The sequence below is a fragment of the Cnephaeus nilssonii genome, assembly GCF_951640355.1.
Source record: "Cnephaeus nilssonii genome assembly, chromosome: 2".
NCBI classification, from domain to species: Eukaryota; Metazoa; Chordata; class Mammalia; order Chiroptera; family Vespertilionidae; genus Cnephaeus; species Cnephaeus nilssonii.
In genome coordinates this window covers 6,033,972-6,176,519 of record NC_137073.1, presented here as the reverse complement: position 1 = coordinate 6,176,519, position 142,548 = coordinate 6,033,972, and the positions used below count along the sequence as shown (strand labels likewise).

At 48.2% G+C, this 142,548-nt stretch overlaps 2 protein-coding genes and 2 pseudogenes across 5 annotated transcripts in view; 2 read left to right on the top strand and 2 right to left on the bottom strand.

Annotated features, from left to right (window-relative positions):
* The window catches only part of SCNN1G (sodium channel epithelial 1 subunit gamma), a 26,003-nt gene extending 10,196 nt beyond the window's left edge, over positions 1-15,807 (bottom strand). Inside the window, exons 1-6 of the mRNA XM_079795644.1 lie at positions 15,687-15,807; positions 11,494-11,841; positions 9,470-9,779; positions 7,702-7,892; positions 5,391-5,491; positions 2,779-2,942 (exon numbers count right to left, since the gene is read on the bottom strand). Of these exons, the coding sequence (XP_079651770.1) occupies positions 2,779-2,942; positions 5,391-5,491; positions 7,702-7,892; positions 9,470-9,779; positions 11,494-11,810 (1,083 nt within the window). The 5' untranslated portion in view covers positions 11,811-11,841; positions 15,687-15,807. The remainder of the gene's footprint in view (positions 1-2,778; positions 2,943-5,390; positions 5,492-7,701; positions 7,893-9,469; positions 9,780-11,493; positions 11,842-15,686) is intronic.
* Positions 15,808-38,487: 22,680 nt separating this feature from the next.
* Positions 38,488-121,230, top strand: USP31 (ubiquitin specific peptidase 31). Of its 2 annotated transcripts, XM_079779665.1 has the most exons (16): positions 38,488-39,174; positions 73,289-73,426; positions 74,592-74,680; positions 74,768-74,860; positions 75,407-75,542; positions 77,700-77,844; positions 87,926-88,103; positions 90,631-90,742; positions 91,265-91,359; positions 96,173-96,250; positions 96,813-96,942; positions 101,189-101,308; positions 104,025-104,250; positions 106,766-106,924; positions 108,598-108,750; positions 117,389-121,230. In XM_079779665.1, exons 1-16 carry the CDS (start codon positions 38,584-38,586, stop codon positions 118,930-118,932), a joined length of 3,987 nt encoding a protein of 1,328 aa, XP_079635791.1. In that variant the 5' UTR covers positions 38,488-38,583; the 3' UTR covers positions 118,933-121,230. The 2 variants fall into 2 exon arrangements, with proteins under 2 accessions (XP_079635791.1, XP_079635792.1); XM_079779666.1 differs by lacking the exons at positions 73,289-73,426; positions 74,592-74,680; positions 74,768-74,860; positions 75,407-75,542; positions 77,700-77,844.
* LOC307109755 (eukaryotic translation initiation factor 4E-binding protein 1-like) lies at positions 77,851-80,013 on the bottom strand (annotated as a pseudogene). The gene is made up of 2 exons: positions 80,006-80,013; positions 77,851-79,547 (listed from the first exon to the last, which is right to left on the bottom strand). The product of its transcript is annotated as a eukaryotic translation initiation factor 4E-binding protein 1-like (transcript).
* Positions 121,231-128,731: 7,501 nt separating the features above from the next.
* On the top strand, positions 128,732-129,264 carry LOC307116262 (EKC/KEOPS complex subunit TPRKB-like; annotated as a pseudogene). Its single transcript has one exon. The product of its transcript is annotated as an EKC/KEOPS complex subunit TPRKB-like (transcript).
* Positions 129,265-142,548: the final 13,284 nt, after the last annotated feature.

The following is a 142,548-nucleotide window of genomic DNA, read 5'->3' as shown; positions in this document are numbered from 1 at the left end:
GCTTAACAATGTGGTGGGTATTTTTAAGCTCAGAGCAGAAAAAAACAACAGAGGGCAAAATTCCTTGGTTCTTGTAACTCTCCCCAGTCTGCAGATCCTGTGAGAGGCAGAAGGCAAGGAGAGGGTGGTTAAAGTAAGGATGCGCTGCAAATGCCAGGTCCTCCCAACAAGCAGATAAAACTGTGGGGAGGGAGAGGGGTGGGTTCAACATGTTCACTGTGCTGATCTGGGAGGCTGGTGACTTGCTGGTGAACAGGAATCAGTGACTCAGCTCAGTGAGTGGTGCCACAGCCTTTTCAAGCCCCAGTTCAAGATTTGTTTCTTGGGCAATCAGCATTCACACAGCCAAGTTGGTATACGATACTTCTCACGTCAGAACAAACTTCCCACAGTGGATGGAACACAGCCCCTAAACAACTCGCCTCCTCAGAGCAGCAGGGTTCCCAGGCCACCATGCGATGGCATCTCTTGTCCAGGGCTGCCTTTTGATGGGGCACCATGAGGCAGCGACCCCACAAATGTCCTCTGGAATATCACATTCCAGCTCATGATCTTTGTTGTCTAACTTCAATATCACTTCCTCAGGAAAGCAGTCCTTGAACTCCCTAAATAACCCACCATTAAAAACAGCCCTCGGCCAGACATCCCCATGATCTGCTCCAAGGGTCCTGCCTTTGTCCTTCTTAGCACTTACCTATAATAATAAAGGAGTCATATGCTAATTAGACTGGATGTCCTTCCTTCCTGACAAAGAGCCACGGCAAGCGGGGGCCGGGGCCAAGGCCCTTGCACGCATTTCGTGCATGGGGCTTCTAGTGATGATTGTAATTAACCACCTGTGTAATCTTCTGTTTGTTATTGGTCCTCTCTGCTGGACCCTACATTCCAACAGGACAGGCACAGCGTTCTCCGCACTGATGTGGTCCCAATGTCTGGCACATAGGAGGGCTCAGAAATGCTTGTTGAGTGGATAAGCAATGGGTGGATAGATCAGCCCCAATGTCCACATCACTTTCTAACCCAACATAGAGCCATCGGGTATGGCTGTGCTAAGCCTTTTGTGACATCCTAGCTTTACTTTTGTTTGGGGAGACGCACTTTGCTTCTCCTTTCTTGTGGAGCTACTCAGGTTCCTAACGGTGAGGTTCCTGGGTTGGCTGCCGCTTGGAAAACCACTGGGGTTTGGGAAAAATACATGTCCTTGGGCTCATCTTCCAGAGTCTCTGACTCAGTAGATCTGAGGCTGATGATCAACCAGGTTTGGAAATCACTGCTCTGGAGGACAAATTCACTGTTCTGAAAGAAAGCTAAGGACTTTAATTGGGACGTTAGGTTGGATATAAGCGAAGGTATAAAAAATGCCACTAAGGATTGCCAATTAAAATGATAATTATAATAGATACCAATTTGTCGTGACAGATCAGCAAAGATGAAAAGTTGGTTAATACCCATGTTGGTGAAAGTGTGGGAAACCAGCTACTCTGACACATTGCTGGTGAGCGTGTAGATGGTTTCATAGACACATGCTCTTTGACATACTTCTAGGAAGTAATCAGATAAATACACATCATATCACATCACACCACACCACACCACACCACACCACACCACACCGTTGCTTTTAGTTGTGTCTGGAAAGGACCTAATGTCTACCAAGAGGGAGTTGCTCAATAACTTCTCCACAAATGGAACAGCTGGGTCCTTAAGAAGGATGCGGCAGGTCTGTGTGTGCTGATAAGGACCCATTGCCACGCTATAGGGTCAAGTGGAAAATGAGGCATAACAGTATTTTGAATTTACATAAAAGGAGAAATGCTTGGCCTGGTGCACATACATGAAGAAGACGATGACATCCCTGCCGCGACTCAGCAGCAGCAGTGAGAGGAAGGGGGGCTGGAGGTCAGGGGTGGAAGGGAGATACTGGGGTATTCCTGGCTATGGGGTGGGTTTCTTACTTTGTGTATACACTCCCTTTAAATAAGTTCTTAAGAGTCATTCTACACTGTCTGGCCACAGTGCTGTATACCCGAAACTAATATAAAATAATGTTGAAGGTAAACAGTAATAAAAATGATTTTTTTAAAAAGGGTCATTCTACTAGAAAGAGAGGGGGGGAGGGGGAGAGAGGTGGAGAGAGAGGGAGGTCCATTGGCATAAAGGACGCAGGCCTGCAAACAAGTGCTCTTCTCCCGCTGCCCTCTGCTCCTGCTGAGCGTGCCTGACTCAGGATGGGAGCCGCAGCTCAGATGGACAGGTGTGAGGGCTTCCAGCACCCAATGGGTCAGAGAAGGTCCAAGACTTGAGGGAGAAGGGGTTCTTGGTAAATGAAGTGGAACTGATAGAAGTGTGATGGGCCAAATAGATGTTCGTTTGACCAGTGACTTTCCATTAACCTTTAAATGGTGGTTCACATGCCTCCTAGGCCCCTAGATGGCTCACAAAGGAAGGTGCTAACCTGCTGTTTACATTACTGGCGGGTATGGAGCTAGTGGCTGATGTCTTGCGTCCAGCACAAATAACATAATTGCTGGTGTCTGTCTTTGGAACAAGGAAGGTTCCTTCCATTCTTTCCCCAACAGCATCCTGTCCTTGTTCACTCGCACAGAAGAGACAAAGACAGGCTTTAGTAACCACCGGGCGGCCAGGGGTGACCACGGGGAACACAGGGCCACGCTGCCTTGGAAACCAACACTCTCTTCCATAAGCTGCACCTCACTGGTTCCCGGGAAAACATCGGTGCTTCTCGCTACGTCTACAGAAATCAGACTGTCCTCTTACCAGGTGCATCCCTATGGAAGTGGCCATCGCCGTCTCAATCTCCGTGCCCACGTCCTCGATGAAGGGGTATTCGTCCTGCCGGTGGACAATCACCTTAGCCCCGGTGGAGGCCACCAGGAAAGGGTTATACTCCTCTTCGTTTATGTACAAGATGACCTGCAGCCCTGGGAGGATAAGGCAGCTCGTTGTGGCCAAGGCCGGGAGAGCACGCCCGGGCAGCCTGCCTCTCTGCCTGGGGAGCCTCGCCACAAGGCCCAGGCATTTCCGACAAGTGGAAGGTGGACAGGGCTCCTCTGGAAGCTACGCAAGGGGCGGGGGGTTGTGCCTCAAAGCAGGGGCTCAAAATTCTGCTGCGCTTCAGGGAACGGCTCCCCTGCCGAGACATGCCCTCCACGTGGTCCCTCCGATGGGGAGCTCTGCTGAGCACGGGGCTGCGGGGCCCGGGGAGAGCTGGGCGCGGGCCTAGCTGTCTACTCTGCACCAGCAGCAGGAGGGACCTTCCTTTTAAAACCAGAAATCAGTTTGCTCGGGCTGGTTTGGCTCCGTGTTTAGGGCGTCGGCCTGGGGACGGAAGGGTCATGTGTCACGGGCATGTACCTCGGTGCAGGCTCAATCCCTGGCCCTGGTCAGGGCACACGTGTGGGAGGCAACCAATTGATGTCTCTCTGTCCCCCTCCTCTCTCCCCTCCACTCTCTCTAGAAACACCCCAAACACAGAAATCGGGGAAGATCAGCATCTGAAACCCCTCGGTAGCACCTCCCCGGACAGAAGGCTTCCCCGGACAGAATGCCACAGAACAAACCCCGCCGGCCTGGCTGGGGCTGGCAGGGGTTTGGTGTCGCACCCCCCCCCCGCCCCCTTCCTCAGCCTGCTCTCCTCTCCCCAGGAAGCCCCAAGCCCACGGTCCTTCTGTTTTTAGCGCATCAAGGCCTTTCCTCCTCAGGTCTGCACTGCCGCGCCCAGGACACTCGGGGACAGCCGCCTTTCGGACGCTCTCGGCTGAAACCAAACTGCGTCCTGACCCAGCACCTCCCTCCTCCCCTTCGCTGCGTGTCCCGGCACAGCGCCGGCGGGATTTGTAACCGGGAGACGTCAGTGCTTGTCTGCTCATTTGCTCTCTGTCTCTTTACTGAAATGCAAGTTCCCTGGAAGCAGGCAGGCGTCTGTCCCGTCCAACACTGCGTCCCTGGCGCCGGGCGGAGGGCCTGGCACAGAGCGATGTTTGGGAAACGAGTGAGCGGGGAGCAGGGCGTGTACGGGCTGAAGGAAGAGAGCGTGGGGAGTTGCTCTGACCTTTTCCTTTCGTCAAGGACGAAGCCCCGCGTGGGGAAGTGATTTGCTCGGCTTCACACAGCCCACAGGAGCGGAGCCAGCCCGTGCGAGGCTTTGCCGCAGCGGGCGCCCTGAGCCACGGTTCCCCGCACTCGGTGAGGGCCCAGACTGCGCAGCAACAAAGGAACCCGAGAGGTATGTGCCTCCGTGCCCAGCCCCGGCCCTCCTCGGGGCGTGCTGTGCATCATCCTGCTCAGTTTGCTTAGGACCTTCCAAGGCTCCCGTGTGTGGGGAAGCCCGGCCAGGGTGCTGAGCCCTGCCTCCCTCCAGACCGCGCTGGAGAGCAGTGGACAGCAGCCCTGGGGGTAACAGCGACCCCCCTGGTGCCAGCCGCGCCGGCCTCAGTAGAGCAGCACCACGCAATGCAGTTAGAGCGGCGATGACAAGCACAGCTGGACGTACGGGGTGCTTCGTGTGTGCTGTAGACTGAATTGTGTCCCCTTCTCCCACATTCACATGGGGAGACCCTAACCCCAGTGTGACTGTGTGTGGAGAGCGGACGGTAATTAAGGTTAAGTGAAGCCATAGGGTGGGGCCCTGATCCCACAGGACGGGTGTCCTCACAGAAGAGGAGGAGACACCTGCAAGCTCTCTGCGCGCACAGGAAAGGCCACGCGAGGACCCGGTGAGAAGGTGGCCGACCTGCAAGCCAGGAAGAGAAGCCTCACCCGAACCAAATCTGCCAGCACCTTGACCATGGACCTCCAGTTCCCAAAACCGTCAGGAAAAATGTCAGCGCGTAAGGCCCCTGGGCGGTGATCATTTGTCATGGCAGCCCAGGCCGACTGACCCAGCGTGCCAGGTGTTATCCTAAGGCTGCACACAGCCTGTCTGCTCAATGGCCTTCCCTCGGAGCGATTACTATTGTCCCCGCTTGGGACGAGTGCAGTAACTTGTACAGGGCTGGGTTTTGGCTCCAGAATCTGTCACCTTAGCCAAGATCAAGGTAAGTGTTTGCCTCCCTAATCTCCTGTTCAGTATATCTGCGTTTCAGTCCATCTGGAAGCTGCCTGCCTAGCATTACTCACTCCAGCTCCGAGCTTAAACCAGAGTGGATTCCCAGAGAAGAAATCCCAGCCATGCCGCTACTGCTCTCTCAAAGGTAAGGAGGAGATGTCAAAAAGGGGGAACGATACCACGAGAGAAGGGACCAGCATCGATGCTGGAAACACTGTGCAGGGAAAGTGCCCCTGGTTTCTGGCCCTGGGAGTTCCTGCACTTCTGGGAGATGTAGCGCCCCCGGCTGGCTGCCGCCAGGACCTCCTGGTGCGGGTCTTACCGTACTCACTGCCCCCCATGGAGGTGCTGTGGATAGTCCCGTTCTTATTGTTGAACGTGTAGCAGTTCCCATACATTGGATGGTGGAAAAGTGTGAAGTTCCTGTGGAGGAAGAATATGGGTGAGAAGGGGCAGTGCTGACGTCGCCCACTCTTTTGGACAATGGAGGACACTCGGGACTCACTTTCCCCACCTTTCCTGTCGGAAATGACAAACAGGCGCTCCTCAGGTTGACATGCTGATGTGGAACCGCGCTCTGCTTTCCGTTCTCCCTCTTAATCTTCTCGCCTCTGTCTCCAGCCTGACTTGGTATTTCTTATGCCATACGCCTGCCCCAAATCCCTTTATTCTGGAAGTTCTCAGCCACTTGACATTTTTCTATCCCAATCCCCAGTCCTAGGACATGATCCTCAGAGAAGAATAACATCACAGACCTCTCTCCCTCTCTCCCTCTCTCCCAGCCTCCCTCCCTCCCTCCCTCCCTTCCTCCCTCCCTCCCTCCCTCCCTCCTTCCTCTCTCTCCTCTTCCCTCCTTCCTCCTTCCCTTCCTCCAAGCTAAATCAGTGGCTCTTGATCATTGGTATGCATGATGGTAATAGACAAGGCTGTATGTCCGCCATCTACGTTTGTTTCTATGAGCACTTTAATGAGATTAAGGATATTTTGACTCTGCACCATCTCCACCTTCCTCACTGACTCTAGAGCAAGCATGTCAAACTCTCAGCCCACAACGAATATTTTTGCGGACCAGCCAATATAAGGTATGTAAGAAATGTTTTAATAAAAATTTCATAACTTAATTTTTACAATATCCTGTTATACATAATTATTAATAACGATCTACAACATTCACTAATGACTAATTACTATTATCATGTTGCATTCATTTCCCTTACATGCCTTATGCGCAGGCACACCATTTCTCTCCACTAATACTAGCAGTGAATATCTGACTGCCACATCATTAGTCTTGGACTGACTTGTTTGGTGTGTGCAACAGGAAATACTTCACTTCCAGAGAACAAGAAAAATAGGTTTATTTGCATTATGCTTATCAATTTGTGCAGTTATTCAGTGCCTGCTAAGTTAATGTTCAAGAAAAAATATTAATTTTTATTAAAATGTTCTATTATTTTATGTTAATGACCAGAGGCCCGGTGCACGAAATTCGTGCACCGTGGGGGGTATCCCTCAGCCCAGCCTGCACCCTCTCCAATATGGGACCCCTTGAGGGCAGTTGGACATCCCTCTCACAATCCAGGACTGCTGGCTCCCAACCGCTCACCTGCCTGCCTGCCTGATTGCCCCTAACCGCTTCTGCCTGATCACCCCCTAACCACTCCCCTGCCAGCCTGATCGACGCCTAACTGCTCCCCTGCTGGCATGATCACCCCTAACTGTCCTCCCCTGCAGGCCTGGTTGTCCCCAACTGCCCTCCCCTGTTGGTCTGGTCACCCCCAACTGCCCTCCCCTGCAAGCCTGGTTCCCCCTAACTGCCCTCCCAGCAGGCCTGGTCACCCTTAACTGCTCTCCCCTGTTGGCCTGGTCCCCCCCAACTGCTCTCCCCTGCAGGCCTGGTCCCTCCCAACTGCTCTCCCCTGCAGGCCTGGTCCCCCCAACTGCTCTCCCCTGTTGGTCTGGTCACCCCTAACTGCCCTCCCCTGTCAGCCTGGTTGCCCCCAACTGCCCTCCCCTGCAGGCCTGGTCCCCCCCAACTGCTCTCCCCTGCAGGCCTGGTCACCCCCAACTGCTCTCCCCTGCAAGCCTGGTTACCCCCAACTGCCATCCCCTGCAGGCCTGGGTCCCCCCCAACTGTTCTCCCCTGCAGACCTGATTGCCCCCTACTGCCCTCCCTTTCAGGCCGGTTGCTCCCAACTTCCCTCCCCTGCTGGCCTGATCTCCCACAACTACCCTCCCCATCTTATGGTGGCCATCTTGTGTCCACATCGGGCCGGCCATCTTGTGTGTTGGAGTGTTGGTCAATTTGCATATTATCTCTTTATTAGATAGGATTACTCATTTATTTCAGCCCTTTGTATTCAGCATGTCTCTATAGAAAAAAACCTACGTTTCTATGAAAATTGAAGCTTTTGTGTTTTTGTGGCCCACATACACTTCAACCTTGCTTATTTGGAGTCTGACATGCTTGGTCTGAAGCCTAGCTCCTGTGTAAGCTGTTCTCCAAAGGGCAGGCCAGTGAGAAGACTGCCATTCCCTTCCCAAACCTACAGCTAAGCTGCAGGTGCATGCAAGGGGCCCGGCGCTCAGAGCCACCGGCCCCGGGGCTGAGAGAGCAGCCTTCCTCTACTGACCTGGCATCACAGGACACCCCGTCAAAGAAGCAGGTAACCACCAGCTCCTCTGCAGAGTAGCTCATGTTGATTTTCTTCTCCAGAGGCACCTGCGCCATGATGTTCATGTAGTGCAGCTTGTACCACTCCTGGATGGCATTGACTCCCGAGCTGAAGGTGTAGACAGCACAGTGGGATGTGCCATTCGAACACTGGGAATAAGAGGAGACATGAGCCTGAGGCCATCAGCCCCAGCATTGGCCTGCAACAGGACTGGAAGGATGAGAAACTGAGACTGCAGACCAGCTACCAGGGGAACAGGAGGGGGTCCCTGGGCAAGGATGGGCTTCTTCTCACATCTGGGGGCTGAGGGACATCATCCTAAAGCCTCAAGGACCAAGAAGGGGGTCAGTGAGGAAGGAATGACTCCCTACCAGGTGAAAAGCAGAACTAGCTCCTTCAGGATCCCCACACATCAGGGCTTTGGCCAATTATCGCTACTGAGTTCCTATTGGCTCCACAGTCTAAATCTCTGAATTGTAGCCCAGATTCTGACACTGCTTCTCAGCAGGATCTTGGGCAAGGCGTTATATATCCATCATTTCACTACAAAATGTTGACGAAAATACCAGCCTTCCTCACCTCACATGGTCATTGGGAAGAGCAGCATTTAAAATATACAATAAGCCTGGCCGATGAGGCTTAGTGGTTGAGTGTCGACCTATGAACCAGGAGGTCATGGTTCAATTCCTGGTCAGGGCACATGCCCAAGTTGTGGGCTCGATCCCCATTGGGGAGGAATGCAGGAGGCAGCCAATCAATGATTCTCTCTCATCATGGATCTCTCTCTCCCTCCCCCTTCCTCTCTGAAATCAATAAACATATGTATTAAAAATACAATAATGAGAGCTTTATAGGGAAATTGTGGTACAACCCAGATGCTCTCATCATGCAGGGCTTAAACACTCTCCTAAGAGACAGCCACCAAAGGGTTGATTTGGGCATCAAGGAGAACCTTGTGGGCATCTTAGGAAAGAACCCAGGAAGACTTTGAAAGGGCTGGGTGATTAAGAGAGAAGGCCACTTCTTCAGGGCCTGGGACTGGAGTCAGAAGGTCTCACAATCAGACTCAAGGCTAGAAGGTACGGAAGTAGCTCTCCTCCTGTAGTGGTGGCTGGGGCATGCAGAGGTCGGTGGTGGTGGAGTTTGCCCAGGAAGGTAGGTAATGAATCTCATTTTTGGCGAATGGCTACTTTTTTTGAGCCCATCAAATGGGACTAAGAAGGAGAGAGCAGGTGTGTGCTCCCCACGAAGGCAAGCAATGCAGGGAACACTGGGTATTTCTGCCGTTTATTTCTTCTTTCTGGTGTCTGTGCCCTATTTTGCTTTGGTGGAGTTTCTATCAAGGTCCCCGCCCTCTGTGAGCCAGCAGGGGATCCAAGCTTGGCCAATCAGATAACCCAAGATGGGATGTGAAACCATCTTCATGGGTGAATTAAGAAGACTAAAACTACTTGAAGCTTATTTAGCCCAGCAGCAGTATCCGAAATGACGTTCCATCATTTCTTGTCACCAAGAGCCCTGGATCTTCCCTAATTTCTGTCCTTCGGTCACCTAAGACATCTGCTTTCTGCTTAAGATAGTGCATCCATTTTAGTTGTCTGTAGCCCATTCACCCTAACTGGGTGTGCTTCCTCCAGTGGGACCGTGGGGCTAATGGCAAAGGAGACACCTCCCTGGACCACTACCTGCACCCACCCCGTGCTCCAAACCATGAGTGTGTACTCACCAGTTGGAATCCCACCACCTCCTTGGACTCTTGGACATGCATGACGTCCGCTGCCTTATGAATGATGCTCCCACTGACTTTACGCTTCTGCCCCGTGAGGAAGTCCGTGGCCTTGCTGGTCTCACCCTCATTGAAGACCATCAGTGGGATCAGGTTGAGGAACTTGGGCTGGGTGCCCTCCCACGCCGAACTCCAGGGCTCTGCCGCTCGGCGTTTCCGAGACTCGATCTCTGAGAAGCCATACAGGGTCTTCAAGGCTGCTCTGGTCTCCTGCTCCAAGTCGGCTAGAAGGGGCCTCACGGCGCTGTACCTGCCAACGTGGAGAGAGGGAGTCAGGGAGAGCGGAAGCCCCTCTGGCACGAGGCTGGCACTTCTCCATGCTGCCTTCCTCCACGTGCCAGCCTTGTGCCCACTGCTCCTGGCCATTGGCCAAGGAGACCAGCCTTTTACGATTTGCCCAATCCCACGTGACCACTGGCCTGAGTGAATGGGGCCAGCTTCTGTGTACCCTTGTGTGACCTCTGGCTTCACCTCTGCCATCACTGCCTGCTTGCTCTCGGGGTGTGTTGATGAGTTTGCCTCAACCAGCATTTCTGGAGTGGTGACTGTAGGTGCCTCCCATAAACCAGCCACTGGTAAGTGGGGGTGTACCCAGGGGGCAGGCTCCATCTCCACCGGGCACACTTGCCCTTGCCCTCTGATTCTCCTTGAGTCACTGCTGGGAAGGAAGAGGTGTAACTGTTGCCTTGACAACCCCAAGAACACAGAAGAATGATACAGGACTCAAGTGACGGAAACATGACACCACCCTTCACAGTACCAAGTGATCCTGGCCTCCTTCACTCTCCCCTCCTCCTTGTTCAGTGCATAGTGATTGAGCCGGTCACCTGGGTTCCAGTTCCCTAACCTGGTTCTGGCTGTGTCAGCTTGGACAAGTCATTTAGCCTTCCCATGTCTCATTTCCCCAACTCCAACATGGGGTTAGTAGGCAGAGTCAATGAGTTTATCATGCCTATTGAACTAAATGGTCACTATTCTTAGTTGTATCAGTGTTAATTGTATTTGTTAGCTTTTCACTCTTCTAGTACAATATCAGTTCCATTAGGACAAAGACTGTGTTTGGGTTCTCGGTTCTATGCCCCATATCCTACCACAATTTGTAGATGATTAGGGAACAAATAATGAACAGAAGGAAGAAAGAAGGGAGAGAGGAAGTAGGGGGAAAAAGTAAGAAAGGGGGTGGAGAAAGAAAAAAGAAAAGAAAGACTTTGAGGTGGGACTGAGTCTTAGACCTGATTTGGTTTTGACCTTTGGCATCTACTCATAGATGACTCTGGCCCAGGAGCCCCCTTTGAGAAACTTCCTGCCTTGCTCCCCTTCTCTCCACCCCACACCTGCTCGGACAAATTCTGCCGGATTCTGATCTGCCTCACAGATCAGTTCTCAAGAATCCCAAGGACACCGGTGACCCATTTAAAACAGGTCCTGTGGCAGACGACAGAGCAGTACCGAGGCCTGATTCTGCCCAGAACCCAGTGACCTCAAATAGTGGGCTGGGTTCACTCAGGTGAGAACTTGGGCCAGCTGAGATGCTTCCGGAAGTCACCTGGGTGCAACTTCTGAGTCAGCCATGAGCTCACATCTGGGGAGAGTGAGGGCATGAGCTTGGAGAGCTCAGGGGACATGGCTAAGCTGAGCCGTGTGCGTGGATGCATGTGTGCATGTGTGTGTGTGTGTGTGTGTGTGTGTGTGTGTGTGTGTGTGTGTGTCTAAGGTGGGATAGCTCATCCCAGATCCAGCCTCCAAGCAAAACTGACCCTTACAGCCGCCCCCCCGCGTTCCCTGAACCAGCCCATCCTCAGAAGCAGCTGATGGATGGAAAACCTGGTCAGATTTAGAGGCTGGGAGAGGGCAATTTGCCAACGTTGGCAACGAGTTCAAATTTCTACAGCGCGTGTCTGCAGGCTGGAGGGTCCCCTTCAGGAGGGCCTGACCCCACGCCAGCTCCCGCTCCTGCCTCTTACTTGTAAGGGTTGATGTTGCAGATGGTGACTGCAGGGAAATCCAGCTTCTGGAAGTGGATTTTGATGGAGACAGAGACGGTGTAGAAGGAGAGCACGAGGAGGGCACACTGCCAGAAAATGAGCGCCACGGCCGTCAGCGTGAACAGGATCCAGAGCAGGCGGCGGAGGCGGCCGCGGGACACCACGATGCGGCGGCAGCCGTGGGTGTTGGTCTTCAGACAGTACCACCTCATCAGCTCCTTAATGGAGGGCGCCTGAGGCCCCCTCACAGGCAGGTTCTTCTTGATTTTGGCTTTGATCTTCTCTCCGGGAGCCATGGCGAGGATGGCACGTGGACAGGCAGGCAGGCTGGAGGGGCCGAGAAGAAAAGCAGGTGAGCTCACCCGCCGGCCCACTGGCGTGTCCCTGGAGGTGCCCACGTGCCCTCAGGCCGCCTCCCTTGGTCCCTCGGTGGGCTGGACAGCCTGCGCGCTGAGGCCCTGGCCCCTGTCCAGGGTGTTTGTTTTGGGGGCACCACAGCTGCCAAAGAGCTGCCTTCCATTCCTGCACCCCTGGCCCAGCGCGTGGGGCGGGGAGGGGTCACCGCGGATCACAGGACAGGTGTGAGGACACTGTCACCTGGTGCTCGAGGCAGGAGCCCTCGGAGCCGCGGGTCAGCCCTGCAGCGCCTACCATGCTTTCTAGGATTGCCCCCTGCGCCTCGTTGCCTCTGGGAGGGCAGCCGTCCTAGCTCATCCTGCCCCCTGGTGCCCAGCTCAGGGGCTGGCGCAGGGCAAGCACCTGCCACTGATTCTGACAGATAAACTCTCCCAAGAGAACTTCCCGACATCCCCTTAGATCAGGTTCAGCCCCTGCCTGCCAGATCCTCCCAGCCCTTCCGCTGTTTTACTGAAAGTGGAGAGTTTCTGTTTCGTTTCTGCTTCATTTCTCCCCTTTACAGTCAAGCTCTTAGTGTTTCTGAGGCTCCTACTTTAACAATAGCCTACAACTATTGGCCACTTAATATTTGCCAGGGGCTGTGCCACATTTCCTTGATTCTAAGATAGAATACAAATCGATTTAATAACAGCTTTGTTTGGGGGAGAGTGTTGGAATGCAAATTACCACATTCATCAATGTAAATAATGCATCTCAGTTACAGAAACTTGACAATGTGAAATAACATTCCTTTTAGAAATGAATACATATAATATACATGTATACATATATCTAGGATCATCTCATGATTATAATATTTGTAGTCTCATAAGTCTCATAAATATATACAGTCTTTCTCGATATCCTATATCAGTGGTCGGCAAACTCATTAGTCAACAGAGCCAAATACCAACAGAACAACAATTGAAATTTCTTTTGAGAGCCAAATTTTTTAAACTTAAACTTCTTCTAATGCCACTTCTTCAAAATAGACTCGCCCAGGCCATGGTATTTTGTGGAAGAGCCACACTCAAGGGGCCAAAGAGCCGCATGTGGCTTGCGAGCCGCAGTTTGCCGACCACGGTCCTATTTAATAAAGAGCTAATATGCTAATTAGATCGAACAGCTGCACAACTTCTGGACGAAGCCGGGGCTTCAAGGGCCGGCCGGGGCTGCGAGGGCCGAGCCCCTAGCATGAATTTTGTGTATCGGGCCTCTAGTACACACATAATCTATGTATATTTCACCTCATGTTTTAACAATCCCATCAGGTAGGTTTACAGGTACTATTATTATCTCCATGTTACAGAGGGGAAATGAGGAAGTTGTACAAGGTCGCACAGGTAGTTGAGTGGAGGAGCTGGATTAGAACCAGGGTATATGCCTGCGAAGGGCCGGGATTGTACTGGGTGCTGCCTCCACCCACGGCAGTGAATTAGCAGCTCCTGGGGCTAAAGTGAGAAGGAAGGAGAAGGGATCCTGAACTGTTTGCTTTCCCATCACTGGGCAGGTCACTGGAGTGAAGGAGGAGAGCGTATGGAGATGCCGCCCCGGTGACTGCCGTAGGGGACAGAGGTAACTGAGGACGTACTCCAGGACATACAGGGTGGTCCCAGGCGACCCGCGGGCCTGTGTCTTCCGCAAGGTCCTTAGTTTCCCCACCAAATTCTTCAGGCAGGCTTCCGGGCTCGAGTTATTTCTCCCCACTAAACCCATGGGATATTGCCCAAAGTTAGAGCTAAGGCAAAACTTGGAGGCATTCATACTTATGATGCTAGAGGGTTTCAGGGTTATGATGTGAAGCAAGCATGTCAAACTCGCAGCCCGCGGGCCGCATGCCTCGCTTATTGGCCCGTGTTAGCCTTTGAATTGGACATGCTTGAGGTAAAGGAATTGGAGTGCTGGGGCGGGGGGAGTGGTCCAGGGCAGACAGACCACACCGAACCCTCCACTGAGAGACCTGGTCCCGCTGGGAGGAGGAAGATCTCGGACCCCCAGAACGATGCTCTTAGACTCTTGGCAAGAGGAATAGAATTTACTTTGTCATTTAATAAAATATTGCCCATCCCCACCTCCTCTCTCACTACAATCCAAAGGCAAAAACGTTAGCAACAGTTTGTTTTTAAAACCTAGATATAAAAATTGAAAGAAAAAAACCCTTAAGTACAGGTTCATTTTCCTGCCACCTCACAGGTTTCCGGCTCTGCCAGTGTTCAACAGAAACTGCGGTTCCGAAAGCTCCCGTCTCCAACCCTTCTTCTCACTGAAGACAACGCCTGGGATTCCTCTGTCCCATGAGCCCCCGCAGAACTGACCCGGGCCCGGGGGTCACCTGCCCATGTCACTGAGCCTACACGGGGAGAAGGAAGCCCACCTTGCCCATCGCAAAACCGACAGATGTTTGCACAAATACCATCTCAACTTCACAGCAAACAAGCCTGCAGCTGCTCTGAGGTCTGCTGCTTGGTTAAATAGGGTGTCTGTGGGAGAACGTGTACCTGACACAGCGCTCACTCTTCTAAGCACTTTACCGGTGGCCACACATTCCATTTCCACGTCTTCCCGGTGCGCACCATGATTCCCCCATTATACAATAACGCCCACACTCACAGGTTAGCAGCTTGCCCAAGGTCACCCTAGATCAGTGATGGCGAACCTATGACACGCGTAGCCATTTCTGATGACACGCGGCCGCTGAGGCGGCCGCATGCCGAGGATGAAACATTTGCTGCTCCTGAGGATGAAACATTTGCGAAATAATGTTTTTTCCTCAAAGTGACACACTACCCGAGTTATGCTCAGTTTTTTGGCGAAGTTTGACACACCAAGCTCAAAAGGTTGCCCATCACTGCCCTAGACAGTGGCTGAGCTGGGATTTGAATCCAGGAGTCCTCAAATAATAATGATAATAATAATAATAATAATAATAATAATAATAATAAATAACCATAATAGCAGCTATCATTTATTGATCCCTTACTCTTCCCCCAGGCACCCTACTGAACTCTTTCACACATTACATTCTTGAATCCTCACTATAATTATGTAAAGCACTAGTACTATCCCCATTTCACAGAGGAGGAAACTGAGGTGCACAGAGGTGAGGTAACTTGCCCAAGGTCGAAAAGATAGGAAAGATTCCTTGAAATTCCAGGGTCCTGGCTCAAGACGGTGACTCTACTGCAGCCTTCCCGCCCACTCCTGACCTCGCCTACCCCCATACCAATGAGGGAACGGAGCCTCAGGGGACCTCAGCTCCTGGGGGTGGGGGCTGTGCCGCCCCTGCCCACCCCGAGCAGAGCCACCAGGCATTGTCCTGCGGCCCATGGACAGCCGGGGCTGAGCCCCCGGCGAGAATTGACACCCCGCTGCAAGGGTTTGCTTCTCTCTGCAACCACAGCCACCCCAGAGAAGACACAACAGAGGGAGAGAGGAGCAGCGCGGTCAGGTCCGCGCGCCTCTCCGGGACGGGGAAGAGGCTGCGCAGGTGCTGGGGAGAGAGGCGAGGCGCCGCCCCGGACCCCGGGCGGCCTCTCTGAGCGGCGCAGAGACCCTCGTTAGCGGTGTGCTCCGGGCCACAGCACAGGCAGACGCCAGGGAGCTGGACCCCCACTGACCTGCGACGGTCAGCATCCCGGCCACCCCGAGGCAGCCCGCGCGGGTGCCGGCACCGCCACCGCCACCCAGCGCGCGGACGGCGTCCAGGAAGCCAGGGACCCCGCGGCCGCTCCGGCGCCTGAATCCCGCCAGCTGTGCGACCTGACCCGGCTGCTCACCTTCCTCGGTCCCAAGGCTCCCGCGCGAGCAGGTGCGCGATCCGCACGCTCCTTTCTGCTCCGAATACAGCGCGAGCATCTCCCGGCTGCGCGGCTGCGGGCTCTTGTGAGTCTCGCCGGGCCCCGCCCCCAAGGCCCGCCCCGGGCCCGCCCCCACCTGCCCAGGTGTGTTCCCCAGGCTGCGAGGCTGTGCGGGGCCGCCACCACCCCGTGCGCCGCCTGCCACCCTGCGGCCGCTCTGCGCCAAGCGTCCTGCGTGCGCCTGCCGGGGGCACAGCGCAGTGCCTACCGCCGCCCGGAGGCCACCCTGCGCCCTGCATTCCCTCTGGGTCGTGCCGGTGCGCACCGTCTCCGGGCTAATCGCAGCGCCTCCTGCCGCCCGGTTACTTCCCAGCGCCAGTCACTCTGGTCCCATTGGCTGCCAGGCTGCCCAGCACCAGGAAAACCCCAGCAGGCTTATCTAGGGCTTCCTCCTGACCTGGCTACCCGAGTCCAGCTGCTGGCAACAGGGTTGTTCAGCCAGACGGCTCGTCCTTTGATTTCGTCAGCTGCCTTTTTATAGGGACTCAGCATGCACCTACAAGAAATGAGCCTAAAAATTGCAACTGCGAGGGACCATAGAGCCACCTTGGGCTTTGAGTAGAGAGGAAACAGGAGCGAGAGGGGAAGGCATCTGTTCTCGCTCAGAGCTTCTCGGCCTCACCTGTGCATTCCATCACCTGCGGGTCATGTTAAAATGCAGGTTCTAATTTAGCGGGCATGGGGCTCAGAAACCTGCATTTCTGACTTCCCAGGAGATGCTTCTGTTGCTGGTTGGAGGACCACACTGTGAGTAACAAGTGCTACTTGCTCAGGAGAGTGGAAAGTGGTTCAGATTTTTGGAGGGCAATTTAAAGAAAAGCTCATTATTTCAAGTACCAGTAAGACATATGGGAATACGTAACAGACAGATGGAAAATGGAGCTCTGTGGAGCAGTCTGGGCTGCAGACCTAGATGAGGGGCTCAGCTCGTAGAAAATGACATGGAGATAGACGTGGCCAAGAATATATCTGGACTGGGAGTACAGTCTTAGAGAAAGCACTTTTAGGGAGCAGGAGAATGAAGTGGGGGAGGAAGAGAAAGAGAGACACCTAAGGATATGTTTTTATTGATTTTAGAGAAAGAGAAAGGGAGGGAGAGAGAGAGAGAGAGAGAGAGAGAGAGAGAGAGAGAGAGAGAGAGAGAGAGAGAAAGAGAAGCATCGGTGTGAGAGAGAAACAGCAATTGGTTGCCTCCTGCATGTGCCCTGACCAGGAATTGAACTGGTGACCCTTTGGTGCATGGCATGGCACTCCACCCAACTGAGCCACACCGGCCCGGGCATCACTCCTCTGTTTACACCTGTTCAGTGATTTCTTCATTCAGACTAAAAGCCAAAGCCCTTACGGTCATTGGCATGGCCCTTGTGACCTGACCCTGTTATCTCCTCCACCTTACTCTGACTCAGTCAGCTTCTTTCTCATTGGCCTCGGGTTGTTCCTTGAGTATACCTGGCACATCCTGCCTCAGGGCTTGTTACTGGTGCTCACTCTCTTTGAAATCCCTCTCTCTCTCTCCACATACACACACTCAGATAATCACATGGATCATCCTCTTGCCTCCTTCAAGCCTACCCACTTAAAATAGAAAAGTTTCCCATCTTTTCAATACTTCCTAACCCTACAGTTCCTCCTTCACTGTTTCCTAGGTATCAAACCCAATCAAGATAAGCAGAATCGCTTAATGGGCCTCCCAGTGGACCCACCATGCGGCGTTGATAACTGACACAACGTCACTCAGACAGAAGCCTTGAAGGACCCAAGCATTCCAGGACTATTGGGAGCAATGGCAGGCTCAGCCTCACCTGTGCGCTGTGGAGAGAAGAGCTCCGAGCCCAGGAAATGCCGCCAGCAGGGCCCGCTCCTGAGAACTAAAACCACCAGCATTCACATCAGCTCCTTCTTTCGGGATGCTACAGGAGTTCTGGGACTGGAATTAGTCTCAGTAAAGTCCTTTGGTTTCAAGTAACAAAAACAGACTCACGTTAGTGAAAGCTACACCAAGAAATGGTTAAGAGGTTATCACATGGGGTTTGGGAGTGAAGCCAACACAAAGAAAAGCAGAGCTGAGAGATGGAGAGGGTTCCAGCTCTGATGATAAAATGCATGTCTTTGCACCCAGTACTACCTAGAGCTGAGTCTACCTCCTGGATTTTTTAGTCACATGAGCCAATACATTTGCTATAGTGCTTAAGGTATGTTAAATTCAGTTTCTCTCACTGGAAATCGAGAGTCCCAGCTAATAGAGAGGATAAAAATTCTATCTTCCCACATGGATGGGGGGGGGAGATGCCATCTTCTGTTCCTTAAAGTGAGTGTATTCCAAATCCAGTCCCAGATGAAGGATCTACAAATTTCCTGGTAACGGTTTTTCTCTGCCCGATGACACCAGTGAGGACCCTGCTCTACTAAAAGGGAAGAGGGGAATTGGAACTGTGATTGTCTTTAATCCTGGACCCAAAGTTTACCAATTTATCTCTACAGGACCTGCAGCTTGTTATAAAATCTTGGTGAGGCCTCAATGGGACTCAAATTTCTAGGCTCACATTGATGTCCTATATAATAAAATCCTAATATGCAAATTGTCCCCTCGACCGGGAGTTCAACCAGGAGTATGAGAATTCGACTAGGGGGCGGGGCCGGCCTGCCAACTGCCTATGGCCCCTCCCCCTGGCCAGTTCCATCCCCAGTCGCCCACCCCACCCCAATTGGGGGTGGGGCCGGCCAGCCAACCACAGAAAGGGAGGCCCCAGCCAGCAGCCAGCAGCCGCTAGGGACCCTACCCGTGCATGAATTTTGTGCACTGGGCCTCTAGTTATGTAATAAAACAGTAAGATTCCAGAAGTTATCAATAAGGTCTTCTGTGACTTGCTGGGCTCAAGAGGGGTGGCGGCATGATAAAAGGTCATTCATATTTATTTATTCTAATCCTCACCCAAGGATATGTTCTTATTGATTTTAGAGAGAGAGGAAGGGAGAGAGATAGAAACATCCATATGAGAGAGAAATATTGATTGATTGCACCCTGACTGGGGATCAAACCTGCAACCTTTTGGTGTATGACCAAACCAACCAAGAATGAGACACTGGGCCAGGGCTCATTCTAATTCAAGCATGTCAAACCCAAAGGCTAACATAGGCCAAATAAACAAGGTGGAAGTGTATGTGGCCGCAAAAAAACAAAAGCTTCAATTTTCATAGAAACGTAGGTTTATTTTGATAGAGACATGCTGAATACAAAGGGCTGAAATAAATGAATAATTGTTAACATAAAATAATAGAACATTTCAATAAAAATTAATATTTTTTCTTAAACATTAACTTACCAGACACTGAATAACTGCACAAAATACTGCACAAATAGCGTAATGCAAATAAACCCATTTTTCTTGTTCTCCAAAAGCGAAATATTGCCTGTTGCACACACCAAACAAATCATTCCAAGACTAATGACGTGGCAATTGGCTGCTAAAATATTCGCTGCTAGTATTAGTGGAGAGAAATGGTGCACCTGTATGTAAGGGAAATGAATGCAACATAATTATAGTAATCAGTCATTAGCAAACATTGTAGTTTATGATTAATAATCTACACTAATAAAAGAGAAAGATGCAAATTGACAGTACCTTCGAGATGCCCACCTGCCAATCAGGAGTGAGTATGCAAATTAACCCAACAAATATGGCAGGTTAATTTGCATACACAGGTGCCGAGCAGCCAGGGGCGAGGCAGGACGCTTGCTTCGTCACCATGGCGACGACACAGGCATTCCGCACCACCCCAGCAGCTCCAGACCTCTGGGCAATGTGGGAAGGTGGAAAGGTGGCTCCGGGCCGGAGTGAAGGCAGTGCCGGCAACCAGGGGAAGGAAAGCCCATTCTTGCATGAATCTTCGTGCATCAGGCCTCTAGTTGTGTATAATAGGATATTGTAAAAATTAAGTTACAAAATTTTTATTAAAATGTTTCTTGCATACCGTTATATTGGCTGGGCCGCAAAAATATTCATTGTGGGTTGCATGCGGCCCACGGGCCATGAGTTTGACATGCTTGTTCTCATTCATTAATCAGACCCAGTGACCTGGATACTATTTGTGTGTATAATCTTACCTGGGGGCAATAGCGTCAGTTGTTGTAGTATTAAAGAGGCAAATTTGGTTATATTTTCTAAGAATGACCCTGTGCGTATTGTGTGGGCCCTCCTGTTGTAATTAAGTCCTGATTGCCATTGGCTTTTTCATGCGTGGGATCCACCTCAGGCTGGCTGACAGTGAGGCGCACCCCCAGCACAGCATGCAGGCTGCTGTGCAGGTGCTGATCACATGAAGCGGAATCGCCTCAGCAGGTTTGGTCCTCACTGAGATCTCCCTGTGGATATGCTATTTATGAAGCTAATTGGACCCTGCTCTGTAGTTGTCTGAATATGGCCACTGGGAGTATTGGTTATGGGCCTCTTCAGAGGGACTCTGGTGCAGGCAATGTCTGTGACTGACCCAGGGTAGCCTGCTTGGAGCTATCAGCGATCCACAGCTATGGCTCGCTCTGCTGGGGCTGGGTGTGTGAGGGAAGAACCTAGCTGTGCACCAAGGTCTGCTTTTCCTAGCACAGGGCCCAGAGCAGGCCAGCAAAAGTCTCAAAGCACCTAGAGATCCACCTCTGCCTTCAGGCTGTCTGTTAGGCTGTCACTTAAAGGGTCCGGGGCTATACTCAGCAGGGTGTGAGCTCCACAGGGTGAGGTGAGAGGGCTTCCAAGGGGTGGGGCTATTGCTTCCCCCAGGCTGATGCTGCATGGAAGGGAATGCTCTGTCTGAGAAAGATGGCGTCTGTAGCATGGGGGAATGACTCAGCACAGGGATCCTGGCAGCTGACCTCCTCAGAGCCACCAACCCCTGACTCTCCTCACACAGCTTTAGTCTGCTTTGCCCTCCCTCTGCCAAACCCCAGGGTGAGGAGCTGCAAACAAAATTTTGTGCGTTGGCTCTTCAAGAGGCTGCCTGCATTTCTCACCATCTCTCCCTGGTGGACAGAAACCCTGCTGCTTTTCACAGGCAGATGTTATGTGGGTGCCTTTCCTGGTTCTGGTGCTCTGGGCTGGGGAGCCCGGCTTGGGGTTTAGACCCCACATTTCTTAGGGGGAACCCCCCACAGCTGAGATATCCCTCCAGAACTTCAGCTGCTGCCCAAGAATGCTGGGCCAGCCCTCTCAAACCTCCCCATCTCCTACCAGTCTCGCTGTGGCCTTCTCTGTAAGTCCTTGGTTTTTGGTTACATCTATTTTCCAGGATACTTTCTTTCTCCAAGAGGGCACACACGCTTCTGACAAACGTAGCATCATTTTCCTAATGTAAGAAACATTTAAAAATATTTTAAAAATTGATTTCAGAGAGGAAGGGAGAGGGAGAGAGATATAGAAACATCAATGATGAGAGAAAATCATTGACTGGCTGCCTCCTGCATGCCCTCTACTGGGAAATCAAGCCCCTAACGCAGACAATGCCCTGACCAGGAATTGAACCGGGACCTCCTGGTTCATAGATCAACGCTCAACCACTGGGCCATGCTGGCTGGGCAAGAAACATTTTTTAAATTAATCAGATTCTTTAAGGATCAAGAGACATGCACAGATTACCTATGATGATGGGGGCTTATTGAAAGTACACACGAGATGACTACCACAGGAGAGTTCTGGACGGAATCTGTTTCTCCTGCATGAAATCCATTCTACTTTCTACTGGCAACAGAGTCTACCCTTTCCTTTGAGGAATCATCTTCCCCTACTCTTCGTCCATGTGATTCTGGTGGGAACCCCATTCTCAGCGCCAATCACAACATTTCTCTCTATGGCCATAGTTGGTTCCAGAAAGGGCATGCTTCTGAAGCCAGCCAATAAAAACCTTCCCCTGGAGAGAGTTTAACCAGCATTTGTGCTAATAGGTGAAAATTCTTGCCAACGTTTCAGCTGTTTCAGAAGGGTTTTCACTGGCCTATATCCCACCTACTTGGCCCTTGCCCATCCTACATTTTAGCCTTCATCATCTGAAAAAAATCCACTTCTAGTGCCTATTTGTAGCTCAGTTAGGAGTGTATCTTGCAAGTATCAGAAACAAACAACTGTGATCTAACTTAGGTTTAAGAACGGAAGAAATGATTTCATGTCCTGGGGAGTTTGGCTTTAGGCCCAGCTTAAACCTGGATCCCAAAGACGTCAGCAGGACCTGGTTTCTCTGCCTTTAGATCTTGGCTCTACTTTCTCAGTGTTCATGCCATTCTCTGTGCTGTGCAGTCTGAAGATGACAGGATTAGCTCCGGCCCTCACATGTACGTAGCCAAGTCCAGCAGGACTGGTAGTTCAAGCATAGATTGCAGGATTAGTTATGAATGGTACAAATCGGGCCTTATTATTTTGCCTGAGGTACGTTGCAGCCCTAATTGAACACCATTATCAGAATAATGGAATGCTCTGAGCAGCTCAGGTTTAGATTGCATGCTCCTCCTTTGAGTAGAACCAGCTTCACCCAAAACACAGGTGCTGAGAGTGAGGAAGGGGTGTTTCCCCCAAAGCAAAATCAGAGTCAACTTTGCTTTGCAAAACATCTAGTCTTCTGTAATTTCCCTCCTCTTGCCTTCTTTGGTGCTTGCAGTTGATAGTTGTTTCAGTAAAACACTCTTATTTTAGTTTCTCTGGGGTATCACTTTTCTAAAATTTATTTATACTCCTTGGAACTTTATGTAATACCTCTGTGGAGTTTCTGGGATTTAGAGATCAGTGTCAGGGATATGAACTCGGGAACCCAGTCATGAGAGGTGGCAGGAGATCTTGAATCTTCTGGAGAGTCAGAGGAGATCTCAAGTGGCTGAGAACACTTGGTTAAACTACTAGCCAAGTGGGCTTAGGCCTCGGTGGCATGGCATTGACTAAGTGTGGGAACCCAGTGAGTAAGCTTGCTCCCAAGTTTGGCTCTTTCCTGGATTCCTGAAGCTTTAGAATTATGTCCTTCCTTTCTTCTGGATGTTACCTTGCCCCACGAGCATGAGGTCAAGGCTCTCTCTTCATGCATGCTCATTAAGCCAGTCTTTTTAGAAACCTATTCTCCTTGATCCCTGGGGACTAGGGGACAGGATCCTTAGATTCGCTTATAATTTTCCTGGTGCTGCTTCTCTTGCCAGAGGCTGGCTTTCAGTGGTCAGCACCGCGGACAGCAGCCACAGATGTGTTCCTGGGTTCTTCCTTTAGGCAGGAGGTCTGCAATGGGACGCTCCTGTCCCACAAAATGCCACTTGCAGCTTGGAGATAGATACAGAAAGAAGGTGAAGTAGTGAAAGTGACCTCCAACAGCCAGGTTATTCAGCTGGCAGAGAGATGTAACAGATTGCCTAGAAGTGTACAGTTGGTGCTTGATATTTGTGCTTGCAATGGCTATCCTCTCTAATAAAATGGTAATATGCAAATTAACCATCACTCTGCTACATAAGCCACGCCCACAAGCCAAGCCACGCCCACCAGCCAATCAGGGCGAGTATGCAAATTAACCCAAACCAAGATGGCTACAGCCACAGAGAGCAAGGTTTCCCAGGTAACAGAGCAAGCCAAGCTTTCCAGAGCCGTTACAGGCCTAAGCCTCCACTCAAGCTACAAAGTTTCAATTATAGAAGGTAAACAAATTCAAACAAATGGTGGCAGAATGGAGCTTGAGAGAGCAGGCCAGGGTTGCCGCCAACAACAGGGGAAGCAAAGCTTTACGCACACCCTGGCCGGGCCCACCCGCTTAAGGCTACAAAGTTTCAATTGTAGAAGGTGAATTAACTGCCACAGAAATGGCTGCCGGAGCCCCAGGCTTGGCTCTGCTCCAGGCTACAAAGTTTCAATTGTAGAAGGTGAATTAACTGCCACAGAAATGGCTGCCGCCCCAGAGGGAACAGCAGGCTTGGCTCCACTTCAGGCTACAAAGTTTCAATTGTAGAAGGAAAATAAATCCCAGATACCAGGGCCTCTGCTTGGGTTGCCAGGGGGCGTGGCCGGCCTGCAAACCACCACAGGCCCCTCACTCAGGCCGCCCCATGCCCCAAGGGAACCCCACCCTGATCCGGGACACCCTTCAGGGCAAACCAGCTGGCCCCCACCCGTGCACCAGGCCTCTATCCTATCTAATAAAAGAGTAATATACAGATTGATCATCACTGCAACACACAATATAGCTGCCCCCATGTGGTCAAAGATCCTGCCCCCATGTGGACACAAGATGGCCACCACAAGATGGCCAGCAGGAGAGGGCAGTTGGGAGGCAACCTGCCTGCAAGGGAGGGCAGTTGAGAGGGACCAGGCTTGCAAGGGAGGGCAGTTGGAGGTGATCAACCCTGCAGGAGAGGGCAGTTAGGGGTGACCAGGCTGACAGAGGAGGGAAGTTGGGGCAAACAGGCTGGCAGGGGAGCAGTTAAGCATCAACCAGGCTGGCAGCGGAGTGGTTAGGGGGTGATCAGGCTGGCAGGCAGAAGCGGTTAGTGGCAATCAGGAAGGCAGGCAGGCAAGCAGTTGGGAGCCAGCAGCCCTGGATTGTGAGAGGGATGTCTGACTGCCCGTTTAGGGCCGATCCTGGTGGGATCCAGGAGTCCCAGATTGGAGAGGGTACAGGCTGGGCTGAGGGACAACCCCCCGCCGTGCACGAATTTCATGCACCGGGCTTCTAGTGTTCTATAAAGTCACCATAAACACTGAGTTAGCGAATAGCGAGTCATTGCTCCAAGGTGAAATACAGACTTCGGTCCCTGCGAGCCTCTGGTCACAACATATTCATTAACTGATTGATGCATACCTTTTATTTATTTATTTTTAAATTTTTATTGATTTTTAGGGAGAGAGGAAGGGAGAGGGAGAGAGAAAGACAACAAAGTGAGAGTGAAACACCAGTTGGCTACCTCCTGCACACCCCCTACTGGGGATGAAGCCTGAAACTCGGGCATGAGCCTCTACAGAAAACGGGATGACACCCAACCAACTGAGCCACACCAGCCAGGGCTCAATGTCTAACTTTAAAAAATGTGTTTCTGTGTAAGACACCCTATTTGATAGATATTATTGATTCATTAACATTGAACTCACAGCACTGTAACTCATACCTGGACAAAGCTTATCTGAAACTCATACTTGCTCTGGAAGGCACACCACCACCTTGCACAACCACTCTATTTGAAATTGCAACCTCGAGAGAAATTTTCTGTTCCTCTCTGCTGCATTATTATTTTTTTTCATAGCACCAATTTTCAAAATGGTGTATGTTGCTGGTATCTTGTCTGTCTTTCCCCACTAGAATGTAAGCTCCTTAAGAGCAGGCATTTTTACCCATTTTGTTCATTACTTTATCCCCAGGGTAGATGGAACAGTGCCTGGTATACAAAGGGGCTCAATGTATATTTTATGAATAAATGAGTGAGTACAATAACAGAGCCAGTTCCAGTTTGGGTTATGGTTCGCTCCCCTGGCCCTAGAGTGTATGCCTGGGGAGAAACGGGTTGTCTCACCCAGGGGAAACACCCAGCTAACTGCAGGCTGGAGGGTTGAATGGGTTGCGAAAAGACAGGTATATTACAATCTTTGTATTCCAAAAGGGCTTAACCTTGCAGCTTGATGATACACAGAGGGCCGGTTTCATGGGAGCATGACTTGAGTGGTTGTATCAGGTCCTATGTTCAGAAGGGGCTTGTGTTATGTTTAATGCTCTGCTGTCATCATCTTGAAATTTTTAATAATTTATGAACAAGGGATTCTGCATTTTCTTTTTCACGGGACCCCACAAATTAAATAACTGTCTCTAGGTATGCAGAACAGGTTCCATGGTCTCCTTGGATTTAGGAACATTGTGAGTGATGAAGGTGGGAACTGCTACAGCTAACATGAACAGAATTCAGAGGACTTGGAACTTTCCTAATGGGAGAGGAGCCAGTCTGATCAAGAATAGGGACCAGAAAGTTCAGGTTCTGGAGGGGAAATAAAAGTAAGCTAACATTCATGAAAGTTTAAGTTATATGAGGGCAGGAATTTGGTCTGTATTAGAGAAAAAATAATGGCTGCTTAATGCACTAGTCTAGTGGTCGGCAAACTCATTAGTCAACAGAGCCAAATATCAACAGTACAACGATTGAAATTTCTTTTGAGAGTCAAATTTTTTAAACTTAAACTTCTTCTAACGCCTCTTCTTCAAAATAGACTCGCCCAGGCCGTGGTATTTTGTGGAAGAGCCACACTCAAGGGGCCAAAGAGCTGCATGTGGCTCTCAAGCTGCGGTTTGCCGACCACTACACTAGTCTTTCAGCTTTTTTCTATGTTTGAAATTTTTCGTGTCCTGGCGGGGTAGCTCAGTTGGTTAGAGCATTGTCCTGATACGCCAAGGTTGTGGGTTTGATCCTCAGTCAGGGCACATACAATGAGTGCACGCTTCTCTCCCCCAATCTCTCTCTCCTTCCCTCCCTTTCTCTCTGTAAAATCAATTAAAATTTTTCATAATAAAAAGTTTAGGAAATAAGTAAATCATTAGCAATATGGGTCCATTGAGATAACATATGTATTTCCATGTTTTTTATTCATTATTGATGAAGTTGATCTGTTGCTTTATGGTTTGCTCAATAACTTACTCAACAATTAATTGACATCTACAATGTTTTTAAGCATCTCTTAGCAAATAATTAATTTAGATGATCACCAGGGAGTTTTCAATAGCTATTAATGTTTTCTCAGCTATCCCCCTTTTGAAAAAATGTACTTGTTTTGTTTGATAAAATTAATCATTGTAAAAAAATTAAACATTACAGAAAAAAATGAAAATATTGCATAATAACCACGTACCTCAGACACAAATCCCACCTCATTCTTAACAATTTTGTATGTTCTTTCAGACTTAAAAGTTGTTATACAAATATAGAAAACTATATTACCTACATGGGCTTACATTTTTTTCTGCAATCGTCTTTTTTCACTTAATTAAAAATTATGGTCATCTTTCCACGTAAATCCATAAAGGGGTATCTTATTCTTTACAATGGCTGCATAGTATGTCTTATATCCCTTAGTCTATAGCTATTTTTCCTTATCAATTCAAGTAAGATTTAAAAACATGTTCTTGGTGTTATAAATTTTCCCAATTACATGTCTTAGTGGGGAGCTCTTTCAAATACATTATGCTGGGTACTATCAATCTAGACCAGTGATGGGCAACCTTTTGAGCTTGGTGTGTCAAATTTTGCCAAAAAACTGAGCATAACTCGGGTAGTGTGTCACTTTGAGGAAAAAACATTATTTCACAAATGTTTCATTCTCAGCATGCGGCCGCCTCAGCGGCCGAGTGTCATCAGAAATGGCTACGCGTGTCAGTGCTGACACGCGTGTCATAGGTTCGCCATCACTGATCTAGATGCACACATTCTCTAGTCCTAGACGTTTTCTTCTGTTGTTTTCCTGGTGGAAATTACTGCTCTTTACTTGGAGGAAATGGAGACAAAGTAGAGAGCTAAAGAAAACTATTAAAAATTGTACTTATGCTCAAAGAGATGAGAAAAGCATTGCATCTATAAGACAATAATATTATTTTTAAAAATAAGAATATAAATGGGACTTGGGGGGATCTATGAAAAAGGTGAAGAGACTAAGAAGTACAAATTGGTTGTTACAGAATTATTATGGGGATGTCAAATATGACACAGGGAATAGTCAATAATATTTTAATAAACTACATATGGTGTCAGATGGGTACAAAATTTATCAGGATGATCACTTAGTAAGTTCTGTAATGCCTAATCACTGGGGTGTACACCTGAAACTAATATAATAATGTACATCAACTGTCATTGAGAAATAAAAAATGACGTAAAGAAAAAGAAGGCCAAGGCAAAGAGTCAAGACAGAAACAGAGAAGAACATCACAGTTCCACAGACACAATCCCCTAAGTTCACTGAGCATGATTATAACCAGTGTTTTGAACTCTGCCTCTAGTAGATTGCTTGTCTCCATTTTGTTTAGGTCTTTTTCTGGAGTTTTGTTCTGTTATTTCATTTGGGACATGTTTCTCTGTCTCCTCATTTTGGCAGCCTCCCTGTGTTTGTATCTATGTACTAGGTAGGGCTGCTATGTCCCCTGGGCTTGGTAGAGCGGCCTAATGTAGTAGGTGTCCTGTAGGGTGCAGTGGCACAGCCTCCCCAGTCACCCAAGCTGGGCACTCCAGTTGTACCTCAGCCCCCGTGTGGGCTGTGTGCACCCTCCTATTGTAGTTGACTCTTGATTGCTGTTAGCATGTCAATGGGAGGAATTTACCCACAGGCTGATCACCTGCAAGGACTGGCTGTGACCAGCCCACCCCACAGAGCAGTACTTGCTTCAGTGGGGCTCTGGTGTCCACTGAATCTGCCCCTTGAGTGTGCTGCTTGTGAAGGTTTTTGGGTGGTGGTACTTCAACATGGTCTGAAGCTGTCCACTGTGTACACTAGCTCTGAGGCCTCCCAGGAGGTGTAGGCCAAGGTCAGTCATAGCTTGTGCTCTGTACAAGGCCACTCAGCATGAGATATAAAGTGATCTTCAGATGGCTGCTACTTGTGCTGGGCTTGGAGGTGCCTGGGAGAGACCAAGGCTGGCTACCATTTGTGTTGGGCCTGGGGCCATTTAGTGAGAGGTATGGGGCATGCTGAGGCCACATGTTGCTTGTTTGAGAGATTTTAGGAAAGTCTGAAGCATGAGCCAAGACAGGCCATTTGTACAGAAAAGCCACTGGAAGCAGCTTGGGTGGGCCCACAAGTTGGGTGGGGAAGAATCTCAGGGAACCACTAGGGCAGGACAAACATTGATAGCCAGGTTGATGGAGTCTCAGATATGGCACAGCTTGCTGGCTCTGTGGGAGGAGGATTTGGAAAAGGAACAATGGCCTCTGTCAGCACTTCTGTCAGAGAGAAAGCTGCCCCTCCAGTTCTCACTCTGATGCCAGACAAGTTAGTCCCTCCCCATATCTCTGGTGTCTTTCAAGCTGCTGCCCCAGTGCTGGGGCTCAGAGTGAGTGAATCTAAGTTAGTCTGTGTGAGGGCTCTTTAAGAGGGACTGCCCAGGATTCCAGCAACTCTCTACCTCACTCGGGCATAATTTCTGCTGCATTTTAGAGCCAGAAGTTATGGACTTCTCTTCCTGGCATTGGAACCCTGGGCTGTGGGGGCCTGGTATGGGGCTGGGACCCCCTCACTCCTCAGGGGGTAACCTCTTCAGCCAAGACACCCCTTCCAATTTATATTTGCCACACGCGGGTATGGTGAGACAGGCCAGTAACCCAGGACAGGTGGAATAGGGAAACTAAGACAGTTGGACAAACTGGCCTAGCAACTTACAGCAGATACAGGTCACCGCCATAGAGGTAACATCTAGGCCTCAGTTGTATTTCAGCTCCAGGCCCAGAAAAGCAACAAAACCAGGTGGGAGACACCAGGACCAGCTGCAATGACTATGACCCCCTGCCCTGATACTGACCAATCAGTGGAGGCCACAACCCTGAAAAATGATGAATATTCTGCTGACACCCTCCCCTGAGATCTCCCATAAACTCCAAGCCTTTAAAAACACTGAAAACAAAGAAGCTGGCACAAGCTCCCCCCTTGGGGAGCAGCCTGCACCATTATCTTCCCTCTTCTTGTCCCAGAGGCATGCATCTCTTAAACTCTAAGGGACCCCAGGAGACTTGCAACCAGGGGAGCAACGAGCAGCAGTAGCTCATCCCAGGCTAATGCCCTGAACCTGATCCCAAGACCCCTTTTCTCTGACTTCCCGGAGAGCTAGGGCAGCCCAGCCTAGGCTCTCCTGTTGCTTCTTCTATGATAAGCCTTTCCTTGTTTTACTGCCCCCTGCTTTAATAAACGTCCCCTCATAGTCACCTGGACTTGTGTTGTGAAGTTTTTCCTGCATGAAGTCGAGTCTACACACTACCGGCTGGCCTTAGGCAGACGACCCACTCAGGCCCAGGTCCCCTGTCTGGTAACAGTGGGGCTAGCCTGCTTCAGTTTCCGCCCCTCCTACCAGTCTCAATGTGACTTCTTCTTTATACACTTAGCTGTAGGACTTCTGTTCAGCTAGATTTCTGGTAGTTCTGAATGGTGACTGTTCTGTAGTTTAGTTGTAATTTAGCTGTTGTGGGAGGATGTGAGTACAGCGTTTACCTATGTTGCCATTTTGACCGGAAGCCCCTGGTTGTTTCTGGATGAGACTAACATTTAAACGATAGATTGAGTAAAGCTGACTGCTCTCCTCAATTTGGGTGGGCCTTGTCCAGTCAGTTGAAGGCCCAAATAGAACAAAAAAGTTGACCCTCTTCTGAATTCCTCCTGCTTGGCCATAGGAGTTTGGCCATTAGTCTTTTCCTGACTTTGGACTCAAACTGAAACATGAGCTTTTCCTGGATCTCAAGTCTGCTAGACTTTGGACCAGAACTACCTCTTTGGCTCCCCTGGGTCTCTAGCTTGCTGACTGTAGACCTTGGGATTTGTCAGCTTCCATAATCATCATGCAAGTCAATTCCTTATAATAAATCTCTATGCAGACACACACACACACACACACACACACACACACACACACACACACAGTAGGTTCTGACAAACACAGGGGTCACGACATCAACATGCCCTATCACTGAGTGATGTTGACCTTGATCACTCGGTGAAGGTGGTGTCTGCCAGGACCTTCTACTTCAAAGTTACTATTTGTCCCTTTCCACACTTTGTTCTTTGAAGTGAGTCACTAAATCTAGCCCATACCCAAGGGGTAAGATGTAAAAATTAATAGAGGAAAACAAAAATGTAACTAAGATCTATCTAGATACTTGTTTGTTTAGTATAATTGTTAAGTAACAGATCACCCCAAAACTTAATTGGTTGAAACAACATAATTTATTTTGCAATCTGGATGGGGTTTGGCAAGGAAGGCTCACCTCTGCTCTACGGGGCACTATGGGTGGGAGAGGGCTGGGGACTCACTTCCAGGATTGTTCATTCACCTGGCTGGCAAGTTGGTGCTGGTTGTCAACTCGAGCCCAGGCAGGACCTAGGTCTCAGGGCCTCGGGCTTGGTTTCTCTCCAAGGGACTCTCAATGTGGCCCGGGCTTTGTCACAGTGTGGTGGCTGGGTTCCCAGGGTGACTATCCTGAGAGAGCCAAGTGGAAGGTATATTGCCTCTTATGATCTGGCTTCAGCAGTCCCATAGTGCCATGTCTCCCGAGTTCTATCAGCTGAGGCAGACCTAAAACTCTCCAAATTTCAAAAGGGAGGGGCCTAGATTTGACCTCTTGATGGGGAGTGAGTGGCAAGGTTCTCTAAGAGCACGTGGAACATGAGTCACAAATTACCCCAGTAATGTTCCTACTGAAGGCTCTGGACTGGAGGCCTGCTCCACTGTGCTTAGAGGGAAAGAAAGAGCCCTAGATGGTTTGGCTCAGTGAATAGAGCATCGGCCTTCAGACCTAAGGGTCCCGGGTTCGATTCCAGTCTAGGGCACGTACCTTGGTTGCAGGCTCTTGCCCGGCCTGGGCCCTGGTTGGGGCTCATGCAAGAGGCAACCAATTGATATGTTTCTCTCACATTGATATTTCTCTCTGTCTTTCCTTCTCTCTTCCACTCTCTCTAAAATTCAATGGAAAAATATCCTCGGATGAGGATTAAAAAAAAAAAAAAAAGGGAAAGATATGAGCAGGTGGTCAAAAGGTTTACAAAACATACTAGTTTTGTACCTAGACTAGTTTTGTACATAACTAGATTTTTTAAAAGGAAATGAACCAAAAGGATGTACTCTTCTTATCATGTATTTCTGAGTTTGTGGAGCAACCTTGAACTTGAGCTTCCTGAACATAACAAGCCTTTCCATGTCCCTGTGTCATTACACATTATTTTCTCTTCTTAAGGTTCCCTCACTCCCTTCTCGGCCTAGAAAACTCATTTTCACTCTTCTAGACCCACTCCGCACGCCAAGGCAAGAGCAGCATCTTGTTTATTCGAGCCCTTATTTGTCCCTTGTGTTGTAATTTCTCTGAGACCTGTTTGGGTTTCCAAGTTCACTCACCACCATTTGAATTCCTAAACCATGAGTGCCCGCCTCCATTTTTATCTAGGCTTGTAACACCCACCTCCACACTATTTTTCTGGCCAACTCCTACTCATTCTTAAAAACCCAAATTGACTTACACTGTCTCAGCGAAGTGTTTGCTCCTCCTCCTGATTGAGTTATTAACGTCATATTCACAGGCTAGCTCGCTGACAATGCCCAGGTGTTATGGTGTGATTAAGTAGATGCTATGCCAGCTTCTAAGGGCAGGGATTAAGTGAAAACATTTTTGGCTGAGACCAGTTCCCTAGAAGCAGACCCTGAGATGAGAATTCATGTGGAAGTGATTTATTAAGGAAGAGCTCTTAGAGAAACTCTTAGGGGTGAGGAGAGCAGGCCACCAAAAGGCAGAAAGGGTGACATTTGGGGCAAGGTCCTGGAAAGAGTGCCTTTGGCCTCACCCTGCAGGGAGCTCTGGGGTGTAAGCTGTGCCTCAGGATCTGTCAGGACGGGAGGCAGAGAAGCTAGGCTTCATACGCCTGCACCCAGCAGCCACTGCTCGAGAGGCCCCAGGACAGCAGCCCGGCACCTCCAGCTCTGTGTGTTGGATGAGGCAGTGCCAGTGGCCCCACGGCAGGCAAGGAGACAGCCACAGGTGAAGCCCCTGGAAGCAAAGCACACAGGGTCTGGCTCGGACACCAACAGTGCCACGCAGCATTCTGGGGTTTAGTGAACGTCTGTGAGAAGGAGAAATGACTGGTGGACAGGGGACGCCATTGCCATCGGCCAACGATAACAGAGTCACACATTAAGAAATATATTTAACTCATTTCTGTGGTCCTGAACTGAAAAAGAAAATGGAATCTCAAGACAATTCTTCGTAAGATTTTGCTAGTAAACTGGAACACATGAATGTTTTCCTAGCAAAGTAAAATGACTAGAATTAATTCAAGAAGAGAAAGAAAATTTACAAAGACCAATATTAATGGATGAAAGTTACAAAATATTTTAAAGAATGGCCTGCTCTACCAGGTCTAGAGAGTACATTGTGTGAATTCTTAGAACCTTTGAAAACACATTGATTTATTTATCCTCACCTGAGGATATGTTTTTATTAATTTGAGAGAGAGAGGAAGGAAGAGAAAGTAGGGGGGGGGGGGGCAGAGAGAGAGATATGAGAGAGAGAGAGAGAGAGAGAGAGAGAGAGAGAGATATTGATGTGAGAGAAATGTTGATCAGTTGCCTCCCATACAAGTCCCGACCGGGGATATAACCCGCAACCTATTGGTGTACAGATGACAACCATAGGGCCAGGGCTGAAAACACATTTAAACTGTTGCAGAGCCTGAAGATAATAGGGACCCTTCACAGTTGTTTTTAAAAAGCTGGCAAACCGGGTAACCTGCTTTGGGCCCCTTCCTGCTGCCCTCTGGCGGCAGGAAGTCTGCCTCTCTCCCAATAAACTGTTTCAGCCAGAAAAAAAAAAAAAAAAAAGCGGCAAACTGAAACCTGACAAGGACAGTAAGCATGCACACAGACTGCAAACTGGCTTTCTTAGAAAAAAAAAAAAATTGCCCTGGCTGGGCTGCTCAGTGGTTAGAGCGTTGCCCTGCGGACTGAAGGGTTGTGGGTTCGATTCTGGTCAATGGCACGTACCTCTGTTGCAGGCTCGATCTCCAGTGCGTGTGGGAGGCAACCAGTCGATGTGTCTCATCAATGTGTCTCTCTCCCTCCCCTCCATTCTCTCTAAAAGAAAATCAATGGAAAAAATATCCTTGGGTGAGAATTAACAACAACAAAAAAGGACATAAATTTCTGTATGCCATGTTAGCAAGCAGATAAAGCAATACATTCAATGCGATCAATATGACACACGCTACATGAATAGTTTGCAGTGGATAGTTGTCATTTTTGGCTGTCAGCATTAAATAGTCTTTTTTTTTTAGGGGATCTCAAGGCAGATGGGAGGCACCCTGTCCTCCCTGTAGGAGATGTGGTCCCATCCCTTCCCAGCAGCGAGTGGCTAGACCAAGGACGCAGCCCAACCACATAAATGCTTCCACTTGCGGCTTAGACTTGGGAAGGTGTGGTAGCAAGAATTCCATCAAAAATTATTCAAGATTAGCCACAGTGCCTATAGCAGCGCCAAGAGTCCAGCAGGGTGGCTGCCGCTGCGCAATGGCGTGCCAGCTTCACCCATGTGCCGTTTTCCGGAGGGGGGTGGAGGGCGGCGGGCTTGGCTATGTGCTGTCTTCCTGGGTTTTCTAAGTCTGACCTGAAGTTTTTCTGACAGTTCTGTGAGCTGCTCGATACCCACACTTCCCACGGACTCTTTTTCTGCCTCAGTTAGTTCAAAAAAGTTCATGTTCTTCGCTACCAAGAATCTATGATGGGCATACGGGTCAGAGGAAAACCAAAAGCCGGGGCTCGTCTCTGCTGACGCCCGTTTGATAAAATTCCAGATCCATTTCTGATAACAGCCCTTTCTGAAGTAGGAATAAATGGATGCCACTTTAATGCAATAAATAATATATATCTCAAACCAAAAGCAGGCATCGTGCTTGCTAGTAAAGGCCTGGAAGCATTGCTATTAATGTCAGGAACAATCAAGCCTTCCCACTCTCATTACTCCTATTTAACTGAATTCTGGAAGGGCACTCAGACAAGAGAGAGAGAAAAAAATGAGGTATAAACAGTATAAAGGAAGAGGCCAGTTATTACTTCATGCATTGACACGAATGCCAGAAAAAAACCAGGAGAACCAACAGGAAATTAGGAGAAAGAACTAGAGTACATCAGGTGGCTGATTACAAAATAATTCCTCCTAGAGACAAACAACTGAAAATATAATGGCATAAAAGTATCCCATTCATAGTATCAACAAATAGGAATCAATGTATTAATGTTGCACAGACCTATGGAAAGAAACTATGCTGTTCTAAGGACATGAAAAGCTTGTATAATTTTTAAAAGACACACTTTGTTTTCAGGGAAGATAAATTATGATGATGTCAATTTCACCTAAATTAATCTACATAAATTAATATCCGCAAAGGATTGAATTCTGAGAGAACAACCAAACAACGAATAAAATACTGGGAGGTGTAGCTCTACCCAACATTTCAATATATTCTCAATCTGTGCTATTGTGGATTATAGACACACAGCAATGAGATAGAACAGACTTTTTAAATACCCTAAATATATGTGAGGTTTACTATGTGATTAAAAAGTGACATTATAAAGCAGGGGGGAAAGGTTAGATTGTCAAAAATCCGTACCTCTCAGTCACAGCACTAACGTTATCCTATGGGAATGAGCTTACAATCTGTCACCTGCCCTAAGGTACAGGCCTCCTCACAGCAGCAGAGGCTCGTCTGATTCATTAGTGGACACCTAGTGAGGTAGCCTTCATACAGATATTGATTCTTAGAGAGAGTGGAAGGGAGAGAGGGAGAGAGAGAGACATCCATGTGAGAGAGATACATCGACTGGTTGTCTCCCACATGCGCCCTGATGAGGGCCGGGGATCAAACCTGCAACCCAGGTATGTGCCCTTGATTGGGAATCGAACCCTTTGGTGCACGGGCCGATGCCTAACCACTGAGCACACCGGCCTGGGGTCAGCTCTAATTTCTTTGAAGCACATGACAACAGAGGAATTCCAAGTAGCTTGCTTGGACTGGAGAGGAGGGCCCAGCAATGGGGTCATATTCAGGCTATGGCTCCACTTTAACTCCCACTTTAATAAATTAAAAAAAGAACATTTGTTAGCACCTAATGGTAGCAGATGCATGCCAGGCTTGCATGCCAGTAAAGAAAGGTGTTCTGAAAAGCAGCCACCACCTGGAGAGTCACATGGACACACCTGCTGGAGGAGGCTGAGGATTGCTCGAAGCAGGTAGGAGACGACCCCATCTCGGCCAATTCCAGGTCTGTCTGGGGCTTGGATTCTCCAGCTCTAGTTAAAGCTGCTCAGCCTCTGAGTTTGGGTTCTCCTTACATCAGAGCCCGAGACAAAGATAAACAGCAGGTGTTGAACTGGGGTGCTGTCACAATGCAACGGCTGACATAGTTTATAGTTGTGGCTGAAGTTAGGGATGGGCTCCCGGCATGAGACATGGGGAATGAAAAAGCGTTTGCTATGCTCAGTTTCCTCCTAAAGCTGTTTATTCATTCAGCCAAACATTCATTAAACCCATGGTTAGTACTAGGCATGTATGTTCAGCAAAACAGACCTAGTCTCTGCAGACTGAGCAAGCGTGATGGGAGGCATGAACGTGAGTCTCAAATGGAGACATGCTTTTAAAATAAAGCAGTGTGGGGAAGCTAACCTTGGGGCTAACTTCCAAGTGGGCTTGACCCCTAGGGAGACCCCAAGACCCTTCCCACCTCTGAAAAACAAGCAAGCAAACAAACTACAAGATGTTAACATAATGGTTGGATATTGTGATAAAATGTCAGGCTGCTTGAAATTCCACCACAAACTATTCCTTTTTTTGTCCCTCCTTCCCCCACGATCTTATTTGAAGAAACTCAACCATGTCTGCTTGGTCGTGCCCACTGTCTTCTTCCTGCTGTCCGGATGGGTTAGTTCAACGTGAGTGAGGAGTGGGTATTTTGATTAGGAGGTGAGAATGGGGGGGGGGGGGGCGCTAGTGCAGAGCACCCTGGGGGTGTCACCGTAAGGGCCCTGCTTACTGTGGGGTGGAGGCCCAAGGGAAAAGCCAATTACTTGATGTCTAGCCTAAGGTGGGATTCGCGTTTTAAGAAGGGATCTCTCCCTTCTCTAGTAACCAGGTTCAGGCTAAGGGTTAGCAAAGAGGAGACTCTACAGAGGTCACACACCAGTGGATTTGGGGCTGAAGGCAGCCCAAAGATGTACTTTCCCCCCTGCTCTATATTTTCTTTTCAAATTAAACAAACATTTAAAAATGGGATTTCCCCCTTCTCTTAAAAAAATCGGGTGATCTGAGCCCTCATTTCCACGTGGAACAACTGGCTGGAGCCGAACGGCAGCCCCCCCCTAAGGATGCTCGTTTGCAGCATGCCCTCCCCCTGTTCTCCCGGACACTGAGCCCGGCCACGGGCATTAACAGGCCCATATGACGACGGAAACAGGATTCTTCACCCACTGACATGGCTTATCTTGGTCCCTGTGACATTTGTGGGCCCGTGACCTTGCGTTTAGAGGTCAAGTCTAGGGGTGTTGAAACTGTGAACGAAAGAAGCCACCTGCTAATCTGACAAGCTCAGGGGAGGCCTGTGTGGCGGTCTTGAAAACTCAGAGACCTAAAGTCACCACAAAAGATGGTCTGAAAATTAAATATTTAACTACAAACAGGTTATAGTGGGCAGTCATGTCCTAGGCTGATATCTTCCCTGACAAGGATCAACTTAGATCTTTCCTGAGCCCATTTGCCTTTTTGCCTCTGAGATAACATATCTGTGAGATGTCTGGGTAACTTGTAACTTCCCTTTTTCTGGAGCCCCTGGGGCACAACCAGATGTGGTAGGCGCCAGGACAGATGCCTCAAATTCCTTCATTATCATGTTAATTGTTCCTGTACCCACCTAAGTATGTGTCCATCATTTTACTTTTTATCCAATCCCAGGGGTTTCCCACCGTTTGACTTTATCCAATGAATTTCATGTAGCCCACCTATGTCCCTCCTTTGATGGCAATGTATAAATACAGATGTGACCCGCCATTCTTCCGAGCATTATCTCAATTCATTGAGGTTCTGCTTCCCGGCATATGTCGACAGTTTGGCTCAAATAAACTCACTAAAATTCTTTACAGGTTTCCATGGTTTTTTTTCGTTAACAAAACAAACTTGGGCTTGAACCTTAGGAGCCCTCTCCAAGCAGACGGCGCTGCACTGAGATGGAGGGGACAGTGCTCGGGGGCCCAGCCGCTGTGGGCGCCGCCGGGAGGGCGGGCAGCCATGGTGGGCGCTGCACACGGTGTCCCGGTCCCAGCCCGGTGCCTGGCCCAGAGCGATACTGTGTGCTCAGTGAGGGATGGCGGTTGCCTCCGGCGGGACTTTGTTATGTGTCATCCTCCCCCTCCCGCAGGCGCCCGAAGGGAGACGGGAATCGAACCTGCAACCCAAGAACGTGCCCTCGACTGGGAACCCAAGAATCGGACCCGGGACCCTTCGGAGCGCGGGCGGACGCGGCCTCTGACGGCTGAGCTGAGGAGGAGGCAGTTCGGTGAGGCGGCTTCACTGCGACCCCGCGTGTCGCCTAGAGACGGCGGCGTCCCGCCGGGAGAGCTCCTGACGGCGTCGGTGGGCGCCGGGCCAGGGTCCTGTCCACCCCCCGGTCTGGTCCGCGGCGGCCCCGACGCCCCCCGCAGGCCTCGCCGTCAGAGCGGCGCCCCCAGCCCGGCCCGCAGCCGGCCCCGCGCCGCCTCCCCCCGCGCCGGGGCCGCCCGCACTAGACATGGCCTGTCGGGCTTCACGCCTCAGGACCGCGCCGGAGCCGCCAGCGACCTTCGCGGCGGGCGGGGGCGGCGACTTCGTTCCCACAGTCAACATGGCGGCGGCGGCGGCGGCGGCAGCGCCGGGAGGGCGGCGGCGGCGGCGGGTCACGTGAGCGGCCCAGCTGGGCCGACCGCGCGCGCTCCCGCCCGCCCGCTGGCTCGCTCGGCGGCGCTCTGAGGCGTGCGGGGCGTCCGGTCCGGCTCGGCGGGATGCGGCGGCGGCCGTGGCGGGGCCGCGGGCCGGGCGGGCGGGCGCGGGGATGAGCGTGGGCGGCCGCCGCCATGTCCAAGGTAACGGCGCCCGGGCCTGGGCCGGCGGCGGGCGGGAAGGAGAAGCGCTCCTTCAGCAAGCGGCTGTTCCGGAGCGGCCGCGCGGGCGGCGGCGCGGGGGCCCCCGGAGCGCCCGGGCCGGCCGCGCCCTCGCCGTCGTCGGCGCGCTCGGTGGGCAGCTTCATGAGCCGCGTCCTCAAGACGCTGTCCACGCTCTCGCACCTGAGCTCCGAGGGCGGCAGCCCGGACCGCGGCGCCCTCCGCGGCTGCTTCCCGCCTGGGCCGCCCGCGCCGCCGCCCTGCCCGCCGCCCGGCCCGCCGCCCGCGCCGCCCGCCTGCGAGCCGGTGCCCGGCGTGGCGGGGCTCCGCAACCACGGCAACACGTGCTTCATGAACGCCACGCTGCAGTGCCTGAGCAACACCGAGCTCTTCGCCGAGTACCTGGCGCTCGGCCAGTACCGCGCCGGCCGGCCCGAGCCCGAGCCCGAGCCCGAGCCCGAGCCGCCCGCGGGCGCCGCGGGGGAGGTCACGGAGCAGCTGGCGCACCTGGTGCGCGCCCTCTGGACGCTGGAGTACACCCCGCAGCACAGCCGCGACTTCAAGGTGGGCCCCCCCTCCACCCGCCCCCGCGCCCCGCGCCCCCGCCCCCGCCCGCGTCTCCCTCCTCCGTGCTAAGAGGTGTGCGTGCGCCCGAGGCCGAGGCCGGGCCACCGGTCGCGAGGGAGGTGGGTCCATTGATGGACTGAGCGAGTGACGCATCCCTCCATCGAGTGTTTATTCGGAGCGTCCCACCTGCCAGGCTGAGCGTGGGGAGTGCACCCGCCTCGAGCCGGGCCCGGGGCCCGCCTGGGTCGCCGGTCGTGCAGCCTCGCCCAGTTACACCCTCGCCGTGCCGGCTTCCTCCGGCCCGGCCTCAGCGGTGGCTGTGAGCTGCCAGCAAGTCAGTCCATCTTTGGTGCTCCCCACGCTTTACCCTCTCACTTGGAGCGTGGCACGGAGAGCGTTCACCGCATGGAAGCGCTTCCGTGGCGCACAGGACCACGAGTCGTTGCTGCTCTGATTGTTTTTGTGGTCAAGACTTTGTAATAAGTTAACGGGCCATGTCGGTGGTTTGAAGACAGTGAACCTGGTGACGCCACCACTGCAAGCGGGGCGGGCGTGGTTGGGGCGACCCCGTGGAGGAGGGGGCCTGGGAGCTGAGGCTTGAGCAGCGGAGACGGGCCGGGCGGGGTCCGAGCAGCCGCGCCCACGCGTGGGGAAGGTGTGCACTTGACCCGGAGCTGGGGCCGGCGGTCTGTAAGGGGCAGCGGAGTAAATACTTTAGGCTTTGCTGGCCAAGACGCAAAACCGAGGCTACTAGGTAGGTACCCATATAACAAGAGAAAACCAATGTTTACAAACTTTTTATTGACTAAAATGAAAGCACAGTGATAGTTGAGTACAATACTTTGTAATACAGGTCCACTAACGAGAAGAATGGGATTGTTATTTCTGCAGGGGAGAACTGTGTCGCTTAATTGCCGTTCAAAATGAGGGTGGGAGGCCGAAGTTTGGAAAAGCAGTATGCCGTTCCCGGTACTCTCCCTAACACAGATTTAATACAAGTATTCGTTTTTACACCATTCCTAGCTCACCGGCCGCACAGGTACAGGCAGGGGGCTAGATATGGCCCGGGGTCCCCCAGTGAGCGGGTTGGAGCTCAGGGCTGAGCCAGGTGACGTGGGACCATGTAGGCTGCACTAAGGAAATGAACGGGCTCTTCTCAGCAAAAGGAGAAGGTGGTTTGAGATTGCATGAGGATTCCTTTTGGGTGGGAAATAGAATTAAGTAGAATGAAACCACACAGTGAAAAACGTAATTCCTTTTCCCTTCTCTTTCTGTCCTGATCACGCTCAAGAGAAAGTCTCAGCGTGGCGGTTGCCTGGCTCTTTAACACTGCTCGCTCACTCCCCACCTTTTTTTTTTTTAAACAAAGCGAGAACAAGCCTACTGTTGCCTCCTAAAGCCTCTGCTAAAGTTTAGAGGCTTTAGTAGGCAACAGTAGCTGGAATGTAGTAAGGTGATGTCGTTGGGCTTGTTTTCACGTTTGTCTTGTATTCATGGCAAACGGTACTGGCTTTTCACTGATACTATGAAGTTTCTTTTAAACATCCTTTTGTTTAAGTAAGAGTGAATGACTTGATTAAAATATAAGATGGTAATCTGTCTGAGGAGCCAGAGCTTGGTTGAGGACTTCCCTTCTTGCTGAGGAACAGCGCTGCCAGGGTGCGCCCCTCTCCTTTAATACACTTTACTTACATTATGTTTATATTTATGTTGTTCTGCCCTGTTTTTTCAAAGAGAAAAAGTGAGTGCTGTTTGGTCTTGGAAATTTGAATGGAAATACTTGACTAGTATAGGGACTGGAAAAAATGAGGTCCAAGTCAGAAATCTCAAAGTAAGTAAGTAGGAGAGGATGACAACCAGCCATCGACTGTAGAGAAAAGTCTTCTTCTTTTTAATTTTCCTTATAGTTGCCTGTAAGTAGCCACAGCAATTACAAACTTTTTAAGGTCAGAGCCCAGTGTTTTAAGTTTCATTTTCTCCTTTTTTCCAAATGTGAAAATCAGTTTCAACAGCGTTTTGGTATGAGAACATTGCCATTGCTTTTTAAGAGATTGTGTTCATTCTTTTATTCACTAAAAAGCTGTACAGAGCTGAAACCGGTTTGGCTCAGTGGATAGAGCGTCGGCCTGCGGACTCAAGGGTCCCAGGTTCGACTCCGGTCAAGGGCATGTATCTTGGTTGCGGGCACATCCCCAGTGGGGAGGTGTGCAGGAGGCAGCTGATCGATGTTTCTCTCTCATCGATGTTTCTAACTCTCTATCCCTCTCCCTTACTCTGTAAAAAATCAATAAAAAAAAAATTAAAAAAAAAAAAAGCTGGACAAAAATAGGTCAGTGATTCTAGAAATGCCAAGACTAATTTGTAGGTATGCTTTCGTAAAGTTGAACAGATTCTTAGAGGACCTATTTTTTTAAAAAGTGTGATCTCTGAACCTGGTAGGTTTCACTTTGCACTCATTCATTCACCTCCCATTTATTGAAGATTTACCCAGCCATTTAGGATCCAGACCATTTCTGGTTTCTACTGTTATCCTTAGTTCTTAATGGTTTTTTGTCCTTAGTGTTTGCCACCTTGACTTCTACCTCGTCAAGGCAGGAAGCCATTAGGGAAAAAGTTCTCCCAGAAGCCCCTCAGCAGGCTTCTGCTGACATCTCATTGACTCTGACCACGTCACTTCACTCCTGGCTGCTGTGGAGGCTGTAGGTGGACATTTGGGCTTTGCTGCTTTAATAGAGGAGACGAGTGGAGGCAGCCCGCCCAAGCACACCTGCATGTGCCACACACATTCATCTCAAGACACTGTACCTGCCTGTGAAGAACCAAGTCTCGAGGAACCTGGCACGTTTCTCAAGACACTGTCTCCACACTTTAATGTGCCTGTAATTCACCTGGGCTTCTGTGACAGAGCAGAGCTGGGTGGGGCCCGAGATGCTGCATTTCTAACCAGTTTGCAGGTAATGCTGGTGTCTGGGTTATGCCGTGGAGAGGGAGGGAGTACAGAATGTTTGGGAGAAGGAGGATGTGAATGCATTGTAGGCTCCCCTGGTTGAGACGTTATCCTCTGGAAGTTGAAAATCCAGAGCCAACTTTTAAGTAGGAGAGTGATAGGATCAGGTTTCTTCTTCTTTTCCTTTTATTTCTCCCAGTTTGGTAAGCCTGGTGGATTACTTTCTTTTTTTCCAGAATGTTTTATTACAGCCACATTTAATGGCTGTGATTTTGAGCATTAAGAAAGTTGGACACCAAAGGAGGTGGATGTGAGGCCTGCTCGTCACCATGCCCTGCTGGTCCACATTCAGCCTCAGAATCCTGCTCCCTTTGGGGCTCCAGGCAGCCACTGCCCGGTGATTGGACTTGGCAGAGAAGTTAAAACCCGTTTGCCATCTTGAGATAGTTTATTTTGAGGTCTGGAAAAGCACTTAGTATGTCTTTGAATGTGCTTTGTAAATTTTTCAATTAGAATTCCTTCTTACTTTCTAACTGTATTAATTGGACCTTAGAAGCTTATCAGATAAATGGATTTTTTGGTGTTGGGAGAGCTAAATGGTGGTTAAGGCTGGATTTTCATTTCCCAGAATGAAATGGGTTGACTGTCCAACCTGGGTGTGCTTTAAGAAACTGAGATAGATGGTCATCTTTCAAGCAAGAAAGATAAGTTTTATAGCAGCCGTGCTCAAACCTGCTCCCAGAGAACAACTGGAACATAGTGATCTCCCGATAAAAGAACTGTGGGAACTCCATCCAAAGATGCAGCAAAACAGAAAGTAATGGAATTTTCTCTCCCATGGTGTTTTCCTTGAACTTTGGTGCCTGGTGTTGCTTATTTATTAGTGAGAGTTCTCGGGTTACAGAGGGAGTAAACATGTGGAAATGAGGAGTGGCAGACCAGCTAGCATCGGGCTGACACTGGCTCAGTGTCACACCTGCATTTTCATGGACTCATGCTGCAGGCCATGGAGAGATGTTTCCTGGTTTGTACGAAGCTGTTCAGTACATTGAAATTTCATAGTGGTTTCTAAGAAGTACTCTGAACTCAGGTATCCCTTGAATTCCTTTGAAAAATAGAAGAAAAAAGAAATTGTATAGGTCCCGTTTAGATTTGTGATAGTATAAATAGAAGGTACGTCTCTTCCTGGTCAGTTTCCTTGTCTGTCAAACGCTGTCGCTTTAGTTAGTGAAGCTCCAAGTCTCTGAAGGAGCAAGGAGGTGATAACATCATCAGGTTTTTGACTTGGAAGGAGACTTGGGGGGATGTGAGCAGTCCCCGGCCTTTCCGGGTGATGGGACCGAGGTTCACCTGCTGGCTGGAGGCCGAGGGAGCAGAACCGGAATTTTGACTTCCACTCCGTCACCCTGCATTGCTGAGGCTCACTGAGTCCTGTGTCTGGTTGCCTTATTAGTACAACCACTGAAAGGACAGGTCTCAACATAAAATGTCAGCTGGCAGGTGGACATGCTGAAACGTGTGGCATTTTCCTCTCTGAGGTTGTGGTGCTGAATGGTAATGAATATAAATGAGGTCAGCCACAGCTGCTCACACACGTGCCATTGCTGCTCGTACCTTGGCACTTTGCAAGTCTTCTTAAAAACCGTTGTTTCTGACTGGTTCAATGTGTATACGAACATGTATACATTTTTATAGGCTCATACTCCACAGGTAGCTATGCATATATACTCTCAATCTCATGACTTACTTTCCCCTGTACCCTCACCTGGTACATTTGGGAGGAGAGGAGGATAGAGGCTGGGAAGGGATGGGCAGGTGGGCAGAGGCCGGTCATACAGGGCCTTCTAGGTGCACATATGGGGTTTAGATTCTATTCGAAGGGCAGTGGGGAGTGGCTGCAGGACTTGGTCAGAGTTCTGTTCTGATCTCATTAAAACATGGAGTGATCACTCAAATGCTGAACAGTGGATAGAACAGAATCAAGGAGACCAGGTAGGGGCTTCTGTGATAGATTAAGTAAAAGTGGGGGTGGATGGAGATGGAGAAGTGGGTGGATTTGAGATATATCTGCAGAGGTAGACTCTACAGGACTTGCGGGGGGTGAGGGGTACATTGAGGCAGAGGGATGCATCCAGAATAACTCCCAGTTATTTGTCTTGAGCAACTGAGTGGTTACCAGTGCTTACTTGAGGAGCAGCAATTTTAGGGGTCAGGAGTTCATTTTCAGATGTGTTAAATAGGATATTCATGGGATGTCTAGTAGGCAGCTGGATAACGGAGTCTGGAGTTCAGAAGATTGAAACTAGCTAACGAAAAGTAGGGAGCCGTCAACTTCTCGGTGGTGTTTAAAGCCATGGAATAAGCTTCGAATGGGGTTTGATGATAGACAAGTCTTAGGTAGTTAAGAAGAGGGGTGTCGTCTCAGGATGGGGGGGAAACATTCTGAGCAGAGGGATAGAGTTGGCACATGGTCATGGAAGCTACTGGGCTGTCTGCCATGGAGGCTTGATTTGGAGTTGCCCCAGCCTTGGCACTGTTGACATATCTGGCATTATTGGCTGGGTGATTTTTTGTTGCGAGGTGCTGTCCTGGCATTGTAGGATGCTTGTTAGTGTCCCTGTCCTCTCCACATCCCACTGATGACAATAAAAAAATGTCTCCAGATATTTTCAAATGTCTCCTGGGGGACAAAATCACCCTTGGTTGAGAACCATTGATTTGGAGAGAAATAAATGTAGATGTCTGAGGAGATGAGAGGAGGCAAATTATGGTTGGCCTTGAAAGTCTGTCACAGTAATTTAGCCTTGAGGCTGCCATCAGTAGTGATTCAATTGAGGCTCTTGAGCTGTGCAGACATTGATTAGAGGAAAAAGGTATTTAGAAAAAGTGAGTCTGATGGTGAGTAAAAAATGAATCAGATGGAGGACAAAATAAATGCGGGGAGAGAGCAACCACAGGTATGAGGTGAGGTAAAGCAAGAGGAAAAGGTGAATCCAAGAGACATTTGGAGGACATCATGACATTATTAAGGAGAATCCAAGAAATGGAGAGGTAAGGAAACACCGAGGTCTCAGACCTGGGTGATGGGGAGAATAATGAGTATCTCTGACAACAGTGGAGTAGCTGGAAGGGGAGTGGTTTGGGGAGCTTAAGGGGCAGAGAAGATCATGCATTTAATCTGAGCATGTGGAGTTGGGGCCTGGGATATCCAAGAAGGTCTTACTAGACTATTGGGGATGTGCCACGAGTTAGGACTAGCTGTGTAGACTTGAATTCAGCTGCATATAGGTGATAAGTGTAAAGGTCAGAAGGCCAAGGCCAGGCCGTTAGGGGACTTAAAAATAAGATGACAGGAGAGGGAGCGGACCTGCTGAAGCGGCAGTCTGAGAGACTGGGGAAACCAGGAAGGCAGAGTCCTGGAACCTGGTTTACGTGATGGTTTGACTCCCTGCTTTTAGCCCTGAATACGGTGTAGGGCAGCAGAAATGCCAGTTTATACCCATTAAGAATCAAATTCAGGTTGGTATTTTGTAGACATGATATGGATTTATTAAGTGCACAAAATTATTGAGCACGTTTATTGATTCCTTTGCTGGTTTTGTGTTGCAAAGCACTGGGGATATGAAGATGGGTGAGATGGTTCATGCCCTTAAGGAAATCAGGATCTAGAAGGGAAGACTGATGGGTAAAGAAATAGCTGCATAGGATAGGATGCTGTGATAGATTGTGTACAAAGTGCTGTGCAAATGCAGGGGGAGAGCACTTGAGGAATGGGAGGGATGTGGGGGGACCAAAGAAGTGTTACCTGGACTGTGTTTTGCAGGATTTGGTAGGTTGTTTCTGCTTTTTGGCCATTGAGAATAATGATGCTGTGAACGTAGGTGTGCAAGAATTTGTTTGAATCTGTGTTTTCAATTCTTTTGCATCATGCGTTACTTCTGTGTTTAACTATGAGAAACTGTCAGATGTTTTCCACAGTGGCTCCACCATTTTATATACACAACGGCAATGCATGAAGGCTCCACATCCTTGCCAATGCTTTTTATCTTCTGTTTTTTGTTTTGTTTTATTTTGTTGTTGTTGTTTTTGATTAGCCATCCTAGTGTGTGTGAAGTAAAACCTCATTGGGGCTTTGATTTGAAGGAGGAGATGAAAGTAACTGAGATTTTGAAACAGGGTGTCTTGGGATGGATGGTGGTCTTCAAGACCAGAAGCACAGAATGGACAGCAGTTCTGGAGGTGGGTGGTACGCTCAGTGTTAGGCAGGTCACATAGTATCCTAATATATAAAAACCCAGGGCCTGTAACGACTGGCTGAAGGCTCGACCAAACACCGGAAGTCAGTCCTGCATTCAGTGCTGGGTGGCCTTGGCCACCCAGCATTGACTGCTGCTGGTACGGGCATGGTGACCCAGCACTGACTACCAAGGGGGCTGTGGATCATTCCCAGAGAGAGGCCCAAAGAGAGAGGAAGGGTCTGATCCGCAGCCCAGAGGATCAGGAGTTGCCTCTCTCTTTCTCTCTGGGCTTCCCCAGTAGCCGGGCCTCTGCAGGGGCTGCTGATCAGCCCTGCCTCTCTGATCAGGCCCGGAGATAGGCCTGGAGACACTGACTGGCATAGAAACTGACCAATCAGAACCAAATCTGGGTGAACTGTGAGGAGCCAATGGCTGCCTAGGAGGCAGAGCTTTTGATTATGACTGGCATAGAAACTGACCAGTCAGAACCAAATTGGCTGGCAGGGGAGGGCAGTTAGGGGTGATCAGGCAGGCAGAGTCAGTTAGGGGTGATCAGGCTGGCAGGGGAGAGCAGTTGGGGGTGAGATCAGGCCGGCAGGGGAGGGCAGTTAGGGGTGATCAGGCAGGCAGAGTCAGTTAGGGATGATTAGGCTGGCAGGGGAGACCAGTTGGGGGTGAGATCAGGCCAGCAGGGGAGAGCAGTTAGGGGTGATCAGGCTGGCAGGGGAGAGCAATTAGGGGTGAGATCAGGCAGGCAGGGGAGGGCATTTGGGGGCGAGATCAGGTCAGCAGGGGAGGGTAGTTAGGGGTGATCAGGCAGACAGAGGCAGTTGTGGGCGAGATCAGGCCGGCAGGGGAGAGCAGTTGTGGGCGAGATCAGGCCGGCAAGGGAGGGAAGTTAGGGGCAATCAGGCAGGCAGGCAGGCAGAGGCAGTTAGGGGCGATCAGGCAGGCAGGCAGAGAGGTTAGGGGCAATCAGGGAGGTAGGCAGAGACAGTTAGGGGTGATCAGGCAGGCAGGCAGGTGAGCGGTTAGGAGCCAGCAGTCCCAGATTGCAAGAGGGATATCTGACTGCTGGTTTGGGATCGGGCCTTAACTGGCAGTTGGACATCCCCCTAGGGGTCCCCAATTGGAGAGGGTGCAGACTGGGCTGAGCGAACCCCTCTTCCCCCTTCTCTGGGCCACTAGTTTGATCTAAGAGCCCTAGGAAAACTTTTTAGTTATGTTTGTTGAATGTCTTCATGTATCAGGAACTGTGCAAAGGGCATCATTTAAGTTTTTGGTGACTCATGTGGAAAGGAGCTGATCTGGTTTAATCATGGAAATATCTCTGCAGATACAGAGATGTAGTAATCCAGACTTAGTTGTTTTACATCTTCTTTTGTGTGGCTTACAGTTTTAGTTTGACTCTGCCACTTTGGTTTTGTTATTGGTGTGTGGTTTGATGGATTTTTCCTGTCCCCATCTCTACACTTGTCACAATGATGGGCTACTAACTAGGGCAGTGTTCGCTGTTTGTGTCGTTCCCCACAGCTGTTTCCTGGAGTAAAGACTGGAAAACAATGACCTCATGGTTTCCACAAGAAAATCTTTTATATATGGTGGTGGAAAAGAAATCATTCAAAACTGAATAATTTCAAGTTGTGTCCTCTGCAGCTTTTTCCTTCAAAAATATTCTGGTTTGCTCTGCTAATTAATCGTTTACTGGATGTTCCTCAAATACTCTTATGTTTAACAAACGACTTCTTTGCAATTGCAGTGGAGCGCATGGGCTGTGTTGTCTTTCATTTGCGATCTTTCTCTCTTTGGAAATCATTGTTTTGTGCCCTGGCCAGTCACTGAACATCTGTTGCTTCTTCCCCCCGTTGTTGAGATTGGAAGGCAGCAAACAGAGTGCCCACAACCAACAGTTCACGCTTTAGGAGGTTTCACAGGATTGATCAGGAAATGCCTTGGCTGCTTCTGCTGTCAGGAACCCTTGCAAGCTCATCACCAGCTCCATAAATTCTTTGCTTTTACTCTTGGTCTTTCTGTCTTTAAGAGTAAGGCTGAGCTGTCTGATCCTCAGGAGAGATTTAAGAAACAATAATAATCATAATCCTGAAAATACCATTTGTGTGGAGCCAGATCACTGACAGTGTACATTCATATACAGTTTTTCATTTAGTCTTCACAGTAGCCATGTGAAAGAGGCATTGCTATTCAATGTTTAAAACTAGGATTTTGGGATTCAGTTCTAGTAAGTATCAGAGCCAGAACTCCAAACTTGCATGGTTTTTTATGAAGATTAAATGAGAAGATAGAAGTAAGGATTTAGTATAAAAACCCACCCGTAGTAACAATTCAAGAAATGGTAGGCGATAACAAAGCTGCTCATTTTAAGTCTGTGGTCACCTGAGGACCCTTCCCCGTTTCCAAACTCTGTTTCTTCCATTTGATAGGTTTTATTGTTTCCAGATAATCTTCTTAAAGTTTACCTGTAATTATATTTCTCTTCTCAAAAAAATGCCTCTACTACCCTGGCCAGTGTGGCTCAGCTGGTTGAGCTGAGAGGTCACTGGTTCGATTCCCAGTCAGGGCACATGCCTGGGTTGCAGGCTTGATCCCCAGTAGGGGGTGTTCAGGAGGCAGTGGATCCATGATGTTTCTCTCTTATCCATGTTTCTATCTCTCTGTCCTCCCTTTCTCTCTAAAATCAATAAAAACATTTTTATCTTAAAAAGAAAAATGCCTTTACCTTTTCTTTTATATACAAAATGGTATAAATTTCTTAGCTTGGCATTTCAGCTTTTCCAGAAAAATGAAATAAGGCATACATAAAATCAGCGCCATTTAAATAACTGTTAGATTTAATTAGACATGAAATGATTGTTTATTTGCTTTAAATGTTTCTATGTTTACTGTCAGTTTCTGTACTTATCTTGTCATAGACAGGTGACAAGTTCACAGATGGGCACCTGTCTGTGGATCATACTTCGAAAAACACTGCTGTGGAGCTTCCCATAGTCTGATTTTGCCTGTTGTAGTTTCAGTCAAATTTATGTCCCTGTGTTTCCTGTAAAGTAGTAGTTAGATATGGAGGATTAATGAGGTTCAGGGTTAAGGTGTGTGTGTGTGTGTGTGTGTGTGTGTGTGTGTGTGTGTGTGTGTGTTTTAACCTCCATTTTTTTGTAAAACTAATTTGTGGGTAGTGTTATTAACCTCTATCAGGAAGCCTAGTCTTGTCTGGTTGTGTCTCTTGTAATGTTAGTAATGATTATTCCTAGATCGTTAAGGGTCAGAACTGGGGATGTTATAATTTTAACATTCCTTCTTCACTTAATAGCTAGAACACGTCTATAAGACTTTTGCCCCCGGCAATTATTTGATTACCCCAAAGTAAATTTGGAGAAGAAAGGTAAAATAAATGCTTGATTTTTCCCCCCACCTTTATTTTCTTTTTATAAAAATTATTATTTTTAAAACCCTCACCCGAAGATATTTTTTTCCATTAATTTTTAGGGAAGGTGAAAGGGAGGGAGGGGGGAGGGGAGAGAGCACGAGAGCGAGAGTGAGAGAGAAACATCGATGTGAGCCCAGCCAGCATGGCTCAGTGGTTGAACATCGACCTGTGAACCAGGAGGTCATGGTTCGATTCCCTGTCATGGCACATGCCTAGGTTGTGGCCTCTATCCCCAGTGTGGGGTGTGCAAGAGACAGCCGATCAGTGATTCTTTCTCATCATTGATGTTTCCATCTCTCCCTGTCCCCCCCTCCCTTCCTCTCTGAAGTCAATTAAAAAAAGAAAGAAATGTCAATGTGAGAGAGACACATTGATTGGTTGCCTCTCTCACATGCCCTGACTAGGGCTGGGGATCAAACCTGCAACATAGGTACGTGCCCTTGATCGGGAATTGAACCCATGACCCTTTGGTTCAAGGGCCAACACTCTAACCACTGAACAACACCAGGCAGGGCCCCACCTTAATTTTCTAGTTTTCAAAATAATTAACTTGATTTCCAAATGTGGCTAGTGAGATTTTTGTTGTAACCATATGAACTCATGGGTTTAAATGCATATTTGATGTTATTCAGTCAGTTTCAGTTATTAACCTTTTTGTTGCTCAAACTGTCTCATTTTAGGCTAGTGGGACAATTTGGCTCCCAAGTCCATTTGACATAATACTAGTAGTCTGTGATTTTAGACCAGAATTCAAGGAGATTAAGGTGTTCCAGGCTCATGTTACTGTCTCCTGCGCCAGATCTGGAAGTATACATTTCTTTAAGGAGCCCTGGGTCCTTTTGGTGACAAATCGTACTGAGAGGCCACATGCTGGGCACCAGGGTGCACATGGTTTCCATGTCTTCTAAGTAGGTAGAGCTAGGAAATGTATAATTTCTTTTATTTTTTATTTTGTTTTGGTTTTATTGTTTAAAGTATTACATGTAGTAGTACATATATCTCCTTTTTTTCCCCATTGACCTTCCCCCAGCCTCCCCTACCCCTTGTCGCATGTCCTCATCCCACCCCCCCCCCCCAGTGTCTTGTGTCCATTGGTTGTGCATATATGCATGCATACAAGTCCTTTGGTTGATCTCTTTCCCCTCCTCCCCCAAACTCCCCAGCCTTCCTGCTGTAATTTGACAGTCTGTTCGATGCTTTACTGCCTCTGAATCTATCTTTTTGTTCATCAGGTTATAATGTTCTTTATTTTCCATAAATGAGTGAGATCATATATTTTTCTTTCAAATAAGCCTGGCTTATTTCACTTAACATAATGCTCTCCAGATCCATCCATGCTACTGCAAATGGTAAGAATTCCTTCTTTTTTATAGCAGCGTAGTATTCCATTGTGTAGATGTACCACTGTTTTTTAATCCACTCATCTGCTGATGGGCACTTAGGCTGTTTCCAAATCTTAGCTATGGTGAATTGTGCTGCTATGAACATAGGGGTGCATATATCCTTTCTGATTGGTGTTTCCAGTTTCTTAGGATATATTCCTAGAAGTGGGATTACTGGGTCAAATGGGAGTCCCATTTTTAGTTTTTTGAGGAAACGCCATACTGTTTTCCACAGTGGCTGCACCAGTCTGCATTCCCACCAGCAGTGCACGAGGGTTCCTTTTTCTCCACATCCTCGCCAGCACTTGTCGTTTGTTCATTTGTTGATGATAGCCATTCTGACAGGTGTGAGATGGTACCGCATTGTCGTTTTGATTTGCATCTCTTGGATGATTAGTGACTTTGAGCATGTTTTCATATGTCACTTGGCCTTCCTTCTGTCTTCTTTCGAAAAGTTTCTATTTAGGTCTGTTGCCCATTTTTTTATTGGATCATTTATCTTTCTTTTACTAAGTTGTATGAGCTCCCTGTAAATGTTGGAGATTAACCTTTTGCACTCGGATGTCGAGTGTGACTTGACACGGTTAGCATCGGTAGCAGCTCGTATGTCGAGCCACACTTGACACGTAGTTTCACCGCGGGGGGAAGGGGGATTTTTGTCTATTTTTCCAGTATCTTTTCTTGTTTTCATTAGCATGAAAGGACAAGTAAAATGTAAATGCCGTCTCAACTGATGCCAAAAAAGAAAAAATGAAAAACCGATAACGCATGTGAAATTTATTAGGAAACTAGTACATGATCTTGTTGGAGAATTCAGAGATGGTACACTAACTTCCAGGGGTAGATTATTATCCACTAACTTAGAGCAACGTTTAGATGGAAAGCTCCATATAATCACACCTCACCCTAACAAAAAACACAAAGATTGTGTTGTTTGTTCTAACAGAAAAATCAAAGGAGGAAGAAGAGAGACGATTTATATTTGCGAAACGTGAATGTAAACCAGGTCTTCATGTGGGTGAATGTTTCAAAAAATATCACACCATGAAAAATTATAGAGATTAAAATTACTCTTCGAATGTATCAATAATTTGAAATATAAAAAATCCAAATAAATAAGTTTGTATGAAAAGAAACTCCAGTTTTTTATTCTACTGTTGCACTTTGTAAAATCTGGGGTATTTAAAAAATTAAATCCCGAGTAGAATAAAGGAATCGAGAAAAAAGCAAGCGAGTGCAAAGGGTTAAACCTTTATCAGTGATAACATTTGCAAATATGTTCTCCCATGCAGTGGGCTTTCTTGTTGTTTTGGTGATGGTTTCTTTTGCTGTACAAAAGCTTTTTATTTTGATGTAGTCCCATTTGTTTATTTTCTCCCTAGTTTCCATTGCCCTAGGAGCAGTATCTGTGAAGAAATTGCTTCAGCATATGTCTGAGATTTTGCTGCCTGTGGATTCCTCTAATATTTTTATGGTTTCCCATCTTATGTGTAAGTCCTTTATCCATTTTGAGTTTGTTTTTCTCTATGGTGTAAGTTGGTGGTCTAGTTTCATTTTTTTTTTGCATATATCTGTCCAATTTTCCTAATACCATTTATTGAAGAGACTGTCTTGACTCCATTGTATGTTCATGCCTCCTTTGTCAAATATTAATTGAGCATAGTGGTTTAGGTCGATGTCTGGGTTCTCTATTCTATTCCATTGGTCTATATGTCTGTTCTTGTGCCAGTACCAGGCTGTTTTGAGAACAGTGGCTTTGTAATACAGCTTGAAATCTGGTATTGAGATCCCACCTACTTTGTTCTTCTTTCTCAGGATTGCTGTGGCTATTTGGGGTCTTTTTTTATTCCAGATGCATTTTTGGAGAGTTCTTTCTAGGTCTGTGAAATATGCCATTGGTATTTTAATGGGGAGTGCATTGAATCTATAGATTGCTTTGGGTAGTATGGACATTTTAATGATGTTGAGTCTACCAATCCATGAACATGGTATGTTCTTCCATCTGTTTACATCTTCCTCTATCTCTTTTTTCAGTGTCCTGTAGTTTTCCGCGTATTGGTCTTTTACCTCCTTAGTTAAGTTTATTCTTAGGTATCTTAATTTTTTTGGTGCGACGGTAAATGGGATTGCTTTTTTAGTCTCTCTTTCTGTAAGTTCACTATTGGTGTATAGAAATGCCATAGAATTCTTGGCGTTAATTTTGTATCCTGCTACATTGCTGAATTCATTTATTAAGTCTAGTAGTTTTTTGATGGAGTCTTTCGGGTTTTTTATGTACAATATCATGTCACATGCAAATAAGGACAGTTTTCTTTTTTCCAATTTGGATGCCTTTTATTTCTTCTTCTTGTCTAATTGCAGTGGCTAATACTTCAGTACTATGTCGAACAGGAGTGGTGAGAGTGGGCATCCCTGTCTTGTTCCTGTTCTTAGGGGAAATGGTTTTAGCTTTTGCCCATTGAGTATGATGTTGGCTGTGGGTTTATCATATATGGCTTTTATTATGTTGAGGTATTATCCTTCTATTCCCCCCTTGCTGAGAGTTTTTATCAAGAAAGGGTGTTGGATTTTGTCAAATGCTTTTTCTGCATCAATTGATATGACTATGTGATTTTTATCTCTCAATTTGTTTATGTGATGTATCACGTTTATTGATTTGCGAATATTGTACCATCCTTGCATTCCTGGGATAAATCCTACTTGTGGTCATGGTATATGATCTTTTTGATGTACTGCTGGATCCGACTTGCTAGAATTTTGTTGAGGATTTTGGCATCTATGTTCCTGAGGGATATTGGCCTGTAATTCTCTTTCATTGTGTTGTCTAAGAAACAATGATAATAAACTACCTAACCCTACAACTCAAAGAGTTAGAAAGAGAACAAGAAAAGCTCAGTGTAAGCAGAAGGAAGGAAATAATAAAGATCAGAGCGGAAATAAACAACATAGAGACCAAAGAAACAATACAAAAGATCAACAAAACCAAGAGCTGGTTCTTTGAAAGGATAAACAAGATTGATGAACCTCTAGCCAGGCTCACCAAGAAGCAAAGAGAGAGGACCCAAATAAACAAAATCAGAAATGAAAGAGGAGAAATAACAACAGACCCACAGAAATACAAAGGATTGTTAAAAAATATTAAGAACAACTCTATTCCAACAAACTGGACAACCTGGAGGAAATGGACATATTCCTAGAAAAATATAACCTTCCAAAACTCAATCAGGAAGAATCTAAACAGCTCAATAGGCCAATAACTATGGAAGAAATTGAAGCAGTCATCAAAAAGCTTCCGGCAAACAAAAGCCCAGGGCCAGACGGCTTCACAGGGCAGTTTTACCAAACATTCAAGGAAGAATTAAACCTATCCTCCTCAGACTATTCCAAAAAATTCAAGAGGAAGGAACACTTCCAAGCTCCTTCTATGAAGCCAGCATCACCCTAATTCCAAAACCAGATAAAGACAACACAATGAAAGAGAATTATAATTTCTTTTAAAGATACACTAAATCATGAGTTCATGTTGATAATTCCAATTCAGGGTATCAGGTTTTTTATTTAACATCATTGATCTTATCTGTTTTTCCTTTCTCTCATACTGAAAATCCTGTTAACACCAGTGTAAATTCTTATTTGCGTTATTCTACAGTGCACTCCTAAGTCTCAGAATAATAATCCCAGTAGTAGTACCACTAATAGTGTGAGTCTTCGAAAAGATTTAAGATTTATTGTTGTTTTTGTTCATATAATATATGCCCTACTAGGACTGTATAGTCAAATTACTATGTTTAAAAGTTGCTCGGAATAATTCTAAGTGTGGCTTTATTACTGACTGCATATATATGTAAATTTATTTGTTTCTTTTTGCTTTTGATTTTGAGGAGTTGCTTTTTAAAATTTAATTCTATTGCATAATTATGTAAAAAATTAAATATATGGCCTGGAGCCAAATTTACAAAACAAGATCTGTTCAGAGAAATCTAGTTTCTATCTCTGATCCCTACACCCTGTCCCCTTTCTCCCTAAATTTTATGATTTATTCTTTCATTGGTTTTAATATAAGTAAACATGTGAGTGTGTATATATATTTGTGGTTGTATATTGTGTGTGTGATTGTATTTTCCTTTTATTGAGATAAATGCTAGCACACTATGTAATTTTCTCCATCTTGCTTTTTTCCTGTAGCTAACATGAGTGCTTATCCTATGTCTTGCACAGTGGATTATTTTATTTACTCCTGATAACAGTGTAAGGTAGACACACATTATTATTTCTGTTTTGCAAATGAAGATACAGGTGTTTCTTTAGAACTTGAATTCTGTAATTCTCTTTGTTTTCTACAGTAACTGGTCCTGTCCTCTATGCATGTCTATTAGTGAATGAATGAACAGGGAAGGAACTTTTGTATTGCTTTACTTTGAGCAATGACGAGGGCAGAGAAATACTATTTTTAAACTGTAAGGAAGAAAATTCAACCTTTTCTTTGAGGTCCATAGCTCTCTACAGGTGGGGAAGACTAACCCCTTTCCTGATCAGAGGTGCTCCAAGTGTGTAATTATAAAGCTACTAGAGGCCTGATGCACGAAATTCATGCAAGAGTAGGCCTTCGCAGCTGCGGCGGCTGCCTCGATCCTGCGGCTGCAGCCCTGGCTTCGTCCGGAAGGTCGTCTGGAAGGACATCCGGACATTTGGCCGATTTGCATATTACACTTTTATTATTATAGATATTAGCTTAATGTTCTTAATCTTACCCTAATACTATAGTCCCTTGTGCCAGTGCAGGTGCTTGGTGCACTCCCCTTCTTTTAGATCCTTGATTCCATGGAAGTTATCATGAACTAGGACAGCTAAAGAAAAGATAGAACCTTTAGCCCTGGCCCATTTGGCTCAGTGGTAGAGCGTCAGCCTGTGGTCTGAAGGGTCCCAGGTTCGATTCTGGTCAGGGTACATGCCTGGGTGTTGGGCTTGATCCCCACTAGTGGGTGTGCAGGAGGTGGCCAATCAATGATTCTTTCTCATCGATGTTTCTGTCTCTCTCTCCCTCTCCCTCTCCCTTCCTCTCTGAAATAAATAAAAAAATATTTTTTAAAAAAGGATAGTACCTTTAAAAGCAACAGCTCATGGGAAGTAGCTACCTGTTCATGATTTTAGGGCTTTAATAGTGACAGGAAGGGCAGGAAGAGGAGAGTAGCCTTTCCCCTGCTGGAGGAGAGAAGGAGAGGGGCAGCTTTTATCTTCCATGCAGCGGGAGGAGGGTTAGTGAGGTTGGGGACCTGTTGGTCCTTCCCCTAGGACGGTGATGGGCAGCCTTTTGAGCTCGGTGTGTCAAACTTCGCCAAAAAACTGAGCATAACTCGGGGAGTGTGTCACTTTGAGGAAAAAACATTATTTCGTAAATGTTTCATCCTCGGCATGCGGCCGCCTTAGTGGCCGCGTGTCATCAGAAATGGCTGCACGTGTCAGTGCTGACACGCGTGTCATAGGTTCGCCATCACTGCCCTAGGAGCTGCATTGTGATGTCAAGCAGAGTTAGGCTCTTGTAACTGCTGCCCACCCCTTCCTGGTGATACTACTGATTCTGTCTCAGACCTCAGGCTGTCAGCATCCCAAGATGGCTCTGGAAGGAGGGTGAGAGCAGTCAGTGTCCAGGTCTACTTTTCTTTGGAAAATTAGTGAATCCATGAATTTGGAATTTAGTCAGAATCTGGTGCAGCTGGTCTTGAGTTAGTTACTGAGTCTTGGTTACCTTGTTTTCCTTTTCACTGCCATGTAACACCAGCCTCACAGATCGTGGTGTTCAATAACCATTGGTTCCTTTACACCTGGGTGATGGGAACATTTTAGCAAGAAAGCCCAGTGAGCCAGCCCACCCACCAACCCACCCACCCAGCCTGGAAGAGCAAGCCTTACAGGAAAGGGGGGATGCCAGTAGGAAGAGCTGGAGGATCCTGCAAAAGGCCACTGTAGTTATATGTGGAGGAGAAATGCGTTCCTCCTCAAAGTTTTCTCTGGGTCTGGCCTTGCCACGCTGTTCGGTATCTCACCTTTGATGCATGTGTGTTCTTGGTTTTGACCAATTGAATTGTAGACTGTTTTTGAAGGAGTGTTACTTAAATCTCCAGTGTTACAGTGCTAGATGATTCCCTGGGGACTTCTCAGTATGGTATATTCTGTGCCATTGTTATGTTATTGTATGATCTTTTTGAATTACAATAACCCATTCATCTGGTCTTTTGGGGGACTAGAAGTTACTTCTCAGATAATTATTATTACTATTTTAATATTTTTACTGATTTCAGAGAGGAAGGGAGAGGGAGAGATGGAAACATCAATGATGAGAGAGAATCATTGATTGGCTGCCTCCTGCATGGAATAGAACCATGACCTCCTGGTTCACAGGTCAGAGCTCAACCAATGAGCCACAATGACTGGGCCCAGATAATTATGTATTTGAACATCAAGTCTTTAAAATTTAGACTTTTGGATTTGTAGCTTGATAGCATATTTTATACACTCACTTTCCCAGGAGAGGATCCTGGACACACTTTACTGTTTCCTTGGTGATTTAGACTGTCATGAGCATCGTCTAATATGCTCTTGGTCTGTAAGGTGGCTGTTGGTTTGGGGCTAGTGGGACTATATAGGACTTGGTGAATAGTTCCAGATTGCTATATAGCTGAATTCTTATTCCTGCTCTTCATAATGCTTCCTCTTGTTCCCCTGCCCTCTTCCTTCACGGTCCTGCCTTAGTTTTTCTCCTGCTGCATCCTGGGAGCCTATACCTTCTACTGTCTCACTCCTGTGTTTTGCAGTTTCTATTCGGCTTTTAGTTAGGTAACCAGATAAATAGAATCAGCTCTAAATAAGACTAAATAAACTGAATTAGGGCCTGAGACTCTGGCTAAGTTAAGAAACTTTAGTGTTTTTTTCTTTCTGAAGTCAACTAGTTTTTTAAAACTTTTAAATGAAGTATAAACACATACTTCAGCATAAGCTTGATGAATTTTTCTAAAGTGATAATACATCAACCTGATCAAGAAATGGGACATCAGCAGCATCCAAAAGCTCCCTCTTTTGCCCCTCCCCCCAAAAGGTAACCACTCCTCTGACTTCTAACACCATTGATTTGTTTTGCCAGTTTTTGAATGTTATTATGAGTAAAATAATGCAGTATATATTCCTTTTAAAAACAGCTTTATTCAGGTACAATACATGCCATCTACTGCACTCACTCAAAGTGCACAGCCCAAAGGTTTGGGGTATTCAGAGTTGTGCAGCCATCAGTGTTAGAGCATCTTTATTATTCCTGGGGGAAACCTTGTACTCATTTGTGGTCACTCCTCATTCCTCCCAACTTTGTCTCTGTAGATTGACCTGTTTGGACATTTCATAAAAATGGAATCGTGACATATGGCCTTTTGCATCTGGCTCCTTCCACTTAGCATGACGTTTTCAAGGTTCATCATGTTGTAGCATGAGTCATACTTCCTTCCTTTTTATGGCGGAAAAATATTCCATTATATGAATATACCACAGTTTGTTTATCCATTCACATGTTGGTGAATATTGGGTTTATTTCCTTTTTTGGCTATTATGAATAATGCTGAAGTATGAACATTCACGCACAGATTTTTGTGTGGCCATGTTCTCATTTCTCCTGGGTATATTTGCCTATGAGTAGAATTGCTGGGTCATATGGTAGGTAACTCAATGTTTAACTTTTTGAGCAACTGCCCAACCATTTTCTACAGTGCATCATTTTACATCCTCACCAGCTTTGTATGAGGGTTTCTAGTGTTTCCATATTCATGCCAACATTTGTTTTTGTCTATCTTTTATTATAGCCACTCTAGCGGGTATGAAGTGGTATTTCATTGTGGTTTTGGTTTGCATGAAGCATATATACTTTTGTGTCTGGTTTCTTTTGCTAAAATTTATTGTAAGATAACATCAATTTTGATAAGAATATTATTTAAATTGTAGAAAACTTGGAAAATATGTGTAAGTTCAAAGAGGAGAATTGAAAATGTATAAAAGTTGTTTGGCATATTACTTTCTTGCCTTTCCAAACCCCTTATCTGTGTGTTTCCACATAATTGGAATCAAACTGTATATACAGTTTTACATATGATTTTATTTCATATGGTATTATGAGTAATTTTTGTCAAAAAAATCTTCAGATCATTGTTTGATGGCATAATAACCTGTTTTGATGGTTTCTGAGTGCATGAACGTATATTTTACATAAAGCTTTCATTTTTATGAGCAGAAAATGGTTATTATCCATGACATAAATGAGTTATTAAAATCAGTAAGATAACTACAATTACTTTAGGCTATTTTTTAGGATATATAGAAGTGAAATTCCTGGGTCAGTGGTTATCTGTTTTGAAGGTTCTTCAGTCTAACACTCTTCCAACTAAGCTGTTTCAGCCAGGCCTTATTTTGAAGGTTCTTAAGTCATATTTGTTACCTTATTTTACAGGATTGTGCCATGAAAGTGTGTAAGAATGTCTCTTGTACCCTCTGCTGCAGAATAGGCATCTTTACATTGATAAATGGAAAATCGCATTTTGTTTTAAATTGCATTTCCTTGTTGATAATGAGGTAGGGCAGCTTTATCTGTTCTTTAAAGTAGAAGTACACGTATGCGATGGTAATAGTTCAGTAATTCAGGGAGTTACCCTATTTTTGATTACACAGAATTCTCTGTTCTGTATGTATTCATGCACTCTTCCATTTAGCCTTCACATTCTACAGGCAGATGACCAAGGCCTGGACTAGCTAGAATTGGTCAAGATTGGGGCAGGCCAGGCCAGGCCAGGCCAGGCCAAAGCTAGGAAGGTTTTAAATTGTTCTTTGCTAGGAAAAGCCTGAAGCCACGTTGAGCTGGAGATTTGCACCAGTTTTTATGCAATCTGATTCTTGTGAGGGTTGGGAGAACTGGCGAGGCCAGGGTGCATTTGGAGACCGCCTCTGTGTATGGCTTAGGAGTCAGTCCGGCTTACTCTCAGACATGCACAGCGTTGGGTGTGGAGAAGAGTGGTATGGCAGGCCTGGGCCTTGCATCTCCAGCCAGTTAAACTTTATTGAGAGTACTCTGGGTTTATGGCACTATGAACTCATAATTTATATATGCTTTAAATCAAGGTTATTTCCAGAATATTTTGGATTCCTTTATAAAATTAGCTGTTTGGTCAAAAACATTTTAGAGTTGTTTATCATCAAATACCATTAGGTTCAAAATCAAGAGGCTATATACTTTGTCTCTTTGCACATGTGCGTGTATGTTCACACACACATACTGATTATAGAAGACATACTTGCATGCTTGTCTCCTCCATGCCTTTTCTTCCCCACCATGTGCCATCTCCAAGAATGTGTGCATCATTTCACTTCTACCCCAAAGAGGAGTGCCACTTAATCAAGAACATAGATTGGCCCGGCTGGTCTGGCTCAGTGGTTGAGCATTGATCCATGAACCAGGAGGTCACTGGTTCGATTCCTGGTCAGGGCACATGCTCAGATTGCAGGCTTGATACCCAGTAGGGGACGTGCAGGAGGCAACCAATAAATGTTTCTCTCTCATCCATGTTTCTATCTCTCTATCCCTCTCCCTTCCTCTCTAAAATCAATAAAATCATATTTAAAGGCACAAACTCTCCTTTTTCTCTCTCTCTCTCCCTCATTTTTCTTTGATGCTGTCACATTTTTCCTCTAGTGATAAGGTCCAAAGCTTGTTTTTGGCTTTGGGTTTAGGATTAACATGGGCAGAGAACTGTAGTGTAAGGCTCCCTAGGTCTGTCTAGCAGACAAGAAAGAAATTCTCAGTGGAGTGCTGCCTATTTCACTGGGATGAATTTTTGCTAGCCCCATCTTTTGTGCATAAGATTGGGGTTCCTTGGCCAAAATTCCAAGGTGTGCTATAATCAGATCATTCTTAAGTATCACCTAGTTATTGTTATCAACAAATTTATTTTAGAAAATGTGCAAAATACAGAAACCTGTGAAGAAGTAAGAATCACCTAACACTTGCCATTCGAAGATAATGACACCTAAGATAATGCTTTGGTGTATATTTAGAAGGATACAAGACAAAAGGTATTTAAAATGTATTTTAAAAATTTGAAATCATGTTCATACATAGTTTTGTACCTTCTTTTCAATTAATTGTATTATTTATTTATTTCTCCATGTTTTCTAAATTAACTTTCTCATATCTATAACACTCCATAGTAGGAATCTATCTTCCTATACAATAAAGAGGTAATATGCAAATTGACCATCACTGCAACACACAAGATGGCTGCCCCCATGTGGTCAAAGATGGCCGCCCCCATATGGACACAAGATGGCCAGCAGGGGAGGGCAGTTGGGAGGGACCAACTGCAAGGGAGGGCAGGTGGGGGCGATCAGGCCTGCAGGGGAGAGCAGTTTGGGGTGACCAGGCTGGCAGGGGAGGGCAGTTGGGGGGATCAGGCCTGCAGGGGAGGGCAGTTGGGGGGAACCAGGCCTGCAAGGGAGGGCAGTTGGGGGGACCAGGCCTGCATGGGAGGGCAGTTGGGGGGACCAGGCCGGCATGGGAGGGCAGTTAGGGACAATTGGGCTGGCAGGGGATCAGTTAGGTGTCGATCAGACTGGCAGGGGAGTGGTTGGGGGGGGATCAGGCTGGCAGGCAGAAGCGGTTAGGGGCAATTAGGAAGGCAGGCAGGTGAGTGGTTGGGAGCCAGCAGTCCCGGATTGTGAGAAGGATGTCCGACTTACTGTTTAGGCCTGATCCCACCAGGATTGGGTCTAAACGGACAGTTGGACATCCCTCGAGGGGTCCCAGATTGGAGAGGTTGCAGGCTGGGTTGAGGGACACCCCCTCGCCCCCGTGCACAAATTTTGTGCACTGGGCCTCTAGTCTTACCTTATAATAGACAAATATGCAAATTGACCGCACCTTCGCTACGCCCAAGCCACGCCCACCAACCAAGCCACGCCTACCAGGAAACAGTTGCAGGGATGTTGGGGTGTGGCGGAGCCCAAGGCCGGGAAAGCCTCGGGCACCAGCGGGGAGCCTGCACGGATCGCAGGAAACCACTGGGGGTCGGCTCCTGCGATCGGTAGCAGGGACGCTGGGTGAGGCCGAGCCCAAGGCCGGGAAAGCCGCCTGAGGCTTTCGCGGCCTTGGGCACCAGCGGGGAGCCTGCACGGATCGCAGGAAACCACTGGGGGTCGGCTCCTGTGATCCTTAGCAGGGATGTTGGGTGCGGCGGAGCCCAAGGCCACCGCCCGGGGCCAAGCCCCGACCCTGAAAGAAGGCAGAAGGCGGTGGCCACAGCCAAGGCCTGGGTCCCCGGTGCCGGCAGAAAACTGGTGCAGGCAGCCAGGTGAATGAAGGTCTATTGCACGAGTCTTCGTGCAAACGGGCTACTAGTATATATATAAAAGGCTAATATTAATATGCTAAGTGTCCATCCAACGGTTGCTGTGACATTCACTGACCGCCAGGGGGCAGACACTCAATGCAGGAGCTGCCAAGCTGCAGTGATTTGGCAGCGGTGGTTCTCGGGTGACACACCCCGGAACAATAGAGGAGGGAGCCCAATTTCTCACGGGGGCCACATGATTCTACCTTTGGCCGTGGGTAATGTTGTTGCTGGGGCACTGTCAGCCCTGAATCTGGTTTACTGCACACTTGCGTTTGTGTTCCACACCCTGTACGACAGCAGCTTTGCAGAGTGCCCTCTCGCACTCCGGGACCCTTCGGGGATGTCAGAGAGCCGGTTTCAGCCTGATCCCTGCAGGCCAGGCTGAGGAACCCTACCTGCCGGAGGGACCCCGCTCACTCCGCAGACACCCTTCGAGCCACAGTGCCACCCCAGGTACAGCTGACCTGGGGAGGGACCACGGGAGGTTGGCTCCAGGGCATGTCCATCCAGTCTCGCCCAGTCCCACCCAGTCCCGCCCCACCGGCCACCTTCTAATTAATGTCCTTTCAATGTGCACGGATCTGTGCACCAGGCCACTAGTATATAATAATTTCTTAGATATTTAGATGAATTTTCTAGTTTTTCTTTTTTGACTTTTAACTGCTAAACTTATTTAACTTACTGTATGACTACCCTTTAGTTACATCAGGACTAAGTGTTAGCTTTTTAGGTTGTGTTGATTGTTAGCCAAAATTTTCCCTTCCTCAAAAAAACAAGAGAAAGGCATTATTTTTGGGAAGAATCTTAGATTGTGTTGGAAAATAAGGAGCCCAAAGCAGACATCTTGTGGCAGGACAGACTTCCTCCTCACAGCAGAGCTGTCACCCCCTTGCCATTAGCCGAGGAGAGGCAGGCGGAGTTCTCCAAAGCCAGACCCTTGTCTTTTGTTGGCTCTGTCACAGCCGAAACCAGGACACTGGCAGGACAAAACCTTCACAAGCTGCAACTTGATCTTCTGACATAGTCTGCATTCCTCGCTATGCCTCAGATAACAACATCTCAATGAGATAAACGGCATTTTTGTTTCTGGGCCACATTTCAGTTGTAGGAAAAATGCAAATTACAGCAAAACGAACATTGATTAACAAGGATTTGTTTAAGAGCAATAAACTCCCAGAAGTCTCAGGCTTGGTGCAACTGTAGTTTAGTTTCCTACACGGGTTTATGTCTGCATGGAGAACTGACACTCGGAATGAAGAACCCCAAGGCCCGTGTGCTCCTGAGTTGTGTACGGAAAGGGAATCATTTGTGGAGGGAGGATTATTGACAGAATGGTTTGAAGGCTGTTTCCATAAGATGGGGTTGAAGAATAATAATGGTAACTTTGGACAAGTTACTTTACTTCTCTGAGTCCGAACGTTTTTCATCTAAATAGTAATAATAATGACACAGCATAGGGTATTTTCAAGGGGTTGATTTTATAGGAAATAACACCTATAAACCATTAGTGTAATGCCTGATACATTATAAGCACTCAAATATTAACTGTAATTGTTACTCTTTGTATCAGGTATTGCATTTGTTAGGTGTGGGCGGGGGTGGGGCAGATAATATTGAAAATATCCCTATCATTGTATAGTGGTGGAGGCAGATACGATATTGTATTTCCTGATGATATGAATAAAATACAGTGTAATAAGTGATGTCATCCACTGAGGACCAAAGAGCCTCTCCTAAGTGTTAGTGCTTTAGAAGGGAAGCTGCAGAGCTGTTCCAGCGTGGCCATGTTCTTTCTCCCTCTTGGCTTCCCATTTGAATTGTTAAAAAGAAGAATCACACTTGATAAAAGATGAGCGGCGATCAGATCCCACCGTAGGCCTGGATCTGCTGCCAGGACATGGCTTTTATTTTTAAAAATTTCCCAGATGATTCTGATGTGTAACCAAGAGTCAGGTGACAAAGCCTTAGGTATTTTCTCCTTTGCTGTCTCTTTGGGATTTTCCAAATATGGTGCCCTATAGCACCAGAGGGTAAGTCCTTTCTTTATTCTTGACTTTTGAAAGTTATGCAACAGCAGCCATACAGAGTTTTAGAATTTATGATGCTTCATGATTTGAAGCGCCACAATAATTTTTTTAGAAAAATATTGCCATCACCATTTTTCAGAAAAGATAGCCAAAGCTCAGAGAAATGCTAAGTAAAAAGTGGAAAGAAGACTTGAACTCAAGTGTTCAGGACCCAGTCTTTCTGTTTCTATTGCATTTCTAGTGGAAACTTCTGACCACTGTTCCATACTTGGGGGTCTCCTCTTGTTGTCTGTTTTGTTTCTGTATAGCTTTATTATCTGTTGGGAAGTCTTGGCTCCTTGTTCATCTCGCTGAACCACTTGTCGTAGTTTCTTTTTTATATTTCATCCTTTTATCCCGGCTCTAATGCTCTTGACCATACTTCCACCCTTAGTTACAATTTCTTAAAATGGAGTAATCCTTTCTCAACCCTTTTAGACAAGATATATGCCTTTTCCTAGTCTATATCCCAAGCAGTGAATTTCTGTCACCAAGTCTTTGTGGTACATACAAGTTTGTTTAATCTCCAAAGTTAGTTTTACAGCAATGCAGATAGCTCTTGCTTTCCATGTCTGTTTAGTTCCTGAATTTGGGTCATGAGAACTTGGATGCAGGGATATCTTGATTTGAGTTACCCTGTGTTAGGCCCCTGTGTCTATAAAGGTCAAGGAACTCTGTACGAAATAACTCATTTTTTCTTTCTTTTTTTAATAAAACATATCCAACATTTTGTGACTGTCTTTTTAAAAAAATTAAATACATTTTTATTGATTTTAGAGAGGGGGAGGGAGAGGTAGAGGAAGAGGAAGAGAAACATCAATCGGCTGCCCTCCTGCATACCTCCTACTGGGAGATCGAGCCGCAACATGGGCACATGCCCTGACCAGGTATCAAACCAGTGATCTCCTGGTGCATGGGATGACATTAAATCAACTGAGCCACACCGGCCGGTCTCCCTGTGGTTTTTTGACTCCCATTACTTTTCTTTCTCCTATAACATACTAAGGGTGGTTATTAGATTACTAGAGGCCCAGTGCATGAAAATTCATGCACTGGAGGGGGGGTGTCCCTCAGCCTGGCCTGCCCCCTCTCACAGTCCAGGAGCCGTCAGGGGCAGTAGGCGATCCGGCGATCAGGGGAAGGCGATGCCATCATCACACCTCTGCTGCTTCCCCTGCCGGCAGCGCAAGCCTTGGCCGGCCCTGGTTACCTGAGCCTCGGGCCGGCCTTGGGCGGCTGGGGGTCTGAGGGGACTGGGCACTCTGGAGGCAGGTACATGGAGAATCCGGACCCACCTGGGGGTGGGCCCTGTCGTGCCGCACGCCTGCCGCCCCGGCGGGGCTGAGGGGACTGGGCGCCGCCATCTTGTGGCTGTGGGTGCCGCCATCTTTGAGGGCGTGGCAGTCAATTAGCATATTCCCTCCTTATTGGCTGTGGGTGCTGCCATCTTTGTGAGGGCGGGACAGTCCATTAGCATATTCCCTCTTTATTAGATAGGATCTTAGGATTTGTTTTGCCTGGGGTTAAAGGAAAGTCCCTTGGGTATCTGCAGCAGGAAGATGTCACCGTTGTGAAGGCGCAGAAAGAGGAGCCTTTGTGTTTGTGTGTGTTCAGCGAGGTCTCCTGTAAACTTGCCTGCAGTTTGTGATGTAATGATTTAGGGTGAGGTTGACTGAGAGCAGTTTTTGCCCCAGTTGCAGAGGGTTGTGGAAGTCCCTGGGGCCTGTTTCATCGTGCCCAACAAAAATCTTGTTGAGCGGCTTTAGCACAGTGCCTGGAACATAGTGATTGTGGATAAATGCTGGATGAGTTGAAGTGATAGTGGCAGGAAGCATAAATCAAGTTGAATGCAAGCCTGATAAAGAACTTAATGCCGAAACCGGTTTGGCTCAGTGGATAGAGCGTCGGCCTGCGGACTCAAGGGTCCCAGGTTCGATTCCGGTCAAGGGCATGTACCTTGGTTGCGGGCACATCCCCAGGAGGGGGTGTGCAAGAGGCAGCTGATCGATGTTTCTCTCTCATCGATGTTTCTAACTCTCTATCCCTCTCCCTTCCTCTCTGTAAAAAAATCAATAAAATAAAAAAAAAAAAAAAAAAAAAAAAGAACTTAATATTGTCTCCACCCTGAAATTTGATGACATTGTCCATAAATATTTGCTCTGACAATAATGAAGCATTGAGTTTCAGCTAATCTGTTTCTTAGAATGCAGATGCTGAGGACTTGCCCTGCTCCCTCACTGGAAATAGTGAGAGAGGGTCCCGAACAGAAGCTGGTCATGCTTCTGGCAATTTGTGTACCCAGTGGTGTGCCATGATACTTGTTTCTACCCTTGCTGTACCCAAGACTTCCTCTTGGCAGTTGTCCTCTGCTTCCTCCACAAACAAACAATACAAATCAAACTTCCCCCCTTCCTATCTGTAACTTCTCTGAACCATTACATATTCTTACCTCTGTTTCTGTCTCTCCCACCTCCTTTTTAAGGCAGTTTACCTGTTCTGAATCCCTCCTTCTGCCCTTACTGAAGAATCGTCTTTCTTGTCTTGGCCAGGTGGCTCACTTGGTTGGCAAGTTGTCCCAAAAGGTGGCATGTTCGATTCCTGGTCAGGGCACATACCTGGATTGCAGGTTCAGATCCCTGGTCAGAGCGTGTGCAGGAGGCAACCGATCAATGTTTCTCACATTGAAGTTTCTCTCCTATTCTCTCTCTCTTCCTCTCTCTAAAACCAATCCTACCTAATAAAAGAGTAATATGCAAATTGACCATACCTTCGCCACACCCACAAGCCACGCCCACCAGTCAATCAGAGTGAGTATGCAAATAAACCCAACCAAGATGGCTACAGCCACAGAGAGCAGGAGGGAGGCTTGGGTTTCCCAGGCAACGGAGGAAGCCAAGCTTTCCGCCTGCCCTTGCTGGCCTAAGCCTCCACTCAAGGCTACAAAGTTTCAATTATAGAAGGCAGCCATGGAGCAAGCAGAAGGCTTGGCTCCGCTCCAGGCTACAAAGTTTCAATTGTAGAAGGTAAATAAATTCCAGATACCAGGGCCTCAGCTTGGGTTGCCAGGGGGCGTGGCTGGCCTGCAAACCACCACAGGCCCCTCGCCAGGCTGCCCCATGCCCCAAGGGAACCCCCACCCTGATCCGGGACACCCTTCAGGGCAAACCAGCTGGCCCCCACCCGTGCACCAGGCCTCTATCCTATCTAATAAAAGAGTAATATGCAGATTGACCATCACTCCAACACACAATATGGCTGCCCCCATGTGGTCAAAGATCCTGCCCCCATGTGGACACAAGATGGCCACCACAAGATGGCCAGCAGGGGAGGGCGGTTGGGAGGCACCAGGCCTGCAAGGGAGGGCAGTTGAGAGGGACCAGGCCTGCAAGGGAGGGCAGTTGGAGGCGATCAACCCTGCAAGGGAGGGCAGTTAGGGGTGACCAGGCTGGCAGAGGAGGGCAGTTGGGGGCAAACAGGCTGGCAGGGGAGCAGTTAGGCATCAGTCAGGCTGGCAGCGGAGTGGTTAGGGGGTGATCAGGCTTGCAGGCAGAAGCAGTTAGGGGCATTCAGGAAGGCAGGCAGGTGAGCAGTTGGGAGCCAGCAATCCTGGATTGTGAGAGGGCAGTCGGACATCCCTCGAGGGGTTCCAGATTGGAGAGGGTGCAGGGGCCTCTAGTAAAAAAATAAAAATAAAGAAAAAGCATGGCCTTTCTTCAGGTGTCTCCTTTCTGTTAGCTTCTACTCTCACCATATAAGTGCCTCTGCTGTGTCAGTCAGTCCCCCTCTAGGTGGTCACAGCATCTTTTCTCCTTCCTTTCATAACTAAGCTTCTTGGATATGAAGAGTGGTCTTCTTTCACCCTCTCTGTCTGCTTCACTGAAATTGCACAGGCAGTCAACCTCTTACTTTGCCATTCCAGAGGACCTGTCTCCCTGCCTGTCTTGACTTTCCTGCGGTAGTTGACTGTTGCTTTCATCCTCTGGAGGTTTCCCCTCCCTCTGCCTGTGTGCTGCGCTCTCTTACCTTCTTGGCTTCTTTTCTGTGACTTGTACCTTCTGTGCTAGCATTCTTCAAGGTTCTGTCCTGGCTGGGTTATTGCCTCTGCGCTCACGGGATAGGTATATGCTTCTCTGATTTAACTTCCGGCTCAGGTGTCTTTCCTGAGCACCACACTTAACCTCACTTGGGATCCGGTAGGTACCTCAAACATAACATGTCCAAAGTGCTGCAGTCTTCTGCTGTTCCTGGCGTCATTGTCCGCCTAAGTCAGACACTAAAAACGTGGTGTCTCCCACAAGATAGTGCCACCAGTCACCTGTTTCTCTTCCATCCTGAGTCAGTGTGGCTAGTGCTGGTGTTTTTTCTTGATCCATTCCTTTAGTAGGAATTCTCTTTCTTTTGTAGCTCACCCTCTTGCAATGTCCATACCGATGGCTCTGGTTTTGATTCTCCTAAATGAGAACATAAGGCCACAGACCAAGTCATTTCAAAGTTAAGGAAGATACCAAGTTTAGGAACTGCTACAGGGGGATTGAGTAAGGTGAGGGCTGCGAAAGAAGAAGTTGGACTTGGTGGTTTGGGTGGTAGTTTTGTCCTGTGGTGAAGACTCCCCCCCACTGAGGAATCTTGGGGTGAGGCTAGCCTCTCTCCTCTGTGTACTGCTCTGAGGCGGCATCCAGGCGGCGTCCTTGTTTGTCTTCAGGGCCCTTCCTTCCCTTGCTCACTTCCTTCAGTTAGTAAGTTTTGCCCATGACACCTCAATATGCTCTCATTTTTGTCCTTTTGAGTTTTTCCTCCCTAAATTTGAATCTTCGTAAATCATCTTTATGTTTCATTGACATCTAATTGACCATCAAGTTGTGATGCTTCTTTTCATAATCAAATTAAAACTCTATCCCCTTTTAATCTCTGTTATCATTATCTTTATTGGAAAATTACAATGGACAGCTTTTATTTCTTTGATTTACTTTATCATTCTTCAACTTTGAATACTACTGATCACTTTCTGCATGACTCTCTTCTCTTGACTCTTGGACATTCTTCTGATTTTTTTTGCCACATCTTTGATGACTTTTTTGGTCTCCCCTAAATATAGCTGTTCTCTGGGTTCCATCTCATGATTATGTCTGGGTGATCAGACATACTCAATGATTTTATTTTTAATTTAATAAATCTTTATTGTTCAGATTATTACAATTGTTTCTCCTTTTCCCCCCCATAGCTGCCCTCCACCTGGTTCCCACCCCACCCTCTGCCCTTACCTCCCCCACACTGTCCTCATCCGTAGGTGTATGATTTTTGTCCAGTCTCTTCCCGTACCCCTACACCCCTTCCCCCCCGAGCATTATCAGTCCACTCCCTTTCTATGCCCCTGATTCTATTATATTCACCAGTTTATTCTGTTCCTCAGATTTTTAATTCACTTGATTTTGGGTTCACTTGTTGATAGATATGTATTTGTTGTTCATAATTTTTATCTTTACTTTTTTCTTCCTCTTCTTAAAGAATACCTTTCAGCATTTCATATAATACTGGTTTGGTGGTGATGAACTCCTTTAGCTTTTTCTTATCTGTGAAGCTCTTTATCTGACCTTCCATTCTGAATAATAACTTTGCTGGGTAGAGTAATCTTGGTTGTAGGTTCTTGCTATTCATCACTTTGAATATTTCTTGCCACTCCCATCTGGCCTGCATAGTTTCTGTTGAGAAATCAGCTGACAATCGTATGGGTGCTCCCTTGTAGGTAATTAACTGTTTTTCTCTTGCTGCTTTTAATATTCTCTCTTTGTCTTTTGCTCTTGGCATTTTAATTATGATGTGTCTTGGTGTGGTCCTCTTTGGATGCCTTTTGTTTGGGGTTCTGTGTGTTTTCTGGACTTGTAAGTCTATTTCTTTCACCAGGTGGGGGAAGTTTTCTGTCATTATTTCTTCAAATAGGTTTTCAGTATCTTGCTCTCTCTCTTCTTCCAGCACCCCCATAATTCTGATGTTGGTACGTTTGAAGTTGTCCCAGAGGCTTCTTACACTATCTTCAACTTTTTGGATTCGTTTTTCTTTTGCTTTTCCGTTGAGTGTTTTTTGCTTCTTTGTATTTCAAATCTTTGACTCGATTCTTGCGTTCCTCTAGTCTGCTGTTGGGTGTCTGTATAATATTTTTTATTTCAGTCAGTGTATGTTTAATTTCTAGTTGGTCCTTTTTCATATTCTCGAGGGTCTCGCTAAATTTATCGGCCTTTTCTAGGAAATTCTTGAAAAACCTTATAACCGTGGTTTTGAATTCTATATCCAGTCGTTTGTTTTCCTCCATTTCTTTTGTTTGTGATCTGTTACTTCGTCTCCGCATCTTTGCTGCTTCCCTGAGTTGGTAGGGTAGCTTTGTGTGCTAGGTTTCCTATATGGCCCAGTGGGTCAGCCTCCCCAGTCACCTGAGGTGGACACTCTTGGTGCACCCCTTTGTGTGGTCTGTGTGTACAGCCTTGTTGTAGTTAAGTCTTGATTGCTGTTGGTATCACTGGGAGGAATTGACCTCCAGGCCAATTGGCTGTGAGTATCAGCTGTGAGTATCAGCTGCGGGAGACCTGTGCTGGAAACAGCCTTATAGGAGGAGACTTGCAAAATTCTCTGTGCTCAGCTTGGATGGGGCGGAGTCTCAGGGCTGAGCAGTCTTGGCTTCCTGTCAGCCCTTCCCTTGCGCACACGCCTCCAGACCTCTGCCTTCCGCGGCTCCCCTGAGTTTCCGCCTGACAGTTCAGAGTCCCCCAGGCTCGCCCGGAACTGGGGTTCAGTACAGTCGGAACTGGGGTTCAGTGCAGTCAGGAGCTTCTAACTCCCTTCCGCTAGGGAGAGCTAGCGGCAACTTCCGCAGTCAGTATTCTCTGCACGTGCGCCTCCAGACCCCTGCCCGCCGCGGCTTCCCCAAGTCTCCGTGTGCCTTTCTCTCTACCTGACAGTCCAGACGCCCCCCGTATGAGCTTGGGTCCACAGGGTTTTGCCTGGAACTGGGGTTCAGTGCAGTCAGAACTGGGGTTCAGTGCAGTCGGGAGCTTCCTTCTCCCTCCCGCCAGAGAACGCCAGCCAGGCACTCAGCTGCCCTTCCTCTCTGTACGCGTGTCTCCGTACCTCAGCCCTTTGCAGCTCCTCTGATTCTCCGCGTGCTTTCTTCTTTCCTTCTAGTTGTAGAATTTCCACTCAGCCAGCTTTCCTGTGGTTCTGGATGATGTCCGTTCTGTCTTTTAGTTGTAGTTTTGAAATTGTTGTGCGAGGCAGCAGTTTAGGTGCTTACCTATGCTGCCATCTTGGTTTCTCTTCCGTACTCAATGGTTTTAACTACCACTCATCTGGTGATTTTCAAATCTTGTCCTTAGCACAGACTTCCATGGAGCCCAGATCTGTATTTTTCACTTGTTTAGCAGATACTTCTATGTGGAGGTTCTGAGAGCTGCAAATGCAGTGGATTCGAAAGGGAACTAACTCATCACCCTCTTTCCCAGACTTCTTCCTTTTTTATTTTGTCTTGATGCAAGTACCACCAGTTGAGCATCATCCAAATAAGACACCAGGGTGACACTAATGCCTCCTTCCTCACTTTCCACATCCATTAACTCACCAATTCCATTGATTCTACTTCTTTAATTTTGAAATCTCAGATTTGGCCTCACATTTCTGCCCTCACTGCTTTAGCTCAGACCCCCATTATCTCATGCCTCATCATTTCATTTGTCTGAACTGCTTTCGCTTTGTGTAGTTGTCTCCTTATTTACAAGTCCAATATTCATAGTTAAAATTTGAGTGCTTAATTACTCATTTATATGTGAAATGTTTTGCATGTGTTCTCACTTAACCATCACACTAAATCATTATTGTCCTTTTCACTTTGGAGGGGAGTTAGCCCAGACCTCACACATAATAAGAGGCGGGACAGAGATTTGAACCAAGGCTACATGCTCCAGAGCCCATGATCTTACTTCATTTCAGTTTCACTGGCTACCCTCTCCCATATTCGAGTCTTTGAAAGCAAGTCACTATCATAGCCCATTCTCAAGGTCCAACTCCTGGAGGGGCATTAGTGACATAAATTATTTGGAATTCCTCTATAAGGAAGATTCGTCTCTTCCTCCCATTTATTTACTCAATATTTATATGATGTAGACTTGTTTATTTTATACTACCAATTCTTTTTTTTTTTTTTTACTAAGGTGTAATTGACATAGAACATTTTGGTGGTTTTGCGTGTACAAAGTAACAATGTGGTACTTGTAAAAATTCTCGTTTTTAAGATGTTCAAGTTATCACCTGTTGTTTTTGCTATTAGAAGGTCTGATGAATGAATATCCTCTTAGATGTCGTGACTGTTTTGATGGTTTCCTTTAGCTGTATTCCTAAAAGTGGGATAGGCACATTTAAGTCTTTGGTGCATGTTCTTGGGGGTGGGTTTTACATTGAGCACCTGTTTTTCTGTTGTTGTTTTTTAGCTGTTTTTTAGCACCTGCTTTTACATTGCTCTTTCTGGGAAGTCCTCTAACACCCTGAGAGCTTGCATCCAACCCTCTTTGGGATGATGAGCAGTTTATCATAGAGCTAGGACTCACACTCTTCGTGCTGATTTATGTACCTATCTAGAGTATTGTGTCAAAGAATGCACTGCAGTACCGGGGGAATTCCCAGCATGATGCCCAGGAGTTTCTGTTGTGGCTTTTGGACCGAGTTCACGAAGACCTCAATCATGCAGTGAAGCAGAGCGGCCAGCCTCCTGTGAAGGTGAGGGTGCCCCGCCCAGCAGCCAGGGAGCCGGAGCCCAGGGTCCGTCCTCCCAAACCTCTCAGGAGCTGTTGCAGTCGGCACTTAGTTACTGTGGTGACATTGAGTGAGCTCCAGGGGAGGGTAAGATTCACGGACACGTGGAGGGTTTCTCAAGCTGGCTGCTGTGTGGGGAGCGTGAGATGCCAGAGGCACCGTCCCAGGAGCTTACAGTCTGATGAGAGGGGACACGTTTGCCTATATGACTAACTTTAGACTAAAATTAAGTGGTTCCTCCTCACTAAACTGTTATTAAAGCAAACACTTGCTTTCTAGTCCGGTGAGACCCATAGTCTCTAGATCACTGGAATGGACACAGTCAAACAGGAACAAGTGTAGGAACTGAACGCCCAGAATATTCGTACTGAGAAAGAGCGATTTATCCTCAATTTTTATGCATGTAGCCTTTCTGTGAAGGGTAAAATGATTTTTATAATGGAAGTAATTAAGATAAAGAGTTGCCTTTCTCACAGCTTTTAAAGTTTTTGATAATTATGCTCAGTACTTCAAAATTTAAATTTCTTGTTTCGGTAAGTTGTTAAATTATTTCAATTCAAGGTCCTTTTGTGCCTGAACACTGTTCTGTCATAGAACTCTATGCTTGTAGCTGACTCTCTCCCCTACCAGATGGAGATGAAGTCAAAGTCAGGCTCTGTGTCTTATTTTTGTACCCTAAAGCCCTCTCCCGTGCTCTCTGCATGTAATAGCAGGTACTCAGTGACTGTTAGTGGAGAGACATGGAAAGGTTAGTGAAATATGAAGTAGAGTGATTAAGTACCAAAATCAGCAGCCAATACGTGCTAGGAACTCAGTGGTCGGGATTAATTTCCTGGAAGAGGTTAGAGCAGGACATCGAGAGTTGGAGGGAGATTGGAGTGTCCTAGGGAGGAACCGCCTGGATGGGGTGGAGAGACAGAGATGTGGGAGAGCCTGTGAAGAGATGAGTTCTTGTGACCCACGTCCCGGCTGCTGTGTTCTGGTTCCTTTAGCAGATACCTTTCACTGGAACATCTGGACCTGATGCATAGCTTGTATAAGAAGTCAGGGACATTTGTGCCACTGTCAGGTCATCTTCAGTCAGTAATTGGTACTTTCAGTCTGTGAAATTGTACTTTCTTCTTTTAAGCCACCATCAGAGTCTGATATGATGCCTGAGGGACCATCTTTTCCTGTCTGTAGCACTTTTGTACAAGAACTTTTTCAAGCCCAATACAGGTATGAGCAAATTAAATTTCCTTTATGTTGCCTGCTTATGAGGTTGTAGGTGATGTTAATGTGTATCTTACATTTTGTTTTTTGAAGATCCTCCCTGACATGTCCTCATTGTCAGAAGCAGAGTAACACTTTTGACCCTTTCCTCTGCATTTCTTTGCCAATCCCTCTACCCTACACAAGGTAAGAACAGATGTAATAAAATTAAGGTGGCACATTTCTCTGTGTTCCTTTTCCTCTGTAGGCTCCTAGTAGGCTTACTTATTTAGACAAGTAATGGGATTAATGATACGTTACATTACAAGCATTGTTAAAACCTTACAGAAATTTATGAATGCCTGTCTGAGATTGCAGGGTGCATGGGACAGGTGTGTCTGTTCACTTGGTCATCATCCATAGCATGGGGAAAGGGAAAGGCTGTTGAGTGCCTTCTAGATTCCCTAGAGCCCTCACCTTGCACTTTTAGTTACTTGCTTTATTTGAACTGTTTCTCAAAATTTCCAAGTATTGATATGTTATACTTTTGTTTTTTGAAGCTTACCTTTTCCAGAAATCTCTTAATTATTGTTTGAGAGTTTTACTTAGGTCCAGATGAGTTTTTCTATTGACTTCTAAATAAAGGTGTGGGTTAACTTCAGTTTTACATTGATTTCCAATCAGGTTTGTTTTGCTTCTATATTTTAGTTGAAATAAGCAACTAATAAGAAGATGTGACTTTGATCTGTACAGGCCTCTCTATGTCACCGTAGTGTATCAAGGAAAGTGTTCTCACTGCATGCGGATTGGCGTGGCCGTGCCTCTGTCTGGGACTGTCGCCAGACTTCGGGAAGCAGTGTCTCTGGAAACAAAGATCCCCACTGACCAGGTAGTACGCCTGCGAACACTGACTGCACAGGGAGCCCCGGCAGGGTGGCTTTCTGTCCTCCTGGGGTTTTTAACAGTTCCCTGCCAGATACGGTTAGATAGAAATGTCAAACCAGTTGCTTCCGTGGTGAGGAAAAGGACAATTAAGACCCAGAGGAGAAAAAGGTACACAAAACCTTACCATGTTTCTTTAATTGTGTATACTAATACATTTTTAAAAGGAAAAGCTGTGACTTTATTTATAATTACTTAGCCCTCTTAATCATCCGGATGGAGGCTTATGTGGGAAGAACATCCCTGTGGTATTTGAAAGCCAAAGAGGCTTAGAGAGCCTGAGCAGTGGCTCTTGACAACCCCTTGCCATCATGTGATTAGAATGGGTATCTGGCTAGTTCCTGCACAGAGAGAGATGCTCAGTTCTCTTTGTTCTCTGGTTAGAGCTGGACCCATCTCTTACTTTGTTTAGATAAGAAAAAGGAATTTGTGTATTCCTTTCATTTTTGGGTAAATTTTTGGAGTATTAATTGGCCTGTTTGTGGCGTGACATATTTTTGCATACATTCTTTATTCAGTTCACTGTTATGAGTTTATTTGGAAAAACATTGCCTATTAGGATTTACTGAGGAAAGATGATTCAGTGACTGAGGGGCTTTTCCCAGATCACTTCTGGAAGCTGCCACTTGCACAGGAAAGCTCCTCTGTACGCGGGCTGCCGACAGCCTCATCTCGGAAGTTCCTGCAGTAAAACAAGTAGTCGTGCTGCCCTAAGAAGCAGATAGCACACATTTTCATAGACCCAGCACTGGCACATTTAGAGTGTTCACATTTTTCCTTACGCTTAAGAGCGCATTGATTCGCTTTTCCCTTCAAGATAGGGGGAAAGACAGAGAGGGAGGGAGGCTTAGGTGTGTGTCCAAGGCAAATCTGCGTGTCTCTTTACAGCCTCAGTGCTGTCGGGTTCTTTTTGTATGCGCTTTGAATGAGTGATAGGATTACAAGTTTTTTTGACCTCATTGTTCTCGCCGGAGAACGTGACTTATGTTTACATGTTTGCCTGCAGAAAACAGTGTGGTCATTAAAATCAGACAGAACATGTGCCAGGAGTATTTTCCTTGGGCTGTTTGTGGACTCTGCCATCAGCCCCTGTCCCCTCCCAGACTCCTTATGTTTGTGTTAGTGAAGGAAACCAAAGGCGTCCAGTCCAAACCCTTCATTGGAAGGAGGCTCAGAAAAGCCATGTGACGTGTTCAAGGTCACAGGGCCGGTTGGTGGCAGGCCGGGACTGGAACCTCCTCATGCCCCATCCAGTGCTTTTCCACTAGACAGTGCTGCTGAGCATGTAACCAAGTCCCTGAATGTCTCATTGTTTTACCCATCTTTTGTTTTTCTGTGTTACTGTGCAATACTCAACCATTTCAGAAACAAAACTTAGAAAGTACCGCATATAAAGTATCTGAGAACTAGGGGTTACTAACTTTAATATTACACTGTAAATTCAGTCCTGTTTTTTTCCTGTGCATATACTACATTTATTGTTTTATAAACATGAACTCATTGTTCTTTACCTTCTTATTTACTTAGTAGATTTATTTTTCATGTTAATGCAGTTATTTATAGCTCATTCTTTGTAATAGCTTTATAATTCCAGTAGGGCTATAATATATTTAAGTAGTACCTATTGTTGGACATTTGAGTTGATTTACTACATTTTTTCCTAATACAAATATTGATGGTTATTTGACATTTTTTAACCTGGAAATAAGAAAATTTAATGATGTAGGAGTCAGTCTTGGAGCCAGATGTGGACTCTGTCATTGCCAGAGATTGAATATTTGTATAACCTCAGGCAGGTCACTGCCTTTTCTAGTTTCTTCCCCTGTGAAACCGGGGTAACTCCCATCTCCTGGGTCTCTTCTCCACCAGAACTCAGAGGAACTCTGTATTTAGTGCTACCACATTCTGAGAACATTGCTCTTCAGTGACAGGGGATGGTGTGCTTCCAAAATTCTCTTATTAAAGGCAAATAATGTGGGCCCTGTGATGTGTCAGAGGCCTCACAGGTTAGGTCCTGATGGTCTGGGGAAGTTCATGGAGAATTAGTCAATCCATTCATATTGACTTCCTGTTTATTCAGTTATTTACATTTTCCCCATTTTAGATTGTGTTAACAGAAATGTACTATGATGGGTTCCACCGTTCCTTTTGTGACACAGATGACCTGGAAACAGTCCACGAAAGCGACTGCATTTTTGCCTTTGAGACTCCAGAAATATTCAGGCCTGAAGGAATTCTCAGTCAGAGAGGTAAATGAGCATGTGTTTCCATAATGCCACATAATAGGTGTGTGGGTCAACCACTGTCTGCCTTTTCAGATGTCTGTTACATGATAGCATCATTTTTTAAATTGTGGTAAAATACACATAACACATTTTTTAAATCTATCTATATAAAAGGCTAATATGCAAATTATCCCCTCGGGAGTTCAACCGGGAGACCGGGAGGTCGATCGCTCACTATGATGTGTGCTGACCACCAAGGGGCGGTGCGGAACCAAGGAAGGCCCCTGTTGTTTGCTGATAATTTATTTCCCCATCTTCTGTCTCATTAGTTTCCCCTTGTCTCCCCAGGAGCCCCTTTCCCTCGCCTCTCCCCTCCCCCCAGTCCTAAGCAATCACTTTGTGTTTCTATACATTTCCCTCATCTAGACATGAATGGAATCGTATAGCATGTCACCTTTTGTGACAGACTTCTTTCCCTTAGCATTATGTTTCAAGGCTCATCCATGCTGCAATGTGTATCAGTCCTTCATTCCTTCTTATGGCTGAATATTATTCCATTACATGTATAGACCACATTTTGTTTGCCTATTTATCTGTCAATAGACATTTGGGTTGTTTCTATATTAAGTAGTCCTGCTGTGACCATTCATGTATAAATATTTTTTTTGAATAACCTCTTTTCATTTCTTTTGGGTTATATAACTAGGAGTGGAAATGCTAGGGCATATGGTAATTCTCTTTAACTTTCTGAGGAACTATCAAACTGTTTTCCACGGCAGCTACATTGTCTTTATTTCTAACAACAAATATATGAGGGTTACAATTTCTCTCCATTCTTGCCAACATTTTTTATTTTCTGGTTTTTTATTATGGCCATCCTAGTGAGTGTGAAGTGGTATCTCATTATGTTTTTTTTGTTTTTGCCCAAGGGCAAAGGTGGCTTTTATTTCCTCTGTTGGGGAAGTAGGGGAGAGGAACTTCCCCAAGCACACAAACCTAGCAAAGGGGTGGTATGCCCTCAGCGGAAGAGAGCAGGATGGTCATTCAGAAGGGGTCCTCCAAGTCCACTTCCTGGCCCAGACTGCAGGATGTGTCTCTTGAGAGTCACTCCCCTTGGGGTGCCAGCTCCTGCATGAATGGAGGCATAAAGAGGTATCTGCTGGTGTTCACCAAGAGTAAGGGGGAGCAGGTGCCCTGACTGAGGGAGCAGAGGACTAGGGTGGTTGACCCCACACCATTGCCTGCCCAGGATGATAACTGGCAGTGTGAGTCTTCTCTGGAGAAGGGCCAGAGAGGCCCAGAGTCATTGCTTGATCTGATGGCTGGTCCTTTAAATGTCTTTCTCAAACTGTGACTCTTCACCGCCTGCCGGCTTTGCAGGTGGTTCTGGCTGGCTTCTGTGGGAGGCTCGTCACTTACAGGGCTAGTGACCCCCCGAATGGTGGGCAGGTCCCATGGGGCTGTTTGGGTCACAGGTGAATTCTGACACGCCATCAGGAACTTCCAGTCATAGATGGTCCCGGCACCTCCTGGGGTGGTGCTGAAGAGCGTGCTGCTGGGGTTGGTGGTACTGTACTGTCGAGGGTTGAGGGGGGAGCTGCATGCTGTCCCTGAGGACCACCTGGTGAGTGGCAGGGATGGCCCGGCGTGGGGTCTGGCTGCAGCTGCTGCCCCGGATGTGGACTTCCTTGTGTAGTGCCAGCAGCCAGATCGTGGCCCTCCAGCCCCTGCAGCCTCGCTCCGGCCCGCCCCCTCATTGGGGGTTTTATTTGCATTTTCCTAATGATATATGATGCTGATCATCTTTTCATGTGGTTGTTGGCCAGTTATATATCCTCTTCAGAGAAATGTCTGTTCAAGTCCCTTCTCTATTTTTAAATTGGGTTGTTTATCTTTTCGTTGTTGAGTTGTAAGAGTTCCTTATGTATGCTGGGTACTAGACCCTTATCAGATATCTGATTGCAAAAATTTCCCCCATTCTTTAGGTTATCTTTTTACTTTTTTATGAAAATTTTTATTTTTAAGTTACAGTTGATGTATAATATTATATTAGTTCAGGTGTATGACACTGTGATTAGACATTGTATAACTTATGGAGTGATCACCTTGATGAATCTGATACCCATCTGACAACATACATACTTATTACAGTATTATTGACTACGTTCCCTGTGCTGCACTGTACATCCCCATGACTGCTCTGTAACTACCCGTTTGTACTTCTAAATCTCTTCCTCTTTTTCACCCATCACTCCCAACCCCTCTCTCATGTGACAACAATCTTCTCTGTATTTATGAACCTTTTCCTGTTCTGCTTGTTTGTTTTGTTTTTTAAATTCCACATTTAAGTGAAATTATCTGGCATTTGTCTTTGTCTGACTTATCTCACTTAGCACAGTAACCTCTAGGTTCGTTCATATTGTTGCAAATGACAAGATTTCATTCTTTTTTATGGCTGGATTACATTCCATATGTACCACCTCTTCTTTATCCATTCATTTACTGATAGACATTTAGGCTGCTTCCATGTCTCAGCTATTATAAATTGTGCTGCTATGAACAGAGGGATGCACGTGTCTTTTCAATTTAGTCCTTTGGGTTTCTTCGGATCAATACCCGGACGAGGAGTTGCTGGGTCCTTCTTTGTCTCTTGTTATAGCCTTTGCTTTAAAGTCTGTTTTGTCTGGCATAAGCTTTTTTGTTTGTTATTACCATTTTTATGAAATATCTTTTTCCATCCCTTTACTTTCAGTTTGTGTGTGTCTTTCGATCTGAAGTGAGTCTGTTTTAGACAGCATATGTAAGGGTCTTGTTTTGTTATCCATTCAGTCAATGTATGTCTTCTAATTGGAGCATTTAACCCATTTGCATTTAAAGTAATTATTGATAGACATGTATTTATTGCCATTTTATTATTAATATATTCTATCTTTTTTTATTCTCCTTTTTCTCCAAGAAGACCCTTTAACATTTCATGTAATACCGTTTTGGTGGTGATGAACTCAGTTAGCTTTTCTTTGTTTGGGAAGCTCTTTACCTGTCCTTTGATTCTGAATGACAGCTTTGCTGGGTAGGGTAATCTTGGTTGTAGTCCTTGCTTTTCATCACTTTAAATATTTCTTATCACTCCCTTCTTGCCTGCAAAGTTTCTGTTGAGAAATCAGCTGACAGTCTTATGGGCGTTCCCCTGTAGGTAACTAACTGCTTTTCTCTTGCTGCTTTTAAGATTCTCTCTTTGTCTTTAACTTTTTACATTTTAATTACGATGTGTCCTGTATGGGCCTCTTTGGGTTCATCTTGTTTGGGACGCTGCACTTCCTGGACTTATATGTCTATTTCCTTCACCAGATTAGGGGAGTGTTTTTGTCATTTTTTTCAAATAAGTTTTCAATTTCTTGCTCTGTCTCTTCTTCTTCCAGCAACCCCATGATGTGAATGTTGGTACACTTGAAGTTGTCCCAGAGGGTTCTTACACCATCCTCATTTTTTTAGATTAATTTCACTTTTGATTGAGTTTTTTCTGGTTCCTTATATTCCAAAACACTGATTTGATTATCTGCTTCATCTACTCTACTGTTAATTCCATGTAACTTGTTCTTCATTTCAGTTAGTGTATTCTTCATTTCTCACAGGTTCTTCTTTATGATTTCCATGTCCTTATTTATGCTGTTGAAGTTCTCACTAAGTTCATTGAGCATCCTTGTAACTATTGTTTTGAACTCTGTATCAGGTAATTTGCTTGCCACTATTTCATTTAGCTTTATTCCTGGAGATTTCGCCTGTGTTTTTTTTGTTTTGTTTTTCTTCTTCTTTTTTTTTTCATTTGTGTCATGTTTCTTTCTCTCCTCATTTTGGCTGCTTCCCTGTGTTTGTTTCTGTGGATTAGGTAGAGCGGCTACATCCCCTGGAATTGGTAGAATGACCTCATGTAGGAGGTGTCCTGTAGGGCCCACTGACACAGCCTCTCCAGTCACCTGAGCTGGATGCTCCAGGTGCGCCCCCGGTGTTGGCTGTGTGCATCCTCCTGTAGTAGTTGAGCTTTGATTGCTGTTCACACATCATTGGAAGGTCAGTCAGCTGTGAGGAATGGCTCTGACTATAGCAGAGGAGCTGCTGTGCAGGGGCTGACCCCGTGGAGCAGAGCTGCTTCACTGGGGCTCTGGTGCCCACTGAGTCTGCTGCTTGTGTGGGTTGCTTGTGTTGGTGATTGGGTTGTAATCCGGTGTGGTCTGAAGCTGGCTACTCTGTGTCTCTGAGGCCTCCTGGGAGTTGCAAAGTCAGCCACCACCTGTTGCCTGCCCAGGGCCAGCCTGCATGAGCTACAGAGTGATCTGCAGGTGGTTGCTCCTTGTGCTTGACTTGGAGGTGCCCAGAGGAGGTGCTCAGTGTGGGAGGACTCAGAAAAGGAACAATGGACTCTGCCAGCACTTCTGTCTGGGAGAAAGCTGTCTCTCCAGCTCTTGCCGTGATGTCATACACTTCAGTCCCTTCCCATATGTTCCTGGTGCTTTTCGAACTGCTGCCCAGCTCTGAAGCGCAGAGTGAGTCTGATTAAGTCTTTGGAGGGGCCCTTCAGCAGCCCTCCTTCTCACTCAGCCACAGTCTGGTTTTACAGCCAGAAATTATGGGGACTTCTCTTCCTGGCACTGGAACCCCTCGCTCCTTATGGATCCATAACCAAGATAACCCTCCTGGTTTTTAACCATCACATGTGGGCTTGGGCTCAGCCTGCTATGTGTTGCCGGCTCTCCTACGAGTCTTGATGTGGATTCTTTTTATATTCTTAGTTGTAGGCCTTCTGTTCAACTAGATTTCAGGTGTTCTGAATGGATAGTACCTTTTGATGCATAAAAGTCCTTAATTTTGATGAAGTCTGATTTATCTTGTCATTGCTGTTGCTTGTGCTTTTTGGTGTCATATGTAAGAATCCATTGCCAAATCCAAGTCCATGAAGATTTATCCCTATGTTTTCTTCTAGAATTTTTATAGTTTTAGCTCTTACATTTATGTCTTCGATCCATTTTGAGTTAATTTTTGTGTATGGTGTGAGTTAGGGGTCCAGTTCCATTCTTTTGCATGTAAATATTCAATTATCTCAGCACTGTTGGAGAGACTATCCTTGGATGGTCTTGGTGCCCTTGTCAAAAGTCCTTATTTTAGTACCTCTTTTCTTTCACCCCCTAATTCTAGAGGTCTCTGGTGCCTCTAGTTCCTGAATCTTTTGGTAATTGTATATAATGCATTGGCCAGCTTTCTCCACTCTTAGCTTAGGAGTCAGTTTTCTCTGGTTACTCCTATTGACATCATTTTCTAGACAGTCTGTTATTTCAGTATTCATTGTTCTTTGACCTAGGAGCTCTGTTGTCTGTTTTTCAGTTGTTGTGTTCTCATGCATGTGCTTTTGTTTATTTAAATTGCATCACAGTAAAAAGACCCAAATCACCTTGTCCAGAGTCTTTCCTCATTTCCTCCACTCTCAGCCGGCTGACTGTTTCCTCCCTCCCGTGCTCTAGCCGTAGTTTCTGGACTAGAATGTTGTGTGGCCATGACCTGTTTTCTCCTGTGTCTGTCCCACCATACAGTGAATTCTCTACAGTTGGGACTACATTTTGCTTCATCTTTCTGTACCCAGCAGCTGAGTATAGTTCTTAATATACAGTCTAGTTAGTGTTTGTTTACTGAATATTACCCCAAATCCCCCTTCATTCCCCAATTACTAGAGTTTACACTAAGTTTCTCTTTTTAAGTGAATATGGGGAGGTTCAAGGTTATCATATTCTAGCCAGAGAGTGCCTTTGTTAGAAGAATATACCACTTTGTGAGTATGTGTTAGTCTTTGTTGTAAAGGCCTTATACTATTGGGTTCAGTGTGAATGAGGCTGCTACTTTTCCCAGTTTACAAATGAGGGAGGAGACTTAGATTAAGGGGTCACACAGCTGGTGGTAACTGGGCCTGCACTTTGAATGCAGAGCTGACCTCTGCAGTTGATGGGTATCACCTGATCGCACTAGGAATCCTGACCACTTTTAGCACAACAGGTCTTCCCAGCCTCCCGTCTGCCAAAAGCCTGGGAAATGAGGCCATTCGTTGTCTCAGATCCAGACTTCTATTACTTTTACTTCCTTACACTAAAGTTTAAAATGGTTAGGAACTGAAATCTGCTGTTCTTTTGTGATTTCTTCATGGTGTTCAACATTAAAAAGTATTTTTCCCTCTAATAGCTCGATGAAAACTCAGTGTTTCCGTATTCCTAATTCCTGTGTTATTGTTCTTTAAATACGTTTTTATTGATTTCAGAGAGGAAGGGAGAGGGAGAGAGAGATGGAAACATCAGTGATGAGAGAGAATCGTTGATTGGCTGCCTCCTGCATGCCCCCTACTGGGGATCAAGCCAGAAATCTAGGCCTGTTCCCTGTCTGGGAATTGACCTGTGACCTCATGGGTTGATGCTCAACCACTGAGTCACAGGCCAGTCTAGTTCTTGTGTTCTTTATTTTAAAAGGTTAATTTATCTGGAATTTATGTCGGTATTAACTATGTATTCATCATTTTTAATCCTCACTTGAGGATATGTTTTTATTGACTTTTAGAGAAAAGAGAGATAGAAACAATCGATGTGAGAGAGAAACATCAATTAGTTGCCTCCTGTATACACCCCCAACCAGGGATTGAACTCGCAACCTAGGTATGTGTTCCCAGGAATCGAACCTGCAACCTTTTGGTGTACAGGACAACCCGCCAACCAGCTGAGCCATCTGGCCAGGACTATGTATTCATGATTTTAAATTGCTATAATGTTGATGTATCTTCGTAGGTTCAGCAAGTCACATATTACTGGACTAGAGGCCCGGTGCACGAAATTCGTGCACTGTGGGGAGGTGTGTCCCTCAGCCCAACCTGCACCCTCTCCAATCTGGGACCCCTCAGGAGATGTCCGACTGCCTGTTTAGGCCCGAACCCTGTGGGATCGGGCCTAAACAGGCAGTTGGACATCCCTTTCATAGTTCGGGACTGCTGGCTCCCAACTGCTTGCCTGACTTGCCTGATTGCCCCTAACCACTCCCCTGCCAGCCTGATTGACACCTAACTGTTCCCCTGCCAGCCCGATCATCCCCAACTGCCCTCCCCTGACAGCCCGGTCACCCCCAAATGCCCTCCCCTGCATATTCCCTCTTTATTAGATAGGGTTTTTTCTTTAACATATTGGACAGTGTACCTGCTGTGGTCTTGACAACCCAGTAAAATGTAAACCCAAACTAAAAGTGCCATAAAATAAACTCCTTAAACAGGAATTTCATGAGACCTTGGAAAGGTGATATCATGTGGTTGCTGGGCTTATATTTGAATAAGTAGAAGGTTTATAGGTGATTTCACACTTTTTCATATTTTCTAAAAGTTTCCTTTTCTTTTATAAACAATAGACATGTAATCAACTGTCCATCTTTCCCTCCAAAAATTATTTTGAAAGGGCAAAGGCAATGGGAGCCAAGTCTGTTAAGTAATGTAGGTGTCAAGATGGAAGGTTTTTTCACATAGAGGTCTACTAACACTGTACTTATCCATTTTCCCACAAACTTTTGGCCCTTTTTTCCCTTCTGCTAGAAATACTCCTTCCAAGATGCCTTTCTCCTCTTAATAATCTCAATCCTCTCTACCTAGGAAAGTTCTACTGGGCCCTTTGAGGGTTGGCCAAGTCTCTGTGGCCCTCTCCCCGTCCTTGCAGCCAGATCTGCTTGCTCCTTCCTCAGTGTTCCCACAGTGTGCCGTGGACACAGCTCCAGCACAGTCCACACATGCAACCAGTTGTCACCGTTTCCTGGGAACGTCCTGTCCTATTCTCTTCCCTTTATAGGGGAATCGAGCTGGAGTTTTGCAGGTTGGGAAGAAGCTGGCGGTGGCTGAAAGCGGAATGTGCCTAGAGGGGCGCAGACGCCTCCCAGCCAACAGGCCTACGGCCCGGGCCATGGCTGGGAGTGATCGCACGGGAGAGGTGTGCCCACAGCCCTGGCCACAGCTGGAAGCAGAACACGCTGAGAGGGGCGCAGGCGTCTCCCAGCCGACAGGCCTACGGCCAGGGCCACAGCTGGGAGCAGATCGTGCCTGGGAGGCGCGGCTGCCTCCCAGGCTCACAGTCCTGGCTGAGGCTGGAAGCAAAACGCATCTAAGAGGGGCACGGGCGCCTCCCAGCTGACAGGCCTACAGCCCTGGCCACAGCTGGGAGTGGATCGCACCTGGGAGGCGTGGCTGCCTCCCAGGTCCACAGCCTTGGCCGCAGCTGAAAGCGAAACGCGCTGAGAGGGACGCAGGAGCCTCCCAGCCAACAGGCCTAAGGCCCAGGCCACGACTGGGAGCGGATCGCACTAGAGAGGGGCGGCTGCCTCCCAGGCCCACAGCCCTGGACTCGGCTGGAAACAAAATGCGCTGAGAGGGGCATGGGCGCCTCCCAGCTGACAGGCCTACAGCCCTGGCCACGGCTGGGAGCAGAACGTGCTGAGAAGGGTGCAGGCGCCTCCCAGCCGACAGACCTACAACCTGGATCACTGCTAGGAGCGGATTGCGCCGGCGGGCATGGCCGCCTCGCAGGCCCACGGCCCGGCTGGAAGTGGATCTCGTGGAGGGGGGGCCGGCCACCTCGCAGGCCCACGGCCCGGGCCGGGGCTGGAAGCGGAACTCGTGAAGAGGGGGTCCAGCCGCCTTCCAGGCCCACGGCCCAGGCCGGGGCTGGAAGCGGATCGTGGAGAGGGCGTGGGGGGGCACAGGAGCCTCCCAGGTGGACAGCCAGGGCTGGGGCTGGGAGCAGATCGCGCCAGGGATGCACAGCCGAGGCTAGTAGCAGATCATGACGGGGGCGCGGCCACCTCCCAGGCCTACAGCCTGGGCCACGCTGCCGGCTCTCATCGGCAGCCCTCCCTGGGACTGGGGGTCTCTGGCGGGCCTGAGAGGACTGGACGCCGCCATCTTGTGTCTATGGGCGCCGCCATTTTGTCGCGGAGTGATGGTTAATTTGCATATTACTCTATTACTAGATAGGATATTTAAGTTATTGCCAGATTTCTGCTATGAATACTTTTGTGTAAATACTTTTTATTTTATTCTCCTCCTGGTGATGTTACTATATTTGAGGTGGTGGTAGGCTTCATTATACAGTTGGAGTATCATTTCCTTAGGCTTTCAAAGGATTAAGGAGATTAACAATTACTTAGGCAAGCTTTTATTGAGTTCCTACAGAGTTCAGGGCTGTTGCTTGGTGCTGAATTGCTTAGTGCCTCTGATTGACAGCTCTGCTTTCAGCAGTCCGTATAGGGCCTGCCAAACACATACCTGCATTCACGTTAATGTTGTTGGTGCAGTTTAGGTGATTGTATTGAAGTTCTGTAGTTGCTGTGAATCTAGTTAAATGTAGTTTCTTTTTTTAATCCTCACCCTAGGATGTGGTTTTTTCGTTTTTGTTTTTACATTTTATTTTATTGATTTTAGAGAGGATGGGAAAGAGAGAGAGAAGCCTCGATGTGAAAGAGAAACATCAATTATTGCCTCCCGTACACGTCCTGACTGGAGATCGAAGCCCAGTCCAGGTATGTGCCCTGCCTGGGAACCATACCCCCAGCCTTTCTGGTGCACGGGACGACACTGCATCCAGCTGAGCTACCTGGTCAGGGCAAATGTGGTTTCTTATAAGTTTGGCCCTTAAAGCAGGGAGGAAAAGCAGCATTGGAATATTGAAGATCATTCCACTTGTATTAGCCTTACCTTTTACTGCTTAAAAAGTTCATCTGGTTGCTGGTTGCACGCCCGGCCACACTTCACGTTGTGGTGGTGAATCATCTCTGCAGACTTGCCCTTCTTACATGGGACCTAATGGTCACTGCAGACAAGAGGTTTAATTTTCAGTTTCTGGCGGTAAGGCCGCTTAAATAATGACGCTGGAGAAATGATCCGAGTGGCGAGAGGAGTCCTCTCAGAGTAGATTTTGTTCCTTCTTCAACTGCAGTTTAAATTATATAATGACAGCTTCTTAATTTCTCTATTGGGTAAAGTACTTGGTAATGAATGAAGGAAAAGAATTTTAAAGAGATGAAGTAAGTTTTTTCTATTTTGTTTCAGGAATTCACTTAAACAACAATCTGAACCACTTAACGATCGGCTTGGCCCATCATAGACTGTCTTCTGCACATGCAGCAGCAAAGCAGGGGAAGGTGGAGCTGCCCGTGACGAGAGCAGAGAGCGACAAGATCGTCCTGCTGGTGTGCAACCGCGCCTGCACCGGGCAGCAGGGAAAGAGGTGCAGACAGCTTCTTTTCCAGCATCTGCGGAGGCTTTGAAAAGTCTCATGTTTTCAAAAGTAGGGATAAAAGCACCCTTACTTTTAGTAGTTCATTTTTGATTCTGATGTTTAGAAAGAGTATGTGTATAAGGTGACCTGATTGGAGGGGGTGGGAGGGAGAATATAAAATTAGGATGATAGAATCTGAGTTAGAACGGCTCTTCAAGCTCTGGTAGTTTTTAAAGGCTCCTGTCATATGTCTGCTTCCAGCACAAGCTCCTCCAGTGGCCCAGACCTATACACCTCCATACAGCTGCTTTCTTAACAGCGTTCTCTTCCTTCTTTAAATGCTTAACACATTACTTGGATGGTATGTACACCACAGTCTTAGGTTCCAAACGGAGCTCTCTCTCCCTGCACCTGGCCCTCCAGCGTTTCCTGTCTAAGCAGTGGTGTGTGCCGCTCTTGGTGCAGCGGCATAAGCCAGGAAGCTGGGAGTTGGAAATCTCTCAGGGCTGTACCCTCTGTAAGCACTTCCCTCTGCGGGGGTTTCGACTGTCTTTTAAAGTAGCCTTCTCCCAGTAGTGATGTCACCTGCGTGATAAGCACGATGTGGATCTGCTTGGGGAGGAAGGCACTTGTTGTTTCTACTCATTGTCAAGGTAGCATTTATATTAGCCTTTTAAAAGGTTGCTTTGGAATAAATTCCTCTTTTAAAGATGCTGAATAATGTAAATGCAAAATGTGTTGATTTGTGCATTTTTGATGCTCATTTAACAAATACTCGAGTGTTGCCAGTGTGTGGGGCACTGTTCTAAACACAGGGGCTATGTAGCAGACAGACAGACAGGATCTGCCTTCTCAGGAGCTTACATCCTAATTAGGACAGAGTGACTACAAGCAAGGAAACACATTTAACTTCAGTCCTTTCCACTTTGAAGATTTTAGAACTGGCTGTGATGATAGAGTGTGCTGGGGTGGGGCACTGTTAGGGAGGGAGGTCAGGGAGGGCTTTCTTGGAGCAGCTGAGCCTGAGAGGAAAGGGTGAGCTGTGTGACCCTCTGGGGAATAGGAGCTCATGAGAGGGGACTTGGAGTACAAAGACGCTGAGCCTAGAGGAGCTTGGCATGTGTAAGGGACAGGAGGGAAGGGATGTTAGTCTCTTAGAAGTGAAGACATTGTCACTGAAAATGTGGCCAGATGGTTTACATGTGCTTGTAACTTCACGTCACAGTCATCTTAGGCAGATAGGTTGGCTCACTGAGAGTGTCACTGTGAATAAACTTTTTATTCGGAGTTGGGTTTCTTGGTGATCTTAGCGCCTCTGCTTTGGCCTGAGTCAGGGTTTATCTGATTCCTCACTCACTCACTCACTCACTCACTCACTCACTCACTCAGCATCTACCGTGTTATAGGCTACTAAGATAGCGAACCACATGTCCTTCCACCAGCGAGCTCGCAGTGCATGGTGAGGCAGAAGGATGATCGGCGCTGTAAGTTGGTGCTGTGGTGCCGAGAGCACAGGGAACAAACTGACAGGTGCTTCCGCAGGACACCTCTGCGGGGTCTTGACGTGGGTGAGGGGGGCCTAGCCCAGGAGCAGGCTGGGAAGGCTTTCCAGGCTGAGGGAATTGGCTGAACAAAGACCTGGGTGTGTGAATTGGACACATTCAGGGCACACAGCACGTGGGTGTGAATGGCTGGAGCTTGGGGAGTGAGGGCAGCCCAGCGTGCTCCACCTTGGCTGCATTTTAGAACCGCCTGGGGAACTGCTAAAAGGTCTCAGTGCTTGAGCCACCCACCAGAGTGACTGCAGCAGTATCTCGGGGGGCTGCCCTCGGCACCCTTGTTTAAAACTCCCTCGACGTTGCCTGCAGCCATAGCCAAGAGCCAGGCACCGCCTCCTGTTCTCCAACACCTGACAGCCTGGCACGCAGGGGCCACGTGGCTCTCCCTGGCTGCCTGCCTGCTAGGCCTGCTCGTCCTGTCTGCTCCTCTGCCATTAACCCCTTGCTTGTTTGACCTGTGCTGTTCCAGACTGCTGTCCACTCCGGCCTTCTTTCCTCATCGTCTCCACTGATCCTGTGTCTCGCTTCCTATATCCTAGCCTCATGCTCCCCCAGAAGCCATTTTGATGTATGAGCTGTTAAATTTCATTTAGAAAACTCAGCTTCTCTTCTGACTGTTTCATCCACTTATGAGAGTTATATTAAATTTCCTGTTTGTTTTATATTGAGAACAGCCCTAAAACCAATTATATAGTGATTCCATTTAAGAAGGTCAGTGGTTGAGCATTGACCCAAGAACCAAGAAATCACTGGTGTGATATCCGGTCAGGACACTTGGCCGGGCAGTGGGCTTGATCCTCAGTAGGGGTTGTGCAGGAGACAGTCGATTGATGTTTCTCTCTCATTGATGTTTCTACCTCCCTGTCCCTCTCCCTTTCTCTACTGTCAGTAAAAACGTATTTAAAACAAAGATCATGAGTAAGGAATACAGCGTAAAGGAATTGCTATAATTTAATTGAAATGGTTGTGTGTGTTAGGTTTGGACAGCCTTTTGTGCTGCACTTGGAGAAGACAATAGCCTGGGACCTGCTGCAGAAGGAAATCTTGGAGAAGATGAAGTATTTCCTGAGGCCCACGGTTTGCATTCAGGTGTGTACGTGCTCTGGTATTCCGGCCCAGCATGCGTGTGTACGAGTGAGCAAACAGTCTTTGCGGGGAGTTCAGAGTTCAGGCCTCTGCAGAGCTCTTCAGTAGGGCTCTGAGACGAGGACTGAGCCCTCGTCTGTGAAGCGAGCTGCCGCTGCACGTTTCCCTTCCTAAGGTTTGTCTAATCATGGTTAGCACGCGATCAGCTCAGACAGCTTTTGTAGAACATCCCTCTGTATATTTTCAAAATTAGGGTTTCAGTGTTAAGGTGTCCATGGGAAACTGACATTAAGTTAATGTTCCACGACTGCCGCGTGTTACCTGTCTTACATAACATGTTTGATGTGTAAATTGTATTTGGGTAAATCATATTTAAAGTGTATTAGAGCAGCTCAGCAACCTGACAACATTATGGAGGAGCATTTTACAAAAGCTTGCTCCCCCTCTAACCTGGTTTGGAAAGACCGTTGTGAAACTGATGCCCATAGAGAAATCCAGCCTAACTCTCCTCCCCGTTCGCTGCAGGTGTGTCCGTTCAGCTTGCGTGTGGTCAGTGTGGTGGGAATAACGTACTTGCTGCCCCAGGAGGAGCAGCCACTGTGCCACCCAACGGTAGAAAGGTAAAAACATCACCTTCTAGAATTTCACAAGCGCTCATTATACCAGACGTCACTAGATTTCTAGTGACGTCTGGTATAATGTCCACACAAGTGTGTTCTTTGGGCTCATTTAGAAATTAAGTCCTTATTTTACTTTTGATTCATGTTAGGATATGATATGTTTCAGGATCCTTTTTGGAAAAGCCTAGAGTACTCATGTTAAGGAAAGCAAATTGCTGTATATCCCAGGACTACAGATAAATGACACTTTCATATTCACCAAGGTTGACGTTTCCCCAAGTAGAATTCTCATCATGCCACTCCCCCCTCGCTGTCCTTGCAGGGTGACCTGTTTGTAAAAGACAAAGCCAGGCTCCACAGTGCAGGGCGTGCTTCAGTTTGGGTTGTGACTGCTTCCTCTGTCAGGCCTGCTTGCTGCTCCCACCATCCTACCCCTTCAGCAGCGGCAGGGGCCGCGGCTGCTTGGACACACAGCACGGCTTCATGTGCCTTTGCATGTGCTGACAGGATCTTTCCTCTGTCCATCCTTCCCCTGCGGTCAAATTGTTCTTACACTGTGCTTCCCTGTACTTTCTACACACTTCTTATAGTACCACACACTGTATTAAAATAATGATACATGTATGACGCATAAATATAAAAACTCATCTTACTGTTTTTATTATGATTTTTTCAACAAATGTTGTAGTGCCTGCATTTCAGTATTTCAAAAAAGTCTACAACGTGGTTCTGTTTGAAAGCAGGTTACTGTTTGGTTTTGTTATTTTAACATCTTTTTTTTTTTTTAATTGATCTTAGAGAGAGGAAGGGAGAGAGGGAGGGAGGGAGGGAGGAAGGGAGGGAGGGAGGGAGGGAGGGAGGGAGGGAGAGAGAGAGAGAGAGAGAGGCAGACATCAGTTGGTTGCCTCCTGCACATGCCCTGACTAGGAATCGAACCTGTATCCTTTCGGTGTACGGGACAATGATTCAATCAACCAGCTGGGAAAAGTCACTGTTTGGTTTTAAAGATGAGAATTAATAGATTAGATAATGCTTCAAAACATTGCAGAGCATAAGAAAATTAGATGAGTAATATTGACTATTTTGTGTGTGTGTGTGTGTGTGTGTGTGTGTGTGTGTATGTGTGTAAAGGCTCCCTTTGTGTTCTCTGACCATTCCTTTTTATAAGTACAGCCTTTTCTTCTTTTTTGAAAAAAAAATATTTTTATTGATTTCAGAGAGGAAGGGAGAGGGAGAGAGATACAAACATCAATGATGAGAGAGAATCATTGATCAGCTGCCACCTGCACTCCCCCTACTGGGGATCAAGCCTACAACCCAGGCATGTGCCCTTGACTGGAACCAAACCTGGGACCCTTCAGTCCGCAGGCCGGCTAGGGCAGTAATATTGACTATTAACCCTTTGCACTCGCTTGCTTTTTTCTCGATTCCTTTATTCTAATGCTAACCGTGTCGAGTCACACTCGACATCCGAATGCAAAAGGTTAATCCTGAGTTTCTCAGGAGATGGAATGTGCCAAGGCACTCAGTGGGGCTTTATGAAGGAAGGAGGTGGAACTCGAGCAGGACCTAGTGGAAGTTCAGGTTGGCGCAGACCGAGTCCAAGGACAGGCACGGTTTATGGGGAAGGGGTGCCGGAGCAGACTTGGTTCCCAGAGAGACTGTTGTCTCTGTTTGGGTTGGTGAGAAATTGGACAGAGTTGGAAAGGTCCTAAAGAACATCTAAGAGTGACTATGGATAGCTTTATAACAGGATTCGAAATTTCTTCCAATCCCTATTTCTATACTGGACATTTTAATGTAAGGTTTTTTTAGTCCCAACGTAACCTACTTATTGTATACTAGAGGCCCGGTGCACGAAATTCGTGCACGGAGGGGGGTTGTCCCTCAGCCCAGGCTGTACCCTCTCCAATCTGGGACCCCTCAAGGGATGTCCGACTGCCCGTTTAGGCCCGATCCCTGGGATCGGGCCTAAACGGGCAGTCGGACATCCCTCTCACAATCCAGGACTGCTGGCTCCCAACTGCTTGCCTGCCTGCTTTCCTGATTGCCCCTAACCACTTCTGCCTGCCAGCCTGATCACCCCCTAACCACTCTGCTGCCAGCCTGTTTGCCCCCAGCTTCCCTCCTCTGTCAGCCTGGTCACCCCTAACTGCCCTTTCCTGCAGGGTTGATCACCTCCAACTGCCCTCCCTTGTAGGCTTGGTCCCTCTCAACTGCCCTCCCTTGCAGGCTGGGTGCCTCCCAACTGCCTTCTCCTGCTGGCCATCTTGTGGTGGCCATCTTGTGTCCACATGGGGGCAGGATCTTTGACCACATGGGGGCAGCTATATTGTGTGTTGCAGTGATGATCAATCTGCATAGTACTCTTTTATTAGATAGGATAGAGGCCTGGTACAGGGGTGGGGGCCAGCTGGTTTGCCCTGAAGGGTGTCCCTGATCAGGGTGGGGTTCCCTTGGAGCGTGGGGCGGCCTGAGTGAGGGGCCTGTGGTGGTTTGCAGGCCAGCCACGCTCCCTGGCAACGCAAGCGGAAGCCCTGGTATCTGGAATTTATTTTCCTTCTACAATTGAAACTTTGTAGCCTGGAGCAGAGCCAAGCCTGGGGCTCCCTCTGAGGCCCGCAGCCATTTCTGTTGGGGTTATAATTGAAACTTTGTTGCCTTAAGCGGGTGGGCCCAGCCAGGGTGTGTGGAAAGCTTTTCTTCCCCTGTTGCCAGCGGCAACCCTGGCCTGCTCTCTCAAGCTCCATTCTGCCGCCATTTGTTTGAATTTGTTTACCTTCTATAATTGAAACTTTGTAGCTTGAGTGGAGGCTTAGGCCTGCAACGGCTGGCAGAAAGCTTGGCTTCCTCTGTTACCTAGGAAACCTTGCTCTCTGTGGCTGTAGCCATCTTGGTTTGGGTTAATTTGCATACTCGCTCTGATTGGATGGTGGGCGTGGCTTGTGGGTGTATCAGAGGTATGGTCAATTTGCATATTTGTCTATTATTAGATAGGATGAGGTTATTATAATGGTCTCACTAGAAACTTTTTCTGATGGGGAATGATGATGATGTTCAGAAACCACATGATTTCAGATTTCAGATAGGATGACCATATTTAAGTAAAAGCATTTATTTAGAAAACTAGAGGCCCACTGTGCAAAATCGTGCGAGACCCAGACCACCATGGGACCCAGCATCAAGTCCCCACCCACCTGCGTCAAGTAGCCTACCTGCGTGTGCCTTGCTGCGCACACAGCCCCACCCACCCACATGCACGCACGCAGCCCCGCCCACCCACATGCACGCACGCAGCCCCGCCCACCCGCATGCTCACTCGCAGCCCCGCCCACCCATGTGCACGCATGCAGCCCCGCCCACCCGCATGCTCGCTCGCAGCCCCGCCCACCCACGTGCACGCATGCAGCCCCACCCACCTTGAAGACAGTTGTGGACGGAGATAAGAATAGTTTCCTGCTCTAACCTTTCCTTCTCAGAAGCACTTAAGTTGATCTTTGTTGAAAGATGAGAATTGAACAGAGCAACACTTACTTGTTCCCATGAAGAAATATGACGTTCAGCAGGTGCCTTTTGGCGTTTGGTCATGACGGCATCACGGCCACGGGGTTTTTATAATAGAGACTAGAGGCCCCGTGCATGAAATTCGTGCATGGTGTGGGGTGTCCCTCAGCCCAGCCAGCACCCTCTCCAATCTGGGACCCCTCAAGGGGTGTCCGACTGCCCGTTTAGGCCCAATCCTACTTCGACTGCCCGTTTAGGCCCAATCCTACCAAGTAGGATTGGGCCTAAACGGGCAGTCGGACATCCCTCTCACAATCCAGGACTGCTGGCTCCCAACTGCTCGACTGCCTGCCTTCCTGATTGCCCCTAACCTCTTCTGCCTGCCAGACTGATCACCCCCTAACCACTCTCCTGCCAGCCTGATTGATGCCTAACTGCTCCCCTGCCAGCCTGTTTGCCCCTAACTGCCCTCCCCTGCAGGCCTGGTCCCCCACAACTGCCCTCCCCTGCTGGCTATCTTGTGGTGGCCATCTTGTGTTCACATGGGGGCAACCATCTTTGACCACATGGGGGCAGCCATCTTGTGTGTTGGAGTGATGGTCAATTGCATATTACTCTTTTATTAGATAGGATGGAGGCCTGGTGCACGGGTGGGGGCCAGCTGGTTTGCCCTGAAGGGTGTCTTGGATCAGGGTGGGGGTTCCCTTGGGGAATGGGGCGGCATGGGCGAGGGGCCTGTGGTGGTTTGCAGGCCGGCTACGCCCCTCGGTGACCCAAGCAGAGGCCCTGGTATCTGGGATTTATTTATCTTCTATAATTGAAACTTTGTAGCCTTGAGCAGAGCCAAGCCTCCTGCTTGCACCGTGGCCACAGTCATTTTTGTTGGGATTTATTTATCTTCTATAATTGAAACTTTGTAGCGGAGGCCAAGGCAGGCCAGGGCTGCGGGAGCTTGGCTTCCTCCATCGCTGGGGGCAACCCAAGCCTCCTGCTCTCTCTAGCTCTGTGGCTGCCGCCATTTTTGTTGGGATATATTTATCTTCTATAATTGAAACTTTGTAGCCTTGAGTGGAGGCCTGGGCCCGCCAGGGTGTGAGGAAAGCTTGGCTTCCTTCATTGCTGGGGAAACCCAAGCCTCCTGCTCTCTCTGTGGCTTCAGCCATCTTGGTTGGGTTAATTTGCATACTCGCTCCTGATTGGCTGGTGGGCATGGCTTGTGGGTGTAGCGGAGCGATGGTTAATTTGCAATTACTCTTTTATTAGATAGGATAACGTGACTCCCCTTCCTCCCCATCCCCTTTATCTACAGGGCATTAAAATCATGTGGACCAGGTGGCACTGCTCATGTGAAATTAGTGGTAGAATGGGACAAGGAGACAAAAGATTTGTGAGTATTTTTTACTTAGTGTTTATAGAGTCATTGTTTTAATTATTTTAAAAGCATGCCTTTGATCTTTCAAATTAGCTGAAACCCAAATTTCTCTTCAACTGTTTAGTGTCTGGTGTGTTGCTAATCCTTTATTTAAGTAGTTTATTATTTCTCTCCTATACATTCTGTTGTTTGCTGCTAATGAGATAGAAGCTATATATTCGTTTGTGTGTGTGTGTATGTTTATTCATTGTAGGTCCAATTACTTTGATTTGTATTACAGGCCCATTAACTCTAGTAAGTTAGGCAAGATGTGTGCCCTTAGTTACAAAGGACAAGAGTATATGGTTTAATTAGCACAGTTCATGGCCAGTCCCCAAAAAAACCAACTCAACAAGTTATTTCTTCTTGAAAATAATGTTATAGAGAATTTTTCAAGAACACGTTGGAACATGGGAAATAGCTTTCTTACACATTGACCTTCTTGTTTATGAAATTATATCTATGCTGTGAAGCTGTAATTGTATTTTGTGTCAATTTTGCAAGATATTGCTGATAAATGCTTTGCCCCCAATGGCAGCTTGTTTGTAAATACTGAAGATGAGTATATCCCTGATGCAGAGAGTGTTCGTCTGCAATGGGAGCGTCATCATCAGCCTCAAACTTGCACTTTATCCCAGTGTTTCCAACTCTACACCAAAGAGGAGCGGGTGAGAGCTGGGGAGCATTTCTTGGGTGGTGCGGCGGTAGGGATGGGGCATAGCAAGGTGACAATGAAAAACAAATTATGTCCCAGAAAACTCCTGAGTTGTTTTGCATTTACATAGGTTCTGCACACGTATGAGTACTTTAGTGTTAGGTTTTAAATAATTTTCCTTAGTAACTGGAACAGTGATTCTCAACTTTTTGGTACTAAGAACATAGGTGTGAGAACCTATCTAAATTAATTATAATTAAATAAAATTGGAAGTTCAGTTTCTTAGTTTTGTGTGCTCAGTAGACACAGTGTACATATAGACAGTTCTTCTATTGGGCAATTCTTTGGACCATTTAGCACAGTGCTTTGCAGATAGTAGGGATTTGGTAAATATTTGCATGTAAGGATGACAGATATACAGACAAGTCTGTGTGGATGGGGCTCAAGCCTGTGTGGTTTTTAAACCTCTCCAGGCTTGTGCACCTTGAGAAACCTTGACTAAAACACTTGTAGTTCATCTTGAGGTAATGTTAGGATCAGACTTTTATTTAAATTTTTAAAAAATTGATTTGAGAGAGAGAGACATGGATTTGTTGTTTCATGTATTTATGTATTCATTGGTTGATTCTTGTCTGTGTCCTGACTGGGGATGGAGCCTGCAACCTTGGTGTATTGGGATGATGCTCCCGGCCAGGGTCAGGTCAGACTTTTGACTACTGATTGTTACTGTTCACTCTAAGTGCATAGCGAGTTATGCAGTTTCGGGTGGAAGAGGACTTGAACGCTTCTTTCTCTCTGATGGTTGGGCTCTACTGAATTTCAGAGAGGTGCTTGTTTAGCCACTGTTTGTACACCTTTAGTTGTGAAGCGTTTGCCTACGTAGGAGACTCACCATTTCCTCTTTGGAGGTCCCTGATGGAGACTGAGGTCAGCCTGGACTACATCCCCAGGTCACTGTGACTACATGTGTTCTCTCTAAGAATAGTTGGGGCCAAATATTTGTCTATCTTTTAAATATTTGAAATGTATTCCATCTTCTCACTGAGCCTTTTCACCCCCAAGTTGTCCATAGCTGGTTCCTTTAATAATAAGTTTCATAAGACCTTTTTTTCAGTTTGGAGCTTATATAAAATAGTTCAGTGGCTTTGCAACCTGTTGATTGCCTACTCTGTATAGCACCTTATCCTGTTTAGATTTTTTTAATTGATTTGGAAGATGTTGGAGAATGGCACAAACCTTAGAGATGAGCAGACCTACTAGATGGCAACACTGGTATTCTACAGAACGTCTCACTGATGGGAAGGATGAGTTCAAGCTAGCAGGATATATTTTCACTAGAGGCCTGGTGCACGAAAATTCGTGCACTCTGGGGGGCGGGTCCCTCAGCCAGGCCTGTGCCCTCTCATAGTCCGGGACCCTTCAGGGGATGTCACCTGCCAACTTAGGCCCGCTCCCTGGGGTATCGGGCCTAAGCTGGCAGTCAGACATCCCTCTGGCAGCCTGGCAGCCCTTGGGGGATGTCTGACTAATGACTTAGGCCCACTCCCCCCGGGCCTAAGTCATTAGTCGGACATCCTTAGCACTGCTGAGGAGGTGGGAGAGGCTCCCGCCACCACCGTTGTGCTCACAGCCATGAGCCCGGCTTGTGGCTGAGCGGAACTCCCCCTGTGGGAGTGCACTGACCACCAGGGGGCAGTTCCTGTGTTGAGTGTCTGCCCCCTGGTGGTCAGTGTGTGTTATAGTGACCAGTCATTCCCGGTCGTTCTGCTGTAGGGTCAATTTGCATATTACCCTTTTATTATACAGGATAGGGATTCATTCATTCAGTAAATGTTTATTGAGTACATACTGTGTGCTAGGTACTGCACTAGGTCCTGGGGATTTGGCTGGGACCAAGAAAGACAGTGTTTTACTTTACTCAAACAAGGAAGTAAAGAAAGTGGAGGTCATGGGTGAGGAAGGAACTGGCATGGCAAGAGACAGAAAGGAAGCCAGTGTGACTGGAGCACAGGGTGAGGAGAGACAGTGCTGGTTTTTGAGTAATCCTGAGTGTCCACCGTGGCGCCTGGCACATGGAAAGCACGCAGTCAGCATGCACTGGGATGAATAAGTAAATTGGGGTCATTGGGGAGTTCAGTCATTGGATCCAAAAATAACAGTGCAACGTAGGAGAGGAGAGGGTGTGGCCTGGCCGGCAGGAGGCTGTGTGACAGGAACTGTGGACGTGGGTTGTCTGCAAGCTCACATTGGTCAGCAGTGTCTGTAAGGGCTGCGTTAGACATTGTCCAGAACTCACAGTGATGGCACCGCTCTTCCCATCATCTTACACGCTCCCTGTTAAGACCCTGGCAGACCAGGCACAACCTGAGCGAGTGGCCAGGAATGGCGCCTTGGGAATCAAGACGTGGCGGAATGTATTTTGACGAAGGAGCCTGAAGGACTCAGGCACTTCAAGGACCATCCTGTGGAGGAGAAGGTGGACTTAATTTTACCTAAAAAAACAGAACTTAAAGATTGGAATTATAGGGAATTATTCTGTCTTAACACGGAAGAACTTGGTAATGAATTGTCTGAAACTGGAACAGCTTCCTGCTGAGCGAGCTCCCCTTGTGTGCCGGCAGGAGCTAGGCCAACGACTGTGTGGTGTGCAGGTTGGGAGCTCTCAGTAGCAGTTACAGCTCGATAGTACAGGGGTCAGAGCGGTGTGCTAGAGACTGGCATTGTTATTACACGTTTCACGGCGTTCTTAGTCTCTTACAGAAGTGTTGTTTGTAACGTGTCAGAAATTAACGCAGCAACTGCTCCTTCCCCAGTGCACTGGGCTGGGTGGCCATGCGTGCAGACTGTTCCTGTGTCACACAATGTGGACTTACCCGATGACAGAGGAGGCCCCTTCCAGTCTCACCTTCTGATGCACTCTCACTCCCCCAGACTCGTGCAGACATGACTCCCCTTGTGAGAAAGCACTTCCTCCGCTCTGCTCCCTTCCCGCTGGCCTGCCAGCCCTCCTCGCCTTTCTGCCCCACTGCACGTTAGTGTCCCAGCGCTTTTCTCTCCCCCACAAGCCCTCAGCGTCTGCCTGGCCACACTCCTCACTCTGCTCCTGAAGCTCTCAGTCTACACTTGATCTCTCCGCAGGCTTGGTACTGACAGCCCTCCGTCCTCACCACTCCTTTCTGGTATCCGTGAAAGGGAGTGCTTCCGATTTCCCTGGTTTCTGCCTCTGCATCCTCAGGCTCTGCTGGTTTCTGAACGTTTGTATTTCCCTTAAAAAGAGGCATTCCCACTATCTGTCCTGGGCTGCTTTCTCGTCCATCCCAGGGGCAGGGCCTTCCACTCCCTGATCTCCCTTACTTCGCTGTAATGTGGTCCCAGATCTGATGCAGCTGCTGATTCCCAGAGCAGGTTTAAGAATCTTTCACCTCTTAGCCCCTGGAACCTAACATGTTCCCCTCCTGAAACCTGGCCTGCAGAGATGACACATGTAGATGTAGATGACATTTACAAAGATCGTGTTGTAGCAGAAGGGGAGGATTGTTGAGCAATTCAGTGCTGGGGGAGAGAGAACAGTTAGGTTGGTGATGCCCAGGTAAGAGAATGAGTGAGGACTTCAAATTCAGGTGGAGTTTGTCAGGGTAGAGGAGGGGACAGGACGAGAGATGGCAGAGAGAATAACTTTACGTGGACACAGAGTGGGAGGAAGAGGGAAGGGTTTGAGGGTTTGGGATAACCCCCAGGGTCTGCCTTTGGGGGTGTCCTGGTGTTTGCTGAGACAGGAAAGGAGGAGAAAGGGGACTATGTTGATGGAAAGGTGATGAGTTTGGGGAATACGCTGAGTGTGAGGTGCTTTGGGGTCATATCCTCTAGACCAGGGGTGGAGACCCTGGCCCCCGTGCCGGATAAGGCCTGCGAAATCATTTGGTCTGGCCTGCCAAGGCATGAGGGGTGAGTTAATTAAATGACCAAATTTAGCAAGTTTACCAGATATAGCAAGCTAATTTTTAAGTTAATAATTTTGTGTGGCCCTCGAATGATGTCATAAATATCCAAATGGCCCTTGGCAGAGAAAGGTTCCCCATCGCTGCTCTCGACAGTCATCGGGCCTTTGAGAGAGAACCCACCCAGCAGGTGTGGGGTGCCCTTGTGTGCAGTTTCCAGACAGGATCTGAGTTGCGGGCACTGGCCGAGACGTGAGTGCAGCCACGCCCTCAGGAAGCTTCGCCCTGAGGCGCTCACACTGTCGTGCCCCTCGCTTCCAGCTGGCCCCCGACGACGCCTGGCGCTGCCCACACTGCAAGCAGCTGCAGCAGGGAAGCATCACGCTGAGCCTGTGGACCCTGCCGGACGTGCTCATCGTCCACCTGAAGAGGTTCCGGCAGGTGAGGACCGGCCGTGGCCACGCGGGCTGTGGGTTCTCGGGGGTCCCTGCTTGACCCTGTGCCCCTGTCTGTGTTACACACGTCTGCCCTTGTGGGGCACCCTTGTTCTTTCCAGAGTTAGAGTGTCCTGTGGCCCTTTAAAGCCTATGCATTTTCGTTCATACTATGGATATTTTACTTTGTTCTGGAGCATTTGCTATAGGGTTGTAAATATTGTGTTTCAGTTTTGGTGAGCGTACTTTGGATTTAAAAAAAAAGGAGAGCTCCTTTCTGGGGTGGGAGGAGGATGTTTCTCCCTGAAGGCATGATGGGGGCGTCCTGCTCCCAGGGGCGGTTGTACAGTTGGGGAAAGGAGTTAGAAACATGTACAAAGATCTGCTCGGAGTGACATTGCTCTGAGTCAGTGTTCCCAGAACGGCTGTCGGTCCTGCGGTAGGATGGTCCGGGACAGCCTCACTGTGTGAGGGTACACGGAGGTAAGCGTAGAGGGTGTGGGCCTGGCTCTAGGAAGTTTTGTATCTGAGGTTGGGGTAGGCCTTAGGGGAGCAGGGTGTGCAGAGCCCCGCCCCCGAGGGAGTACGGCCATGCCCGAGGCTGGCAGCAGCCAGTTTGGCTGGCGCCCCAGAGGGTTGGAGAGAAAGGTGTGAGCTGAGGTGGACGACGTGGGGGGGCGGGTTGTCCGCGCAGACAGAGTGGGACTCTGACGAAGGCCTTAGAAGTGACAAGAATAAAGGCAGGAGATCTGAAGGGGCCAGTGCAGTCCTCAGGGCTGGGAGGGGTGCTGATGGCTGGGGCTGCAGTCGTGGCAGAGGAGTTGGAGAGACCGGGAGAGGGGTAAGAGGCTTAGGGCTGCTGACCACGTGGCCTGCACGTGGCTCCAGGGCTGGGGCTTTCACACAGATTTGGGGGCCAGCTGTGTGTCCCAACTGCACATGCCCATTGGGGTCTGCAGGTGGGGAGCTGTTGAGGGTTGGGACCCAGCCTTCTCTGTTTCCTCCCACACACACAGACTAATTTAGTTTGCTTTCTGTGTCTTTTGAAGGCACAGCGTCACCCTCCCAGCACCCTGAACGGTACCCGCAGGGTGTCTGACTCTTTTCTCTTGCCCCTCTCATCCAGGCCCTGGCAGTCACCTCCTCTGCTTGGTTACACCTCTCCCTTGCCTCCTGCATCTGTCCCCTGCTCCCCATTTTTTTTTTTTAAGATTTTTAAAATTGATTTTTAGAGAGAGGAAGGGAGAAGGAGAGAGAGAGAAATATTGATGTGAAAGTGAAGCATCGATTGGCTGCCTCCTGCAGGCCCCCTACCAGGGATTGAGCCCACAGCTACGGCACGTGCCCTGACCAGGAACTGAACCAGCAACCTTTCAGTGCACGGGACGACGTCCAACTGAGCCACCAGGCCAGGGTTCTCCATTCTTGCTGTCACCCTGCCAGTTCAGACTTTTGGTACTTTTTAGCTGGTTGCAATTGCAGTGTCTTTTTAAAAAATATATGTTTTTATTGATTTCAGAGAGAGGAAGGGGGAAGGAGATAGAAACATTGATGTTCCATGCCCCCATCTAGGGATTGAGCCCGCAACCTGGGCATGTGCTCTGACCGGGAATCAAACACGCCACTTCCTGGTGCATGGGCCGATACTCAACCAACTGAACCATGCCAGCTGAGCTGCAGTGTCTTTAACTGATTGCTTAACTTAGACGACTTTTTCTACCATGTTTTATGCACTACTTACACAGTTCTTCACCTATAGCTCCCATGACATCACCTCCTCAAAGCCTTGACTAAGAACAAAGTTCACATTCTTTAGCTTGAGCTTCCTGACCACCTAGGACCCATCTTACCTTTGTCTTATGAAAAAATTTCTTCCCTTAATAGATCCATATCTCCTTGGGGTAGCCATTATCTATACCTGATTAATCTTTTTTAATGAAGTTTAATATGTTTTTATTGATTTAAGAGAGGAAAAGAGAGGGCTGGAGAGAATCATTGATCGGCTGCCTCCTGCACGTCCCCTACCAGGCATCAAGCCCGCAACCCCGGCATGTGCCCTGACTGGGAATCGAGCTGTGACCTCCTGGTTCATAGGTCGATGCTCAACCCCTGAGCCACGCCAGCCAGGCCTGATTGATTTTTTAAAGCTCCCACAGACACACGAAACATTCCGTAAATATTCAGCTGACTGTTGGATTTCACAGGATTTCCCTATGAATGTGTGGAAAAGACAGATTACCCAGGATTGTCAACTAAACGAATAGATTAAGCTGAATCAGTGTTAACTTTTCACACTACTGCCGGAGGGGTGGGTCAGACGGGAGCACTGCTCAGTGAGTGGCTGTCTGTGCTGGGCGTCTGGCTTCGTCTTTCCCATGTTATTACTCATCACTGTCATGCCTTTGTGACAGAGGTATCAGGACGAACCACCCGAAATTGTCACTTGGTGAGTCAGAAACCTTTATCAGGTAAGAAGTGGAGACTCAGGGAGTCTCATTACCCCTTATATGTAGGCCATTGCTGGTTCCATTTTTAGTGATCTTAAAACCTGTTCCTCCAGACAGTTCAAACAGCTAGTCTGTTTCCCTATTTTGTGTGTGTCTTGGGGAACATCAGACAGGTAACTCAAGCCACTTCAGCTGCTAGAGCCCACGTTGCACACTGAACGCATTCGCCACCTGTTTGCAGGAAAATATCAGGATTTGTCTTTCTTCTTGTGACAGGAAGGAGACAGGCGTGTGAAACTTCAGAACATGGTCAAGTTCCCCTTGACTGGCCTGGACATGACGCCTCATGTGGTTAAGAGAAGCCAGAGCAGCTGGAGTTTGCCATCCCATTGGTCTCCATGGCGACGACCTTATGGACTCGGGAGGGACCCTGAGGACTACGTCTATGACCTGTATGCTGTGTGCAATCATCATGGCACCATGCAAGGGGGGCACTACACAGGTCTGCAGTGCGAGGGGCCGGGTGTCTGTGCGGATGATGCCTTCAGGCGTGTTTGCTTGTGACAGGGTCACGCTGCCTTGAGCCTCACTGCCCCTTCAGTAGCCAGTGTGCCAACTGCGAGGGCAGTTTCCATCCTCTGGATCTTTGTCCAAGAGAAACAAGTGAAAACCCTCCTCCTTTTCCTGAGCAGGCCCATCCGTGGCGTCTGGTGGACTGGGGAGTGGTGTGTGCAGATGGACAGCACGCTCCGCTCCCCGAGGACTCCCGGGGCTCACCTTGTTGCACTCCCCACGTATGGTTCCACTCCCCTTCCGTGACTCCTGGCGCCTCCCTGGTTTGGAGTGACTGAAGCACTTTTCAGTACCTCCAAAGGGACTTGGAAGGGTTTCTTTCTGTACCAAGGCCACATTTACATTTTCATTTTAAAGCAGTTATGTTCATCATATGAAATTTAGACACTAAAGAGGGAGAAAGAACAGTGCCATCATCCATGGGCTATCGCCCAAAAATAACCCGATAACAGTTTTTAGAATTGTGCTGAAGTATACATAACAACATTGACCATTTTAACCATTCCTGTGTGCGGGTCAGTGGCACATCTTTATGGAATCGTCATCCTCATCCATGCCCAGGACTTGTGTATCTTAAGAGGAGCTCGGATGTTTTCTGCATCCTTCCCCCTTTCCCACGCTGAGGCCACACCTCTGCTTGTCTGGTATGTGAGGTGGTAGTCTTAGAGGAGAGAGCACTTGACGTGCCTCAGCATAGGCGGAGGATGGGCACTGTGCGTGTGTGTTCATTGGGAATGCTTCCTGTGATGTCTGTTTTGCACGGGCTCTAGACTTACGTGGTGCACGCATGGCTAACCTGTGTAAGGGCTCTGAAACAGTGCTTCCCAAGTATCTGTGATGAAGAACCTGTGTTTTTTTTTCTTTTAAAAATTTCCAGTCCTTCATGAACCAATACTTTGGCAAAAATACCATTAAAACATGGCAGTATCAGATTGCTATAAAAGTTTTCAAGTGCTTTTCTCAGTTTTGCTGTTTATCTTGTGGACTGGCACCAGTCTTCCAGCCGCACTTTGCGTAGCACTGTTCTAGAGGACACGTCACTAATAGTGCTGGAAAGAGGGCAACTAGAATTATTTCGTAAGTGCATCGTTTGCCCACTAATGAGTGGTCGCGCTGTGGCTGGGGACAGACCATCTGAAGGAAACAGACTGAAGCCAGTGCCAGGTTTCTCTGTCACCTTCTCTCGGGTGTCCCCTGGCCGTCCCAGCCCCACTCCAGAAGAGCAGCCATGGACCAGACCACTGCCCTGGCCCTGGCCCGTTCCTGCGTGTAGCTCCATGGTTCTCCCGGCTGGTTCCAGAGTCCAAGCTGCACAAGACTTCCCTTTCTACCAGCACAGATTCTCACTCTGCTCTCCTTCCGGCCTGCCTGCTGGAGCCCTTCTCACCGGTGCCTCCTCCCTCAGGGTGCCATTCTTGGGAAAATCACTCCGCTGCGCCTCTCGGGGCTTGCGTGCCCTCCCTGGAGCCATGCTGAGTCTGCCCGTGGTCAGCTAAATACCCCAGCCCTCCTTTACCCCACCCAGCAAATGGTGTGGTAGCAAGTGTGGTACTTCTCTGGGTCAAGCTTGTCACACCCTTGCTACATCCTTCCGGGATGTCAGGAACATTCCGTTGTCCGTTCTTGCTGGCTCTTGGATGCTCTGTATTTCTCTCTCAGGCTTAGAATTAGAACTGGGGAGAAGGCCGCGTACATCCATGAGCTCAAATGGTCTCGTTTACCAAGGAACTTCCCTGAGACATGGTTTATGCTACCCCCAAGGGAAGCAGTGTTGGATAGGGGACTAGACAATTCTGAAATGAGCTGGGCCCTGCCCTTCACCAGCGGCATGACCTTGGGCAAGCTGGCCGATCTTTCTGAGCCTCTAAAATGGGAATCATTATAGAGCAGGTCTCATAGGATGACGTGCATGTGTGGCACATAGTCATTTCTAAGTAAGTGTTAGCTGCTGTTATGAGTAATACCATTACTTCTGGTTCTGTTATCTTCTGTCTCTATAAACACCCAGCTGTTACAACATGCTTCCCTCAGGGTCTCTCACCCCGGCACTGCTGACAGTCTGGCCGGACAATTCCGTGCTTGGGGACCCCTGCCTCCCACCGGAGGCCAGGAGCCCCTTCCCCAGGCGGAGACAGTCAGAGTGCCTTCAGACATGTCCACGTCTCCGGGGTAGAATTGTCCCACTGGTCTGGTCCCACCAGAGACCCACTGGTTTAAATAAATAAGTATATTTTGTTTCCTAAGATTAAAAAGAACTTTATCTCTTTGGAATTTTTTGAAATATTTGGCCTGAGCGTGATACGGATTTTGGATTTTTCACCTCCTTCTCTGTCACTACATGCAGCTTTAAAAGGTCTTGAGTTAATCATATGAGCCAGAGAAAGGGTCTCGGTGGGGAGTGGCAGCCGGTGCAGTGCGGGTGCTGACAGGGCTCTCCTTGGCAGCCTACTGTAAGAACTCCGTGGACGGGCTCTGGTACTGCTTCGATGACAGTGATGTGCAGCAGCTGTCGGAAGATGAGGTCTGCACACAGATGGCCTACATCCTTTTCTACCAGAGGCGGACAGCCATACCATCATGGTCGGCCAACAGCTCGGTGGCAGGTAAGGCCACCCTATTATTGGGCAGTTTTTCCCAGAACAGAAGTTGTCATTAATGTCCACAGAAATTCCCAGGAGGTGTCATGCCTCTGTCAGTTTGATCAGATTAATCCTCACATTTGCATTTAATCTTGAAACCAAAATGATTGCAGTTAAGGAAATGAGGGTGGCGTGTGCGAGCAGCGGTGAACCAGCAGAGTTCACAGGGCGGGGAACTGGTGCTGGGGAGGGCCACTCGTGGGGAAGTGAGCTACGAAGCAGCACGGCATGCACGCTGAAAGCAGGGGAATGAGAGGTTTGGGAGTGGGACGGAGACTTGGCTTTGCCACATTTTGGATGGGTGACCTTGGGGCACGTCCTGTCCAAGGCACATATTTACCATCCGTAATCCTGGTGCAATACCACTGCGTGCCTCTTGGGGTCCTCGCATGCATTAGGTTAGGCCCGTGGTCGGCAAACTCATTAGTCAACAGAGCCAAATACCAACAGTACAACAATTGAAATTTCTTTTGAGAGCCAAATTTTTTAAACTTAAACTTCTTCTAACGCCACTTCTTCAAAATAGATTTGCCCAGGCCGTGTGGTATTTTGTGGAAGAGCCACACTCAAGGGGCCAAAGAGCCGCATGTGGCTCGCGAGCCGCAGTTTGCCCACCACGGGGTTAGGCAAATGCACCTTAAAGCCTTTTGTAAAGGGTTAAACGCCGTTAGAAATAACCTCCCCCCCACCCCCTAGTAAAGTTGACCTATTCTATTAGGGGAAGAATTGAAGGCTAAGGTAATAGTACAGATGGCTTGAGTTGAGTTTGAAGGGGTCTAGTCTATTGTTTTAATAAATGCAGGAATCAATGCTCACACAATCTAAACAAGGGGCGGGTGCTGCTTAGTGCAGGGTTTGAGTTTCAGAGAGTAAGACAGGACTGGGGTGTGGGAGTGTGGTCAGGTTAGGGATTGTTGACCCCTGCTCCCCCTGAAGGTTGTAAGGGCTAAGTTAGAAGCTGCTAAAAGGAGGCCCCTCTGGAGCAGTGGCCCCTGCAGGAGTCAGACCCGCCCCCAGTGCACCCATCTGTCTGCCACTCACTCGTTACAGAGGTGGGGCTCCCAGTGCTCCGAGGCCTGTCCTCAGTGCTTCCTAGCGCCTGGGGTGTGCTCAGAAAGGACACCCCCATGAGGGCTACTTGAGACCCTCATGCTGCTTCCTGTTCTCAACTTAAGAGCAGTTGCTGTTGCTCTCATGTGTATTTAAGGGCGTCCTGAGACACAGGACAGATCGACAGAGCCGTGTTTGTGTTTGTATATCAATATTGCGAAAATGACTTTAAAAGTCAACCAACAGCGAGGCGGAGGAAATAATAGCACGGCTGCTCTCTCCTTCCTGTGTGTTAGTGTGAGGAGGCACCGTGTGCAGTGCTTCGTAAATGTGTGCAGAAGGAGTGAACGTGAGCGATTGTCTATAGCCTGTTCTATTGCCAGCCCTTGCGACTTGGATGTGCATTGTGAATTGTCCATCCTGCACTCAGGTTATCACTGCAGCCGTGCGCCTCTCGTCTTGGCAGGGGCTGCTGGAGCAGGCACACTGGGGTCTGGCAGCTCGTGCTGACCTGCAGTGCTCAGGTCGCGGGCGTGCTGTGCAGGCCCGGGTCCTGGCCTGACCTCGGTGCCCTCCCTTCTCTGCAGGCTCCACGAGCTCCTCCCTATGCGAGCACTGGGTGAGCCGGCTCCCGGGGAGCAAGCCCGCCAGCGCCACCTCGGCAGCTTCCTCCCGACGAACCTCCCTGGCCTCGCTGTCTGAGTCCGTGGAGATGACGGGGGAGAGGAGTGAAGATGATGGTGAGTGTGTGTTTTGTGTTTTGCTGACAGACTTCCAAGAGGCAACTCAGGGACAGCACTGGGTCCCTCCTGTTTAGGAACGAAGTCCGGGAAGGTTGTGGGTGGCGCTGCACAGCGTCCAGTCATCAGTGATTTCTGCTGTGCACGGGGCGTGCCGTCTCCTCTGACCTAGGGCTTCTTTCTTCTCTTTCATCATTTTCGACTTGGAAGGTCTGGCGTGGAGGCTGGGGCCTTGACTCTGTACAGTAATGAATACAGTTTTTTCAGAGTGCTTTTTAAAATCTTCCAGGCAGCGGTGAGGGGACTCAGTGCAGCGCGCCTGTGCCTGGCCTGGCAGGGAGCTCCCGCCCGCCCGCCCGCCCGGCGTCTCACCTCCCGCCACGCGGTTTCCCTGAGAGGACTCTGCCGCGTCCTTTTTCAGAAGCGTTTAGTACAGAAACTGGTGCCTCTCCACAGAAGTAGTTTTGGGGAATTCTGAAGATAAGCACAACATAAGAACTTTGGAAATCTGATAAAAATGGAACTCTTTTTTACCTGCACTTACCCGTTGAGGAGTGGCAGCACGCACGGCCCTTAGTTCCATCAGGGACCAGGTGGGTGGCACCAAGGCAGCCAGCACTGCGAGAGCTGGCAAAGGAGACAGTGAGCTCGGCTTCTGGATGAGACGCTGACTCACCTTCCTTCCAACCAGCCTCACTCTGCGGCCAGCATTGTGATAGCTGTAACTGCTTCTAGTGGTGATGGGTCTTCTGAGAACGCGGGATGGAGGCCAAGGCAGGGGCTGGGAGGATGTGCCAGCCTGGGGGATGTGCCCCTAGCATCAGCTCCGCCAGCTCGGGCTTGTTGCTTCTCTGCTTCTATAGTAAGAGTACTGGGCTATGGCTGCTAAGCTCCTTTCTAGCTCCTGAATCTGCACTAACTACGGTAGAGGCTATTTCCAGCACAGCCTTCCAACCTAGACTTCATTGTCATTTTAACAGTGGGCCTAACAGTGGTTTGCCGACTGTTTTTAACCAGTGGTTGGGGAATCGGTGCCCTCTTAAGTGTCATCATCTCCCAGGGGTGCTGGTGGTGCCCAGGACGGGCCTGGCCCTAGGCTCTCCTCCAGGCAGACTCTGACATTCCCCCGCTGCCCTTAGCATGTGTGTATGGGAGGTGATTGACAATATTTTCTTCGGAAGTTTTTTTTTAATTCTTTATTGTTTAGAGTATTACATATGTCTCCTCCCCCCCCCTTGACCTCTCCCCAGCCATTCCCACCCCCCAGCACATGCCCTCACCCCTTTACTGTCTGTGTCCACGGGTTATGCTTACATGCATGCATACAAATCCTTTGGTTGATCTATTACCCTCCACTCCCCCCCGCAACCCCCATCTTCCCTCTGAGGTTGGACGGTCTGGTCAATGCTTCTATGTCTCTGGATCTAATTTTGTTTATTGGTTTATGTTGTTCATTCCATAAATGAGTGAGATCATGTGATATTTATCTTTCTCGACTGGCTTATTTTGCCTAGCATAATGCTCTCCAGGTCCATCCATGCGGTTGTAAATGGTAAGAGTTCCTTCTTTTTTACCGCAGTGTAGTATTCCATTATGTAGATGTACCACAGTTTTCTAATCCACTCATCTGCTGATGGGCATTTAGGCTGTTTCCAAATCTTAGCTATTGTAAACTGTGCTGCTGTGAACATAGGGGTGCATATATCCTTTCTGATCAGTGTTTTTGATTTCTTGGGATATATTCCTAGAAGTGGGATTACGAGGTCAAATAGGAGTTCCATTTTTAATTTTTTGAGGAAACTCCATATTGTTCTCCACAGTGGCTGCACCAGTCTGCATTCCCACCAGCAGTGCACGGGGGTTCCTTTTTCTCCGCATCCTCGCCAGCACCTGTCGTTTGTTCATTTGTTGATGATAGCCATTCTGACAGGTGTGAGATGGTACCGCATTGTCGTTTTGATTTACATCTCTCGGATGATGAGTGACTTTGAGCATGTTTTTATATGTCTCTCCGCCTTCTGTGTGTGGGGTCGGTTGTTAACGTCATCTCTTTCATTTCTGATTTTGCTTATTGGGTCCTCTTTGTTTCTTGGTGAGCCTGGCTAGAGGTTCATCAATCTTGTTTATCCTTTCAAAGAACCAGCTCTTTATTGCTTTCTGTATTTTTTTTTTTGCGGGAGGGGGTTCTCTATGTCATTTATTTTCACTTTTTTATTATTTTCACTCTTTATTATTTCCTTCCTTCTGTTTACTCTGGGTTTTTCTTGCTCTCTTTCTAATTCTTTGTTAGATAATTTATTGCCATTTTTCTTTCTTTCTTTCTTTCTTTTTTTTTTTTGAGGTAGGCCTGTAGTTCCCTCTCAGGACTGCTTTCACTGTGTCCTGTGTCCCACAGATTTTTGGATGATTGTGTTTTCACTGTCATTTGTTTCCAGGATGCTTTTTATTTCTTCTTTGATATCTTTGGTAACCCAGTCATTGTTTAATAGCATGCTATTTTGCCTCCAGGTGTTTCATTTTTTACATTGTTTTTATTGTAGTTGATTTCTAATTTTATGCCATTGTGATCTGAGAAGATGCTTGCTATAATTTCTAGCTTCTTGAATTTGAAGAGACTTTGCCTGTGTCCCAATATGTGGTCTATCTTTGAAAATGTCTCATGTGCACTTGAGAAGAATGTATATTCTGTGGCTTTGGGGTGAAATGTTCTGAAGATGTCAATTAATTCCATCTTATCTAGTGAGTTATTTAGGATTGCTGTTTCTTTGCTGATTTTTTATTTAGAGGATTTACCCAGTGGCGTTAGTGGGGTATTAAAGTCCCCTACTATGATTGTATTGCTGTCAATCTCTCCCTTGATATCTTCCAGAATTATTTAAAATGTATTTGGGTGCTCCTGTATTAAGTGCATATATGTTTACCAGAGTTATATCCTATTGTTGAATTGCTCCCTTTAGTATTATAAAATGGCCCACCTTCAGCTACCCTGTGTCTTTTGATTGGAGCATTTAATCCATTTACGTTTAAGGTAATTATTGATAGGTACTTGTTTGTTGCCATTTTTATTCTTTATGCCTGTGTTCCTTCTTCCCTTTCTATTTCTTCTTTTTACAGCAGTTCGTTTAGCATTTCTTGCATTGCTGACTTGGTGGTAATAAACTCCCTTAGCCTTTATTTTTGGCTGTGAAGCTCCTGATTTCACCTTCAATTTTGAATGATAGCCTTGCTGGATATAGTATTCTTGGATTCAGTCCCTTGCTTTGCATGACCTTGTATATTTCATTCCATTCCCTTCTGGCCTGATGTGTTTCTGTTGAGAAATCAGTTGATAGTCTAATGGGAGATCCCTTGTAGATAACTTTCTGTCTCTCTCTCTGGCAGCCTTTAAGATTCTTACTTTGTCATTGATGTTTGCCAATTTAATTATGATGTGTCTTGGTGTTGGTCTTTTGGGGTTCATCTTGTTTGGGACTCTGTGCGCTTCTTGGACTTGTGTGATTTTTTTTTTTCTTCTTAACATCAGGGAAATTTTCTGTCATTATTTCTTCAAACAGGTTTTCTTTTTTTTCCCTCAAATATATTTTATTGATTTTTTACAGAGAGGAAGGGAGAGAGAGGGATAGAGAGTTAGAAACATCGATGAGAGAGAAACATCGATCAGCTGCCTCCTGCACACCTCCTACTGGGGATGTGCCCGCAACCAAGGTACGTGCCCTTGACTGGAATCGAACCTGGGACCCTTCAGTCCGCAGGCTGACGCTCTATCCACTGAGCCAAACCGGTTTCTGCTCAAACAGGTTTTCTATTCCTTGCTCTGCTTCCTCTCCTTCTGGCACCCCTATTATGCAGATGTTGTTTTGTTTTGTGTTGTCCTAAAGCTCCCTTAGGCTTTCCTGCATTTTAAATTTTCTTTCCAATTGTTGCTCTGCTTGGGTGTTTTTTCCACCTTGTCTTCTAACTCGCTGATGCGGTCCTCAGATTCTTTTAGTCTACTATTGAAACTTTCCATTGTTCTCTTTATTGCAGCTATGTCTTTCTTCACTTATTGATTCTTCTTCATTTCTTCTTGATTCTTACACATGTTGTTGAATTTGCCTTCAATCCTTTTCAGCATCCTTATATCCATTGCTCTGAATTCTTTCTCTGACAACTTGCTTGCCTCCATTTCATTTATTTCCTTTTCTGGTGAGTCCTCCTTTTCTTTCGTATGGGGGTTATTTCTTTGTCTCCCCATTTTTGTCGTTCCTTTGTGATTGTTTCTATGTATTAGATCAAACTAATATGCCACGCAGATTTTTTGAGTTTGTCTTATATAGTAGACTAGAGGCCTGGTGCACGAAATTCGTGCATGGGGGTGTGTGTCCCTTAGCCCAGCCTGCACCTTCTCCAGTCTGGGACCCCTCAAGGGATGTCCGACTGCCCTTTTAGGCCCGATCCACCTGGATCAGGCCTAAAAGGGCAGTCGGACATCCCTTTCAAAATCCAGGACTGCTTGGGTTGATTTTGAAAAATTTGTAGCACAATCTTGCCTTCTTGCCTGCTTGCCTTCCTGATTGCCCCTAACTACTTCTGCCTGCCAGCCTGATCACCCGTTAACCACTCCCCTGACAGCCTGATTGATGCCTAACTGCTCCCCTGCCAGCCTGATTGCCCCTAACTACCCTCCCCTGTAAGCCTGGTCACCCCTAACTGCCCTCCCCTGCAGGTCTGGTCACCCCTAACTGCCGTCCCCTGCAGGCCTGGTCCCCCCCAACTGCTCTCCCCTGAAGGCCTGGGTCCCCCTCAACTGCCCTTCCCTACAGACCCGGTCACCCCAACTTCCCTCCTCTGCCAGCCTGGTCACCCCTAACTGCCCTCCCCTGCAGGCTTGATCACCCCCAACTGCCCTCCCTTGCAGGCCTGGTCCCTCCCAACTGTCCTCCCCTGCTGGCCTGATCGCCCACAACTGCCCTCCCTTGCAGACCTGGTCCCTCCCAACTGCCCTCCCCTGCTGGCCATCTTGTGGCGGCCATCTTGTGTCTACATGGGGGCAGCCATCTTTGATGACATGGGGGCAGCCATCTTATGTGTTGGAGTGATGGTCAATTTGCATATTAGTCTTTTATTAGATAAGATGTTTTGTGGGACCCAGTAGTGCAATCTCTCAGGTCTTCTGGGCTGGTATTCTAGGGATGCCCCCTACTTGGGATATTTGGGTTCTCTTGGTGTTGTTGGGTCTTGAGTGTTATTGTCCCATTCGTGGATGGAGTCTCCTCTTAGCGTGTCTGGTTATGTGGCTCACTCTCTACCATGTTCACCAAACAGCACAAAATACAACTAGACAAGACATAACACAAAGGGAAAAAAACATGTACTCATGACACCGATAACCCCAATAAAAGTGACCACCAGAGAAAAGAAAATTAGGAGAGAGAAAAGGAGAAAAAATGAGGAAAGAAAAAAAGGTAAGAGAGAAAAGAAAAAAAAAAATGTATATGGGGAGATAACACCACAAAACAAACAAACCAAAAAATGCAAACAGTGAACACCCAGAAAAGTGGGGGGACAGAATCTGTAGAGGCAGAGCTTATATACAGAAAGTAAGGTTAAGGAATTGAATGAATATGTTAAGGACCATGGTTCAGTATAGAGACATTAGAAAGAGAATGAGTGGATAAGAAGAAAAGAAATATAATAAAAAAATTAAAAGATGAAACAAAATTTTTTAATTATTCATTTATTCACTTATTTTTGGAAAAGGAGAGTAGAGGAGAGAGCTGATAGGCTTGAGTTTAGTGAGTGAATCTAATTAAACAATTAGAAGAAGAGAGCAGGAGAGGAGAGGAACAACAAAAGCATAAAAAGAATTGACTATTGAAGAAAGAGGAAAGAGAAGGGTACATGTAATTGGAGCAGGGGAGAGAAAGATATACGAGTAAGCCAACAGAGACTGCAATAATAATAACACATCAATAAAATAGATAAAGATCAATTTTTAACAGGGGTAAAAGGAAAGGAAAGAGAAAAACTAAAGCGGGGACAGGAGAAAAGAAAAAAGGATGAAAAGGAGAAATGAGGAAGAAAAGGGTGGAAAAAAATAAAAAATAAAATAAAAATAGAATGAAAAAATAACACACAAAAAATAAAAGATTAAAAAAATAAAGAAAAAAAATTTTAATAAAAGATTAATAAGTGAAGTGTCATTCGCTTCAGCTGAGTTTTAATGCCCCATGGGGGCTGGTTTAAGGCCCCACTCTTCTGTTCTGTCTGCCACGTCTCAGTTTCCTGTTAGGTAGTCAGCACGTGTTGAAGTTCCAGGTGATCCACGGCTCCTCTGTTTGTGTCTATCTCCACAGCCTTGGCTGTGAGCAGCCGGGACCAATCTGTCTGCTTTGCCACTCTGCCTGCTGTCAATCTTAATCTCTCAAGCATCTGCTTCTGACAGGGCTTTAGGTGGGGGTGGTGCTTTACCGCTTTCCAGGACTCAATGCCCCTCTTCAACCCAGTCCCCGAGGGCTCTTTGTGGCGATTCGTCGTCTTTGTGTCCTCTGTACAGCTCAAGGTGTAGGTTGGGTGTGACTGAACGGCTGTCTGAGGCTGCTGGGAGGGCTGGCTCTTCAGGAGAAAATGGCTGCTTAGGTTTGGAGGGTCAGGAAAGTCTCAGTGCTGGATTCCCATCACCTCCCCCTGACCCACTGTCCTCCACAGCCTCTCCCCAGACCCCACAAATCCGCACCTACACCTGCACAGCAGCCTTAGTGAGTGCAATTGAAAGGTCCTATGAACTGGGTTTAGCAAATAAAAGGAGACAAAATAGAGGCACAACAACCACGTGGCTACGAGTTCCTCTCCCCGCTGGCACCCCGTGGCTCAGGCAGCTCTTCAGGCCGCCTTTCTGGGCGCAGCCTCTCGCAGCTGTGGGCTTAGATCTAGAATCTCCAGCCGCCAGCAGCCTGTGGACTTCCCTCCCACATTTGGATGTTACGCCTGTCCCCAAAGGATGCAGACTTGGTGGCCTGCAGCTTTCTTCTGACCCTCTTGGCCTGGTGGTCGCACGTCTCTCTCCAGCCCAGATCCTCGATCCTACCTTTCTCCAGGTGTCCTCTGCCCTTCCCAGTTGTGAATTGTCTCACCAGCTGTGTCCAGTTTGCCAATTCTGGGTGGATGTTATTCGATTTAGTTGCTTCTTCTGTCTGCTCTGGGACAAGGCACAGGACACGTCTGCCTATTCAGCCGCCATATTTTTCTTCAAGGGCTGGAAGTTTTTTTTTTTAACTTTTAAATATATTTATTGGTTTCAGAGAGGAAGGGAGAGGGAGAGATAGAACATCAATGAGAAAGTACCATTGATCGGCTGCCTCCTGTATGCCCCACACTGGGGATTGAGCCTGTAACCCAGGCATGTGCCCTGACTGGGAATTGAACTGTGACCTCCTGGTTCATAGGTCGATGCTCAACCACTGAGCCACGCTGGCTGGGCTCTTTGGATTTATATTATTCTAGTTATGAGTATTTTTAAATAAGTTCTAAGTCACTCAGGATAGGAGTATATTGTCTCTTTAGTTCTTTGTGTGGATCTGCTTTCATAGTTAACAAGTACAGGCACCTGCATGTGGCATTGCGTGTGGGCTGGAGCTGCGGCTCCGGTGTTCGCTCTGCCTCTAACTCTGTGCCGTCTTGGGCAAAGACTGCCTTCTGTGAGCCCCAGATATCCTTAGTGAGTTAAGCTGACTCTGCCATTCACATTTATTGAGCATCTGTGGAGTGCCAAGTACCTTGCTGGGCACAGGACTTTTTTGATTTTATTCTCACTAGAGGCCTGGTGCATGAAAATTCATGCACTGGAGTGGGGGTCCCTCAGCCCTGCCTGCCCCCTTTCACAGTACGGGAGCTCTCAGGGGCGGGAGGCGACCCGGCGATCAGGGGAAGGCAACGCCCCATCACACCTCTGCTGCTGCCACTGCTGGCAGCGCAAGCCTCGGCCGGCCCTGGTTACCTGAGCCTCGGGTGGCCCTGTGCGGCTGGGCAGCCACCATCCGAGGCTTGCCTGCACCTCGGGCCGGCCGTGGGCGGCTTGGGGGCTGAGGGGACTGGGGGACTCCAGAGGCAGGTGCTCTGACGGGGCTGAGGGGACTGGGCACTGCCATCTTGTGGCTGTGGGCGCCGCCATCTTTGAGGGTGTGACAGTCAATTAGCATATTCCCTCCTTATTGGCTGTGGGCGCCGCCATCTTTGCAATGGTGTGAGGGTCAATTAGCATATTCCCTCTTTATTAGAAGGATTAGATAGGATAAGGTTTCATTGGAACACAGCCATGCCCATTTGTTGATGTGTCACCCATGGCTACGTTCATGAGATGGGGGCCCACAAAGCCTAAAGTGGTTACTGGCTGGGCCTGTACAGGAAAACCGTGCGATCCCTGGTGGAGAGCAGGCAGGCGGAGACAGTTTGCCGGTCCCTGAAATAGAATGCACCTGTTGGGTAGGTAAGGGAGGGAACTGGCCTCAGGAAAGTGGACGTCCCATGACTACTCCTTGAGCCCAGACGTGCTACTCTGAGCGTCATGCTCCTGTCGTCCCAGATGCTCACCTTGCTTTCCCGGTAGGTGCTCCCGGCCTCGTTGCTGTTTAGCTTAACGATGTTCTCTCTGTGCACGCAGGAGGGTTCTCGACTCGACCGTTCGTGAGGAGTGTCCAGCGCCAGAGCTTGTCATCCAGGTCTTCTGTCACCAGCCCCTTGGCCGTCCATGAGAACTGCATCAGACCTTCTTGGTCCCTGTCTGCCAAGCTGCAGATGCGCTCCAGCTCTCCTTCCCGGTTCTCAGGGGACTCTCCGGTTCACGCCTCTGCCTCCACCTTGGAGAAGATCGGGGAGGCAGTGGATGACAAGGCCTCCGTCTCTTGCTTTGGTAGCTTGAGGAGCCTTTCTAGCAGTTCCCAGGACCTGGGTGGCGTTCCCAGTCGGCGGGAGCACAAGGCTGCAGGCCGGGCCCCTCTGGCTGTCATGGAAGGCGTGTGCAGAGACGAGCCAGAGGCCCACAGATTGAACTCCAGTGTGGCAGACACACAGAGCAAACACTCAGCACAAGGGGCTCGCTTGCCCTCCGTCTCTGATCCATTTGATAACAATAACCAGATAGCTTACGTGGATCAGAGTGATTCTGTAGACAGCTCTCCCGTCAAAGAGGTGAAACCCCCAAGCCACCCAGGCTCCCTCACAAAGAAACCAGAGAGCACAACCAAGAGTTCCCCCAGCTCCAAAGGTGCGTCTGAGCCAGACAGAAGCTTGCGGAAGGGGAGGTCCGTCTTGGCAAGCCGGGGGTCATCTCAGTCCAGCACCTCCCCTTCCTCTCCGGTTCCTGCCAAAGTTTCTGTGAAGCCCTCCCGCTCCCGAAGCAAAGCGGAGTCTTCCAGGGCCCCCGCCCCTCCCAGGAAGGAGTCCTCCCCCAGAGCCCAGGACTCGGTGGCCTCTCCTTCGCCCCAGAAGCCGAAGTCGGCTTCTTCCCTCACTTGCACTGCTTCCTCCACCCCTGCCAAAAAAGCCTCGGGCCCTGCCACGAGGGGCCCCTTCCCCCCTGGGAAGGGCAGGACTTCAGACCGGAGCTTAAGTAGAGAGGGCTCCAGACAAAGCCTGGTTTCCGACCGAGCCAGTGTCCCCTCCAGCTCCAAGCCCAACTCCCCTCGGGTGAGCCAGGCCAGGGTGGGGGAGGGCCGGGGGGATGGGAAGCAGGTCAGGAGCTCCTCCATGGCCAGCCTGCGCTCCCCCAATGCGAGTGTGAAGGCTGGTCTGAAGAGGGACAGCAAGTCGGATGAAAAGGGGCTGTCCTTCTTCAAGTCCGCCTTGAGGCAGAAGGAAACCCGGCGGTCCACTGACCTCGGCAAGACGACCTTGCTCTCCAAGAAGGCCGGTGGGAGCTCTGTCAAGGCGGCCTGTAAGAACGCCGGGGAGGACAAGGCAGAGAGAGGGCACCGGCCTCCAGGCTCCCAGCAGCCAAATGCCAGTTCCGCGGGGAAAGAGCAGCTTGTCTCCAAGGACCCTGCTTCTGCTAGACATTCCCTGCTGTCCAGTCGCAAGTCCAAGTCTTCCCCTCTAGACTCCGGAGCACTCTCCTCTCCTGGGGGCAGGCAGTCCTCCGAGAAGTCCTCCCAAAGGTTACCTTCGAGCATGCCAGCCTCTGCACGGCCGCCTCCGAAGCCTCAGTGACGCCGCTGCGCTCCAGCGACCTGTGACGCGTTTATTTATTTAGAACCTCCCTCCCCCCACCAAAGCCCTCTATGCTTTTGTTTTGTATTTTTTGGGTCATGTGCCTGATGTGTGTGCTTGCGTGCATGCATGTGTGTGTGTGTGCGTGTGCGCGCGTGCGTGGAATTCAATTGCAAATTGTTAAAAGCGTCGCCTTATTCTGCCATTGAACCAAATAACAGCCATAGGCAAAGCATCAATACTGAGCTAACTGGAAAAATTACAGAGGATACCCTGGACAGTCCCTTTAGCAGTTGTACATATTTCTTTTAGAGAACTCTAATGACTCGTTGGACACTAGGGTTTGGAACCTGGGACCAGTCAAGCTGTCATTACTGTGCTCTGTAGAAGGATGAATTATTTGACCTGGGGTTCAGCTGAGCAGGACTTGTCCCCAAGGGGACTGTCTTGTGGCACCAGGAGTTCTAAAAACTGTGACACTAACAATGAGACAAACCGAGAGAAAACGGTTGCTTCCTGCACTTTGGCCCCATCTACCAGTCTTTGTAAAGGGCAATATTTTAACACTAATGTTTCTCAGGTATTACACTTCAGCCAGGCGAGGAAGGATGTGTATCCGTGAAAGGACTGGAGAGGAAGGTGGCCTGTCGGTGACTGTCATTCCTCCTCCTGCCACACATGGGCACTTAGAGGTAGAAGCAGTCTTTCATTGTCACATCGGCAAAGGTGTGGGTCCCAAGATGTGGCATATGGGGTGTTCAGAAAGCCAGTCACTCGTAGTTAAGTTTTTTCCCTTCCCAATTTGCTAGTGGAGGCCATTGGGAGTTTGAAAAGTAGTCGAGCAGTAGAGGAATCTCTTAAAGATTCCTGGGAAAAGAAAAGGGATTCTCACTGCACACGTGAATCTCTCCCATGGTCCTCCTCGGTGTTGCCTTTCCTGTTAGACGTTGGAAGCTCCATGCCCACGTCTCCACAGTCTGGTCAGTTATGAAGAGGAAAGAAGTTGCTCAGGCCGGAAGTCAGTGGTAGTGAAGCGACGTGTAACCAAGTATTAATACACGTTCTGATCCTGCCTGTCGGGCTCAGTGACTGCTCTTCAGTAATTCACTCACTTCTTCGTGCTTAAGATTGAATCTCTCACCAGAACTCGGCGGGGTCCGCACATGTTCCGTCTGGCCCTGTCCATGCCAATTGCATTTCCTGGTTAGACAGAGAACCTCACAGACATCTCGCAGATAAGCAAGATACCTGGTTTTCCAAGCTTTCTGGAGGTATCCTGGCAAGTTTTATTTTTTTCCTCCTTTTCCTAAATGTCAAGAGAGTCTTGGTTCTCATTCTATTTGAATAGCATTTGTCACTTTGCCATGAAATACAGCATGCTATGTTTATATGCTCTTAAATACTAACTTCCCAAAACTCACAGGTTCTTCAAGTTCTCCCTGAACTCCTGGCACTCGGACCCATGTGTAATCCCCCTTCGGTCCTGCTGTGTGTGAGGCGACCACACACACGGCTGTGAATTCTGCACTGCCTTTTGTTGTTGTTTTTCCATGAATACCTCTTGGGAAATGTTTCCAGTAGGTTACTTAACTTTATTTTGCTGCTAATTTGAGCATTAGCAGGGAACTCACAAGTCTGGAGGCCATTTTTGTCGAGGGTAGCTGGAATTTTAGATCCTTGCGATGTCAGACTCAGCTTGTGGAAGTTGCCGTAGTGCTCCCTGACATTTCCTGAGCACGCGTGTCTGCCCGCGCCCAGTCCTGTGGCTCCAGAGCCGCGCTGCTCTCCACGGCCCAGTGACTGCCGATGCCCGGCTGCCGGGGTGTTCTCGCCTCCGACCGCACGTGGACAGCCGGCCTGTTTGGCACTGGTTTTCTGTATCACAAATGTGGGGTCACCAGTATCAGGAACTCAGTGTTTGTCCAATTGGAGCCTCTCATCTTTCTCTCGCTGGCAAACCACATTTGAAATCTGTATCTCTGCAAAGTGTTAGAATTATAGTTTGGCTACATAACAGGTTTTATGAACACCTTTTGGGGCTATAATGATGTAAGCATTAATGGAAAGTAGTTTAATTTTCACAGTGGTAAATATTTTTATTCTTGAGTGCTTCAGGAATGGATTTTCCATTTGGTTTAGTGTCTTAAAAAGCACACTACAAACTCCTTTAATTTTCCATGAGATCTAGAAATAAAATTTCAGTATCTATAAAATTGTATGCTTATGAATTTAGTCCTTGTTTCAGATTTAAATGGAAAAAATCAGGAAATATTATGGCATTGTCTAGGCATCTCTAAGCTGTTACATTTCTGCGCTTAAGCAATGAAAAGTTTATCCCTGATCACCAGGTACAAACGCTAAGCCACCGAGAAGGCTGTCTTGCCCGGAAGTTTGCAGGTGCTCTTTGAGGTGTAAAGTGTGGGAAATGGGTACTTGGTTCAGTTCAGGTCTTTGGTAGCTTAGGGACTTGGTGTTGGTTTTGTTTTTCCCTGGTGATGTCCTGCGCAATGAGCATACGTGTGTTTGGGGTTGGAAATCACCTACAAGCATGGTGGGCCTGGGTTTCTGTCCTCATCCGAACACTCATTTCCTGGTGAGCACAGAATAACCCCCGACCACGAAGTTCGTCTCTCATGTCCACTTAGGAAACGTTTCATTTGGGTTTCTTTCCAGTGAACACCCAGGCACTGAGGCTACCGCGTTCCCTCAGTCCCGGGCCTTGTTCGCAAGCCCTCCCCAGTGTGCGAGCGCGGAGGCTGTTAGGCATGTCATGCAAGACCATCTCCCACCTTTTTGTATTTTCTCCCTACAAGCCTGAGCGGAATACTGCGCTGGACCAGTAGGAGTATTTGTGTTTCGGTAAAGAGTTGTAATCATCTGAGGCTGCCCTCAACTCCTGTAATCATCCTTCCATCGCTTACTCCTTCGTCCGTTCATCCTGACACGGTGGTGGAGGGCCTGCCCTGCGAGTGAAGGCCAGCGGCCGGCTCAGGCGTTTGCTGTGGCCGAGGAGCCCTGGGCGCGCAGCTGATGGACCGGTGCCGATGGCGCCGTCAACGAGTGACAGCGAGCGGGTTCTGCTGGTTCGGCCAAGTCCTCTGGAGCAAGTGTGTTCTGGAAACCAAAGTGCCCTCCTCACCTCCGTCCGCTTTCCCAGACCGCTGTTTCCGTACTTGGGACTGGAAAATGGGGTTGCCCGCGGTGGCATGAGATGGATGTGGGGATTTTGCGGGGAGGGGGGGAAGTGGGGGGAGGGGGTTTGAGTGAAAAATTGTCATCCCTCTATCAGGAGAAACAGGAACAGCATGTGAAGGACGGCAGTGGCAGCCTTTAGGAAAACGGAGCAGAGGAGAGCTGTGAGCAAAGCTCATTTACATCAAATAAACATGTTTTTCAAGTAGATGGACATCTGATGTCACCTTTCATTCTGATAAAGTTACTGAGCAGCTGACGTTACTGTTTTCTGGAGTTACAATTGTCGGATGCAAAGATAATTAGTGTTTCTGGGTTGGAATTTGAGATAGTATGCAGATGACAGCACAGTTTCTGTAAAACACTCTGTGAGGCGGGTTGAACTTCGAATCATTTGGAATTGAAAAGAGCAAAATTTGCTGACTAACCAGTGCCTGTGGCTAACACAAAAGGTAGCTGTTACTGTGCAGGCTGTCTAAGTTCATAAAGGGTGCATTGTTGCTAAGCCTGTGGAGTATTTGGGGGTAAACGCTGTGCTTTTATTTTAGTCTCACTGCCTTGGCTCAGCGCCCAGAGGTGTGTCTTGCAGCTGCACGTGGAGCCTGCGCAGCCATGCTTCCCCCCCGGGACACAGGCAGCTCTGCATGGCCTGCGGCCGACCCAGAAAGCATGCGCTCTGCCTGTGCAGAGCGGCTCAGACAGTGTCCGCTACACTAAACGCGCTTCTTAAAGGTTATGGAGCTCTATTTTCGAATTTGTATTTATTCAGTGTGGTTTAATCGGTGTAGAAGAGCATGAATGTGGTCTCCTGTTTTGCTTTGCACATGTTTCTCTTGGCCAACCTTTTTGATAATTGGCAAGACTGTGTAAAGAAAGTATTTGCAAGCAGGAATGGGTTGGGGATGTTGAACACACTGGTTTATATACTGTATTTAGCTTGAAGACTTTCGTAAAGTATAGGAATGTTCTAAAAATAACCTGCCATTTTCTATAGATTTTAATTGTTTATATCCTCTAGGGTTCTACTGTGGTCACAAGGAGAGAACGTGGCTTCTAGTAGTGCTAACAGTTTATAATGCTTTTTTAGAGACTTAGAGCTACTATTATGGAAAGCAGTGGTCAATGAAGACTAAGCTCGTGGGATCATGGTGGCGTCAGAGGGTGGGTTAGTTCTAGATCCATCTCACATTTGTTTTAACCTGGCGCGTCCCAGTTTGGGGGCAGTGAGATCCATAACAGACTAGGGAGGCTTCTTCACCTCTCACACCGACGCCCCAATCTCTGAGCCTCTCCTAGATTTGGACACCCGGTGCTGATGAGACTTGTCTAGGGAACTTTTAGCCCGGGCCCTCCCCCTCGCACACTGTATGCAGTCTGTGGCCCGGCCCAGGGATGACCGCGCGGATTAAAGCGCCAGGTGTCACGTGCGGCGTTGAGGAGCCCTGCTGAGAGCCAGGGCGGAGTCCCGGATTTTGAGAGAATGATGGTTTCTTTGTCATAATTATAATAGCAAACCCTAGGCTGTCCCCACATTTCTTGTTTAGCTCATTCTCTACTTGTCTAGGATGTAATTTCAGGAAGTATTTTTAAATTTAAAAATGAATGTGAAGCATTTTTATTTGGAATCTTTTGTAACCCTCATTGGTATTTTTTTCATATAATTTTAATAAATCAGCTAATGCTCATCCGAAAGTTTGGCTGCATACATTACCGATGGAGGCCAGTGGGGGGAGCTAAATCTGGTGAGCTGAGTGCTGCCAGGGACTTCAGAGCAGTCCCAATGGCATCTCACCATTGCTGCCCCGAGAAAGAAACAATAGTTCCCCTGGTGTGTGCATTTCCAGGCACAAAGATAGAAAGCCACGCAGGCTGGCGGCTCCCTAGCGAGGCGGGAGCAGTGAGGCCTGCTGCCTGGGAGGAAGAGTGATGGGAGTTCCCTGGTGCTACTCTGCCTCACCACTGGCCACTGACCTCCGGCCCATCACAGCGCTGGTTTCTCCGGGCCGCTCCGCTGCACACGGGCTGCTGCCCTGGGAGCCGCTGTCACAGACTCCCGAGGCGGCTCGGCGTTGTCCACGCACGCATGCTCAGTGCTGAGGTTCCTTAGCCGTGCAGTCGTGGGAAGGAGGGGTCCTCTGTGGCCGAGAAGTGTGTCATACCTTTTAAGTTATTTTAGAACAAGTGCATGCGATGTGCCACCGACTTCTGTTATTTATCTGTGTGTCTTATTATTCAAGGTGTATGCACTTTTGAGAAGCAGAATTTATATTTTTATGTTTAAAGAGTTATTTCTGGAACAGCAGTTGATTATATTGCATACGGTTGGAATTAAGGGAAAAGTGGGAAATGTAACAAAATACAATAAATTTATTACACGATGCCCTTCAAGCCATACTCCTCTTTCTCCCCCTTGCCAAACTGCATTTTTTGGTGTTGATTAACCTCAGAAATGAAACATATCGGTAGCACACATATATACAAAATGCCTTAAAATTGTACTGTTAAGTGAAGAAAGTAAGTTGCATGCAGATACTCTACCTTTTTAAAACAAAAAGTCACATCCATGCTTTTTAACTTTCACAGTCAAGGATTCGCATCCATGTCTCCACGGGGTAACAACCTGGCTGCAGACAACTCCACATTCTGGTCCAGGCCCAGCGGCGCTCCTCGCTTCCCGTCCTCCCCTCCGGCCGCACCTCTGTGATGGGAGGAAACGGCGGGCCAAAGGGACCCCCTTCTGGGCCCTCTCGCCCCTCAGCTGTGCTCTGCATCTTCTGTTCTGGAGTTTCCAGCTCCCACCTCCGCGCGGGCAGGGCGCCCTGTGAGGCTGCCATACCTCGTGTGGCCGCAGGGGGCCGCACTCCATGGCAGCAGCGGCGGCCGCGGCGGGCTTGGCGGGAGCAGTTAGCTGCAAGCTGAGGGCGGCCTCGGTTTCCCTAGAGGCGGGTGCAGGTCACCCGGCACTGCGGCCGGAGCGGGGCAGGGAGGCTCCCAACCCAGGGCGGTGAGCGGGCCCCAGCACGCAGCACTTACAAACGGGTTGTAAGCGGGAGAATTTTGCTTTAGGTTTCATTAAAGAGTTCAACCATGCAGTCCACTGACTATTCAAGAAGCTTCATCATGTCAAAGTTTGATGTCAAAATACACAGGTTGGATAGCTAAGCAAATATATGCGGAACGTCCTGTTTCCTCAGAATTCGGAGGGTTACCTTCAAATACCCGAGTGACCAGTACCACCTGACAGGTTTCCTGGAGAAAGCCCGGCGTGACCCACAGGATGGCCTGGCGGCCGGTCCGCCCAGCGCCCTCCTCACCCGGGCGGCTCTTTGCTCTCCCCTGGGGGGTGGGGGTGCTCTGGTCCCCTTTTTGCAGCCCTGTGCCAGTCACCTCATAGATACCCTGACTCCGTGCGCTGGGGCTACCTCGTGGAACCTTCTAGATTCAGTCTTGATTTGGTCTGGTCTTCGCCATGCCCCCCATCTCCGGACAACGTTCTCTACACAGGGAGAGCGAGAGCCACCCTCTCCCAGAGCCGCAGGGTTTGCCTCCTGCCCGGTGGCCCGCGGCCCAGCGCCCTCGTCTCCAGAGCGTTCAGGGATGGGGCATCCTTGGCTAAAGCTCCGTTTTTCCTAAAGAAAGTGGGGAGGACTGGGTGAAGCCAGCATTGCTGTCGGAACCTCTGCAGGGCAGGCACGTCCAGTTCCTGGGCCTCAGGGACGGTGTTGGGTCTTGGCCTCATTCCTTCAGAGAGGGCCTGGCCGGGGGGTGAGGGGGTGTGGGGGTGTGGGGGGGTCCCCTTTACTGTCCCACTCAGAATGGAAGTCCAGGCTCTTCATTAGCAATGCCCCTGTGCCCCAATGCGGTCTGACTACACCCAGAGGCACATCTTACATTTCAGCGCTCCTGCCCGCCATTCCCGTCCCCCTCAAGGCATTGCCGTCCCAGCCCACTTCCGGGGCGCCCAGAAGGCCTGTCCCCGAGACACCTGCGGGGCGGACACACTCCCTCATCTCCTCGGTGTCTTTCCTCAACGCCAGTCTCAGGCCCTTCGTTGAGCACACTTGTCAACATTGCAACCCCCTTCCCTCCCCGTCCCTTTCTCTTCCTGCCACGTCTCACCACCTGCCACAGCATACGTGCACATACGTGCAACATACAGCACACATGCCCATCATAGCCGTCCCTTGGTATCGGGGGATTGAGTCCGGGACCTCTATGATACCACAACTGCAGATGCTCAAGTCCCTTATATGAAATGACATAGTATTTGCATACAATCTACACACATGCTCCCATGTACTTTAAATCATCTCTAGATAACTTATAATTCCTAATACAACGTAAATGCTGTGTAGCTAGTTGTTTGCTGTATTGTTTAGGGAATAGTCACAAGAAAGTCTACATGTTCAGTATGGACACCACCATGATCTTCTTCGTAGGCCTAACTGTATACAGGTCAGCAACAATGTAACTTTCAAGTATTTTTGATCCACTGTTTGGTTGAACCCACATATGTGGAACCCATGGATGCCAAAGGCCAGCGGGGGACGGCATGCCCTCAGGAGGGCGGGTGTTTGCCTCTTCTGTTCCCTGCTCTGTTCCCAGCACCTGGGAGAGTGCGAAGCACATGGTAGTTACTTAGTAAACATTTGCCACCTGGATTAACGAATTTTCTTTCAATATATTTTTATTGATTTCAGAGAGGAAGGAAGAGAGAGAGATAGAAACATCAGTGATGAGAGACTCATTAATCAGCTGCCTCCTACATGCCCCCAACTGGGAATCAAGCCCACAACCCGGGCATGTGCTCTGACGGGAATCGAACTGTGATCTCCTGGTTCATAGGTCAATGCTCAACCGCTGAGCCACTCCAGCCGAGCTGGGTTAATGGATTTGCTTGGGTCATCACTTGACTGTTCTGAGTGTGCCATCCTGTCGAGGAGAGGAAGACCACCTGGGCTGTAGGGTGTGGCCATGCCAGGCTCCGCACAGGTCAGGAGGCGCAGGGGCTGGCAGAGGCCTCGTCTAGAAGGACCTTTTATGACCAACTGCATTTGTCTGGAAGCAAATGAGAAACCAGGAAAACATTTTAATCATTGTTGTTTGTTGTTGTTGTTAATTCCCACCCAAGGATATTTTCCCATTGATTTTTAGAAAGAGTGGAAGGGAGGGGGAGAGACAGAGAGAAACATCGATGTGAGAGAGACACATCAATTGGTTGCCTCCCACTGGGAATCAAGCCTGCAACCAAAGTACGTGCCCCCGACCTGGAATCAAACCTGCGACCTTTCAGTGTGTGGGTCAATGCTCTAACCACTGAGAAGCCCGCCAGGTGACATTCTAATTTTGGAGAGAGTGAAGACCCAGTTTGTGCCTTAGCACCATCACCATGGCAACGATGTGGGGCCATGGGGTCCCTGCAAGGAGCTTGTTGTGGGAGCCTGGGGCCGTCTGTGGCAGGGCTGAGGCAGCGTTGGGTGGACAGGGGAGGGAGCGCCTGGAGGGTGGCGTGCTCAGGTCCGGAGGAGGCTGCTGCGCTCAAATGCTGGTCCCATGACTTCCCAGGGGACAGCCGTGGGCAGGTCCTGACCTCTCTGCATCTCCTTCCTCTCCTGCAAATGTGGCCAATGGTGTGCACTTGACCATTGGGAGCTTGACTGAGGTGCTGGTTGCTTACATTTAACTTAATTACAAGTGCATTTGGTTTTATCTGCTATCTTGTTTCTTCTTGCTATGTGGCCCTCCTGTTTTATATGCCCTTTTCTCTCCTTTCTAGCCTTTCTTCTAGATCAACCATTTTAAAATTCCAGTTTCTCACTTCTGTTAGCTTGTTTGTTATACATTCTTTTACTCTTCATCTCATGGTTACTTTGTGATTTGAACATGAGTTCCTGATTTATGAGTGTAAGAGAAATGAGATTTCATCCCTTTGGACCTTCGGACACTTAAATCCCACTTTTTCCTTTCCACTGTTTGCTTTCCCTCCCTTCCTCCCTCTCTCCCTTCCTTCCTTCTTCTCTTTCTTTCTTAATATATTTTTACTAGAGGCCTGGTGCACAAAAATTCATGCACTCGGTGGGGGGGAGGGCTGTCCCTCACCTGGCCTGTGCCCTCTCGTAGTCTGGGACACTTCGGGGGATGTCCACCTGCTGGCTTAGGCCCGCTCCCGGGGGGATCAGGCCTGAGCTGGTAGTCAGACATCCCTCTGGCAGCCCAGGAGCCCTCAGGGGATGTCCAACTAACGGCTTAGGCCTGCTGGGAGTGGGGCCTAAGCCGTTAGTCAAACATCCTTAGTGCCTCTGCGGGGGCCGGAGAGGCTCCCGCCACCACCGCTGCGCTGGCCAGCTATGAGCTGGCTTCTGGCTGAGCAGCACTCCCCCTGTGGAAGTGCACTGACCACCAGGGGGAGCGCCTGCATTGAGCGTCTGCCCCCTGGTGGTCAGTGCGCATCATAGCATCCGGTCGTTCCCGGTCTTTCTGCCGTTAGGGTCAATTTGCATATTACCCTTTTATTATATAGGATTGATTTCAGGGTTCAGGAAGGGAGAGGTAGAGATGGATAGAAACATCAATGATAAGAGAGAATCATTGGAGACGGACGCGGGAGGCGGCGAATCCTGCTTATCTATGAAATGCAGTTAACTCATCAGCTGGACCTATTTCCCGAATGTAGGGTGACCCTTCTGTTATTTAAAGATGTAAAAAATGCTGGAGACTTGAGAAAAAAGGCCATGGAAGGTGCTATTGATAGTTCATTGATAAACCCTACAGTGATTGTCGATCCATTTCTGATACTTGTGGCAGCAAACAAAGCAGTTCATTTCTACAAACTAGGAAAAATGAAGACAAAATTATTTTCAACCTGTCCCCAAATAACAATATTTCAGAGGCTTTGAAAAAATTCAGTATCTCAGCAAATGACACTTCAGTTCTAATTGTTTACATTGAAGATGGAGAAAAACAAATAAAGAAGACCTAATAGCTAAGGTAGAAGGTCAGCAAGTTTCCCTGAAAAATCTTCCTGAAATAACAAATAGTACAGAAGTCAAAAAGATATATAAACTATCTTCACAAGAAGAAAGGATTGGGACATTATTGGATGCTATCATTTGTAGAATGTCAACAAAAGATGTTTTGTGAAATGACAGAACCATTAAAAATGTTCAGCATTTATTAAAAAAAAAGAGAGAGAGAGAGAATCATTGATTGGCTGCCTCCTGCATGCCCCCTACTACTGGGCATTCAGCCTGCAACTCAGGCATATGCCCTGACCAGGAATCGAACTGTGACCTTCTGGTTCATAGGTCGATGGCTCAACCACTGAGCACCACCAGCTGGGCTGCTGTTGTGCTTTCTAAGTCTATGTACACTGAGTGGCCAGATTATTATGATCTCTGAACGCATAATAATCTGGCCACTCAGTGTGTGTGTGTGTGTGTGTGTGTGTGTGTGTGTGTGTGTATATATATATATATATATATATATATATATATATATATATATATATATTAGAGGCCTGGTGCATGAATTTGTGCATGGGTGGGGGCCGGCCAGCCTGGCCAGGGGAAGGGGACATGGGCGGTTGGCCGGCCTGCCTGCTGGTCGAACTCCTGGTGGAGGGGACAATTTGCATATTAGCCTTTTATTATATAGGATATACACTGAATGGTCAGATTATTATGTGTTCAGAGATCATAATAATCTGGCCACTCAGACTGAACATATGTAGATACAGAACTCCTATAACTAACATTATTATTAATGCTGGGGGTCAGTATACACTTAGATTTGTCAATGCCCACGTCCTGTTGCTCTCACGCCTTCCTGTGTTCAGTGTTTCTTCCGCGATCATTTGCCTTCTGCCTAAGGAATTCCCTGGCGTGTTTCTTTGTGGAGCCTGCCCACTCCCTTTCATCTGACGGGAAAGTCCTTATATTGCCTTTACTTTGAGGGGTATTTTCACCGAGAACAGAATTCCAGGCTGCAAGTTATTTTCTTTCCTTCTCCTTCCACGACTTCTGCCTTTATTATTGCTGTAGATAAATCAGCAGCTAGTCTCCCAGCTGTTTCTTTGGAAGTGTGTCTTTTTTTCCTAAATGCTTGGAAGATGTCACTCTTTGTTCTCCATCAGTTTTGTTATGATGGGCCTACCTGTGGGCTTTTTGGTTTTTATCCTGCATTTCATGAGTGTGTTTGGGAACTTTTCAGGCAGTATCTCTAAATATTGCTTCGGCTTTGTTCTCCCAGCCTCTTCTAGGACTTGGTAAATGGCATCACCATCCGTCCACTTCAGCTTCTCCGTCCAGAATCCAGGGATCCATCGCTCACCCCTTCCTGACACCTGAGCCATTTGAGGCTCTGCCCAGCTCTGCTTTCACAGTCATGTCCTCATCTGCCCACTCCTCTTTCTCTCCACAGATAACGCCCGAGTCCCAGTCACCACAGTCTCCACGCGGCTTCTGTGCTGTTCTTCCCCGACTCCAGCTCAGAAGCCACCTCGTAGTGTGTCGACCACAGGCCCTTGGCACGTGCTGCTTCCTCTGCCAGGAATGCTCTTACCCCACGTGCTCATATGGCACGTCCTTCCTATCTCAGTGGAACCTGGGCAGCCCTCCTCTGGCCACCACATCCAGCCTTGTCTTCCCACCTGCAGTCACTCTTCGTCTCATCACCATTTTATTTCCACAGACCTCAGTCTCTGGAGTTCTTACTTCTCTCTTCACGTATTCACCCCATGCCTTCCCAGTGCCCTTTGGGCAGAGCCTTGTCTTTGCTCTGCTCCTCGTGATTTGGGTGCTTTCAGCGATGAGCAACCAAATGTCCAACCAAAGCCTGCCCCCTGTTTGTTTTGTCAGACGTGCACCAGGTGCGAGAGAGTAAGTCCCTTCCCCAAAAGTCAGCCGGACGGTGCCGGCAGGTCTCGGATACGAACCTGTTTGTTTTCTCACAGCGCAACGCCAGCACCCTGCGCTGTCTGACGGAGGGCACTTCATAGTCAGCATCCACGGCTGCCTTCAGTAACATGGCTTCTAAGGGGGAAACGGGTGAAGTCCAGTAAAGACCAGTTTTCCCCACAGAGGCCTGTTTTTTTTGCTCAGGTTCCACATTCCTCAGTCCCCGGAACCCGACAGCTCTGTCTCCCACGCCCGTGGGGACTGGGCAGAGTCCGGGCCAGGGGTCAGTGGGAAGGCATGGGGTGAATACGTGAAGAGAGAAGTAAGAACTCCAGAGACTGAGGTCTGTGGAAATAAAATGGTGATGAGACGAAGAGTGACTGCAGGTGGGAAGACAAGGCTGGATGTGGTGGCCAGAGGAGGGCTGCCCAGGTTCCACTGAGATAGGAAGGCCTGTCCTTTGGGTTTGTCTCGTGCACGTCACCATCAGAGTGAGGCTTTCCATGTTGGGGCAGAAATATCACAGGAGCCACACGCCCTTGTCAGCGCGCCCCGGGGAGAGGGTGGCGGTGCTGGGCCACGGCTGGCGGCAGGCCCTGTGGCCCGTGGGTGAGGCGGTGTCCTCTGGGGTCTGCGCGGCTGCTGCTTCCCTTTGTCCTTAGGGACTGTCTCAGAGGGACCGTGTCAGACACCCATGTCCTGTTTCTCCGCACGCCTCGGGGCCTGCACGCGGGGGAGTGGGGAGGCCGGTGCGTGTGGCCGCCCGGTGCGGCCGAGGGAGGCGGCCGCATGGGCCCCGGGGCCTGTGAAGCACCGCAGCCGCGGGCCCCCCGCCCGGGTCCGGAGCAGCCCAAGCGCCCAACGCCTGGATGAGTGAACTCATGAGCAGCAGCTTGGAAGGACCCTCACGGAGAAACCAGTACCGGCCCTTGGCTGTCTCCTAGCCGGCCAGCCATTGACAAGGTATGCCGCCTGCTTCTGGGCAAGGAGTGGGAGCGGCTGGCACTGCAAACCCGGACGGTTCCAAGGAAGGCAAACGCCGCCACCCTCCTGCTCAGCGGGGCGAGGACAGGACAGGGGTGCAGGGCGGGGCGGGGGCGCGGGCTGGAGGATGCAGGGCGGGGCGGGGGCGCGGGCGGGGGCGCAGGACAGGGGTGCAGGGCGGGGCGGGGGCGGGGGGGGGCGCAGGACAGGGATGCAGGGCGGGCTGCGGGCGCAGGACAGGGGTGCAGGGCGGGGCGGGGGCGCAGGACAGGGATGCAGGGCGGGGCGGGGGCGCGGGCGGGGGCGCAGGACAGGGGTGCAGGGCGGGGCGGGGGCGCAGGACAGGGATGCAGGGCGGGGCGGGGGCGGGGGGGGCGCAGGACAGGGATGCAGGGCGGGCTGCGGGCGCAGGACAGGGGTGCAGGGCGGGGCGGGGGGGGCGCAGGACAGGGATGCAGGGCGGGCTGCGGGCGCAGGACAGGGGTGCAGGGCGGGGCGGGGGCGCAGGACAGGGATGCAGGGCGGGGCGGGGGCGGGGGGGGGCGCAGGACAGGGATGCAGGGCGGGCTGCGGGCGCAGGACAGGGGTGCAGGGCGGGGCGGGGGGGGGCGCAGGACAGGGATGCAGGGCGGGCTGCGGGCGCAGGACAGGGATGCAGGGCGGGGCTGGGGGCGCAGGACTGGGATGCAGGGGGCGCGGGCAGGGGCGGAGGCGGAGCGTGCGGCCGGGGTCTCCTGTGCGTTTCTCCTGTCCTGGCGCCAAACAAGCCCTGTGCGCTGCAGGGGGCGGCAAGGAGCGCCTGTGTCAGGCCGGGCTCCTCAGTGACCGTGCAGGCGCGGGCAGCGGGGGCGCGTGCTGCTTCCCAGTGACAGCCCCCCCTGCTCCCCCACCGCCTTCTCCGGAGCTGCCTGTCCGGCGGCCGGGCGTCGGCTCCGCCCTGGCCCTGTGGGTGGCAGGACCTGTCTGTGCCGCAGCTGGGCCGTGTCTGCAATGTGCTGTCCCCTCCCGCCCCAGGGGCAGGAGAAGTGGCTGTGGCCATAGCTGGGTGACAGCTGACCAGTGATTGCTGAGCCATGAGCCTGAGAAGACATTGGCCGGAGTGTAAAAGGATGCCCCTCATCCAGTCTCCCTGAACCCCATAGCGTCTGTAGGGCCAGTGGGAGGATGAGACAAGGACCAGTGAGTGCACAACAGTTTAGTGCTGCCTGCAGGGGAGGAGTGAGGGCGCTGTCAGTCCCTGCGAGGTAGCCAATTGCAGAGGAGCTTGTAAGGTAAGGGGGCGGGAACAGCTACAACAGAGAAGGGTTTTCACAGAGGAAGATGACACTCCACACACTGTCTGTCTAACTGCTACTGAGGTCAGTGAGATGACAAACAACCTAGTGATCAAACATGGTATTTCCTTCCCCTCTGGTCTCCCAACCCATCAACTCGGGGAATCTATACTAATGAAGGGTAATATGCTAATTAGACAGGGCGACCAGCCATCTTCTGGACATCCGACTTCCTTCCGGACAAAGCCATGGTGGTGGGGCCGAGGCAGAGCAGTTTGGCAGAGGAGGGCAGTTGGGGGCCATCAGGCTGGCAGGGGAGTGGTTAGGCGGCGATCAGGCTAGCAGAGGCAGTTAGGGGCGATCAGACAGGCAGGCAGGCAAGTGGTTAGGAGCCAGCGGTTCCGGATTGTGAGAGGGATGTCAGACTGACATACCCGGAGGGGTCTTAGATTGGAGAGGGTGCAGGCCGGGCTGAGGGACACCCCCCCCCCCCAATGCACGAATTTCGTGCACTGAGCCTCTAGTCCTGTATAATAAAAACCTAATATGCTAAGTGTTGACCATTGGACCGTTTGACCGTTCGATCGGTAGCTATGATGCACACTGACCACTAGGAGTCAGATGCTCAATGCACAGGCATGGAAACATGGAACAGATTGATGAATCTCAGAGGGAAGGGGGGAGTGGGGAAGGTGGGAAGAGATTAACCAACGATCTTATATGCATACTAGAGGCCTGGTGCATGGATTCATGCATCATGGGGTTCCTTGGCCTGGCCTGCACCCTCTCGCAATCTGGGACTCCTCGGGGGATGTCTGACTGCCCGTTTCGGCCCGATTCCCGCAGGCCAGGCTCAGGGACCCCACTAGTGGTTAATGAAGCTCACTCTTGGTTACTGGCATTGACCTGTCTTTACCTCATTCCTGAGAAAAGTCTTCAGACACACGAAGAAATTCATCAGAGAGAAGGAGGGACGGCCGAGGAATCGGAGCTGGTGCCGCGTGTGCAGCCAATCACTGCAGTGAGATTTAGGGGATAAGGCAGAGGAATAGCAGAAGCGTGTGTGCTGCAAGGAGATTACCAGCGAAGCCTGAGGCATCTTTGGAGATACAAACCGTGATTGAAAAAATATTGGATCTCACAGTTAGATGAGTGAATTAAAAAGTCTTTATCTAGAAACTCCTCAACACCCCCACCCCCACACACAGAGCAGCCAGCTCCTAATCTTCTAATCCTCTCCTAATCTATTTTCTGTCTCTATGAATTTGCTTATTCTGGATATTTTATATAAATGGAATCAGATAATATATGTACCTTTTGTGTTGGCTTTTTTCACCTAGTATAATGTTTTCAAGGTCCATCCCTGTTGTAGCATGAATTGGCACTTGATTTCTTTTTATGACTGGAACTAGAGGCCCGATGCACGAAATTTGTGCAAGAGTAGGCCTTCCTTCCCTCCAGCACCTGGGACCCGGACTTCCCTTGAAGCCCCACTTCGTCCGGAAGGTCATCTGGAAGGACATCCAGTCTAATTAGCATATTATGCTTTTATTATTTTAGATATGCCGTTTTGTTCTCCATTCATTGGTTGATGGACATGGGAGTTGTTACCTGGGATGATCTTCCTAACAATTGTGCTAACTCATCCAACACGAAGGTCCAGGCCAGTGTAGGGTCACACTATGGACACAGCCCGGGGTGCCTGGTGCCAAAAGTGGCAGGGCGTGTGGAGAAACAGGCTTGAAGGACCCAGACTCAGAAGGTACCACGCCAGAGGAATGCCTGAGCCTCTCTACTCCCTAGAGAGGATGATATGTAAGCTGGTTGTAAAGGAGACGACCCGGCCCGGGGGTCCTGGAGCTTCCCACAGGGCCTGCAGGGACCGCGGCTTCCGGAAGTGACAGCCGTCCTCTGACATTGGCACTGCCGTTCCGGGTCTTGAGACGAGGACACTGCCGCACAGAGGTCGTAGGCCTCCTGTGCCAACTCGAGCAGCAGGGGCGAGTGCAGTGCCACCCGAAAGGAACAGACGGAAGCCAGACTCACAGACTGACCAGGCTCGTCAGTCGTGAGCCCTCCGCACAGAGCTGGCTTGTCACGTGAGCTCAAACAACAGCCACGAGAAAATGGACAATGCGCTTGGAATCAAAAGACCAAGACTTGAGTCCCAGCACTGGTCCTTCTGAGCTGTAAAACCTCAGATGCGACAACACGGATGGCCTCAACAGAGTCACAAAGCACGAGGCAAGTCTACCAACAAGAGCCCGTCACATTGGTTTTACTTACAGATAAGGTTAGATGTTACCACCATCTGCTAGAATTTCACGTTGTTCCCATTTTTCTTTGGTCTCTCTTTTTAAATCTCACCTGAGGATATTTTTCCATTGATTTTTAGAGAGAGTGGAAGAGAGAGGGAAAGACAGAGAGAAATATTGATGTGAGAGAAACACATTGATTGGTTGCCTCTTGCACGCACCCCGACCAGGGCCCAGGCCAGGGAGGAGTCTGCAACTGAGGTACATGCCCTTGACTAGAATCAAACCTGGAACCCTTTGGTCCACAAGCCGATGCTCTATCCCCTGAGCCAAAGCAGCTAGGGCTTATCTGTTCTCTTGAAAGATGGAATTGGTTTTATATTTTTCCTAGTAAGATAATTCTCATAAAGAATCTTGTGTGTTTTGAGAGCTTGCTTATTTCTAACATGTACTTTTAGTTTCTTATTGCAAAGCTTTTCTTTATAAACATTTAAATCATTAACCAGATGTGTAGCTTCTTAAACTAAATAACGTATGTCATCAGCCATATCACACGAAGTTGTTGATCATAACATTTTGAATGGAGATGCTTAGATGCTATTATATCTATATATATAAAAGGCTAATAGTGTCCCCTCAGGAGTTCGACCAGGAGACCGAGAGTTCGATCACTCGCTATGACGTGTGCTGACCACCAAGGGGCGGTGCGGAATGAAGGAAGGCCCTGGCTGGCAGCCGGAAGGCCCTGATTGGCCCTGATCACCAGCCAGGCCTAGGGACCTTACCCATGCACGAGTTTCGTGCACCGGGCCTCTAGTATATTTATAACTACAGGCAGTCCTAGGGTTACGTCGCCATCTCCCATTTATTTATAAAAAAAAAGTTCCGTCATTTCGACGTATGTACATATGTGCTTTATGTTTTTTATTATTTATTTACCACAAATAAAGGTCAGGAATTGTTATCTTTCTTTTAAATTTTTTTTACTGTTTCACTTCATTACTGCTGTGTATGTGCTCCATGTGAGTGACGTAGGTGCTTATGTAGGTGAGTTTCGACTTACGGTGAAAATCGTGTTACGTCGCGCTATGGAAACAGATCTCCGACGTAACCCGAGGACCTACTGTAAACGTAATCAAGGTGAAAAGTTTTGCAGGATGAAAATGAACTGCTGTTGTAAGGATTTGTTTTTCCAGCTTGTTTTCCCCCATGTTTGTTGCTTACCTTCAATCTTAATGTTTTTTTGTTTTTGAAATATTAAAATACTAGAGGCCCAGTGCATGATTGAATCATGCACGTGTAGGGTCCCCTACACGCTTTCACTTTTCGCGGTGGAGCTGGGTGCCTGTCCGCTGGTGCACCAGGCCTTTCAGAAGCCTCCGGCTCGGCAGAGGCTTCTGAAAGGCCTGGTGCCGGAGCAGACAGGCACCCAGGTCCCCCACTTTTGTTTTTTTTGTTTTGTTTTTGTTTTTGCTGTGAAAGAGCTCATTTATTGGGGTGGTGGACTCAGTGGATCCAAAGTGGAGAACTGGTGAAGGGATCGGTGGCTTCCAGTTTCAAGCGCTGGTTCTCAGTCCTGCGGCACCTGTTTATGGATCGCTTCGGGGAGGCTGGGCCAGGTCAGGGCCGCACGCACTTTGGCATCCGGGCCAGGGATGCTCTCCAGGCCCCACAGGGTGAAGCGGCTGAAACTGGCGGAGGCACGAATAAAGCAGTCGAAGTCCCTCCGGGGGTTCCATCAGCTCCTGCTCGTCCTTGTCGGATCCCGCTGAAAAGTCCTGCTTCCCCAGCGACTTCTCTTCCATCACCATCAGTATCCCAGCAGGCCAGGAGGCACCTCCACCTCCTCGCCCCTCAGACTGCGGCCCCGAAACGACACTTCGAGTCCATCGGGGACCCTGACGGATGGCCGGGGTGAAAAAGCGCCCCACAGGGGCGGCCGGTTAACCCGGACTTCACAGGGCAGGAGGTGCAGCGTGTGCGCAGAGTGACGGGGCGTCGGTGGATGCGGTGCTTCTCCATGTCTTCCTCGTCACTGCTCTCCATCCTCTGCCGGTTTCCGTGGCTCGCTGACTGAGGCCAGAGCTCGCTCCCCCACTTTTGATGATCCGCGGCCGCTGAGGGGGTCTCCCCTGCTGTTGAGAGGCGCAGGGGGCGGGACCCCCTCAGCGGCCTGGATCTGGCCGTTGAGAGGCACAGAGGGCGGGAGTCCCGCCCCCTGCGCCTCTCAACAGCAGGGTAGCCCCGCTCAGTGGCAGCGGATCCGTGCCTCTCAATGGCCGGATAGGCCACCCAAGTCCCGCCCCAGTGATGGTAATTTACATGGTACTCTATTATTAGATAGGATGCCTCCCCTTCTTGTCTTGGTATATTCTAAAAGGCCAAATAGCAGTTCTAAAGTGCTAGTAATGTATTGCCTGCATTGTGTGTATGGGTGATAGAACGATTTGTACTTTCTGCTTGTGTTTCTACTTTCCCCCTAAATTTTCTTTAATGAGCTTGTTCTTCTTCAAGTAGTTCTTAAAAAACAACAGAGACTATCAAAATATTTGCAGCCAAAAATGCAGAAAAACATTTTACAGAGTTATGTCAGGTGATTAGTCAATTAAAATATCTTTTTTTTCTGGATTTGGGATATTTTTGGTAATTATAAATTTTTTCAAAATGTGTGATTTGTGGTTTATTTTCTCATTTAAAAAAAACACATATTTTTATTGATTTTTTACAGAGAGGAAGGGAGAGGGATAGAGAGTCAGAAACATCGATGAAAGAGAAACATCGACCAGCTGCCTCCTGCACACCCCCTACCAGGGATGTGCCCGCAACCAATGTACATGCCCTTGACCGGAATCGAACCTGGGACCTTTCAGTCCGCAGGCCGACACTCTATCCACTGAGCCAAACCGGTTTTGGCTACTTTCTCATTTTAAATGAACACTTTTTAATCTAAAAAAACGTCCTTTAGAACTAGAAACAAAAATTATAAAAGACAAACGATATGAAGTTAAATTAAATGATTCAATAGTCATATAAAATGAGTTCCAGAAACACATAATGAAATAAATGGAGTGGAAGAAAGTTTACTTGACATGAATACTTAAATCTTTATGTCAAAAAGACTCAGGGTTAATTGAAAAAAGATCTTCATTGGGACATATTTTGTGGATTTTTATAAATTCTAAGTATAAAAAGAAAATATTAAAATCAGATAAAATATGATTATTAAAAAGGAAAAATAGGTAAAGTAGATTGCTCCCCTAAATATTAGAAGGCAATGGGTAAGAGTTTACAGAGTTCTGAGGAAAAATGGTTGTGACCCCAGAATTTTATACCCTCCCAAACTATTGTTGTTGCATGAGGATAAGAGACAAATAATTTTAGACATTTAAGAACTCAGAAACGATACCATCCATATATAGTTATAAGAAGTTTACTTGAAGCAGTTTTCCAGCAAAATGAAGAAATTCAAAATAAGGAACTGAACAAACATAGTATCCATGAAACTCAGTGGTTCCAACTATATCCATAACATTGAATGTGAACAGATTAGACATTCCAATCAAGGCAGAGATTGTCAGACTGAATTTAAAAACAAGGTCCCACCATATGCTATTTATTTTAAGACTCAAAGAGAGAAGTTGGTTGGCAGTAAAAGGGAATAAAAGAAATAGCATGCAACCAGGTACCAAAAGGAAGTGGGAGTGGCTATTCTAATATCACCCAAAATAGCATTTCAAAAAAAAAAAAAAAAACAACAGATAGTAGAGGGGCATTTTGTAATGATAAGAGGATTGATACATCAAGGAGATATACTGGTAACAATTACCAAACAATAGACCCCAAAATACAAGAAACAGAAATGGACAAAATTAAGGGAGAAATAAATAATTCCACAATATGTGTTGGATAATTCAATATCCACTTTGAGTGATACATACAACAACTAGAGAAAAGATTAATCAGCAAATAGACTTACACAAAACACTGTGAGTGAGTTAGACCTAACAGAATCCATGGGCCACTCCAGCCAGCACCAGCAGAATACACATTCTTCTCAGGACTTCATTGGTGAATTCTACCAATATTTAAAAAAGAATTAATATCATTCTCTTCCAAAAAAACTGAAGATGAAGGAATACTTTCCAGCTCATTCTATGAGGCTAGTATTACCCTGATACCAAAACAAGACAAACACCTCACAAGAAAAGGAAACTACATACCAATATCTCATAAATAAATTCGGAAAAATCCTAACAGAACTGGTAAATCAAATCCAGCAATATACAAAATGGATTACACACCACGACCAAGTGGGATCTCAGCCAGGTAAGTCTGGTTGAACACACTAAAGTCAATTCATTTAATGCAGCATATGAATGAATGGAATAAAGGACAAAATCCACATGATTATTGCAATAGATGCAGAAAATGTACTTGACACCGTTCAACTTTCCTTCATTATAAAAACACTCAAGAAACTAGAGCTAACATACTTAATGGTGAAAGACTGAGTGTTTTTTCCCTAAGATCAGGAACAAGAAGGGTGTCTGCTCTCACCACTTATTATCAACCTTGTACTGGAAGTTCTAGGCAGGGCAATTAGGCTAGAAAATGAAATAAAAGTCACCCAGATTGCAAAGGATTACATATCTGTTTCCAGATGACATGGTTCTACATGTGGAAAAACCTAAAGAATTCACTAAAAAACTACTAGAACTGATAAATGAGTTCAGTAAGGTTGCAGGGTACAAGATCAATATAAAAATCAATTGTATTTCTGTACAATAGTAAATGAACAGCCTGGAAATAAAATTAAGAAAACATAGTCATTTACAACAGCATCAAAAGAATAAAACATTCAGGAATAAACTTAGCAAGAGATGCAAGATTTGTACACTAAATCTATAGAACACTATGGAAGTAAATTAAAGAAAATTTAGATAACTATAAAGATACTAGAGGCCCGGTGCACGAAATTTGTGCATGGGGGCTGGAGGGGGGGGGTTGTCCCTCAGCCCAGCCTGCACCCTCTCCAATATGGGACCCCTTGAGGGATGTCCTGGTGGGATCGGGCCTAAATGGGCGCTTGGATATCCCTTTCACAAACCAGGACTGCTGGCTCCCAACTGCTCACCTGCCTCTGCCTGATTGCCCCTAACCGCTTCTGCCTGCCAGCCTGATCACCCCCTAACCACCCCTCTGTCAGCCTGATCGATGCCTAACTGCTCCCCAGCCGGCCCGTTTGCCCCTAACTGCCCTCCCCTGCTGGACTGGTCACCCCTAACTGCCCTCCCCTACCAGTCTAGTCACCCTTAACTATCCTCCCCTGCAGGCCTGGTTGCCCCCAACTGCCCTTCCCTGCTGGCCCTGTCACCCTTAACTGCCCTCCCCTGCTGGCCTGGTCACACCTAACTGCCCTCCCCTGCAGGCCTGGGACCCCGCCCCAACTGTCCTCCTCTGCAGGCCTGGTTCCCCCCAACCCAAATGCCCTCCCTTGCTGGCCTGGTCTCCCCAAACTGCCCTCCTCTGCTGGCCCGGTCACCCCTAACTGCCCTCCCTGCAGGCCTGGTCCCCCCCAAAAGTCCTCCCCTGCAGGCCTGGGTCCCCCCCAACTGCCCTCCCTTGCTGGCCTGTTCTGCCCCAACTGCCCTCGTCTGCTGGCCTGGTAACCCCTACCTGCCCACAACTGCCCTCCCCTGCAGGCCATCTTGTGGCGGCCATCTTGTGTCCACATGAAGGCAGTCATCTTTGACCACATGGGGCGGCCATCTTGTGTCTTGGAGTGATGGTCAATTTGCATATTACTCTTTTATTAGATAGGATCCCATGCTCATGGATTAGAAGGTAATCTTGTTAAGATGGCAATACTTCCCAAATTATCTACAACTAGAGGCCCAGTCTCTAAATTTGTGCAAGGGGCTAGGCCCTCGCAGCCACTGCAGCTGCCTTGGCCCTCGCAGCCCGGGCTTCGTCTGGAAGGTCATCCGGACGGTCGTTCTGCTGTTAGGCCGTCCAGTCTAATGAGCATACTATGCTTTTATTATTACAGATAATATCGCAATCAAAACAACAGCCAGCCTCTTTGCAGAAACTGACACCAGATGTGCAGGAGCTTTCTTGTTTGTTCTCTTTTCCCCCCACACCAAGCAATTCTCTGTGACACCAGCTGGTGTCCTACAATTTGATTCAATTCTGACACTAACTGGAGTTAGGGAAGGCCCCACAGGTTAAGGGACCAGTCCCACGAGACTGCCCCCTCCTTCAGATTCCAGTCACAAGTGGTGGGTCTCCAGGTTACTTACAACTTCAACTTGGCTACAAATCAGAGGTCCCCATGACGTCCTCACTGGATTTGATTATTTGCTAGAGCCGCTCACCAACTCAGGGAAACACCTACTTGTGTTTACCAGTTTCTTAAAGGGTATGGTAAAGGGTACCGACAAGCAGCCAGATGAAGAGACACACGGGTGAGGTCTGGGCCGTCCCCAGCGCTTCCATTCCTTCGGAGTTGGGGGAGTCACCACGGATGTGTTTGCCTGAAACCCATACTATTGGGATTGTATAGAGGCTTCCTCACCTGGGGACCATCCATCATTAGTTCCCCTCCCCGGCCCTCTCCCCTTCTGGAGGATGGCAGAGGGAGTGGGACTGACAGTTCCCAGCTTCTAATCATGGCTTGGTCTTTCTGGTCACCGGTCACCACATCAGAATGAAAGACACTGCTGTCACCCAGGACTTCCAGGGGATTTAGGAACTTTGTGTCAGGAATTGGGGTCCAATACCAAATATCAGAACAAAAGATGCTCCTCGTGTACTTGTCACCTAGGAAATTACAAGGGTGTTGGGAGCTCTGTTCAGGAACTGGGGACAGAGATCATATATATTTTTCTATTCTCTCACAACAATGTGCTTCTGCAGGACTGTTATCCCTTGAAGATGGGCATTGCCTATCCTGTGTGCTGAATTCTTTCATCACCCAGAACTGCTTCAGATGTGACTAATACACAACTCAGTGGC

Coding starts and splice junctions, on each gene's coding strand:
- USP31 (XM_079779665.1), top strand. CDS start 38,584: ATGTCCAAGGTAACGGCGCCCGGGCCTGGGCCGGCGGCGGGCGGGAAG. Junction 90,743..91,264: donor GGCCCACGGTTTGCATTCAG/GTGTGTACGTGC, acceptor CGTTCGCTGCAG/GTGTGTCCGTTCAGCTTGCG. Junction 101,309..104,024: donor ACCTGAAGAGGTTCCGGCAG/GTGAGGACCGGC, acceptor TTCTTGTGACAG/GAAGGAGACAGGCGTGTGAA.